The 128949-nt window shown below is 52.5% G+C and overlaps 2 protein-coding genes across 21 annotated transcripts; both read left to right on the top strand.

Annotated features, from left to right (window-relative positions):
* Nucleotides 1-6745: 6745 nt before the first annotated feature.
* Nucleotides 6746-27698, top strand: FGR (FGR proto-oncogene, Src family tyrosine kinase). Of its 7 annotated transcripts, none has more exons than XM_053575800.1 (14): nucleotides 6746-6816; nucleotides 8323-8450; nucleotides 15221-15283; nucleotides 16142-16371; nucleotides 17242-17344; nucleotides 18324-18422; nucleotides 20789-20892; nucleotides 21069-21218; nucleotides 22483-22638; nucleotides 22731-22910; nucleotides 23459-23535; nucleotides 23803-23956; nucleotides 24966-25097; nucleotides 25215-27698. In XM_053575800.1, the coding sequence occupies exons 4-14, from the start codon at nucleotides 16152-16154 to the stop codon at nucleotides 25421-25423; spliced, it is 1584 nt and encodes a 527-aa protein (XP_053431775.1). In that variant the 5' UTR covers nucleotides 6746-6816; nucleotides 8323-8450; nucleotides 15221-15283; nucleotides 16142-16151; the 3' UTR covers nucleotides 25424-27698. The 7 variants fall into 7 exon arrangements, with proteins under 7 accessions (XP_053431775.1, XP_053431773.1, XP_053431777.1 ...); XM_053575798.1 differs by having other exon boundaries at nucleotides 16139-16371; XM_053575802.1 differs by lacking the exon at nucleotides 15221-15283 and having other exon boundaries at nucleotides 16139-16371.
* Nucleotides 27699-34613: 6915 nt separating this feature from the next.
* On the top strand, nucleotides 34614-99918 carry AHDC1 (AT-hook DNA binding motif containing 1). 14 transcript variants are annotated; one of them, XM_053575890.1, is made up of 9 exons: nucleotides 34614-34652; nucleotides 34898-35031; nucleotides 35263-35360; nucleotides 77244-77415; nucleotides 77589-77804; nucleotides 82975-83086; nucleotides 83219-83256; nucleotides 83640-88559; nucleotides 99296-99918. In XM_053575890.1, exon 8 carries the CDS (start codon nucleotides 83714-83716, stop codon nucleotides 88514-88516), a length of 4803 nt encoding a protein of 1600 aa, XP_053431865.1. In that variant the 5' UTR covers nucleotides 34614-34652; nucleotides 34898-35031; nucleotides 35263-35360; nucleotides 77244-77415; nucleotides 77589-77804; nucleotides 82975-83086; nucleotides 83219-83256; nucleotides 83640-83713; the 3' UTR covers nucleotides 88517-88559; nucleotides 99296-99918. The 14 variants fall into 14 exon arrangements, with proteins under 14 accessions (XP_053431865.1, XP_053431862.1, XP_053431861.1 ...); XM_053575887.1 differs by lacking the exon at nucleotides 34614-34652 and adding an exon at nucleotides 83396-83452 and having other exon boundaries at nucleotides 34725-35031; nucleotides 35266-35360; nucleotides 99303-99918; XM_053575886.1 differs by lacking the exon at nucleotides 34614-34652 and adding an exon at nucleotides 83396-83452 and having other exon boundaries at nucleotides 34725-35031; nucleotides 77742-77804; nucleotides 99303-99918.
* Nucleotides 99919-128949: the final 29031 nt, after the last annotated feature.

The following is a 128949-nucleotide window of genomic DNA, read 5'->3' as shown; positions in this document are numbered from 1 at the left end:
TCACACCAGGGGTTAGGGCTTCAACATGTTTCACTAAGTGAAAGATTGTAAACAGCATGTTCACATGGCGTGGAAGGAGTTCCCCACAGATGCTTTGGTGTTTTCAAAGAGGCCCTATCCTTCTCAATGGGGAGATCTGGTGGACATTCCCTAACAGGGCTAGGCAGGCAGTACATGTGCTTCTTTATCTGATGACCATTAAATATATACGATTGCTCTGAAGAATTTGTCATCTTCATAGGCTTAATCAAGGTCCAATCAAAGAATCAGTGAAATATGAGCCAAATATGGCCCTTTGTCTGTTTTTGTGTAGCCTGTGATCTAACAACAGCAGAGCTCTTAGTCTGCTCCAGTTTCTTTCTTTCTCTTCTTTCCTTCCTTCCTTCCTTTCTTTTCCTCCCTCCCTAACTTTCTTTCTTTTCCTTCCTTTCTTCCTTCCTTCCTTCTTTTTTTTTGAGACAGACTTTTAGTTTGTCACCCTCAGTAGAGAGCTGTGGCATCATAGCTCACAGCAACCTCAAATTCTTGGGCTCAAACAATCTTCTTGCCTTAGCCTCCTGAGTGGCTGAGACTATAGGTGCTCATCACAACTCCCGGCTATTTTGTAGAGATGGGGTCTCACTGTTGCTCAGGCTGGTCTCGAACCCGTGAGCTCAGGCAATCTGCCCACCTCAGACTAGGATTACAGGCATAAGCCACCATGCCTGGCACTTCTTTCTTTCTTTTTTAGAGATGGGGGTCTCGCTATGTTGTCCAGGCTGGACTCAAACTCCTGCACTCAAACAGTACTCTCACTTCAGCCTTCCACATAGCTGGATCTATATGTACACACCACTGGACCGGGCTTAACAATGATTTTTATTCTTTTTTTTGAGACAGAGTCTTACTATGTTGCCCTTGGTAGAGTGCTGTATCATCACAGCTCACAGCAACCTCAAACTCTTGGGCTTTGGGCGGTGCCTGTGGCTCAAGGAGTAGGGCGCCGGTCCCATATGCCAGAGGTGGCAGGTTCAAACCTAGCCCCGGCCAAAAAAAAAAAAAACCTCTTGGGCTTAAGCAATTCTTTTGCCACAGCCTTCCAAGTAGCTGGGACTGTAGGTGCCCACCACAACACCCAGCTATTTTTTGTTATTGTTGTAGTTGTCATTTTTATTTGGCAGGCTAGGGCTGGGTTCAAATCTACCAGCCTCGGTGTATGTGGCTGGTACCCTAGCCGCTGAGCTATAGGTGCTGAGTCAGTTTTTACTCTTTTTAATGGCTCAGAAAATCAAAAGAAGAATAACATTTAATGACATATGAAAATTATGTGATGGGCGGCGCCTGTGGCTCAAAGTGGTAGGGCGCCAGTCCCATATGCCGAAGGTGGCAGGTTCAAACCCAGCCCCGGCCAAAACCCACAAAAAAAAAAAAAAAAAAAAAAAAGAAAATTATGTGAAGTCCAAATTTCAATATTCATAAATAAAGTTGTATTGGAACACAGCCATGCTCCATTTACGGATAGTGTATAGCTGCTTTTGTGTTACAATGATGGAACTTAGTTGCAATCAAGGCTGTATGGCTGGCAAAGCTAGAAACATTTACTTTAGGTCCTTACAGAAAAAGTTTGCCAACCCCTGCTCTACTCTAGACCCATCTTCCAATTATAAGAGATGTGGGGTGTAGAGAAATATGGTAAAGGACACTGTAAGAGAATCATCAGACCCATCTGTGATATGGAACATTCTACAAGAATACTGGCCTAGTCACTTTCAAAAGTTGTCATAAAAAAAAAAAAAGGGCAGGGTGACGGTGGGGGTGTGTGACTGTTTACATTATATGAGACTTCAAAGAGACATCATCACCACATGAGGTATCTAAACCTTGGTTAAATTTCTTTTGACAAAAATATTAATTCAAGGCGGCGCCTGTGGCTCAGTGGGTAGGGCGCTGGCCCCATATACTGAGGGTGGCAGGTTCAAACTTGGCCCGGCCAAACTGCAACAAAAAAATACCCGGGCGTTCTGGCAGGCGCCTGTAGTCCTAGCTACTTGGGAGGCTGAGGCAAGAGAATCGCCTAAGCCCAAGAGCTGGAAGTTGCTGTGAGCTGTGACGCCATAGCACTCTACTGAGGGCGATAACGTGAGACTCTGTCTCTAAAAAAAGTATAGGCAGTGCCTGTGGCTCAAAGGAGTAGGGCACCAGCCCCATATGCTGCAGGTGGTGGGTTCAAACCCAGCCCCGGCCAAAAAACTGCAAAAAATATATATTAGTTCATGTGTTTTTCTCTCTCTCCCTCCTCAACTTTAAGCTCCACTAAGGCAGAAGCTTTGTCATTTTTTCCTTTTTTAAAGAGACAGTTTCTTGCTCTGCCACGCAGGCTGGTGTGCAATGGTGCGATCATAGCTCGCTGCAGCCTTGAACTCCTGGCTCAAGCCTCCTGAGGGGCTGGAATTACAGGTGCAGATCACTGTGCCCTGTTTGTAGCTTTAACTTACCATAATCTAACCAGCATCTTTCAAGTGTCTGGCACCTTCCAGATGCTTAATAAGTGCTGATTGACCTCAGGAATTAGGGAATAAATTTTGCTAGGGGAAAAGGACTAATTTCCCAGAGGATTCTGAAAGACAGATAGGAGGTTATCCACAGGTGAAATCAGTGGCTCTGGTGCCAGGGGACCCCAAACAGCAGAACTCTGACCAGGGAAAATTTCAGCTCAGGAGCAAGAATAACTACAATGGTGAGAACAGACCTGCAATAGAATGGTTGGCCTCAGGAGGTGCCAGGGTGGGCAAGCAGAAGGGGTCCACGTGGACTCACCTCATGCATGGGCAGGGATGGGCCTCCCTGGTGGTCCACAACACAACAATGCCCATCTTCAAACCTTTGCCCAGGCAGCCTTCCTTCCATCTGGTAGCCTCTCTGTCCTCCTTTTGCTCAGGCCCAATCTTCTGGGAAGGTTTTTCTGCCTTCTCTAAACCTTGAACGTTTCTCTCTCTCTTTTTTTCTTTTGAGACAGAGCCTCACTATGTTGCCCACAGTAGAGTATGTTGCTCACAGCTCACAGCAACCTCAAACTCTTGGGCTTAAGCAATTCTCTTGCCTCAGTCTCCCAGGTAGCTGAAACTACAGGTGCCCACCACAATGCCTGGTTATGTTTTTGTTGCAGTTGTCGTTGTTTAGCAGGTCCGAACCCATCTGCCTCAGTGTATGTGGCCAATGCCCTTAACCACTAAACTATGAGTGCCGAGCCAACCTTGAGAATTTCTTGTCTGCACCACCAGTGGTCCTTTGGTGCCTTGCCCCTTTCTTTCTGAATAAGAAGCAGGGCCTCGGCTCAGCATCTGTGGCTCAAGTGGCTAAGGCGCCAGCCACATACACCTGAGCTGGCGGGTTCAAATCCAGCCTGGGCCCGCCAAACAACAATGACAGCTGTAACTAAATAAAATAGCCGGGCATTGTGGCAGGCACCTGTAATCCCAGCTACTTGGGAGGCGGAGGCAGGAGAATCGCTTGAGCCCAGGAGTTGGAGGTTGCTGTGAGCTATGATGCCACAGCACTCTAGACAGGTTGAGGCTCTGTCTCAAAAAAGAAAAAAGAAGCAGGGCCTCTGACAGGCTGTATGACCTTGAACAAGTGTCTGCCTGTCTCTGGGCCTCACTTTCCTGATCTGCATGAGGGTGGGGTAAAACAACATGCCCTATGAAGTCTATTTAACCTCCAGATGTCTTGCTTGGAGTTTGGTCCTCTGGTCCTCTATTTCACCAGAGATTCCTGAGGCATAGGGATAGTACTAGCTTGAGCCCCTGACAGGACCCCTGGGCTCATGACCCCACAGTGTAGCAGTGTAGGGGTGCTGAAGCGATGCTGTCCCCTCCTTCTTTGCCAAAGGCAACATAGGTCAAATTTAGGACCCACAAGTTACTACCTATCTTAGGCAAGTAACTTAACAACTCTAGGCTTTAGTTTCTACATCAATAAAACCAGAACAAAAATATCTGATTCCTAGTATGAAAAGTAAAGGAAATAGTGGCTTTGAAAAGTACCTTGTACATCTGGGAGGCCGAGGCGGGTGGATTGCCAGAGCTCACAGGTTTGAGACCAGCCTGAGCAAGAACGAGACCTCATCTCTAAAAATAGCCAGGCATCTGCTTGGCGCCTGTAGCTCAAGCGGCTAAGGCGCCAGCCATATACACTGGAGCTGGTGGGTTTGAGCCCAGCCCAGGCCTGCCAAAAAATAATGGCAGCTACAACAACAACAATAACAAAATAGCTGAGTGCTGTGGCAGGCACCTGTAGGCCTAGCTACTTGGGAGGCTGAGGCAAGAGAATCACTGGAGCCCAAGAGTTTGAGGTTGCTTGACCTGTGATGACACAGCACTCTACTCAGGGCGACAAAGTGAGAATTTGTCTCAAAAAATAATAAATAATAAATAATAAAATAAGGGCAGTGCCTGTGGCTCAGTGAATAGGGCACAGGCCCCATATATCGAGGGTGGCGGGTTCCAACCCGGCCCTGGCCAAACTGCAACAACAAAAAAATAGCCAGGCGTTGTGGTGGGCACCTGTAGTCCCAGCTACTCAGGAGGCTGAGGCAAGAGAATCACCTAAGCTCAAGAGCTGGAGGTTGCTGTGAGCTGTGACATCACAGCACTCTACCAAGGGCGACAAAGTGAGATCCTGTCTCTAAAACAAAAAATAAATTAATTAAAAAAATAAGAAAGTGCCTTGTACATATCAGGTATGCAAAAAAGCTGCCAGGATCAGGAGTTTTGGAATCTCTCCCACCACCCCAAACTCTAGTCCCGTCATCATAAGCTGATTGACATAGGAAGAAATTATAAATACCTTATGTCTATGTCTAAAGCAGGCCTGGTACATAGTGTGTGCTCAATAGATATTTGTTGAATGGAAGATTCGTTCTATAACTACTACCTTATGTAAGCCTTAAAGCAAACTGGCAAAGTGGCTGTGCCCAGCCCATTCATTCATTTTTTTTTTAATTACCTTCAATTATTTCGGTTTGAATTGGGCTTTCATTCATTTACCTGTTAATTGCTTTGTTCTTTGGTTGATTCACACATTCCTGTACCCAGAAAGCCTGCTACTCTGAGGTCAGGCCATGTTGGAGCATTAGAGGCATCTACAAGAGCCAGAACCTTGCCCTTGAAGGAAAAAAAATTGCCAACCTTCAGGAACCTGTGTAGTACACAGGGCAGAAGATGCTGAGTGCCCTGCCTGGATGAGGTGGTAATCAGGGAAAGCTTCCTGAGGAGATGCCTGTGACTCAAACCTTGAAGGATGACAGGGCAAACCTGAAAGATCTGGGGCCCCCAGGAGCAGGGACCAGTCTCTTCTCTGAGTTCTCTAAGGCTGGCACCTGAGAAGCAGTGATAAATGTTTGTTTGCTGAATGTGTGGTCCAATGGCCAGCCAGGGTGAAGCCATCCTTCCCAAGTCCCTGCACCTCCAATGGCACCCCTGTAGCTCCCCCTCCCCCCTCCTCCCATTTTTCCAAAGAGAAAAGCACTCTTACCTGCACCCCACCACTCTTTGTCACTCTATAGTCACACTGAGACACACTGAGTGAGGGCGCACCTGCCTGCACTGTATGTCCCAGTTATTGATTCCAAAGTCATTGTGTCATTGCCTACAATCTCTGTCTCTCTCACACACACTTCTGTGTTTGCACACCCTCAAACCCTCCCCATTCCAACACACCCGGATTTCACCAGATAGCTCTCCCGCTCACACCTCCTCCTCCCCAGACAGGAGGGATTTTCCCGGCTTAGGGCTGAAGAAGTAACAGTGCTGGGAGGCAGACCACTCCCTAGGTTAGGGAACTGTGATAGAAGACAGTGCTCAGTTTTTCTAAAATGGGGGTGTTGGCTTGGCGCCTGTAGCTCAGTGAGTAGGGCGCTGGCCACATCATACACTGAAGCTGGTGGGTTTGAACCTGGGCGGGGCCTGCTAAACAACAACTGCAACAACAATAACAAAAATAGCTGGGCATTGTGGTGGGCACCTGTAGTCCCAGGCTGAGGCAGAGAATCTAAGCCCAAGAGTTTGAGGTTGCTGTGAGCTGTGACACTATGGCACTCCACCCAGGGTGACATAGTGAGACTCTGTCTCAAAAAAAAAAAAAAAAAATGTGGGTGTTGGGGGAGGCTGACATACTTCCCCCAATTCAATGTGGGCTGAGGGCCATCCCTCTGAAAAGGGATTTCTCCCCACCTTCCTTCAGCCCTGTTCCTGAGGAAGGCAAGGTATGGTGACAGGCTCCATGGTGGCTCTGGTGACAACAGTCTGAGGCCAACTGGCTGTGAGAACATGGGTAAGAGCAGTCCTGCCTTTTGTTATTAAAGACCCCTCTTAACCTCCAGTTCATTGATTCTAGAAGAGCAGGTGCTTCTAGGGGGCAGGAATTTGTCTTTTTGAAGGAAACCTTTAGAAAGGCTGTGCTGGGGACTCAAGTCAGAGGGCAGGGAGAAGGTTGGGAAAGCCCCTCTCCCCCCACCACCTAGGGAAGGAGAGAAGTAGGGGTGGGCAGGTGGGGCTGAAATCTGGGGGTCCGTCCCCAAATGCTGGCAGCTGGCTTGAGGCTGGGGCGTGACTGTGAATTTTCCCCCACCGCACCCTGCTGCCTCTGCCACGCCACGCCACCTCCCCGCCACTGCTGCAATAAAAGTCAGAAGGCGGCTTCCTCCTCTCTGCCCAGCGGGGCTGGCGGCCAGCACCCGAGTTCTTCCCCCCACCCCCACCTCAACCCCACCTCGGCACTCGCAGCTGCTGGGGGCCGGCTTGCCCCAGGCGGGTCAGAAGCGGGCTCTCCGGGAGCCAGGTAGGCGAGCGCGCTAGGTGGAGCCCGGGCTGGGACCGCTATTCACGCCCAGGCTGCCCGAGGCCTTAGAGGGCTGGCGGGAAGAAAGCTTGAATTTGGGGAGAGGAAGTTTACGTTCAAAGGGACCCCTCCACCCCAAAAAGGGCCTAAGAGAGGAAAGCTGGGAACCGATAAAAGTTGGGGAGAGGGATGAAAGAATACGGGGAAAGCAGACTAACGGGACTCCCCAAAAGATCTGGTGGGAACACAGAGGAAACTTGTAAAATGAGAGAGAGAATTTGGAGACAGGGCTGAGAGTCGAGGGAGAAGGACCAAGAGGAACCCTAAAAGGATCTGGGGTAGAAAATGAGGGGACCTTGAGAACTTGGGGAGAAGCAGAGGAATCTGGGATTGGGGAACGGGGTGGGGGTACTTGGAAGGGCAGGTGAGAGAGTTTGAGGGAATGGGGTCCAGGAGAAAAATTGAGAGAGGATGAAGAAAGTGGGGGCACCGTTCTGCGGCTCCAGGAAGTTCCTCTGTCCAGAATTGGCAGAAGTCAGGGTGAAGCCTACAGCCTGCAGAGTAGGGGAAGCGGCCACGACTGCAGCGTCCAGACCTTCCCACCCCCACACTGGTGGTCAGATTTAGGTTCGGGTTCTGCACCGCGTGGGACTCCCATCTAGGAGCTAGAAGCGTGGGTCCCCACTTCCTGGGAGAGTCCCCGCCCTCAGCAGGGACGGGCCTCTGAGGGCGCCCCCTCCGGTGCGCATTGGCGGTCTGGGTCCATGCTCCCCTCAGGATCCAGGAATTGCTGGCCTCTCCGACGGAAATCCTGTCTTTGACCGCGAATGCCCACAAGGGCTGTCTCCATGGTAACGAGAGGGCGGAAAAGCGAGCGGGCACTGGGCCACTGTTGGGTTCATTGCTGGCGCAGCCCCCTCTCTGGTCACCGCCCTTGCCTCCACCCCTATTTTAAATCCTTGGTTGCGGGTGGGCTGCGGGATAGAGGAGTGAGGCGATGATGCTCACTGTTCTGGGATGTCAGGTGGGAGGTCTGCAGCTTCAGGGACTTAGTGAGACTGGGCCCTTAATTGCTTTGAAACTATAGGCAAGTTTAGGGCTTCTCAGGGCCTCGTTTTCCTCTTCTGAACTATGAGGAGAGATTATCTCTGCACTCACCCTACACCCCATGAAAATGAGGTGCAGAAAGCATCCTGAGTCTCCTTCAGCAAGCCTTTCCTTCACCTCCTCAAAAGCATGGAGGGGTACCAGGAACCCTGGGTCTCACTATTAGGGCCTCCAGGGACCTGCCTGCACACAGCTGGCATGTAATAAATAAATGTCCGTGGATCTGTCAAAGGCTCCACTAGGGAGATCAGCAGGGTTGAGATCTGTCCACACCCTCCATGGTGCCACACCGGTTGGCCACTCCTTATAAATGTAGCTTCCCAGGGATCCTTAGGGCCTTGGCATCCTCCTTTCATCTGTGATGGTGAGGGGAGACCAGACTCTGTTCCTATTTCACAGATGGGAAGATGGAGTTTGGGGAGTCAGCGACTGGCAGGGCCAGCAGTAGGGACCTGAAGTCCAGGGATCTCATCTCTAATGTAGCCACAGCTGAAGCCTGAGTCCCCACCTCCTACCTACCAAATCTGGTATGACCCTCTGGAGAGGACAATGAGGGGGAGGGGAGGAGAGCGTGGCTTCTGTTCCCTGCCAGGGTGTGAGAGTGTTTGTCTGTTCTGGGTTTTGAGTGAATGAGCATGAGCCTGTGAGCATATGCATGGGTGTTTGGGTGTGCTCTGCAGCCACCTGGGGCTCATTCAGCAGAGGAAGTGGCCAGACCTCTGTAGGCTGGGTAGGACACACACACACACTCTCTCACCCTTCCACCCCCACCCCCATCCCCAGGACTGAGGAAGGAGGAGCCAGGGACCTTCCTACACAAAGCAGACTGGGCTGGCCTAAGGTGGGACTGGGGAGGAGGCTTTTTGTCTGGCTACACTGTGGAATCTAGACCTCTGTTCCCTCAGCTCCCCCAGACTACCCACGGCTCTCATCTCCTGAAAATCCTGAGTGCCAGGCCAGGTGAGACCTAAAGACTCCTGTTTTAGAGGCTGATGTGTAGGTTTTCCACCAGCTTCAGGTGGAAAACCACTTTTACCCAGAAGAAGTGGAGAAAAATGATACCTTCAGGACCATGTGGAGGGTAAAGCTAAGCTGGCCCAGATAGGCCACCCACTGCCCCCACCTGGCCTCACCAGGGTGGTGGCAAAGTCAGACAGGGGCATGCCTTCTTAGCCCAGGGACATTCAGGAAAAGGATGATATGAGATAGAAGGAGGTTAGTGAGAGGTAAGGGCCTCAATGACAGAGCCAGGGATTCAGCCAAATGGAGGAGCTCCATGAGAGGACTGAGGGTGAGGGATGGTGTGTCAGGTCTTAGTGAGGGATGGAGTGCAGTGGGACTGCTGGTTACCTGTGGACCTTAGACTTGCTTTCTGCTCCCCTGGCTCTGGCCAGCCTGGAGCTCCGAGGAGAAGCCGGAACTCTTGCAGGATTGTGGTTTCCTGCCACTGCCAAAGTCCTGGCTCCCTTTTGGGGAAGTCCCACAGGCGGCTTGGCCAGTCAGCCCTCTCATTGCACTCTGGAAACTTCTCTTTCTTCTTAGCCCTGCCCAGCCCTGCAACACCCACCCTCTACCCCTTCTCTGTGCCCAGGGGCCTTCCTCAAGGGAAGTGAAATTTCACTGAGTACCTACTCTATGCTTGATACTTTTAGGGGCTGATGGCATTTGACACTCAGAATCAACCCTGTGAGGCAGAAATTTGTATTCTTATTATTTTTATTATTTTTTTTTTTTTCAGTTTTTTGGCACGGGCCGAGTTTGAATCTGCCACCTCCTATGGGGCCGGCACCCTACTCCTTGAGCCACAGGCGCTGCCCCTGTATTCTATATATATATATATATGTTTCTCCCAATTATAATTTATTTATTTATTTATTCATTGCAGTTTTGTTTTTTTTTTTGGCCGGAGCTGGGTTTGAGCCCACCACCTCCGGCATATGGGGCCAGCGCCCTACTCCTTTGAGCCACAGGTATCACCCCTGTATTCTTTTTTTTTTTTCTTTGAGACAGACCCTCTACCCTGGGTAGAGTGTGATGCCACAGCAACCTCCAACTCCTGGACTTAAGCGATTCTCCTGCCTCTGCCTCCCAAGTAGCTGGGACTACAGGTGCCTGCCACAACGCCCAGCTGTTTCGAATTCTTATTTTATAGGCAAAGAAAGTGCAGCTCAAAAGATGAACTCACTCACCCAATGTGTCAAGCTACTTGTCAGGCAGGGTAGAATTTGAGCCTCAATCTGTCTTTAGATCCCACAGATACTTGGGGAGTCGGAGGGATATCTTCCATCTACATCAAAGCTCTGATATGGCTCTGGGAGTGTGGACCTCAAGAAAAGATGGATAGGGTGGGTGAGAGGTAGGTTCCCTGCTGGGTGGCCTTGCTGTGATATGACAGGGTAGTGTTGGCCAGGGGCTGGGTAGGAAGAAGGACATTCACCAGTCAGGCCACATGATCACCTGCTCTGGCTTTAAAGAACACAGCACAGTATTAGGAACAAAACTCTGGAACTGAATTAATAGTCCTGGCTTTGAATCCTGTCTGGCTTGTGTGACCGCAGGCAAGTCACTCCCTCCCTAGGCACAAGAGGAGGTGGACTGATAAATGGTCTCTAGGGGCCATTCTGGCTCTGCTGCTGTGGTTCTCAGCCATGCTTGGCCACTGCACTCTGAGCAAGAGCCACACCTCATCAAGCCCTCACAATAGCTCTGCTCAGGAGATGCAGGTGCAAAAACTGAGACCCAGAGGGCTTATGTCATTCATCCAAGGTTGGAGCTACTAAAGAACAGAGTTGGGGAGGGCTACACAGGAACAGATATTGAAAGAAGGTGTGCCCTGGCTCAGGCTTGGACCTCAGCTCTGATACCCATAACCGGCTTTTGACAGTGGTGGAGGTCTGAGAGCCAACTCCTGTCAACTAGAGTCCCTGCAGTACACTGTATGCTGTGGCCACCCTTTGAACTGCTCCCTTTCTGGTGTTAGCAGGCAGCCAAGTTCAGTGCTGAGAATGGAAAGACCTGGTTTCAAATTCTGTGATTGTCTGAGAGAATTAAGTGGATATCTCTCTCTCTCACCTGTATCTGGGACTTAGAACATGAAGCACAAGGCCTGGCACACCATACGTGCTCACTAAGAGACACATTATTGATTCTACAGGACTGCAGAAAGGAACAGCGCTGGAGGTGGGCTTTGGGGCCAAATTGATTGGCACTGCATTTTAGCTTCCCTTACAGTAATCCTAGGCAACTTAATCTCTGTGCCTCAGTTTCCTCAGATGTACAATAGGGGTAGTAATAAAATCTACGCAATAGGGTTACTAAATGAGATCATGTGTGGGAATTGTTTGGCACAATGCCAGCCATTGTGTAAATGTTAAAGAAATTAGCACATTTCTACTAGTAGTCATTGCCAGCCAGATTTCTAAGAAGTCACATTACTCTGCAAACAACTGGTGCTGCCTAGGGATCCAAGCAAGGGGAGGATGAGGAGTCCTTGGGGCTATTTTGAAGAGACACCCGAGCACAGAGAAACAACTGCTCTTCTTTTATTTTCTCTTTGTCTCTTTAGTTCTCTCTCTCTCTCTCTGACTCTTTTTCATCTCTTTCTCATTTTCTGTTTCTGTCTCTCATTTGCTCTTCCTCTTCCATCCTCATTTCTGCCTCTGTCTCTCTTTGTCTCTGTTTCTTTCTGGCAGTGATGACTGGAGCCGGCTAGTTCTGGCTTAGGGAAGCCGATTCTGCGCATCTCTTCCAACCCAGCAGTCAGGAAGTCATTTTGGTAACTCTGAATCGGCCATAATGGGAGTATTTACACCATGGAAATCAGCAAATGCAACAAATCAGGGTTTTTTCCCCCCTTGGGAGTCAGTTTACTAGCACACCACACCATGGTCCTCTTCGTCTCTGCCTCTTACTTCTCTCTGGCTCTCCCCTCTTTCTCTGTGTCTCTGTATCTTTCAGCCTCTGCCTCTCTCTCTCTCTCTGCTGCTTCTTTTTCTGTCACTCCTCATCTCTTTGTTTCCTCTCACAAAACTACATAAGCATGGTTACATACATGCAGTGTGGCCTCCTCATTGCCTTGGGCCATGCAGATGCCAGACCCTGTGCCTCACATCCCCTGACCCTCAGCATATTGGTCTCCAGAGAGCCAGGCCCAGAAGGGGTTTGGTCCCCATCAAACCTGGAAGTGACAGAGTCCTAAGAGCTGCCTGTCCACCTCTGCTTGCTGACCGTACTGTCTGTCCTTCCTCGGCTCACAGAGCTTTCTGCCTCCTGAGTTCTCAGAGGCTTAGTCTCCTTTCTCCCCACACCAGGCCTGCAGAGTTCAGGGCCCCCCTTGGACTGACATAGGTCCATCGTGGCACTATACTGTATATTTGGGTATTATTGGAAATGGCAACATTGTATTGTGTGTGGACCTGGTTATGTAAGTTGGTGTTCTCCCAGAGAGCAGAGCTCTGTGTGGGTCTCTGTCTTAGGGGAGGGCTATGAATGTCCCCATGTGTTCGTATGTGCGGGTTTTCTCTATGGAGGGCTTTGCATTGTGCATACTTGCAGGAATGGCTATAAGGATCTATGTCTGTGACAGGCAACAGGGAGAGAAGTGGCTGAGAGCTGAGATTCTGGAGCCAGATGCCAGGGTATACCGTGTGTGGCATTGGACAAGTTCATTCATTCGTTCGTTCCTTCCTTCCTTCCTCCCTCCATCCCTCCCTCCTGCCCTCTCTCCTTCCCTCCTGCCCTCCCTCCTTCCCGCCCTCTCTCTCGTCTCTCTCTCTCTCTCTCTCTCTCACCTCACTCTGTCACCCTGGATAGAATGCTGTGGCATCATAGCTCACAGCAACTTCAAACTCTTGGGCTTGAGCAATCAATCCTCTTGCCTCAGCCTCCTGAGTAGCTGGACTACAGGTGCCTGCCCCCATGCCAGCTAATTTTTCTGTTTTTAGGAGAGACAGGATCTTGCTCTTGCTTAGGCTGGTCTTGAACTCCTAAGCTCAGGTGATCCACCCTCCCTGGCCTCCTAGAGTACTAGGATTACAGATGTGTAAGCCACCACACTTGGCCCCTGGACAAGTTTCTAAACCTCTCTGTGCCTCAGTTGCCTCATCCATAAGAATACTATTCAAATCATAGGGCTGTTGTGAGGATAAAATGAGGTAATATAGGTAAAGTACTTAATGTAGTGGCTGGCACATAGTAAGTGATATAAATTCCATATTTGATGTTTTTTGTTTGTTTGTTTGTTTTTTGCAATCTTTGGCAGGGGCCGGGTTTGATTCCGCCACCTCCGGTATATGGGGCTGGCACCCTACTCCTTGAACCACAGGCACTACCTATTCTTTTTTTTTTTTTTTTTTGAGCAGAATCTCACTATGTCGAGCAGAATCTCACTATGTCGCCCTCAGTAGAGTGCTGTGGCATCACAGCTCACAGCAACCTCAAACTCTTGGGCTTAAGCAATTCTCTTGCCTCAGCCTCCAAAGTAGCTGGAACTACAGGCACCCACCACAAAAACCCAGTTATTTTTTTTGTTGTTGCAATTGTCATTGTTGTTTAGCTGGCCCGGGCCGGGTTTGAACCCACCAGCCTGGGTGTCTGTGACCGGCACCCTACACACTGAGCTATGGCACTGCCCATATTTGCTATTCTTGTGGAGAGACTCTGTGTGTGTATCTTTGTGAAGATGGAGGAGGACAGGGTGTGTATATACAGGGTGTGTGTGCACTTGAAGATCTGTGGGTCCAGGAATCTGTACAGGGCAGCTTGGTGTCTCTGTATGTAGTAGCTAAGGTGACATTTGTGACTGAGAATGGGTACAAGGGGTACATGGATCTGGGTGTCAGCCCTGGGACCGTTTGAGGTGTGTGCATCTTCCTGTGAGAAGATCTTCATTCTAACCCCATAGGCTTTGTTTTCTTATAAGCCCCATCTCTCCTCTCACCAGCCCTGAAATCTCTTAGGCAGGCCCCAGCTGCCTTTCTCCCCACCACCCTACTCTCTGCCCTTCCTTAACCACTCTGCAGCATTCTGGAGCCTTTCAGACACAGTGGTTTCACCCCAGGGGAGAGGTCCTGGGGAAAAGATCTCAGCCAGGGCCTGCTGAACAGGGGCTATTTTAGGGCAGGCCTCTCACCACAGCCCGCCCCACAGTTCACCACATGGATGTCATCCCCACCCCCAACACACAGTGAAGGTTTAGCAGGGTAGGTGGGACTAGGGTGGAGGTAAGGGCACTGATGTAACGGAACCATCACATCACAGACGACTGGACTTGGTGGATCCAGGAAGGCTTCCCAGAAGAGGTGAGTGATGTTAGGTTGGAAGGGCAGGACCCTGGCAGAAGGGCAGAGGACGGGGATTTTCATAAAGGTAACTAGACTTGGGGTGGAGAGAGAGAAGTTGGGGGCCCCTATCCCTAGGGCCTTTGGATACCTTTAGGGCAAATCAGGGTTCAGTGGCTTGGTTCCACCCTGCAAGTCTCCATTCCTCTCACATCTTAAGAAACAGAACCCTGTCCCCAGTCAGTTCCTCTCTGGTGTTGCAATGATAGAGTTTCTGGCAGGGTGTGGGGGATCCTTGCTCAATGACCTGCCTGCTCTTTTGCTCAGAGGACGGAGCTGCCAGGAAAAGCTTGGCTCTTTCAAAGGACTCTGGTGGCCCCAGCTTCTGACCTGGGCCTTTTCCTGATGTGGGGATAGGAGTAGAGCTCTGGAGGTAGGTGTCCACTTTCCTCCTGCCACCAAGTGTGACCCTGAGACTAGAATTCATCCAGCCTAGGTGTGGAGCAGAGGCAGGGCTCGGGGAAGGGCTTGTGTTTAGGAGACAGTGACTGGGGCCTGTGAGTAAGCTGAGCATGCCTTGATCAAAATCCGTATGGGTCTAACATGAAAATATCTGAGTGTCCAAAGATGTTAGTCTGCTAACCAGAGACACGCATATATGTATATGTACATGTGGGTGTGCTGCTATGCTTCAGAGCTCGGGCAGATATGAGCGCCAGTATTGGTATATTGCAGTGTTGGCAAGCACAGTCATACAAATGTATGCTGTGAGTGTTGTGCGACTGTGTGCTGGTGTGTCAGGTGGATGTGAGTGTGAGAGAGCTGGTGTGGGTGGTGTGTCCTGTGTGAAGGTGGATGTGTAATGTGCCAGGAGGGGTGGGAAGGAAAATGAAGGCAGAAATCATGCAGGGGCAGAGCCCAGGCCTTCTGGCTTTCTGAAGAGGGCAGGAGCTGGGCAGCTGGCTGGCAGGAATGTTGGCAGGGCCTTTATCTTCCATGTCCTTCTGTCTCACCCTCAGGTCATTGGCCCCTCCCAAGGACCATGCCGAAACCCCACTGATCCAGGAGCAGGGGCCTGAGGGGTGAGTGGGAGGAGAGGGGACTGAGGGATTTCAGGGCTAGAAATCAGGGTGAGGGTGGCCTTACTGTGGCCCACAACTCTTCACAACCCCTCCTCCTACGAGGGCCCTGTTGCTAGGTAACAGATGGGGGAGCCAGAATGAGGCAGCTTGAGAGGCTGGAGGCTGGACCCACAACAGGAAATGGCCTTGATCCCCCTCTGCAGGGAATCTCCAGGTGCAGGCTCACAGCCTTACACTCACACAAACACAAGCAGATCCATAGACATGCGCACACACACAGAGGCAAGTACTTTGCTCCCACACAGAGTGATATACACACTCACGGACACACAAACACAAAGATAACTACTCACACAGTCCTGCATGCACTCAGACACTCACGTGTACTCACATGGTCTTACAGACGTACACACACAGACCCAAACATGCACAGAGACTTTTATACAAAGTCCTATGCACACACAGACATCCACAGAGACCTGCACACACACAGAGAAAGCAAACTCACACATATTTAGAGACACACACATACACCCACACTGAAGGAGTCACAGAAACGCAACATACCAAGGCAATAGGAAGTAAAAAATGTACAGATAAGCAGAGCAATGTCTCAGTGTAGAATGCCAGCCCCAGAGATGTTGATGGGACTTGGTGGGAAGAACACTGGGGAGGCACATACTGGGAGGCCACCACAGTGTTCAGGGCCTTAACCCCCACAGGGAGGAACCCAACCCAGGCCCGAGAGGAAAAGCCATGTGCCTGGATGAGCTTGTACATGTGTGTGCATTCTTGTGTGCATAGGGTGGTACGCCTGGTGGGGGCCCCTGAGTGAAGCATGCCTTCATTCTGTAGCAGGGAACCTGGAATGGGCTGTGTGTTCTGCAAGAAATTGGAGCCGGGGCCCAAGGAGGATGCTGGCCTGGAAGGGGACTTCAGGGGCTACGGAGCAGCAGACCACTATGGCCCCGACCCCACTCAAGCCCGGACTGTATCCTCCTTTGCACACGTCCCCAACTACACCAACTTCTCCCCTCAGCCCACCAACCCCTCCTTCCTTGATAGTGGCAACATCAGAGGCATCTCAGGTGAGTTCCATGGGCAGGAGGCAGGCACTGCCTGGACCCTGAGAGAAACTGGGGCAAGGGGAGACCTTCACTTGTCCTTCGGAGCCTCCAGTATAATGTGGGAGATACAACAACCCTACTTTCACAGTCACCCAGGCTGAGGGTGTATGGACAGCCCTACCCTCAGAAGCCTAGTCTGAGGAGGAGACACAGATCACTTCTGAGTCTGAGAGGGGCCCTTGATGACAGATGCAAGTGGTGAAGACAACACTTTTGGCCAGGCATGGTGGCTCATGCCTGTAATCCCAGCACTCTGGGAGGCTGAGGCAGATGGATGGTCTGAGCTCAGGAGTTTGACAACAGTCTGAGTAACAGCGAGACCCCATCTCTACTAAAAATAGAAAAACTAGCCAACTAGCCAGCATTGCGGCAGGCGCCTATAATCCCAGCACCTTTAGTTCCAGCTACTCCAGAGGCTGAGGCAAGAGGATCACTTGAGCCCAAGAGTTTGGGGTTGCTATGAGCTACGATGATGCCATGGCACTCTCCCCAGGGTGACAAAATGGGACTTTGTCTCAAAAAGGGAACCCACTTACCTTCTTCGGTGCCACTTCCCCTATGGGAAGTCTTCTTGGTAGGGAAGAGGAAGAGTGGACAACATGGGACTCCCCATGGTGGGAGAGAGAGGCTTAAAGGTGTGTGTCCTGAATCCCTGGGGCCAAGCTGTGGAGCTCAAATCAGAAATTCACTGAACTCCAAAGGCCTTTGGGTATGAGGGCACTGCAGCAGTGAGGAGGCACTGTGCTTGGCTGGGAAACGGGAATCTGGGGTGCAGCCCCCTTGGTGTTTCTGTCCCGTGCCCTACTCTGCTGAGTAGCCCTGACTCTGCAGGGACTGGGGTGACGCTGTTCATCGCCTTGTATGACTATGAGGCCCGGACAGAAGATGACCTCACCTTCACCAAGGGGGAGAAGTTCCATATCCTGAACAACACGTAAGTGACTAGGCTACCTAGCTCAGGGCATGGCATGTACGAGGACCCAGACAGGAGTCCTATCTATACCTGTCCTCAGAAAGCTCCAGCCTAGTTGAGGGCACTATATATGACAATAAAAACTCCAGGTGAGGCTTGGCACCTGTAGCTCAGTGAGTAGGGCACCAGCCACATATACCGAAGCTGGCGGTTTCAAGCCTGGGCTGAGCCTGCTAAAACAACAATGACAGCTGCAACCAAAAATAGCTGGGCGTTGTGGCAGGTGCCTGTAGTCCCAGCTACTGGGGAGGCTGAGACAAGAGAATCACTTGAGTCTGAGGTTGCTGTGAGCTATAATGGCATAGCACTCTATCGAGGGCGACAAAGTGAGACTCTGTCTCAAAAAAGAACAAATCAAAACCCGGGTGACTGCTACTGTACAGGGGGAACGTGAGTAACTATAGACACAAAAAGAACATCAAACGTGGTCCCTAGAGTAGTGGTGATCAGGGAAGGCTTCCTGGAGGAGGTGATTTTTAATCTGAGGCTTGAAAAATGAATAGACAGTGAAGGAGGGTAAGAAAAAAAAAAGAGAATGAGAATAAATGAGTTCTGGAAATCACCAGTTGGTTCAGTCTAGGTGGTTCATAAAGTAGGAAAGGCAGAACGAAGAGAAGAGAGGCTGGAGAGGTAGTTGGAGGGAGAGTCTGTGGGGCTTTTTAAGGAAAAAAAAGCCCAGAAGGAAATACATAGCCATTGGGGGATTTTCAGTAGGGATATAGCATAGCTATATCCCCAAAGTCCAAGCCAGCTAAGGAGTCAACAGAAGAAGCCTGGAGGCCTACATGTCCCCCAATTTATTCTTTCTGTGCAGGGAAAAACCCTCCTGGGGCAGCTTCAGTGGCTGAGGGCTGAACAGACAAAAGCCCCGGGGGCGGGGGGATGGCCAAGATGAGTCCCTGCCTGGTGCTTGCTGACCACCCCTGTTCTGTGCCTATAGTGAAGGTGATTGGTGGGAGGCTCGGTCCCTAAGCTCTGGACAAACTGGCTACATTCCCAGCAACTATGTGGCTCCTGCGGACACCATCCAGGCTGAAGAGTGAGTGGGGATGGGGCAAGGCCAGCCCTGTGGGCGGGACCCTGGAGTCCAGAGTCCAAATCTACTTCTTTGACGAGTCATTGCTCCACTCTGAGCCTATCTCCTTATCTATAATTTCATAAGTTCGTCGTGAGAAAAAGGAAGATAATAATGACAATAATAATAGTAGATCATGGTTATATGGCATGTATGTGCTCTGGGTACATGTTCTGGGTACCATTCAGAGTGCTTTCTGTGTATTAACAGAGTTAGAAACCATGATTATCCTATTTAACAAATGAAAACGGAGGCACATAGGCCAGGCATGGTGGCTCATGCGTATAATTCCTGCACTCTGGGAGCCTGAGACTGGTGAATCACCCGAGTTCACCGGGTCAAGACCAGCCTGAGCAAGAGTGAGACCCCCGTCTCTAAAAATTGCCAAGCATTGTGGCAGGCACCTGTAGTTCCAGCTATTTGGGAGGCTGAGGCAAGAGAATTGCTTGAGGCTTGGTGTCTATAGCACAGTGGTTATGGCGCCAGCAGGGTTCAAATCTGGTCTGGGTCAGCTAAACAACAATGACAACTGCAACAAAAAAGAAAAAATATCCAGCCATTGTGGCAGGTGCCTGTAGTCCCAGCTACTTGGGAGGCTGAGGCAAGAGAATTGCTTGAGCCCAGGAATTGGAGGTTGCTGTGAGCTGTAATGACAAGGCACTCTACCCAGGGCGACAGCTTGAGGCTCTGTCTCAAAAAAAAAAAAAATCCTCGTAAGGAGCTGAGTGGACGAGGGTGCTATTTGCTTGCTAAGGTGGGGAACGGGGAACACCAGAGCAGGTACAGGTACACAGGTTCTGGTGAGGACGTGTTGGATTGAGGTTCATGGAGAGTAACCTATGTGGAAGAAGCTTCCAGCAATTAAATTAGGTTGCACTTGCCCCTGAATCAGGCCAGAGAAAGGGACACCCTTTCCTAATTGGCACTAAAGACTCCTTAGTTTGTTTGTTGTAGCTTTTGCAAAGGGCACACCTGAGATGGGGAAAAATATGGGGGCTCATCAGAGTAAAGATGCTAATTAAAGCTACTAGGAGGTGAAGGAAGAGGGAAGAGAATGAAAAAAAGTTTGGCCCTAGACCCAGCTTTGGGGACAGTTACTGTAACCATTGGAGAAGTGAAGAAAACCAAGCCAGGCCAAGTCTCACAACAGCTGAGATAACAGAGAAGTTTCAGGAAACAAGTGGAAGGATGTCAGAAGCTACCACTGGATTTGGTGAGGGGCAGGGGTGTGTGACTTTGGTGAGAGATTTCTCTATGTGAACCAGAGGCCGAGGCCAGAGAGCAGAGCCTGGGAGGGAGTGGGAGGTGAGAAAGTGGAGACCCAAGTGTGAAGCACTTTTTCAAGTGAAAAGGAGGTGAGAAGATAGAGTAGAAGAATGTTGATGGCAAGGTGGAGGTTAGAGCAGTTTCTTTTGAGGAAGGAAGAGCTGTGGGCATGTTTAGAGCTTGTTGGTATAGGGAGGCTGCAGGTGGGAACTGCTCAGTGGGGTGGGGGAGAGTCTCTGAGCAGAAGGGAGTGGACAGGGTCCAGAGCTCAAGTAGGGTGAGGCCTTGAACTGGAGAGGGTGGTAGGAGGCATGAAGGAGAAGAGAGGTGATGACGCAGAAGGTAGAGTTGTTAGGGCGTCTTGCTAATGTCCACATTTTGGAGCAGTGTCATGAAGCTCCGAGACGTGCTCTGTGCAGTGTTGTAGTTAAGGGTAGTATTGCAGTTAAGAGCACAAGCCTTAGAGCCGATAGCTTGTGTTCCTGTTCTGGCAGCACTGCTTAAGAGCCATGTGGCCTTGGGCAAGTTGCTTAACCACTAGATATCCCCATTTCCTCATCTGTCTAAAGGGAGTTAATAATAGTATATAAGGCCAACCATGGTGGCTCACACCTATAATTCTAGCACTGGGGGAGGCCAAGGTGGACTGATCCCTTGAACTCAGGAGTTCAAGACAAGCCTGAGCAAGAGCAAGACTCCATCGCTAAAAATAGCCAGGCATTGTGGCAGGCGCCTGTAGTCCCAGCTACTCAGGAGGCTGAGGCAAGAGAATCACTTTAGCCCAAGAGTTTGAGGTTGCTGTGAGCTATAACGACCAAGGGCAACTCTGTCTCAAAAAAGAGAGGACTCATTGATAGGCGAGGATTGATGGAGCCTAACCTTCACTGGGCACCTACTGTGTGCATTCTACTTCTCTATAATTCTCCTGACTAGGCTGTGAAACAGGTGTATGAGAAAATTTTACATGTGAGGAAACTGAATCTTGATTTGTGAGCTGACTGTCCAGGAGGATGAGTTGGGGCTTGAACAAAGTATGCCTGATTCTCCCCTGCCCTTCCCAATAGGTGGTACTTTGGAAAGATTGGGAGGAAGGATGCAGAGAGGCAGCTGCTCTCCGCAGGCAACCTTCAGGGGTCCTTTCTCATTCGGGAGAGCGAGACCACCAAAGGTAGGGGGAGCGATGCCACCAGCCACCCTGGAGGTCCAGCAGGGCTACGGGCCGTGGGGTGCTTCTTGGTTAAGGACAAGACTGGGACCAGGTTTGAGGGGCAGAGCTAAGACTGGGACTGGGTTCTAGCGATGCGGTCTTGACTTGGGCTCTTCCAAAGTGATTCTTCCCCACAGGTGCCTACTCCCTGTCCATCCGTGATTGGGACCAGACCAGAGGTGATCATGTGAAACATTACAAGATCCGCAAGCTGGACACAGGTGGATACTACATCACCACACGGGCCCAATTCAGCTCGGTGCAGGAGTTGGTGCAGCACTACATGGGTGAGAGCAGACGCTTCAGATCCCTGAACTAACTCATTGATGTGTTGTCCAGATGGGCAGACTGCTGCCCAGAGAATGAAAGTGTCTACCAAAGTAGTAGTAGCCAGGCTAAGATTAGAACCCAAGTACTGGGGCTCCCAGACTAGGATCCTGCTCTGTGGAATTTTCAAGGACACTGCCAAGCAGCGACCCCCAGTGGAGAATTGGGCAGTTACTTGCCTCAAGTCCTCAATCTGTGGAAACTTTAGTGAGCAGGATGTGTGATCTGAATCCCCCACCAAGATACCAGAACTACTTTGTGGGCAGGCAGGGAGCCACTGTCACAGGGCCCTGAGGCGGGGGGCAAGTGAGGCTGGTCTGTACTTTGGTGAGAAACTCTGGTTGCTGTATGGAACTTGGATGCCAGGGTGCAAGGCAAAAAGAGGGGTCCATTTGGAGACAGCATCTAGGTGACAGGTGATGGCCAGCCACACTGAAGCAGTAACAGCAGAGTAAAGGAGAAACAGATGATTCTGATGCTGGCTGGGAGGCAGAACAGGCCTGACTTGATGGAGGACTAGCTATGGGGTTGAGGGGAAGGTGGGAGTCAATGCTCAAGTTTCTTTTTTTTTTTTTTTAATTGAGACAGAGTCTCACTTTGCTGCCCTCTGTAGAGTGCTTGGCATCATAGCTCACAGCAATCTCAAACTCTTGGGCCAAGCGATTCTCTTGCCTCAGCCTCCCTAGTAGCTGGGACTACAGGTGCTCACCACAACACCCAGCTATTTTCTTTTTTGTTTGTTTGTTTAGCAGGCCTGGGTCAGGTTTGAACCCACCAGCCCTGGTGCATGTGGCTGGCGTCCTAACTATGGAGCTACCGGTGCCCAGCCATGTGCTCAAGTTTCTGCCTTGATTGGTTAGGCCAAAGATAGGGTCCATGGAAGGGTGTGGGCCTCATGTCTATATCTATGCCTGGAATTCCCAAACCTATTTCTACCTGCCAGAATCCCACCTGATCCTTCAAGGCACAGCCAGAGGCTACCTCCTAGTGCTTACAGGATGGTCCCCAGTGCTGGCAGAAATCATCTCTCCCTCTAGTTGCCGCTCCCTTCCCAGGGTACCTACACGTTCACCTACTCAGGGGGCCAGCTTGCTTTCCTTCCTGGCCTGTAATCTCACCTGGGATCTAGTTCTTTAAAACTGATCTTGGGGTCTGGTGCTGGCTGAGTGGAATGAGGAGTATGGGGGGGACATCCTGCCTGTGACCTCCATTTCCTCACCCCAGAAATGAATGATGGGCTGTGCTACCTGCTCACGGCGCCCTGCACCACCATGAAGCCACAGACTTTGGGCCTGGCCAAGGACGCCTGGGAAATCAGCCGCACCTCCATTGCGCTCGAGCGCCGGCTGGGCACCGGCTGCTTCGGGGATGTATGGCTGGGTACGGAGGTCTCGGGGACCCGGGGCCAGGGGCTGAGGCGAGGGTCTAGGCTGGCGGGAAGCAGTTCCTGACCAGACGCGGCTTCTGGGCAGGCACGTGGAACGGCTGCACAAAGGTGGCGGTCAAGACGCTGAAGGAGGGCACCATGTCCCCGAAGGCCTTCCTAGAGGAGGCGCAGGTCATGAAGCTGCTGCGGCACGACAAGCTGGTGCAGCTGTACGCCGTGGTGTCCGAGGAGCCCATCTACATCGTGACTGAGTTCATGTGCCACGGTGAGGGGCGGAGTCTGGGCGGGCGGAATTCGGGGGGAAGTTGTGGGTTTCTCTGGGTACCTGGGCGGCGATCCGTAGGAGGGATGGGAAACAATGGGCAGAGTTCCAGTGAGCGGCCGGCACGTGGGACGCTACAGGTGTGCCGCGCTGGGGGCGGGGCCAAGGTAGACCGGGCGGGGTCGGGGGCTGAGTCTCTGACGTCAGGGTGAGGGGGCGGAGGTGGGGCTTGGGCAAACGAACACAGAATCTGTGATGAAGGAGGGTCTGCGAGGAGTCTGAGTTGGTTGTGCTCAGGGGGACCAAGGAAGAGAAGAAACGAGATGTGCAGAATAGGTGTCTGGCAGCACAGCCTGGGCGAGATCAACGACGGTTAGAGGTGTTCCCGCAGGATCCCGAGTGGGGGCGGATCTAGGAGAGGCGGGGTGGGGGGTTAGGGGCGACGCCAAGCTAGGACTGCGAGTTCGGGGATAGGGGCGGGGCCGAGAGAGAGTGGGCGGGCCTGAAGCTGGGAGGATCTTGCGGTTGATATTACGGATTCCTCTCGCCAGGTAGCTTGCTGGAGTTTCTCAAGGGCCGGGAAGGCCAGGATTTGAGGCTGCCCCAGTTGGTGGACATGGCAGCCCAGGTAAACTGGAACAGCACCCTTTAACTCCCAGACCTACCTTCTAATAACCTTTCACAAATCCCTGTACCTTGGAACACCTCTAGCGTAGCCCTGGGAGTGCGGCCCCGCCCACTGTATCGGTTGTGCAAACAGAGGCAGGGCACTACTTCTCTGAGCCTCAGTCTCCTCATCTGGAAAGTGGGTTTTTTCAAATGGCCCCTTGAGCCTCACGGAGGACCTGGTGCTGTGATTCCCCACGAGCTCCCATCTCTGCACACCTTCACCCAGGTGGCAGAGGGCATGGCCTACATGGAACGCATGAACTACATCCACCGTGACCTGAGGGCAGCAAACATCCTGGTGGGGGAGCGACTGGTGTGCAAGATCGCTGACTTCGGCCTGGCTCGCCTCATCAAGGATGATGAGTACAACCCCCAACAAGGTGCCCCACCTCACCCCCCAAAAGCTCCCAATGCATCAAGGAGCTGCCACAGGGCCCCACATACTCAGAAACCCTTCCTCATCTCAGATCATCTGGGGCATCCCAATCCTAACGCCGTGTGAGAGGCAATTCTGGGTTCAAATCCTAGGTCAGCCACTTACTAGCCATGTGGACTTGGGCAAGTCACCTAACTACTGTGAGCTGCCTTTCTCTTTTGTAAAATGAAAATATTCAGGCAAGAGTAAAACAGGTGTTTACTAAGCACCTGCTAAGACACTGCTATAATTCTTAAATGAGATACAACGGAGTGTAACCGTGTGAACTCTGTAGCTGGAATGCCAGCCACTCATTAACTGTGTGATCTGGGCAAGTCACTGAACTACTCAGCGCCTCCTTTTCCTCATCTGTCAAAGAAGTGTAATAATAGCGTCTGCCTCACAGGGTTTCTGTGAGGGTTAAATGAGTTAATACATGTATATCACTTAACACACTGCCTGGCCATTGTGAGAGCTACACAAGCATTAGCTGTTATTATTATGGGAACTATTACAATGGTTTGGAAAATACCCATCACTGTATGAAACACACAGTAGGTGCTGACTAGCTACCTACTATGTAGGTAGTAGGTCTGAGAGTCCTTTCTGCTATACCCAGAGACCTCCGTGCTCAGGGTCCCCAAGATCCCCATTTTTTTTTTTTTTTGAGATAGAGCCTCAAGCTGTTGCCTTGGGTAGAGTGCTGTGGCATCATAGCTCACAGCAACCTCCAACTCTTGGGCTCAAGAGATCCTCTTGCCTCAGTTTTTCTATTTTTAGTAAAGATGGGGGTCTTGCTTTTGCTCAGGCTGGTCTCGAACTTGTGAGCTCAAGCAATCCACCTGCCTCAGCCTCCCAGAGTGCTAGGATTATAAGCGTGACCTACTTCTTCCACACAAGATCCCCATTCTTAAAGTCCCAGTTGTTCCCAGAGACCTCCGCACTAATTTTCCCTTCTCCCCAAACTTTTCCAGGAGCCAAGTTCCCCATCAAGTGGACAGCCCCAGAGGCTGCTCTCTTTGGCAGATTCACCATCAAGTCAGATGTGTGGTCTTTTGGGATCTTGCTTACTGAACTCATCACCAAGGGCCGAGTCCCCTACCCAGGTTTGCTGGGAATGGGAGTGGGGGGATGCCTGGGGAAGTGGTCAAGGGGGAAACTTCCTCCTGGCTGCCCCTTTGGGAGGGGCCAGGCCTTCTGACTGAGGGAGCCTCACCTTTCAGGCATGAATAACCGGGAAGTGCTGGAAAAGGTGGAACATGGCTATCACATGCCATGCCCCCCAGGCTGCCCAGCGTCCCTGTATGAGGCCACGGAACAGACCTGGCGTCTGGACCCAGAAGAGAGGCCTACATTCGAGTACCTGCAGTCCTTCCTGGAGGACTACTTCACCTCCTCAGAACCACAGTACCAGCCCGGGGACCATACATAGCCTGCTCAGACATCAACCACCTCTCTGGTGGTGCCTACCAGCCCTTGCCAATCCCCAGGGTTCTTGTCCCGAAGAGCCCAGGCTTAGAACCCTATAGAGTCTTAGTGTGTCACAGGAGGTGGCGTGCTTTGACACCATCTAGAGCAGCCCACTCATTTTATAGGTGGGACAAATGGAGGCTCAGAGCTCATACCTCACCCACTCTGGCCACAAGAACAAGCACAAGCTCTCTCTTCCCACTTGGGCCCCTACATGCCTTGAGTCTCTCTCTCTCCTCACCCCCCTCCAATGCTCAGTTCTTGTCTAGTTATTTATAAAACCATATGTCCCTCCCCTCAGCCCCTCACTTATCTCCTTACCCTCCTGTCATCCCACTCTGGTCCAGGTGCCAAGAATTTACCTCTTACTCTCAATCTTTTGTGTTTGTAAGTTACAAAGACAGAATGTCTTTTGGGAGCCCTTTCCTGCTGAGTGGATGCTGTGGCCCAGGGCTGGGGCCCAGGCACAGGTTTGAGGGTTGCTGAGGGCTCACCACCCCTCTGAATAGCGTGTGTGTGTTTATTGGTTTTGTAAATAAGGAAAATGAAAATATGATTTCTTGAGCCATTAACTTCCCCTGAACCTTCCTTTTGGTGGTCAATGGGAGGTGGAGGGGACAGGTGTGACTATTAAGAGCAGCAGGGGAAGGTAAGAGAGTGCCCTGGTATCTACCAAGCAGCCGGTATTCAAGGTGTGGAGTTTTAAGTCACCCAGAAGTCTCACTGCTCATCTCCATGTGAATTTAGGATGAAGTGAAAGGAAGCTAGAGAAGACAAGCAGTTAGAGATAGATCAAAATGTCCCTCCATTACCTACATAGCCTTCAATCTGTGCATAATGGTTTTGCTAATTCTTTACCTGATTTCAGCCTGATTTACCATTCATTGCAGACAATAGAACAACCTTAGGTCCCCATTCCACAGGGGCAGACATGAAGGCCACAGTGAATCCTCTGCAGCTGTCAGATTCCCCAAAAATGTACAGAGGGAAGGGAGGAGAAAGGAGAGGTCTGAAGGTTAGTTCAGCCCCTTGGATCTTACTAGGGGAGCTCTGCCCCCAAGGGAGCTTTTGAAGAGGTTTGGAGGCAGTTTTGTTTGTCACAATGACTGGGGGCTCCTAGTAGCATTTAGTGGGAAAAGATCAGTGATGCTAAACAGGCTTCACTGCTGTGCAATGACAAATTGTCCTGCATCCACTCCCCCTTTGAAAAACTCTGGCAGCTGACATGCCTCCGTGTAGAAGCAAGGGAAGCAGGGAATCAGGATTCCTACCTCTCCCACCAGGAACTGTTGACCCTCTGATTTAGTAAGGGAATGGACAGGGAGTGTAGCTGGGGATCATTATTGCAAGTAGCCAACAATTACTAAGTATTGACTCCGTGAGGCATTGACCCTTTGTTAAGCAGGACCCTGGAGACACAAACACAAATAAAACCTGTCCGTGCCCTGGAGGAACAGGGAAGAAAAATAGTAATAATAATAACTTATTTGTTAAGTGTCTGCTGAATGTTGGATGTGTTCACATCCATCTTTTCTTTTAATCCGATCCTGAGCCTGGTTCTATAATTAGGCCTATCTGTAGATGAGAAAACCGAGGCTCAAGGGTTACATGATGTACCAAGCTCATAGCTGTATATGACAGCTGGGATTTGAACCTAGGTCTCACACTGAGGCTCTTGGTCTTTCTTGGACTTCATTGCCTCCAGGCTTTGGGAGGAGAGTATATCGTGTGTGTGTGTGTGTGTGTGTGTGTGTGTGTGTGTGTGTGTAAAAGGGAGAGACATCTTCCCTCTTCTAGTTATTAGTAGAAAAATTCCCTGAGGGACCCCTCGCCCCCTATATTGAGTGGCCTGAAGGAAAGGGGGATAAGGCAGCCAATGCAGATTGAGAGTTCCCTGCACCTAACCCTGTACTGGGGGGTGATAAATGCGAGAAATAATATGGAAAGAGACCAAGTGGCTGCTTAGAAAGGTTGTCATAGGTGTAGGAGCCTTAGCTGTGCACACTCTCAGGGACTAAATCTTCCTGAGGGCCAGAATTTCTGACAGACAAGACTCACAAGAGTCTGATGTGTAAGGCAGAAGACAGCATTTCTACCTACCATGAAGTAAGCAGATAAGAGCACAGCTCTGGAGCTGTCCTGCCTGGTGTGAATCTGTGTGATGTTGTGCAAGTTATTAATCTTTCCAAGCCTCAATGAACTCATCTGTGAAATAGCAATAAAATGCTCAATACCCATTAGCTCTCTTTGTCTCTACCATGTACAAATTGTTTATTCTGTGCCAGGCATCCTGCTAAGTGCATGCTGTCATTTAATCCTCACAGAACTCTATGCTGAGAAGCCTGTCACACCTTCATTTTGCTGATAATGAAGCTAAGGCACAGTGAAATAAATTGGTGTTTTCAAGGTTTGCAGAACAGAAGTTGCAAAGCAGGGGCTTACACCAAGTCTTCTGACTCCAAAATCAGTGCTGTTAGCTCTGTAGTCTTCCTGGGACCAGAATATTCTTGTCTGTTGGATAGGGCTCTTCCTGGTGCCTGGACACTCATTTGGTTTCAATATGATCCAGTGGGGCAGTGAACCATCTGGAGGTCATAGGCCCCTCACAATTCTTCAGGCCAGAGCCTCCTGAGCCTGGAATCCCTGTGCCTACTGGTTCCTGGTCTCTCTCTCTGCAGCAGCTAAATGAATTTTCCCTTGCACCCTCTTTTCTGTGAAACCTTCTGTTTCCTTCAGATAGAGCACAATGCAATTGATTAGGCTTCTGCTTTCTCAATTTCAATCACATCCTCGCCCTGCCTCCCTGAGATTACAGGCGGCAGGCGGGTCACCTTGATTGCGGGTTTGCACCGTTCACAAAACTCTTCAGTCGTTTACAAAACCATCTCTCGCCTCATTCACTCCCCCACCTGGCTCTTCTCTGTGATGCGTGGATTTTACTGGCTTAAGACTCAGAGGGCAATTTTATTTCCAAGTTCGAGGTGGGGGAGGAGGACTCCTAATTGACTAATGCTGGGTGTTTCACACGCATGGTCTAATTTGATTCTCACCACAAGGCAGGACAGAAGTGTGATTATCCCCATTTTACAAAAGAGGAAACAAAGACTCTGAGAGGCTACAACATGTGCCCAAGGTCATATACCAGATGGTAGACCCAGGACTTGAACTTGAAGTCTCATACATTCCACTGTGTCACATTTCTTTATTTGATAGAACAGTATGCAAAAATATTACATTGGCCCAGAGTCAGGCACGGGGAGGGCATGGTGCACACAGGGGTCTGGAGTAGCCCCACACATGCTGAGGGTTGTACACACAAGAGAACTAAGTCATTCATTAATTTTGCACACATCTACTGGTGTCTCCTCCAGGCTGGTCCTGTCCAGGAGGCAGAACAGTGAACAATCACAACACTTAGGGGCAAGGTCAGTCTGGGAGTCAAGCCTTGGGTATTTCTTGAAGTATGGGAAAGAAAAGTCTGCCTGATGAAGCAGCCAGAGGCTGAGGTCATCTGTAGCTGGGAAAACCGCAAGCACAAAGGCCCAGAGGTATGGTACAGCAAGGCCCATTCAGGCAAGTGCAAATAATTATGCATGGGAAGGTTGAGGAAGCAGATGAGGCGTGGAAGAAGAAGGTTAGAGGGAGGTTAGAGGCAAGCAGTAGGAGAAGAAAAAACAAGGGGTGGGCCTTCAGTTTTAGGGAAAAATTGGGAGCTTAGGACCCATCAGTGGAGTCTGTCCTGGAACCCACTGCTCTAGGACTGAACTGGGTGGATCCTCTCTTCACTCCAGTAGTTAATTGTCTCTCAGGTGCAGTATAGAAGCCTCCTCTTACCCTTCATCTGTGACTTACACATACACACACACACACAAACACACACATACACTCATCCATACCCCCTTGGATTGTTCTGTAGTGATGTCCAGGCTCTCTCTAGTGGCCATCCTCAGAAGTACACCTGAAACTGAAGGAAACTTTCCCTAAGGAGGGGAGAACCAGGCCCCTTCAGAAATTTCCAGATACAGCACTGCCTCTGCTCTCAAAGAGCTCATTATTTATTTATTTATTTATTTATTTATTTATTTATTTATTTATTTATTTATTTATTGAGACAGTCTTACTTTTGTCATCCTTGGTAGAGTGCTATGGTGTCACAGCTCACAGCAACCTTAAACTCTTGGGCTTAAGCAATTCTCTTGCCTCAGCCTCTCCAAGTAGCTAGGATTACAGGTGCCCTCTACAATGCCCAGCTATTTTAGAAATGAGGTCTCCCTCTGGCTCAGGCTGGTCTCGAACTTGTGAGTTTAGGTGATCCACCCACCTCGTCCTTCCAGAGTGCTAGGATTACATGTGTGAGCCACTGAGCCTGACCTCAGAGCTCACAGTTTATTTATTTATTTTTCTTTTTTTTTTAGAGACAGAGTCTCACTTTGTCACCCTCCGTAGAGAGCTGTGGCATCACAGCTCACAGCAACCTCCAGCTCCTGGGTTTAGGCTACTCAGCCTCCCGAGTAGCTGGGACTACAGGTGCCTGCCACAACACCTGGCTTTTTTTTTTTTTTTTTAATTGCAGTTTGGCCAGGGCCAGGTTCAAACCCATCACCCTTGGTATGTGGGGCTGGCGCCCTACTCACTGAGGCGTCACCCAGAGCTCACAGTTTAAATGGCAATAAAAGGTATGTTGGATGTAAGCATTTCACATTGTATATCAAAGGCATCAATGTACAAAGTTATGATTTAATTAAAAAAAAAAGAAAAAAGGTATGTTGGAGAACAGGGGAGGGGTCTAACTGAACTGGACAGGGGCAAGTCTGGAAGGCTTCTCAGAAGAGGTGTTGCTTCACTAGAGACAAAAAAGACTAAGAGTTTGCTTGGTAACAAGAAAAAAATATTCCAGACTGGACAGAATTAAGTGAACTCAGAGGCAGGAAATGGGAGAGAGTTACAAGTAGGTAGGTGTCACCTGAGTGACTAAAGATGTGCTGTGCATTCTAAGCTTTGGGAAAGGGGAGGCTACTGAAGGGTTTTGAGCAGGGGAGTAACAAGCTCAGATTCACTTCTCTGAAGAACCCCTCTGGTGACCAGTGTGGAAGAAGGATGGGAGAGGAAGAGTCAGGAGAGGAAATCTCTCTTGGACACAAAGAACTACACTAGCTGACACTCACAGGACACATAGCTTTGACCAGGCCTGTTAACCAGATTTATCAATACAAGTGATGACATCTACAGACAGATATGTCAGTGGGACCCCAGGCTGAGTGCTCACAGAAAAACATGTACATACACACTCAGACACATAAATCAGGTCCCCTAGTAGAAACTAAACTGAGGACTCATATTTACCCTGAGACACAGGTGGACAGGGAGAACCACACTACCCTGATGAACATAGGAATTCACACACATGCAGAGTGGCTGTCAAGGACCCTACATTGCCCCCCTCTGTCTTCCCAGGTCCCTCACCACCTCTGGCAGGAACAAAGCTAACCTTTGCCCTCTGGCCCCTGGCCTCTCCTCCCACACCCCCTGCCCCAGAGGGAGGAGATGTTTGAAGTCTGGGCTGCAGCTGGGGTTTCCTGTTGCCTGGAGGAATGTGGGAAGACTTGTACTGAGAGGGGAGTGGGGCCAGCCCAGGAGGAGGGCTAATGGGGGTTTGAGGGCCTTAGTCCTCACTGTACTATAAGGAGGGGGCTTCCTGCTTCCAAGGTTTCTTGAGCCTCAGCTCTAAGTTGTTCTCATCCCAGAGAAGGGGAAAACCAGGCCCATAATGGCTCCATTTCAATGGGCCTCTTGTTCCTAGCTCTGCAGTTCAGTGGCTTGGGATAGGCCTGCAATGTTTCTATAGCCCTCAGTCTCCCCTTCCATGGACTGGGCTAAACCATCTACACCTCCTAGAGGCAGCCCCAAGAGTGAGGCCCTAGAACTTTGGCATTCAGGGAGGGTGGCCTGTCCCTACCCCAAACTTACTTTATTTGTGGACCCCAGGTGCCTCTCTGTTATTTTTTTTTTTTTTGCAGGGAAGACAGTTTCATTATGTCACCCTCGGTAGAGTGCTTTGGTGTCACAGCTCACAGCAACCTCAACCTCTTGGGCTTAAGCGATTCTCTTGCCTCAGCCTCCCGAGTAGCTGGACTATAGGCGCCCACCACAACGCCCAGTTATTTTTTGGTTGCAGTTGTCATTGTTGTTTAGCAGGCCTGGGCCAGACTCGAACCCTCCAGCTTAGATGTGTGTGGCTGGCACCCTACTCACTGAGCCAGGGGTGCCCAGCCACCTCTCTGTTATTGTCATTGTTATGATGCTTCATGATCCCTTGCCCCTGGCGGGTTTTAAAGTGCATTCCCATTCATGTGCTCAGTTAGGCTTCTCAGAAGCTCTGCCTCTGTTTTACACATACAGAAACTGAAATTCAGACAGGTTAAGGGCACACATTAAGTAAACACCAGATCAGGACTTGGTCTGTCTGGTATATATTCCATGTGGCCTCTACAACCTTAGCTCGCCACAACTTCATCTCTAAACACTCACCTATATTTTCCTATGGTCTAGCTATACTACCTTCTGCTTATACTAAAACAAAAGTGGTTGGAGTGATGCAGGCTCTTACAAAACTTGTGTCTTCTCCCTCAAGTCTCCTTCCTCCCAGAGCTCACAACAGCCCTCTAGTTTACAGCTGCAGAAGTGGAATACAGATTAGACACTAGGTGGCAGCAACAGTCCATGGGAAGACTCAGCTTGAGTTTGGGGAGACCCCTACTCAACAGAATTGGAAGAGGTTCCCTGAAAAAGACCGGACCCCAAATAACAGGGTGACTCTGCAATGCTTGGTTTCCAGAAATGATCAACACCTTGAGGGCTAATAGCATCTGCTCTCTCAGGGCAGGGTGCAGCTGAAGCAGCCCCAGGTGGGAGGAACATCCTTGAGAAACCCCCACCTCACTCTTCTAGTCCCCTCTCACTCACAGAGCTTGCTAACCCTTGTCCTTTGCATCTGATAACTTAACTCCTCCCTCCCATACCTTTTGAAAACTCTCTATCCCAACCTACCTGGGGCTCCCCACCTCTCAGAAACCATCTGTATTACCCTACCCAACTCCCTCCCCAAATTTGATTCAGATGATTGGGGTCCTACTGACCTGGGGCAGAGCCTAATGGGTAAAGTAGGGTATATGGAAAGGGGGGGACCTGGGCCTCTCCCACCCTCCCCAATGCCAAAATCTGTCTAGTGGGAGGCCAGCTAGGGCAAGATGCCAATGCTTCATCTATTTGTGACAACTTCAGATTCAGGCTTTGGAGCTGCAAAGGGTCTCCTAACAACTTTAACCACTACTTTTATTAACATCTGACCTTATAATACTTCCCATTCAATGAATAAATCTTTAAATCCAAGGCCCATCTGGTCTGTAAGAAACTGCTCCAAGATGAGGGACTCTCCAGTTAGTCTTGCCAGCCCCATAATGCTAAATCAATAGGTGAATCCTTAGAGCCCCAATCTCACCTATTACTGCTGTGACTCCCTCCCCCATCAGGGCCAATAGAGAGTACCCACCTCTACCCTCCTTTGTCCTCTAGGGGTTCCAGACTGTCCTAGAGGAGAGATTTGGAAGGGGTAGAGATATGGAGAAGATAGTGACAGGGAGCTGCAGTTGGCCAAATGTCATCACCTGCCTTTGTCACATGCTGGCCATCACCCCGCAGGGCCAAAGGAAGAGTTAGAAACTGCTGGGCCAAGGACAAGGGCACTGCTGGAGGAACTTCAGACTTGGAGCAAGATGGACAAAGCCAGCAGACATGGAGCAAAGGAATGTCAGAAAAACAGATGAGGGGGACCAAAGCAGGACAAGTCAGGGCTGGTGTTGGTGGACACACAGAGAACGGGACAGACACTACACATTTTTTATCTGTTGCCCCTTGCAAGCCCTGCATACCTCAGTTAACATTTGTTGAATTCAAGTGCCAAAAGAGGACAAACATGCAGAGGAAGAGAAGGTCAGTCACGGATGGGTGAGTTGGGGGTGTTGGGTGATGTCTTAACTCTGCCATAGCCCAAGGTTTAAACAAGTGTGCTTTGACCCTGGTTCAAATCCAGCTGGGGTCAGGCACTTGCCAAATGAGAAACATGAGCCTTAGCGCCCTCCTCTCTAAAATGGAAGTAACAGGACGATTTTACCGGGTTCTTGGAGGACTCAAGGGCCCTGCGATGCTCAGTAAATGGCAGCCTCAGCAGTTCTTCCTGGGCTGTCCAGCCACCTTCCCGCTATAAGGAGGCCCGCAGCAAGCCAAGCATACATTCCCATCAGTGAGATCGTCCAGGCAGGAGGCCCGGAGCCGGGGGCTGGAGAACAGATGTGACCTGAAGAGGAGATAGGTGAAAGTGCTAAGCCCAGCCCACGGCCGCGGCAGGAGCTCAGAGCTGTTGAATCTGAATCCCTCCGGCTTCCCCTTTCCCACACAACGCAAACGTTCTTTAGGCTTCGGGAATGGGGGCGTGTGTTCGATCCACGGACTAATCGGGACTTTTGAGCCCTTGTTGGCCTTGGAAATGTAAGAAAACTAGGAGTTGGAGGGGCTAAACCCAGGCCTCGGGTGTTTGAGAGGAGGGGTCACTGAGAAGGCACTGGCTGCAACTTTTGAGGTTTCCTTGGAGCAGCCCTCCCAACATAAATTCTTGAGGAGCTTTATTCAATATAAAACCTTTCCAGAAAAGGAGAACGTCCTCAAATTGAGAGAGCAGGTCCGCTCCTCTTTCTTCTTCCCCTTTCATTTAATTGGGACGCCCCAGAAAGTCGCAGCCCTTCTGGCTAATCCCTGATTCCCTATTCCACTCCCATTCCATTCTCAGACCCCGCCCCTTCGCTCCCACCCGCAACCTCCACTCGATCCAGAGACCCCCGCTGGGGACACGTAACAAGGGTAATATCCTTAATCTGGGGGAGGTCTGCGCCCCTTGCTAAATGAGGGTGCGCCCTCGTCTGAGGGGCTCCGGGCACAGCGTCCCAGCCGGGTCCGGTCCGCGCCGTCGGAGCAAACGGCGCCACCCCGCTCGCCCCGCGCGCGGAGCGGTCGGGGCGGGGACTACAAGTCCCGGCGTGCCGCGCGTGCGCTCCCCCCGGGGTTCCGGATGGTGAGCGGCGAAGGTAAGGCGAGCTCGCAGAGGCAGCGGCGGCGGCGGCGGAGACGGAGAGAGGCAGGCAGGCAGGGCGAGGGCGAGAGACGGAGGGAGGGAGCTAGCGAGGCAGACCAGACAGACAGACAGGCAGGCGGGCGGGCAGGCAAAGCGAGCCACCCGCCAGGCTGCGCTCAGCCCGGCTCGCAGCGGAGAGAGCAGAAGGCAGGAGGAGGGAGGGGAGGAGGGGAGGGAGGGAGAGAGGGAATCCAGCTACCACCACCCAAAGCCAGCGTCTGCTTTCTGTCCTCATTTCCTTTTCCCACCCAGCTTGGAGAGCAGAGAAAGGCAGCGAGAGCGAGAAATAGAGACAGTCTGAGACAGACAGACAGCCAGAGAGAGCGGGAGGGAGGAGGGCGGAGGAGGAGGAGCAGGAGGACTACGCGGGGCGCGTTCCCTCCCAGGTTTGCAATGGGGGGGTGGGGGCGGGGGTGCCTAGCGCTGTGAGAGTGTGTGCGCGGCGGGAGGAGTGCGGGGGGCGCAGAGGGAGCGAAGGAGTGATCGAGGTGGGGGGCGCTGCGAGAGCTGGGGGCCGTGTCCAGCGGAGTTAGCGGCTGAGAATGTGAGCCGAGGCGCGAGCCATGCTGTCAGCGACGGCGGGCAGCTCAGGGTTCCTCCACGACTCCTCTCCACAGCAGCCGAGCGCTCGCGTCGCTGCCGCCGCCGGAAGACAGACGCCCCCCGAAGCCCCTAGTCTGGCTCGGACCCACGGAGCCGGCAGCCCAGCACTCCGGTGAGTGGCGCCGCCTCCCTAGCCCTAGACCCCCGCTGGGGACCGGCCGGTCGGGCTGTTTTGTGCAGCGCACCACGGGGGGGCCCCGTGCCCCCCGGTCCGGTCCGCTGGACCCTGTGGTTGCGGTGCCCGCGGTGCGATCGGTCTTTGTTTCCACCGGAGCCCGCGGCTCGGCTGGGCTCGGCTCGAAGCCTGGCAGGCAGCGCCGGGAAGGGGGAGGGGGAGGTGGACGGGGAGGGGGGGCGGGGAGGGGGGGTTCTCGGGTTTCCTGGCCGCCCCGCGGCTCCCCCGGCTCGGGGGCGAGGTGCGCGCCCGGCGCTGCCGCGCGCCCCCTCCTCCTTCCCCCTCCCTCCATCTTTGGATTTAAAACTGCAATTTGCTTTCCAGCTTGCTGAGAATGTGGGGGGGGGGTATGAAGGGGGCACCGTGGGAGCGGAGAACAAGGCTGGATTTTAAGATCGGTACTGGGAAAGGGGGAGACTGCGGAGGGAGGAGCCCCTCCTCTCCTACCCCCAAATCCCAAGGTTCCGCTGGCTCTCTGGGAGTTGAGGGGCGGGGACCTAATGACCCGGAGGGGGTGTGAGGCAGAGGAGGGATTTGGGGGCGGCTAGGGCCGGAGGGGTTGGGCGCTTGCCCGGTTACCTGGCGAACAAAGTCGGCTCACTTTTGCATAAATAAATAAATAATCTCCTATCAATGCGTTTCCTCTGGGGCTCTGATTGAATCGGCCCCCTCTTCCCCAGGGGGTGGGGTGCTGAATGACAGCTGTCAGCCCCCTAGGCAGGGAGCTGGGGGTGAATCGCTGAATCTGTGTTTGCTGCCTTGAGGGCGCCTTCCCCTGCTGGGTCTGGGTCCCCGGGCAAAGCCAGAGGGGCAAGGGGCTGGCTCTGAGTCTAGGAAATAACCTTGTTTCCTGTTCTACAGGAAAAGAGACAGTAACCCAGAGTTTGGGGGCTGGGGATGAGGACTGATGGGAGCTGGGGGGGTTCCCCAACAGCCTGACCCCCCAGCCTCCTGCCAGGCAAAGGGGCCAGCTGAGGGAGGAAGGATGTGGGCCTTGCTGGCCGGAGGCGGGAGCTGGGGCTGTCCCTGAGGCGGGCAGCGGGCACAGAGCAGGAGGAGGGAGAGAGAGAAGCGGGGGCGGGAATTCTCTACCGCAGACCCTAGGGGCCAGGGCCAGATGTGGAGGGGTGGGGAGTCGCCCCTCCCTCCCGGCTTGGGGGCCCTGAGGCTGGGCTGGGAGGGGCTGAGCCTAGTGCCCTCAGTTCTGCACCAGTGCCTGACTGGCAGGGCCAGCTGAATTTGGGTCCAGGCGTCACCCTGGGAGGCAGGGCTGGGTTGCACCAGCTTGGTCCCTGAACACAAGGAGGGACCCTTGGGGGGGCCTGTGCCTGTCTGGCTGGGCAGGCGTTTCCCACCGGACCAGTTGGTGTCAGGTGGGACTTGGCCCCAGCTCTCTGGGCAGAGCTCAGGGTGTGAGGACAAGCTTTGCCTCCGGGTCAGGGTGGCCACATTTTGTCCGCTGCTGCTGCTGTCGTCGCCACTGGCAGGGCGGGGGCATGTGCCCAGGCCTAGACAGAGTCCTGCCAGGGGCATTTGGGGTGTTTCTATTGTTGGCTTGTTCCTGTTCGGTGTGGCCGTGTGAGCTGGGGCTGTAAGTGAAAGATTACCAGTCTATCTATCCCTCCCCCTCCACCTTGGGGAGGCAGGCAGGCTGGGTTGTGGTGGTAAGCTGTGGGGGGACCCCCCAGGTGGCATGTGCATGCTGCTTGCCATCTCCTTCCTTTGAGCAGATGTATATTTATTTTTATAGTAATGGAAAATCAAACTGGATAGTAAGTTGAATTCATTTTTTCTCCTGCTGTGTCAATAGTTGGAGTAACCCCAAGAGACTGGTGAACTTCTGGCCCCAGAGCTCCCACTTTTCAGAGGTTGCAAGACCAGTGAGGGCATGAGCTTTGGGGAACCATTGGGCATCAGTCCAAACCAGTGTCTTGTCTTTCTTCATCTTGCATTGAGGCAGGGACCCAGTGGGCAAGAATTGCCCCCTCCCCAGGGATCCCCCCACGCCCCAGGGTGTAGTCTGCCTTTTCTAGTCTGGTCAGTGCCTAAACTGTTGCCTAACCCTTCAGGGACATTCCCCTGGTGGGCTCTCTTCCCCGCCTGGGCTCCTGGCCCACGTGCCGATATTTATTTTCTGTAGTAAAATCCATTTTTAATGCCGTTACTTTTGAAATAATATAGAGAGAAACAAATGTGATGTGTTTAAGTTGCCCTCTGTGAGTTTTTAATGTGATCTATGGCTGAGGTAGTGATGGAAGGAGCTGTTGGGCTTGGAGAAATTTGGTGTCATAAAGAAAAAGAGCTTGCTGTTTATTATGGTTGCTGGACTGGGGGGTCTAGAGCAGGGTCGTGGGGGCAGGGCACCCCTAACACCCCCAGGCGCTGTGAGTAGACTGCATGGCTTTTCAGTTTTAGTTTGTGAGGGTTCCAGGATTATTTTGCATTGCTCCCCAGCCCTTGATGAAGGCTTTGGGGAAGGGGCTTGGAGGCTGGGGGGCTTTGTCCTCCCCCACACACCCATGCTTAGATCTTAACCAGGAGCTTCCGGAACCCCCTGCTGAGTGTACTGTGAGGAGGTTGGACTTGGATTCTGAAGGAGATTAAGAGATGGGGTCTCAAGCCACCTGATTGCTTGTGGCTGTGCTGGAGGCTGGAGGGGCAGACTGTCCCTGGCAGAAGATGTTTGGGTAGGGGGAGCTGTTCTCAACTGGCAGAACCCCAGAGGGACATTGCTTGTTCTTGAATCAGCCTAGAGTGCTGACTTATAACCTCTCTCTCTCTCTCTCTCTCCTCTATACCTCTGTTCCCCATTGGATAAGGATTTCCTCTCAGCAAAGCTGACCTCCCTCACTTCCCTCTTCCTCCTTTGGTCCCCACCTCCAGGTCAGCTGCATCTTGGATTTTTTTGTTTGTTTCATTTTGGTTTTTTGGGAAGGTTGTAGAATATAGAGCTCTGTGTCTCGTGCCAGCCACCCAAGACCAGGTGGTACCATGCCTGCGTACCAGATGCCCAGGCCCTTCTGGTCTGGCTGGATGAGGTCAAGCAGATGCACTATAATGGGACAGAGCCCAGCTCTGTCTCTGGGTCCCCATGATCTCTTGGGACTGAGCAGGGAGGAGGTAGCTAGGAAGGGGTGGAGCTGGGGGGTGGGGGGTGGCAAGAGCAACATTGTTGCTAATGCCGGCAGATGGGAGGTAGGGGAGAATGGGGGCATGGGAAGAGAGAGACCCAGACAGTCACATGCAGGTGTGGAGAGGGAAAGATGGGGACTAAAGCAAGTGATGAGGAAAAGAGAAAGAAAACAGGTATGAGCCAGGATTATAGCCCCTGGAGGTGCAGGCCTAGGGACCAAGAAGGCCTGAGAACATATCACTTCCCACCTTGTGGCCAGAAATGAGGCAGTACTGAGGTCCTCTCACCCAAGATGAAATGCTGGGATTGTTTTTGAAGGAGAGACTAGCAGATGTCTGGGAAGAAGGAGGAAGACAAGTTGGGGAGAGAGAGGGAGAATCCCACAGGAGGAGGGAGACTGAGGATCTGGGATTCCAGAGGTCTTGACTAATGCTCCTGGCCCTAAGGCAGCATCACCCCTCTGCCTTCCCCAAATGTCTAGGAACAGAGCTGAGCTCTTCTTGGGACCTAGGGGCGGGGCCTGAGGCAGGTGAAGCACCCCACAGGTAGTTGGGTGCTCTGTGCCAAGAGGCACCCAGGTTATAAAAGCAGGAAACATTAGTGTCCTAGAGACAGCAGGGGCATCATCCAGTTGGATCTCCCCCTCCTTGTTTGACAAGTTGAAACCAAGTCTAGAGAGGGGACCCACTTGCCCTGGGTCACAGATACCCTTGGCAAGGCCAGGCTGGAACCTAGGCTCTTTGCAGTCCACTTCACTGTAGTTAGAGAATTGGAACAGCTGCAGGGGGCCTCCTGGGTGCAGAGAGGGGGGCCAGAGCCTGGGGAGAGGAGCAGGCAGGCACCCATGTGGCCAGAGTCCCCCCAGGGGAGGGAGAGGCGCCACTGCTGGGAGAGAGGGAGGGAGAGGAGAGAGGAGGGGAAACAGTGAGTCAGGCTTCCAAGAGCTGAGGATGAGAGAGCCAGAGCTGAGAGGGAGAGGGCAGGGAGGGCTGTTCAGAGGGAGGAGAGAGAGGGGGCCCAGCCAGGGGCAAGGAGAGCTGAGAGGGAGGAAGTCAGCCCCTGGCCCTGGCCCTGGCCCTGGCCCAGCCATAGATAGGTAGGGCTGTGCAGAGGGTGCAGCCCAGGTGGACTTTGCCCATGGCAGGTTAGGAAGGAGCCAGATTCTGCCCCTACAGCATCCCTTTCTTTCCTCATTCCCTCATTCCTCATTTATGACACCTACTCCAGGGTCTCAGGAACGATGTCCGTGTCCTCCCATCTCCTCTTCTTGGGCCTCAGTTTCCCCATGCATTCCAGTATTTGGACTGTAAGCTATTGGGGAAGGGATTGGGAGGACTCCTGAGATAGTGTTGAGGGATGCTAGCTTTGCGTTGGGGCTACTGTCAGAGCCTGCCACCAGTGCAAGGTAGGGTACAGATCTCTGGAGTAGGGCCCCCTGTTGAGCCCTCAGGGTTGATATTGCAACCATAGCTGATGGATGTGGGGGGCGGTGGGCAGGCAGTGAGCCCTGTGTATGTGGGAGGTGTGGTCTGGTAGTGGTAGGTGGGCTCTGTGGGGCTTCTCAGGATGGTCAGCACCTAGACAGGACCAGGGTCTCCACCTACCTAGAACCACTCTCCACTGTTCATCATCCCCTGTGTTCCTGTGGCTGGGAGGTAGGAAGGTCCCAGTGGAGCTGACAAGAACTGCCTGGATAGCCCTTCATGCCTGGAACTGGGACCAGAGCAGAAGGGGTCCCCAAGGGACTGCCTGGAAAGGAAGAGGGAAGGAGCCCCTCAGCAACCCAGCTGACAGGAAGCCTAGCTGGGGCTCCCAGCCCCTCCTTCCCTCAAGGCCTGACCTCTCCTGCCCCTCCCTCCTGGATCCTCATATCTCTTACATAGGCTAAGGATGGGGAAGGTGGATCTGAGGATCATCTCCTACAGGGCCAGGCTTTGGGGGAAAAAGTGAAGTAAGACCCCTGTACCCCATCCCATGTACAAACTCAGCTATAATGAGGCCCTGTTTTCTTTCCTCTTTCTGCTTTGGGGTCCTTGGCCTGGGAGCCCAGGGGAGGGGCTGCGTCTGCAGCTGGCTGGCCCGAACTCCCAGTTCAGCCCAGCTGCTACTGAAGCTTCCAGAAGCTGTAGCTCTACACCCTCTCCCCACCCTCTGAGCCAGGAGAGGCCTTGCTGACCTGGAGGAGGGTGCCTTGGGGAACGAGTGGGCACCCTTGGAAGGACTAACACAGACAGCCAGACAGATGGGTGGTAGAACAGATGGACAGAGACACCCACACACAGACAGACGGAGAGAGACGGACAGATGGACCGGGACAGGGAGAGACAGACAGACAGAGGTGCTGGCAGAGAGAGGGGGAGTCAAAAATGGAAGAGCTGAGGAGAGAGAGACAGAGACTTAGAGACAAGAAAAGAGTCTGAGACGGGAGAAGGAGAGAGATGGGGAGAGACTGAGACACAGGAAGAGATAAAGAAAGGGGGAAACCCAGACAGACAGACAGACAGAGGGAGGGAGGAGAAAGGAGAGACTTGGGGCTACAAACCACAAACAGGGATTTGATGAGAATCTGGAAGGTGTTTTCTCCCTCTTCCCTCCCCAAACCCCCAGGCCAGCCAAGTCTCCATTCCTTCCACCCCCAGCTCAGTTTCCAGCTGCTAAAGAGGTCAGGAAAGAGAGAGAGAGAAGCCTTCTAGAGCCCCTTGCTCCCTGCTCTTCTTTTTGGGGGGGGAGGTGTTTGCTGACCCCTGCAAGCACAGGTCTCTCTTGTCTCTCAGAAAACATCCCCTGACACTCTCCCCCCACCAGAGGGATGTCTCCTTGTATGAATGCACCCTCTATACTCACACCTATCTACATAAGCCCTGCCTCACACACGCATATGCGCACACATACAATTTTGTGACGTGTACATCTCCACCCTCGTGCTTGTTCTGCATCTTGCAAATATAACTGGTGGACACATACCTGTTCTTCCTTCTCCAAACAGGCTCTGACCCACAAGCTCAGTCAGGTCTCAGGACATCTTGTCACACATACAGAGAGTCCCATCTTCACACATACAGGGGCAGGCACACCAGAGTGGAGAGGGCTCCTTCTCTCCAACCCAGCTGGCAGGATGGGGGAGCAAAGGACCCCCTCAGTCAGCAGGAGCCTATCTAGGAAGGGGCAGGGTCTGGCCTGGACACAGAAATGGCCTGGCGGGTTGGGTAGCGGGAAAGATGGAAGGCGTGAGGTGAATGTGTGTGTATATATACAAACATGTGCTCACGTGTGGGATTAAGGGATGGCCAGTGTCTCATGGGATGTGAGAGAGAGACTGAGCACATGTGAGATGGGGTATGGGTGTGACAGGGAGCTCCAAGGTATAGAGCTGTGGGTGTGTGTGTGAGAGCTACTTGTCAGGTGTGTGTGTGTATGCATGTTTCTGTGATGGGTGTGTGACTGTACAGGGTTTTGCAGAACCGGGGGTGTGATGGGGCATACATAGATGAAGGTCTGGGCATAGGAGGGACTGCCTGCTTATAGGAGGGTGAGTGGGTGTTTGTGCATGAAGGTGGGGAATGTGCATATATGAGGGCGTAGCAGCAGGTGTGAGGCTGTGAGCCTGTTACCTGGGTCACAGCAGTGTTTTCCCAGGCCTGGGTGCTACCTCAACAGGGACACAAGAACACATGGGACAGGCCCCAGGGCTCACAGTAGGGCACTGACCCACACCATCACACAAGGACAGACATAGCCGCCCCTGTCCTCCCTCTGGTGTCAGTGGTTTTCTGAGGGCCTCCATGAGGACTGTTTGCTGTGCAGTTCCCCCAGCCCCAGCCTGTGCCTCTTCAAACACAGCGATGCCCTCCAGGCAGCTTTGGGGAGGCTCCTGCCTCAACCATCTGAAGGCAGATGGGCGGGCTGGGATCCACAAGGCCCCCCAGGGAGTGAGGAGGCGGCTCTGCTCCTTGGGCTTGGGCACAGGCTGAGACAGATGGACTGCCTGTCTCGACACCTCTGTGCAGGCACCCCATAGCATGGGGGTTCTAGTGGGCAGCAAAGGCAGCACTCTGCCCTTCATCTCCCCAGAGGGGCACCCACTCTTCCCCTCTAGCCGCATCACCCCTCTGGGCATGGGGACCCAACTACAGCTCCCCACACCTCCTAAATATACAACTGCCCCATATACACACTCACAGTTCCAGCACCTCCAAACACAACTGCTCCACCTACAAACACCCAGCCCACACACTTCCACAAACACACAACCATTCTACATACAAACACCTCCCTAGCATCCAACTGCCTCACATACACACATAGCCCCAACACACCCCCAAACACACAACCACCACATGCCTACTCCCATAGCTGCAACACCTCCCCAAACACCAAGATCCCAGTTATGGCCGTGATCCCTTCCCACACACAGGCTGCAGCCTCCAGCACAGCTGACATCAGGGACCCATTCTCCCCTTCCCAGATGCAGAGGAGCTGCAGAACTCTGACACCTCCCTGAACCCTTGCACAGAACCAGTTAGAGTCCCAATAATCTTTCCAGACACACTGCCCCAACTCCTCCCCAAAACCACAGTGCATTCCCTCAACAACATAGCACCTTCCAAAGACATTTACAGACCTAGTATGTAACCAGAACCCAGATTTTTATGACCCCCAATACAGCCTTAAACACCCCAACACAAACACACACGCATAGCTTCTACCTCACCCTCAGCATATCAACGCCTTCTCCAACCCCAACACCTAACCAGATACACCCAGAAACCAGCTACAGCCTCATCCCTTCCATCAGACTCATCCACTCAGAGCCCTGACATCTTCCCAGACACACAAACTCTGCCTGCAGTCCCAACATTTCCCAGCTGCAGCCCAGGACTCCCCAAATACACCCATACCACCCCCTACACCCTTCCAAACACACAGCTTCCCCCAGCAACACACACACACTGCTTCAACACCCACTCAAACAAGAACACCCACTGTAGCCACAACATGTACCGCAGACACATAGACTTAGCTTCAGTTCTAGCATGAACAGATCACAGCCCCGCAGCTCCTTCCTAATACCTCCTCAAGCTTGTCAATGCCACATGCACACTCCCCCTGGATCCCAACAGGCCTCCCCCTCAACAGGCAACCCCCAGATAATGTCCCAACAGCTCCCCAGCAGAGTCCCAGCTCCTATTTCCATCAACTGTCTAACGGCCCAGGGGTGCTCCACACCTCTTCAAACCCTGATGCCACGCTTATACATAAGCATGTACAGCCTCCACTGATCACAACCCTGCACCCATTCACTCCTTAGAGCCCTGCTCTGCCAATACCCCAGCACACCTTGTCACATACCCCACCTCAATTCTTCTGCAGCCCTCATTCCCACCATTCACACATTCCAGCACACCCTCCCCCACCCCAACTTGTTCCCCCAGTCTCAGCCTTTCACACACATTGCTCACTTTTGTATGCGTGTGTGCTTGTTCTCTCTCTCTGCTGCCCAGACCTCCCCCACTTCCCAGAGCCTTCTCTGCCTGGGGAGGCATCTCCACTCCCTCACTGCCCCAGGCCTTTCATTCCTGGACAGTGAGGCTGGACATCTGGTTCAAAGCTGCCACACCCAGGACCCTGTGCTTTGGGCACCCTGGCCTGGGCTTAGGGGTTTGGATCCCTTATGGGGATAGGGTAGAGCCCGCTGGCACCTGGTCACCCTGGTTTCTCAACCAGGAACCCTTGAGTACCCAGCCCTGCCCTGGCTCTGGCACGTATGTGGAGGGGTGGTGGTGGCAGGAGGAGTTAGTAACTCCTAGCCTGTACTTTTTCAAGTGCTTGCCACATCATTCCCCCCGCCCCTTAGCTCACCTGTGAGGGATGTGGGGCCCCAGGCTTCAGGGAAAGAGATGAGGAAGGTGCTGGGTTGACACACTACCCCCACCCCCCCAATCCAGGCTGCGGGCTTGGTCTCCCTGGGAGTCAGTTCCGACAGTGAAGGTTACTTTACTAGATGCATGATTTTAAACGGAATCTCCACCATCTGTTCCACCCCCTAATTACAGATGCACAGAATCCGCCTCAGAGGGCAGCATGAGGGGAGTGATTTAGAGGCTGAGCTGCTTCTGCCTGCATTAGGGATGGGGAGATAGAGGGTGGGCTCTGGGTATTGCTCACAGCCCCCCAATCCCATCTCTTTCCTAGAGGTCTCTCATGCCTCTTCTTTTACTGGGGGAAGGCGCATAAGAAGGGCTGTCTGGACCCCCAAGACCTGAAAGAGGACACAACTGCAGTGCTGTGGGGAGAGTCCCCAAGACATCGCCTGTGCCCCAGTCCAGCAAGTCCTGGGAGTCAGGCTCCATTAGGGCCTTAAAAAATTCAGTGGATCGATCTCCTGCCTGCCTGTTGTGCCCTGGGGAACCACAGATGATGGTTTGGCCCAGCTGTCTGCCCACCCTGGGAGTAGCAGGGATTGGTGAGCAAGAGAAAGGGTTAGAGCAGAGTGGGGCAGCTAGGGTCTGGCAACAGAGGACATGGGTGGGCATGCCAAGACCCACTAGGGTGTTTGCGCATATGTGCCCATCCACCTTGGCACAGCTGCATGCCTGCCCCAGCAGGAGCCAGAACTGTGGACTGGGTCAGTACCAATGCCCCGAGGGTTCTGAGGGACACAGGGCTACACCATGAGGGTAGGTCCATCTATGCCCATGGGACCTGAGCTTCAGCCTGCTGTGTGGTACCGGGGGCAGCAGTAGGCATACTGTGGTAGACTCTGGAGCATTCCCTTCTGGGAGAGAGGAAGAGAGGTTGGGCTGGAGGAATTTTAAAGATTGCTGCAGGCAGGAGGGTCTCTGGAACCCTGTGGAGCGGGCAGTCATGCAGAAGTAATCCTATCGCTGCTTGCCTGGGCGAGGGGGAGGGGAAGGATGGAGCAACTGCCCCTTTCCCACCTCAGCCTCTGCCCCAGCCGGCCCTGGAGGGAGTCAGGGACCCCAGGGGCCTTCCCTGAGGAGGCACGGTGTCTTCTCCATCCCGGGGCATGTGCCCCCTGGAGAGGCATCACCTCAGCTGTTGCTCAGCTGGGAGCTCTGGATTTTATAAATAATGCAGTGCAGAGGTCGGGCCAAATCTGCCCCTGGTTACCTTGGGTCACCCAGTGTGGTGCCTTCAGCTGGCAATCCTTTGGCAGAGCCCCTCTCCCTTGCAGCCGCCTTCTCTTCTTCTGTGTGAGCTTGGGCCAGAGGCCCAGCTTCTCTGGGCTGGGCCTGGGGCAAAGAAGTGTGGAAGAACTCAGAAACCCCCATCCTTTTGTCCTACCTACCCTCCAGCCCTCACAAGTTAACCAGCGCCCAGCTTAGCCAGTTCAGGCTGGAGAGAGACGCCTGTCTTGTTCTGGTCCCTCCATTTTGCAGATGGAGTAACCAAGTCCAGAGTGCGGAAGGATGACCAAGGCCAGCCAGCTGAGGAGCCCCCTCCTTCCTGCCCCTTTCTGCTGTCACTCAGGCTCTTCTCAGCCTCAGCTCAGCTAAGAGCAGGGCCTGGGGGGGGAGGGCGGGGGATGTTTGGGAAAGTGGTTGCGGCTGAGAGGTTGCCATGGCGATGCTGCAGGATGCCGAGCTGAAGTGGGGGTCCCACAGGGTCTCTGGGGCCCCCAGCTCCACACCCCTGTGGTCTTCTCCACCCCATCTCCTGTCCCCCACCCAGATGCCTGTCAGGAGGCTCCAGTGACAGGCTGGGTGGGTGACAGGTGGTGCAGGTGATCTGCTGGGTGGGTGACGGAGCTGGGTGGGTGACAGGTGGTGCGGGTGCGAGGCGGGCAGGTGACAAGCTGGGTGGTGATGGGCTCTGGGGATGACAGGCAGGGGGTGTGGTTGGCGAGGATGCCGTCTCCTGGCTGGTGGCCTGTTGCAGCCCTTACCTCACTCGTATGCACACACATAGACTCTGGACTCAGAGCTTGGGGCTAAGATACTAATGAGGCTTATTAGGCGTGGAGGGGCAGGTGCCCAGGCGCACTAATGAGAGGCCTTTAACGAATAGTGTAGACAGCTGGGGGGCTTCGAGGAATTTGGCTGGCCCTCCTTGGCTGAGACCCTGGGGGTCCTGACCCAGCTCAAGGATGAAGCTGGCCTCATCCTCTAGCCACATTGGGGACCCCCTCCTCCTCGCCCCCTACCACTGGATTTATGTTAATACTAACCACAATTATGATAGCTACCATTGTTCAAATGCCTATTATGTGTCAGGCTCTGTGCCAAGCCCTTTGCATGTATTTTCTCATTTCAGTTCAACAGTCCTAGGAGGGAGGCACTATTACCCCATTTTACAGATGAGAAATCTGAGCTTGAACAAAAGCACAGGAGGGATGTCACATAACAAGTTATTGGTGCAACTAGAATTTTAATCCATGTCTTTCTGTCCCCAGAGCTTGTGCTCTTAATCACTCTACCAGTAAAACGCAGGTCTCGGTGCAGACCCAGACCCTGTCTTAGGACCTCAGTTTCACTCTTCTGGAAGGTGGGTGTGTGGTGGAGGGATAATAAGCTCTTCAACTCTGATTTGGGTGGCTTCAGGAACTCACCCCATCTAGCACAGATTCTAAGTGGCATCCTTGCACTGGAGAGAGAGCAAGCCTTAGTGCTAAGGAGGGGGATACCTGGGATATCTGAGCCCCTTCTGCATTGAGCAGTAGAGAGGCTGAGGCTTGGAGAGGTGCAGCAACCACCCAAGGTCACATACCCTGTGTGTATAGCGCCCCTTGGGATCCCAGGTCTCCTAGCCTGTTGGAAGGGTGGGGCTGGGTGTGGTACCAAGGCTGGGAGGCCACCTCCTCTGGGGCCCCACCCACCAGCCTAGTTTCTTCCCTGGAGGTTGTATGCCCCAGCTCCTGGGAGGCTGCAGGGGTCTGTCAGCTGACTCCTGAGGGCCGTGCCCCCTCCCTATCCATCTGGGCCCCTAATGTCAGTTGAGCCCCTCCCTTTGGAACCCGCTGGGGTGGAAACTCCCTGGCAATGGCTGATGGATGGGTTAGGGCCTTGACATTGGCCTGGGGCCACAGCATGGCCCTGGAGGAACCAGACTGAGGCTGGGGGTTCTTGGAGGGGAATTTAAGGGAAAAGAATTAGGCTCATAAATCTTAGAGCAATTCTCCTCCTTACCCTTAATCTCTCACCAAACCTGCTCTCCAACTGTTCATCCAAGGTGCTGGGGTTTGAGGGAGCCCCTCAGCCCATTCCCCACACCCTCCAGCTGATGCCCACCCCCTCCTGAAATTGCACCCTCCCATGGGAAAGGAAGAGTCACAACCAGTGTGTTGGGCAGGATTAGGACAGTAGAGTATTCCAGACTACTGGATTTGCTTCTTGAATTCATTGTGGTAGGTAGGGCAGGGGGCTTTGCTGCCTCTGTTTCCCCAACTTTGGCTTTGCAATCCTGGTGCCTCTCACTCAGGAAGGAAAGCTAAGACTGAGAGATTTGACAGATGCAGAACACATAGCCTTGACTTCAGAAGCCCCCAGTCTGAGAGGAAATGCACAGCCCTGACCTTGCAAGCCCTCAGACCCAGATGTGAGGTCTAGAACCCAGGTTGGGTGTGTGCTGAGGTTTGGGCAGGGGGCTGAGGAGATGATTACTTAGAGACCCAGGGAAGGCCTCTAAGGGCCCGTGGCTGGCCTGGGAAGTCTTTCTCAAACAAAGGTTGGGGCTTGGAGAAGGCTAGAGGAAGGGTAGTGGTTTGCCTGTGGGGCCAGGGAGCCATGTTTCGTTGGAAGGTAGGGGCCTGGAAGGGTCTGGCTTTCCCACAGGTCCAAGCAACAGTAAGCCAAAGTTCTGGGGCCCTCCAGGCTCCCCAGGGAACCCATTGCTGCCTGGCCCCAGGGACCCAGGCATCCTGGTGGGTGAGGGCGGGTCTCCAGCAGGCGCCCTGCCAAACCCCATAGCCTGCTCACCAGGAATCTTGTTGCTGAGAGATGGAAAATCCCGGCTGGGCCTGCAGCTCATCCCTCCCCTCCGGGAGGAGGAGGGGCCCAAAGAGTCCTTCCTGCACCCCCCTCATCTGGGGCAGGGCCCTCTTCAGCAGTGAGGGGGGACTGGGGGGGGCCAGGACAGGCCTCTAAGGCCCGGTCACATGTCCTGGAGCCCTGCCCAGCCCACAGTGGGCACTGGGGCACTCTGGAAGCAGAATGAGCCTAGTGCAACAGAGAAGGGATGGGGGTGGGGTGCTGAGGCCAGAAAGGGGCCTGGGTGGGTGCCGGTGCCTGGCCCTGGCCCTGGCCCCACTGGCTCCCCCAGGGCGGAGGGTGAAGAGTTGGTTCTCTCCTTGGACAGGAAGACGAATGATCCCATTATGGGAGCGTGATTTTATTCCACGTGTCACAGAGTCTGAGATTAACTTGCTCACCAGTCTGTGACAAACCTCTCACACCCAACACACATGCACGCGAACAGGCACAGAGACACACACATATCCTTGGTCTCACACGCACATCACACAGATAAGCATTTCCATACTACAGTACGTGGCATATTCCCGCACACATAGACACAAGCACACACTCAGATATACTGAAGTCTAAATCCACAGCCTCAAAAGCACAATGTGTCCATGCTCACATTGAGACCTCATAGACTCACAGAGGCAGGCAAGTGTTCTGGGGGCAGAGGGTACAGGTAACCCCTACTTAGACATGTGCAGAGTCAGAGACACACAGCACCCCAAACACACTTAGATACTCACAAAACCAGACACAGTCATGCAGACCGGCGTAGATCAACACACACACCCCACACTGAGACAAAGGCCCAGATACATAAGGGACAAAGACAGGCACAGACACACAGCTGGCGGTGCTCACACAAGCACAGGCGTGCACACCCAGACACAGATAAAGACAAATAAATGCCCAGAGGTTTTGCTGTGGACAGATATAGAGGCACATGCACATCTGGGCCTCCTCCTCAACCTCCCTGCCTAGGGTCATGATAATCTGGTGCCTGTGGCTTCAGGCAGGCCTCTGAGGAATCTTCTGTCAGAGCCCCCACCCTGGGCCCAGGGCCAGCTTCCCACCTCTGGCACTGGGCCTGTGGCTGAGGCCACAGCAGCCACACCCTCAGCACAGCCCTGACACCTCTTACCTACCTTCCCCATTGGTAACACCATCTCCTCCTGCACATGCTCACAACGGCCCCCCACACACTCTTACCCCTCCCTCACGTGACCCCATCTTTCTCAGCCACTCCCACCCAGCAGACTAGTACAACCTCTGTCACATTTATGTCATCTTGCATGCACGCACATACACAGCCTTCCTCACTTACTTAAACGTACCCACAGCCTTCATGGCATGCGTGCACGGACACACACACACACACACACACTTGTGTGTTTGCATACTTCCTTGCCTTCTCACACAGGCTACTTCCCAAATGCAGCACACAGCACACACATACATTCCCTTATGTGGGTCCTCACCTTCACACACACACACACACACACACACGTGCATGCACACACATTCAGAGCTTCCCTCACACCATCATTTTCCTTCCTCTGTCTCTCACAAACACTCCCTCTGCCAAGAGTGTGGCTCTGCTACAGATTAGCCTTGATGGTATTTGTCACTGCTCTTTACCGTGTCCTTGGCCTTTCTGGCCTCAGTCTTTCCCCCTCTGTCTACCTGTGGCCTTGTATTCTTTTGTCATTTCCGTTTAGTCAACAAGTATATATGGAGCATTCATTCATTCAACAAATATTGATTGAGCATTGATTATGAGTTAAGCCCTGGGGATACTGTGGTGACCAAGATAGACATAGGCCCTTCCCTCACAGAGCTCTCAATTTTGAGACCAGCCTATTTGTGTTTGTTTGTCACCTGTCTCTTCCAACTAAATTTAAGGTAAACCTTTGATCTTGGATGTTGAGGATTGTGTAGAAATTCATAAGAGGAAGAATGTGGGAAGGGTGTTCCAAGTAGAAGGAATAGCATATGCAGAGCCTGGCAGTGAATTGAGTATGATATGCTGGGAAGATGAATGACATTGATAGACCAGGGGAGATGCTGCGAAGAGGGCAAAAAGCAGATATCACAGTCATTAGATGCCATGCTCAGGGCTTGAGTTTTGTCCAGTGGGCCACAAGGAGTCGTAGGAAATTAGTAGTGACAGGCAAGTGCAGGGAAAAACCAGAGGCAGCGGGGCAAGTGGAAATGCTTGAGTAGTACTGGTAGGATGGTAGTTTAACCTTGAAGAGGTTGAATGGGATGGAGCGGCAATTCATTTAGGGGCAAGGATCAGTGGGGTTCTACTTCAGAGCTGTGTGGCCTCAGGAAAATCACACAGCCTCTGTGAATGAGGCCTGTCTTGTGACAGTGGGACAGTGCAGGTGCTGGGCTTGTTGTCAGTTCGCAGTTGGAAGTGGGGGTCTCAGGTGAGGATATGCAGTGAGCCCCAACTGAAGGCTAGGTGCTGCGCCAGGTGCTGGGGCCCAGAGGCAGGTAATCTGCAGCTTCGCCTTGCTCACCTGATAGACACATCCCACAGACAGCAGAGAGGACCAGGGTGAGGGTGGAGGTAAAGCACCTGGGAGCTTAAAGGAGGGTGAGGCAGCACTTTTCAGCCCTGGGTGGCTCACGGAGAAGCTAGTATTGAGCCAGCTGGGAGAATTCGGCAGGCAGAGGATGGCGAAGGAGCTTCAGGTAGAACAAACTATGTGAACAGCAGCCCAAGGGCAGGAAGTGAGAGTTTGGGTGAAGAGTCTCTGGGGAGACTTGTGGGATGGGAATGTGAAGGCAAGGCCCTGGTTGCTGGCTGCAGGAGATCAGTATGGGGTTGAGCTGCCTTTTGAAACTCCAGCGTTGTAGTGGAGACGTGGAACGTGCCCATTAGTATCAGCTTCAGATTCTGATATTAAGTCATTGTGTGACCACAAATGCCTTGCCTTCTCCTTGGCCTCAGTTTCCCCATTTGTGCAATAAGCTGATTAGTCTTATAAGAGGGAGTTCTGGCATCATGTCCTAGGGGTTGGTCAAGCCACCTTGGTTGGGAGTCTTCTGGCTTGGGATTCTGGGCCTTAACACTTGGTTTTCTTACAGAAAATGCTAAGCTAAAGAAAGGGGCAAAGTGAAGGGTCCCCAGAGATGGATTTTGAGCACCCAGAATAAGGGGCCAGGAGTTCACCACAGAAGAGAAGGGTCTTGTCAGGATCTGACTCACAGTCCCAGAGGGGACCCAGAAAAGAGCCCAAGATCCCTTTTCCCTCCTCCCCTGCCCTGTGTGACAATAGATGTGGGCCATATGCTCAGAAGGGCACAGTGCCCCATCGCTGGCCTAGAGAGTGTCAGGACCCTTCTTGCCCACTGACTACATAGCAAGGCTTGGAGTCCCCTAGGGGTAAGGAGTCAAGAGGCCAATTTTGAGGGGCAGTGTCCATGGGCAGCTGGGTTCTGCCATTGATACCTGGGGTTGCTGGGAGTTGTGGTACATATAAGGCAGCTTCTGGTGACACCCCTCAGCTGCCCTGGATCCTGGCTGCAAGGGGCCCTTTAAGCATCTCACCTGTGAGAGGTGGGGCTGGTAGAGAATTAATTTCCTGAGCTATTTTAATTTTGCTGTATTTAATTTGCTGTTTATTTTAATTAATTAACGATGGGTAATCACCTACTGTAACTTGCTGCCGCTGGCACCTCTTCCTTTTCAGAAGAGTAGAAGGCCAGACCAAGTGATTGCTAGGTTTGCCCTGGGGGAGAGAGAGAACCTCGGGGGGCCTTTTCCCCTCCTCTTCCCAACCTTCCCCCTTTCCTCTCACCTGAGGTTCTTTCTGTCCCTCCCTCTCCCCCACCAAGTCTACTTCAAGGCCTCAGATAAAGTAACTGTGGCATGAGGGGCCTGGTCTGCAGCCTTGCCTATCCTCCAATAAATGGTATTTTAGTGTCATAGGGCAGAGGTTGAAGGGACAGGGAACTTGCCCTAGGTAGGGCTTGTGAACTGTTGGGGGAAATTTTGAAGTTGTGGGGGGTCAATTTTTAAGAGCAGCCCCCCATCCTCATCCATGTGGTCAGGCCTGTGGGACACTAGCATGTCCAAGTACCTGTGGACACACACATGGGCATGATTTTAGTTATTAGTTAATCCGTAGAACTCCAAGGGGGTTTAGATTATCACACTGGCTAGATGAGGAAGCTGAGTCTCAGAGAGGCTAAGTGATTTATGCAAGTTCACACAGCAACCAAAAGTATCAGGGCCTGAATTCTGGCCATACTCTGTCTAGCTGCGTGGAAAGAGTTAACAGTTGGAGGGAGAGGAGGGGAAGTGCTTGGGGATTAGGGTGGGGGGATTAGGTCAGAAGACTGATTAGGCCAGGAAATGGGGTCCTCTGGCTCTGGAGGATGTGGGGAGAGAAGGAGCAGGTCCCTGCCACAAGGGGCTTCCTGAAGGTGTGAGGTCTCTGTCACTTCTTTCCATTTCCTTGTGTCTTGGAATTGAGATTTGCTTTGTCACTGACACTGTACCCTACCATGGGGACCCTGCCATGGCTAAGTGGAGCCCTACTTTCATTTGTTTAATGAACTTTTACTTATTTACCATGTCTCAGACATTCTTCCAAGTTTATAAATCGATACTCAATCATCCTTGCAGCCTTATTAATATTGTCCTTATTTTACACGTGAGAAAACTGAGGCTTAGAAAGGTTAACTGACTTGCTCAAGGTCACACAGCCAGTTCCTAATGGAGCCAGCCTTTAAACTTGGTAGACTGGGATCCAGAGTTCTTGTTCTGAACCATCATGCTATCCTGCTTGGTTTATGCCCTAGGTGGGAGATAGGAGCCCTGAATTCCCAGGAGATAAGGCATCTTTGGGGATCCTCTAGGAGAGATCCTAGGGGAGACCTAGGCCTGCCTTTGCCAACCCTAAGTCTGGTAGGGCAGGAAAGCCCATAAATCAAGACCTGTTACTGGGGTAAACAGGCAGAGTGTCAGGTGTGCCTGGCTAGGAGGGTGCAGATCAGTGGTTAGGAAGCCTCTGTGGGACATGGCACCAGTGGGGGACATGGGAGGGGTTGGCCCCAGAGAGCTTGTTGTCTTAACTAACTGGAAAAACAAGGCAGATGTGTGTGAACAGCTCTCAACAGTTGTATAAGACAATGGGAGAAAAACATCACAAAAACGTGATGTAATTCAAAGAATTTGGGCTTTGAATCCTGTGCGTCCTTAGTTACTTAAACTCCTCTCTGAGCCTCAGTTTCCTCACCTGTCAAGGGAAAATATTAATGGCATGGATGCTACCAGATTTGGTGAGGCTCAAATGAGATAAAACATGAAGGGTTTGAGCCCTGGAGCAGGGGCTCAGTGGGGATCCATTCTGTCCAGATGCTAAGACCTAACCCCTGGAGAGAGAAAGAGTCCCGACAACCCTGGGGTTGGTGTCAGAGCAGATTAGAATGGGATAGTGAGGATGGAAAGGGCAACAAGAGGCTCATCACTGGAGTTAGACCACTGGGGTTCAAATCCCAGCCAGCCACAGCGAGTTTTTTTCTCTCGCTGGACCTTGATTTCCTTGTCTGTAAAATGAGTCTAATAGTAGTTCTCCTCCCCCTTCATGGGGTGTTATGAGGATTAAATTAGCTAATTAACTTATTCAGCAATGAATATCAAGTACCTGCTGAGTGTCAGACATGTTTCCAGTCACTGCAGATAATAAAGGGTCAATATATGTTAGCAGTCTTATAATCATCATAATCTAGAAAGAGGGGGAACTGATCAGGAAGGAGGAATAGAGGAGGCTGAAGCTTTTAGGATGGAGAATAGCAACATGATGAAATGCTATAGGAATAATAGTGGGCTGATACTGAGTGTTTACTATGTGCCAGGCACATTCACTCATGAGGCAGTGCTCACATTATCTCCATTTCAAAGTTAGGAAACAGGTTCAGAGAGGTATGGTGACATGCCCAAAGAAACAGCTAGTAGAGGATGGAGCTGCAGTTTGAGAGACTTAGAGCCATGCTTTTAATCACAAAGCTTTAAACTTGATTAAGGGTGGCACCTGTGGCTCGGTGAGTAGGGCACCGGCCCCATATACCGAGGGTGATGGGTTCAAACCCAGCCCCGGCCAAACTGCAACAACAACAACAAAAATAGTCAGGCGTTGTGGCAAGCGCCTGTAGTCCCAGCTACTCGGGAGGCTGAGGCAAGAGAGTCACCTAAACCCAGGAGTTGGAGGTTGCTGTGAGCTGTGATACCATGGCACTCTACTGAGGGTGATTAAAGGAGATTCTGTCTCTAAAAAAATAATAATATAGCCGGGCGTTGTGGCGCACGCCTGTAGTCCCAGCTGCTTGGGAGGCTGAGGCAAGAGAATCGCGTAAGCCCAAGAGTTAGAGGTTGCTGTGAGCCGTGTGACGCCACGGCACTCTACCCGAGGGCGGTACAGTGAGACTCTGTCTCTACAAAAAAAAGAAAATAATAATAATAATAAAATAAACTTGATTAAGAGATGGGGTGAGGGTGAGGGTGTTGATCCAGCAGAGGAATAAGGAGACCTGGCCAGGAGAGGGGCAGAGGGAGTAGAAAGGAAGGGACCAAGGTAGACAAGGCCTTCAAATTCAGAAAACAATTAGAGAATGGACTAAGTCAGCGTATGCTCCCTAAGTGGGTTTTTCTAGCAATAAACAAGGCCTGAGCTCAGGGAAGGGAGCAAGTAAAGTCTGGAGGGAGACCCAGAAGAGGTGGGTCTTGAGAAATGGGTGAATTGAAATAGATGGAGAGCCAGAACATTCCAGGCAAGGCATAGGACTATCAGTAAAGGGCCCTGAGGTAAGAATGAACATTCAGGCTTGGGGCTGAGAAGTGGGAGGAAATGGCTGAGTGAGGTGGAATGAGGGTTGGAATGGCTGGTGGCCTCAGGGGCACAGGGAGGGAGAAAGATTGGAGGCTTAGCTAATGTAGAAATAGAAACAACCCCCCATCTGGACAGGAAATAGAGCATAGTGATCAGGAGGGCAAGCTCAGGAGCCAACCTTAGCCGGGCCACTTCCCTCTGTGTGATCAAGACAAGTCACTTAACATCTCATTTTAAAATGAGGGTCATCAAAGTACCCCTCTCCTCAGTTGAGGTGCTCTGTGAACACGGATTAACATTCAGGCACTTTTCTAGGACACACTGCAGTGAACAAAATAGACAAAAATCTTCCCTCAAGGAGCTTACATCTAGAGGGTAGCACAGACAACACAAAAACAAGTAAAATACATGGTTTGTTAGACAACGATAAGTGCCAGGGAGGAAAAATGAATTAAGGAAGAGGCATATGGAGTGCCCAAATTATTGCAATTTTAAATAAACTTACAAATGGAGGCTATCATTAGTATAATTTGTACGGCAGGTTTTAGTAGAAAAAGCACTTTACAGTTTATAAGGCAATTTATCCCTCATGAGAATTATGTGACATATAGGCATTACTGTCCCCATTTTATAGATGAGGACATTGCTGCTCAAAAAGGACAATCTGAGTGACCCAGGAGTCATGACTTTGAGGACAGTGCTAAACCGGCTGGCTCCTGATGATTCCTTATGATAGGGGGAGGGAGCGGAGTGCTGTTCTTCAAAGTCTAGAGGGCAGGAGAGAGAGGTGAACTGGAGAGGATATGGCAAGTGCTGAGGTCAGTCAGTGTCCACAGGTTGGAGTTGTGGCAGAGCCTATTTCCTGGAGCCAGAGCTATGGTCAGCATACCCTGGCCTGGCCAGATCAGGATGAGTTCAGAGGGTGGCAGGACCCAGGGGCCAGCCTGAGGGCAGAGCAGGGGCAGCAGGCAAGGCCTGAGACACTGTGTGATTAAGCAAAGGGGCAGAATGTGTCCAGAACTGAGTGTGTGGGTGGTGTTGAGACTAAGGGGAGGAAAGAGAGGACAGGAAGAAGTCAGCCCCACTGACCAGATGAGAGGGAACAGAGAGGAGGTTGGCGTGGCCAGAGCTGGCTGTGAAAGCCCTTGAATGTCAGGCTAAAGACCTCAGCCTTGATGTTGTCATCAGCAGTAGGGAGCTATTAAAGGTTTCAGGGCAGAGACGCAGTGTCACAAGAATGGGATTTGAGGAAGATGTAGCTGGCACTAGGTGGCGGAGATTCAGTGGAGGCAACTGGAGGTGTGGGCAATCTGCTGGGAGGCTGTCACAGCTGAGCGGGTGAGAAGTGATGAGGTCAGATCAGAGAGACAGCTAGGACTAGTGGAAGGAGAAGGCTTGGGAGAGGATATTGGGTTCTAGCCTTGAGTCTGAGGGACCTGGGCTAATCCCTTGTCCTCTATGTGCCTCTGTTTTCCCATTTGGATTGAACTAAAAGGCATCCCTCCTTTTTTATCATTTGGGTTAAGGAGCCATTTTGAGAAGATGTTGAGGATTAGGGGCTTTCCAGAAAAACAAAAAAGGTTTTGGTGAAAATGAATGAGGTTTACAAGCCCATCCATGGAACCAAGCTAGATGATCAATAATAATAAAACAGCAAGTAGCACTATATGCTTTTTATGGGCCCAATGCTGGGCAAAGTGATTGGCCTCATGATCTTGTTAGGGTCATACAACAACCTACAAAATAAATACCATTTTCATTTTCTGTTTTACAGATGAGGAAACTGAGGAGGCCTAGAGCAGTGAAGTGACTTGCCCAGAGTCAGAACTTAAATTTAAGCCTAGGCTTATCAGCTCTAAAGCTTGAGGTCTTAAGCATAAAGGTTAGCCTGGGATTCTAGGATTGAGAAAGAGAAGTGCCAAAGGAGAGGACAGGTGTGAGAGGGTTTTCAAAGAAAGCCATGGACATGGCAGAGCTGGAGGGAATGGGTGGGGAAGTAGTGGTGCTAGCTCAGCCCTGAAGTGAGGCACATGAGGTGGCTGGAGATAAAGATTTCCCCTAAAGTCCCCTGGGCTGGCTTCTGTCTGCCCCATGACCCTCAACTCTAGAACCTGCTGGGAAGGCATAGAGCGTGGGGCTATTCCACCTTTTTTTCTTTTCTGTTGCTCATTGGAAGAATAAGAGTTGTCTTGGGCATCACATACACTAACACTAATGAAAGTTGATGCGTAAAAGAAAAGGTCCACGCATACTTTTTGTAATATCCAACACCACAGCTAAGCAAAACAGGCCTCAAATAATCCGTGTTGCACACCCCTACTACTGTTACCATCTTGGCCTGATTTTGTTCTACCCCCTGTTGTGTAAAGCCTTTCCCCCGACTCTTTGACTCAGCTTCCAGTGCTTTCTGGAACTACCCTCCTCTCCCATCACAAGGCCATTGAGAAGGACCCATGGGCCTTGCTCTCTCTAGGGCAGTTCTGAGGGGGAGACACCCTTTCCATCCCAGAGTGGAGTACTTTGGGGCCCATCTGCTGAGAACTGAGTAGAATGTGGAAACTAAATACCAGAGGACTCATGTTAGGCCCCCGTTTAGATCCTCATCAGTAGCACCATCAAGAACTACAGTAGGAGGTGATCTAGATTAGAATAAGCCATGAGCTTTGGCTAGAATCTAAATTTATGGTGTGTTGAACTTCTGGTCATCTAGAACAGGGTATTTCTGTAAATAGCTAGATAGTAAAAATTTTAGACTTTGTAGTCCATTCACTGTCTGTCATGATTACTCAACTTTGCCATTGTACCTTGAAAGCAGTCATAGACAAGGCATAAACGAATGAGCTGGCAGTCTTCCACTAAAACTTGAATTATAAAAACAGAAAACAATCCAGATTTGGCCACAAGCTGTAGTTTGCCATCCCCTGATCTAGAAGCCTACTCCCCCTGAGGGGTATGTATAGATTTTAAATCTCATTAGACAATGATCTATGCCAACAAGATTGGTATGTCAAGTGGAACTAAATCTATGGCAGGTTCACGTGGAAAATGTTCTGGAGCCACACTCTTACTGGGATCTAGATATTGGTAATTGGTGAGCAAGAAATGTACTAGATAGTACTTTAAAAGCAGCCTAAACCATAATCTCTGGCTGTGTCTACATTCACAGAAAGCTGGGGTCGGGTATTATGAGGTGGTGAGATTTAGACCCACACATAAGGCTGTGGTCTAGATATGGGGAAGTGGGTGAGCTAAAGCCTCAGAGATATTGATCTAGAGTAGGCAAAGCCTTGGTCCTAAGCCAGAGCACCATACTATCCAGAATAGCACTATCCAATAGAAATATAATGGAAGCCACATAGGTAATTTTAAATTTTCTAGTAGCCACATTAAACAAAGTAAAAAGATATAAGTGAAATTAATTTTAATAATGCATCTTATCTAACTTAATAGATCCAAAATATTATTTCAACATTTAATCATTATAAAATTACTAAGAAGATATTTTACATTTTGTCAATTCTGGGACTTTAGAATCTGGTATATATTTTATACTCACAGCACATCCCACTGTGGACTAGGCACATTCCCAGTGTGTGGTAACCACACATGGCTAGTGGCTACCCTATTGGACAGCACAGATTTAGAAGCAGGCATTTCTTTGGGACCAGAGTCCAGAGGAGTCATGAGCCAGAACGATCTGGAGTAAATAGGGTTGGACTTGCCAGAGGTTACACCCTTAGCAGCCTGGGTGTAGAATGACTCTGCCCAGGAGAACATCTGGGCTGTAGGTTGGGGAATAGGGGGTTGCTTCTCCTGGAGTCCTAATTGGCTGGCCTCAGGTGGAATCTCTGTTGGGACTCTTGGCCTCTCAGGGTATTTGGTGTCACCCCTGAGCACTGGCCCCCAGCTTCTCTCTCCCTCATTGCAATGTCACCCCTGACTCTAGTCTGGTTTGGCCTGGCAGGTGTGTTGGGGGGGTGGGGAGCAGGGTGGCAGCTGGACCCTTGAGGGAATAGGAGCTCCACCCCTCCAAGTCAGCTGCTGCAGGCCTTCCTGGACTGACTCTGTGGAAACAAGGGGCCCAGAGACAGAAATAAACTGCCAGGTTTCCGGGGCAGAGTGGGGGGCCTGGCAGCTTCCTTGCTTGGGGGGTGGTGGGGGAGCAGGAAGCAGTTCTAGGCTCTGTCCCAGGCTGTTCTTCCTATCTCCCCTCAACCCCAATACTCCTACCGCCATGGCTCTGAGGCTGGGCTGAGTCTAGAATTTGATTGACTTATCTAGGATTAGTAGACTAGGACTGACACTTGGGAGCAAAGTGTTGTTATCCCTAGGGTCCTGGACCCAGCTTGGTGTGGATTTCTGGAACCATGTCCTGGGTTCCAGCTGCACCATGACAGGAACTGAACAGATTCAGAGGGCTGCAGTGGGGCTTTAGACTAGAAGAAGTTGGAAAATTTTGTTGGACACCACCTCTGCCACTAACTGGCCAAAGGCAACTTTGGGTAAATCACACTTTGAGCCTCATTTTCCTCCTCTGTAAATAAGGTGTAGTGCTTGTTCTGCTTGTTTCAGGATGAACACTGTGTGTCCAGTGGTTTACTCAGACTCTGGAGCCAGAGGTTCAGACTTTAGGCTCTACCATCGTGTGACCTTTGGCGGGTCACTAACTAACCTTCCTGAACTTCAGTTTCCTCATCAGCAAAAAAAAAAAAAAAGGATAATACTACCTTTTTATGGGGATCTTATAATCTAATGAGATAATGCATGTTAATAATGTAGGGCAAGTGCTCAGTGTGGCAGTGACCATTGAGTAGTCACTGGGCACAAATGGGCTATCAGTCAAAATGCTTTGTTCAAATATAAAGGACTCTTTCCCCGGAAAGGGCCTTCTCAGACCCCCTCACTTTATAAATGGGAAAACTGAGACCCCCAAACGTGTAGACATTTTTCCCAAGGAGAAGGACGCAGGAAGCAAATCCTTTACATGGTGCCCATGGTATAAAGCCAGGTAGCTCAACCCCAATGTACAGGTAAGGAAATCGAGGCTGGTGATTGGCCACTGGTGCACGGTGGCGCTATCCAGTGAGGCCTGAGTCCGCCGCTGGGGAGGGAGTGCCCTGGCCGCCTGCGTTCACCGGAGGAGGGGCGTACAGGTAGCGGGCGCCCTGGAGCCACCGCCGGAGCCCGAGCCGGGCGCGCTATTAATAATTCCGTGGCTCAGCCCGGCGGATGGCGAGCGCAGGTCCGGCCCGCAGCCGGGCGCCTCCCGGGCCCGGGCCGGATCGCGGCGGCCCTCCCCTTCCTCCGCCACGTGACACCCCTCCACTCCGTGGGCAGCCGAGGCCCAGGCTGGCGGGCCGGGGGCCAGGAAAAAGCCGAAAACACCGAGCTTGGGCTGCTCCCCGCACGCTTAAAATAGGCCCCGGCCGGGGCTGCCACGCATTCCGCCCGGCCCGGGGCGCGGGAAGGGGCGGCCCGATCGGCCCCCGCCCGGCCCGACGTGGCTACGCGGCCGGTTTGGACCCGGGAGGCGGGGGGGGCGAGGGCGGGCCGCACGGCCGGCCGGCATGTGGCTCTCCTTCGGGGAGCCTTGGCAGCTCGGGCTGCGCGCTGCGCTGGGATGATGGAGAGCTTCTGGAATTTCCTGCGGCCGGCCGGGGGAGAGGGCTAAGCGCGCGGCTGGGGAAGGGGCGCCTAGCTGCCCGACCCTAGGGGGCGCCTTCGCGGCGAGGGTCAAGGGGAGTGCGCGGCCGCAGACTGCGGGAAAGGACGGGGACAGCCTCGTCCCCGGCCGCGCTTTTCGGGTCTGGCGGGGGTCCAGTCGCGTCCCTCCGGGCTTGGGCGGCGGAGAGGGGCCAGGTGCAGGCAATGCCCCTCCCCCAGCCGCCTGGTTTCCCTCTAGGGCAGTCACCTCATCCAGGAGTCAGAAACTTCGTGGCCTCATCTGGGGGAGGGGTGGGGGTGGCAGGGATGGGGGTAGCTTAGCTTGCCAGGTAGCCCTAGAGGCAGCGGCGGGAAAACTCAGAGGCAGCCTGAAAACGGCCGGGCCTGCGACCTCGAGCCTCCTGCTTGAACAAGAAGCAGAGTTAAAAAGGGCTTCTAGGAGAGAGGCAAGGCAGTCTTTTCTCAATACCTCTCCCATCCTCAACTGCCGTGTCTTTGAGTGTGTGGGGGGCGTACAGGGAAAAATCCTGGACACTTTCTCCGACGGCAACAGCGGGGCAGCGTTCTTTGGGGGGTGGCTCTGCACTTTGCAGGTCCTAGAGTTCAGTAATGAGCTCTTGGACGGGAGGGGCTTCTCTTTTACAGGAACCCTAAGATCCAGGGGAGTAGGTAAGTGAACTCTCAGGGCTCATTCTTGGCACCTGTGGGTTGGGGGAGGGTAATAGGGCTACACTGCCCTTTGTGGAAGAAGGGAGGATATGCTTTCCCACAACTTTTTAACTGCTAGCACCATTTGGTGCTCTGCAAACTGATGAACCTTTTGGCAACTCAGCAGGCATTTCCCCTGCCCAAAGTGGACCCCTTCTCCCCCTGCCACTGGCCCCTGTTCAATTCCATTTCCTGCCTCACTATGTTAACAAAAGCTGTGGGGATAGGCACAGTTGGAATGCCTTCTCTGTCACTCACTGCCTATGTGACCTTGAATAAGTCCCTTCCCTCCTGAGTTTCCCTTTCCTCATTTGAAGAACTAGATAATAGTAGATATGCCATGGCCTCATGGTGGAGCTTAAAGTTGCACAATATTTAAAGCAATTGGCATAGTGTCTGCACATAGTTAAGTAAGGGTGGGAAATAAAGGGCACCTGTGAAACATCCAGTCCCATCCAGGGATCAGAATCAGTCCTCAAGAGTATTTGAATCCCTTGCTCCTTGAACAACCCTGTGAGAATTTGCTTCCTAAGGTCTCTGTCCCACTAGTCTCCTCACAATGCTCCTTCTGCTGTTCCATTGGGGGTGGGGGAGGAGAGAGGGGGCTGGCAGAGAGCTCTGGGCTGGCTCCCCAGGGTACAGCCCAGGCAGGCTGTGAAACTGGTGGAATTCTGCTTTTTTCTCCCTCCCATCTCCTTGCTGACCTTTTGCTCCACCACTGCCAGATACCAGATTCAACTTAAGATGCCTCTGGGCTCCCCTCAGCCCAGGATGTCGCCTGGGCCTGTGTCAACTCCCAACCTCCCCCAACTCCAGTTCTTGTTTCCTGTTTGACTGGCCTGCCTTGTCCACTGGGAAAGACCCTGGTGTACTGGAAGGAGCTCAAGGCTCTATTTGTTCTCTGTGTGAGCTTGAACAAATTACCCTACTTCTGTGAGCCTCAGTTTGTGCTTCTGCAAAATGGAATTGAAATAAAAACTACCTGGCAGAACACCTTTTTACTCATTCATCTTCTTGGCAGAGGTCTGTTTAAATAAAAGGCAGCTGATGCCCTTGAACTTGCATTCAAGGCCAGGTATAGGGAATAGGGCAAACTTCCCTTTGGTTTGGGGAGACAGGTCTGTGGGGTCTTGGGATAGGAATTGGGGCAGGGATAAGTGTCCACCAGATCCTTTTGGCAAAATCTGGGTTTGACCAAATTTATGTGGCCGAGGTTCCAGGGCTGCCAGGTGTTTGTGTCTCTGAATGCACCTGGCGGTTCTCATAAACCACCTCTCTGGGACAGTAGACCAGTTCCACCTCCCTCTGCCTCAGGAAAGCCCGCTATGGCTGACTTGTACCTCACTCCTCCAGTTTCTCTCCAACTCTTCGAGGGCTCCCAGTGAGGGACTGTAAAAGAGAAAGGGGCTGAAGCCAGCAGTTGGGCTGTGTGACTTTAGGTAGGCTGCTTCCCCTCTCTGGGCCTTGTTTTCCTTCTGCATAGCAGAAGAAGAAGTTGGATTACTAACTCCCTAAGGCACCTTCTAGCTATGACAGGCTCTGAGCCTGTGTTGACTGATATGTATCCTAGGAGATAGGAGCACACAGAACTAAGTCAGCTAGGAGATTCCTGTCAAGGTATCCCCTTCCTCCAGAAGGCTAGAGTGCCTCCCTTCCCAAGACACACCCTTTGGGGATCCTGGTGGAGATTGTGGCGGGTGGAGGGAGCCTGTCTCCTAAGTGAGTGGCACTCCTGATTCCCAGGGTCCCTGTTGTCTGCAGAGAGGCCTGTGCATAAGAATAAGAGCTTGTGTCAGGAGGTGCTGTGGAACCACATGCTTCTAGGGGAAGGGAATGTGTGTGTCAGTGACCAGTCAACCTCCAGGGAACCCGGCTAAGGTGCACAAGGCAGCTAGCTTGTGGGATGACGTTTTCAGAAAAGCAACCACAGGAGGAGCAGTGTATTGGGGTGTGTGCAAGATGAGGAGGCTGGTGGGGGTGGGGGGGGGTCAAAACACATGAACCACAGAGCCAGGCTTTGGGTCAAGGCAGGCTTCTAGGGAAGTAATAAAAGAGTCAGCACAGTCTGATACAGCACAGTTTTGCACATGCCTAGTTTTGTCAGCTTGTTTATGGGTGTCGCGCTGAAAGGCACTGTTCTGAATTGCAGTTGTCATGTTCTATTGTGGGGGTATCTGTGTAGGGGTGTTGTCAAGGTTTTCTGAACAGAAGGTGTCTGGCTGTCTGAGGTGTGTGTAGCTGTACGGGATGGTGTTGTAAGGCAATAGACAGCCCATGGCCACTTGGGCTGCTGTTGGATTGTACTGGAACCATCAACTGGTGTTTTCTGGCTGAGTTGATCCTGGCCATGTTTTGGGTACCTCTTCCTCCTCCATCTTTTATACAGAGGGAGGCCCCAGGACACTGGAAGTGAAGTCTCCTGTCCTAATCAGTCCCTCCTCAGGTAGGCAGGTAGGCAGGTAGGCATGCAGCCAACCAACCAGCCAGCCACAAGCCTGCTCACTCTTGAAGTAATTTTAACACGGTGCCTAAGTCAGGAACAGGCGTGAATTGACCTTTTAACCCCTTCCCCACCACGGGATTAGACTCTGTTTCCTGTTCAATCTCCTTCAGAACCAGTTCCATCCTGCCCACCCACCCCCCCATAGACAAGCAACCCCCTCATCTCTTTTTCTCCCTCCACCTCTGTTGGGCCCTAGGGGGGGCCTGAGGGCCAGGCTGGTGCAGGGTCTGGCAGGAGCTGAGGGCCCAGGCGAGAGTGATAAATATTGAAGAGGAGGGATTTCGGTGTGGGCTGGAGCAGCTGCAGTGGTTCGAGTGTCACACTATCTCTCCCCAGGTTTACTGACCCATTTCCATTCACGCGGCTGCCGGTTTCCTAGCAACAGCAACAGTCCCCCCAGAACAGGCGGAGTGTGTGTCTGCCATTAGCGACTGCCGCAACTGTGTCAAGGTTACCCCGCTCCCTGCAAACCCACCCCGGCGGGTTTGTTTTCTGCCAGCGCCTGGCACACACCGTGCCAGCCAGGGAGGGGGAGGGAAAGGGGCTGGGGGCCAGCCCCCAGGCTGGTGTGGGGGTGGGGGGCCGAAGAAGAGCTGTAGTTCCCGGTCCAGTGGGAGCCAACTTGGACTGAGGCCGAAGCAGCCATTCCCCCCCTTGGCTGGTGGAATTCCTGAGCCTGAGGGGAGCAGGGGGTGGGGCTGTCCCTCAGCCCTGACCCCCGAGATTCCAGAGCCTGGGGGGAGGGGTGTGGGCTGAGGGGCCTCCGGGAAGCCTGCCCGGTCTGACCCCACCTGGCTTGTTCTGCTGCCCTGGCTTCCTCCTTACTTCTATTGCAGCTCCATGTTCCTCTCTGCACCCAGCTCTTTGTCCTAGCCTCTGTGCCTGGTCTTCCCCCATCAGACTCCCCAGGGCAAGGTTGTGTTTCTCCCATCAGACTAGGGGCTCCTGAGGTTAGGGTTCATGATGCCTCTTTTCTTTCTCTGCCCTCAATGCCAACTCATGACTGATTTCCGAGATGTCATGGGAGATGAGATTAAACATATGAGGTGGTAAAGAATAGTTTTTCTTAATGGGGACTGGCTGGGCAGATAACCCCATTAAGTATCCTTCCTTGTTGAAGTAGATTCTGTTTGAACTCCCCCCCCCCCACCTGGCAGCTGTCCTATGGAATTGGCCATAAGAAGTAGAACACCCCTCCTTTTCTCCCTGAAAGCCAGGCTTCAAAGGGTTAAAGCAGCTCCCCACCCCTTGCCTTGGTATGTGAGCTCCCCCAGGCTGGGGGGATGGGAAGATGGGGGTCTGTCACCTTGTGGCCACTCATGTGGTCAGCTTAGACCTGACCAGTCACATTCCTGCCCAGGAGGGCTGGGGCTTGAGGCAGAGGGGCAGGGGCAGTGGCCTGAAGGGGGCTGGGTTTGTAGGAATGGAAGTGGGTGGGGGGGTTGATCAAGTAGCTGGAGGAAGGGGCTGCTGGGAATATGGAAGTATTAAGCTACATATATCCTGAATCTACCTCCCATTCCCCTGGGCCTCAACTTCCCCATCTTCCCAGTTTGGCAATGTTTACCCCCTAAAACATTCCAGTGGTCTGTGACACAGGTACAATCCTGGTCCCAATACAAAACAAAGAGAAGAGTGTGGCAAAGGTGGTTCCTTACATGCAGGGCAGCATAGGGACTTGTGGGTAGCCTCTGGTGTGACTTTCTGGTGCTTGGGGGAGGTTGGCTGGGTTTCTGGCTGGGTCAGAGGCTTTGAGATCTAGGGTACAGAGCAGGCTGTGCTAGACAGTAGAAAGAGACCTGGGCGGGGACTCAGGAAACCTGGTTCTCTGCCCAGCCCTGTGTATCGTTCCTCATGGTCTGTCTCCCCATTTGAGGGGCTTAGGCCAGTGGTCTCTAAAAGCCCTCCTGTACTGTTAATGACCCTGGTTGAGGGATGAAGTGTGGGGGGCAATAGTCTGGAGGGGTGTAGGAAGCTGGCTGCTCAAGGGGGAGTTTGCAATGTGATCCCAGAGCGAAAATAGCCCAGGTCATTTTCAGCTGCTTGGGCGGAGGTATCTGATCCCAGCAGGGCAGCTTGGGCAGGGGGCAGGGAGGAGCATAAAAAGCTCCCTGGGAAATCAGACCCCAGGATGGGAGGGTAGGGAAAGGTTGGCATCCCAGCTGGACTTCCTGAGACCCTGGGGGGCGGGGGGGGCCGGGAATGGAAAGAGGAGGAATGCAGAGGGTTAACAGGAGGTGAGGGCTGGACTCTGGCCCCCTTTGGGTCCTGGCCTGGATGAGGTGAAAGGTCAGTCCCAAGGAGTCCAGGCACAGCTGGGGAAAGAGTAACCCGATCCTTCTCCCTAACCAGGCTCAGGGGATCACAGTGCCGCCTCCCCCCAGGAAAGGTGCTTTGACATCCCCAGGAAGGAGTTTGTTTCAACTTGTTCTCAGTAGGGGTTGGGAGCTAGGGGAGAGTCCAGACCTATGGGGTCAGGGAGAGCTGCAGGCCAGGTGCCCCAACCAGTATGGCAGTGCTTTGTCATCCTGGGGTCAGGAGAGGTGGAGGTGAGCCTGCTGGAAAGGTTAGAGGTAGTCTGTTCTGGCCCTGCTCTCACTCTGTGCCCCATTTATAAAGACTGACGGCCAGCATCAGCGACAGGAAGCTTAGAGGTAGGAGATGCTCCCTCCCCCCCACACATACACACATACTGAGTAGTGAGAGAAACTGCCTGGTACTAGACATTGAGATGTGTTTGGGGTGGAGAATTACACTTCAACTGTGAGGTGGCTTTGCTGTCTGTGGTGGAGTGCTAGGGTGTAAGGTGTAATGGGAGGCTGAGATGACATTGGAGAACATAGGAGTTCAGATCCTTGCCTCTGTCTTAGGCAAACTATTTACTCTTAAGTCTCAGTTTCCCCATCTACAAAAATAGGACCAATAGTAGTAACCATGTAGGGTAATTTGAGGATTGACAGAGTAAGTGCTCAGTAAAAGTAATCTTTTTTTTTTCCTTTTTTCTCTGCCCCCTTATTGGAGTGTCTAAGGAAAAAAGTAATCTTAATAAGCCTTATTGGATGTCAAGGTCACACAGTGTGGAGCCTGGATTGCAGCTGGCAGTTTGACTCCAGAGCAGGAGTTTGTGAGCTATAGACTGTATGAGGGAGGAGGTAGTTTTAAAAATGTGACTGCGTCAGTGTCCCCAGGACTTTGCATAAAGCTCTGAGGGTATCCAGGTTATTTGGGGTGGGATGAGGTGAGGTGAATGGTGTTGAGTATGTGCCTCGGAGCAGGACTCTTCTTACAGTCCCCTCCTCCATCTTCCCACCCTGGCAGGCTTTGTGGGACTGTGGGTGTAGCTGTCCCTGGAGTGTGGCTGTAGGTACGTTTGAGAAGGCGCAGGCATCCCGAGAAAGAACAAGTCTCCTTTTGTACACGTCCAGCCTGGGGCTGGGCTGGGCCCTCTCTCTGGGGGATCCCCTATTTCCGCGCCCAGCTCCCCGCCCACGGACAGCGCCCCGGCCCCCACCTGAGAGGCGCGGCGAAGCCGGCTGAGCGCCCCCTCCCGGAAACTCGAGCTGAGGGTTGGGCTAAGGGTCTGGGGCGGGGGGCGTGCCCGAAGCCCTGACCCCGCCCCCGCGACATCACTCCAGGTGCTACCAATCTCCGGGAGCCCTGCCTGCGGGCGGCCCGCCCCCTTGCGAGCGCGGCTCCGGTGATCTGGACGCGGCGTGGGTGGAGTCGGCGGGAGGTGTAAGGGGAGGCAGGGCTGGCCCATGGGGCGGGGAGACCGTTGAAGGCCTCGCCCTTCCTGCTCTGGGAGAGGCAGAACACGCGACCCTGAAACCATGCAGCTCAGCTCCCCTTGAAGCGCCTCACCGGACCTTCTCTACCTGGAGTGCACAGCCTTTGTGCTCACCTGTCCAAATCTTGCCAAGTGCCACTTGCTGCAGGAAGATTTCCCAGAACGGACCCCCACCCCCAACTTTTTTCCTGACTACCTACATCCTTTTAGTGGCCCTCTGTGATAATGGTACTACCAGTTAACACCACTGCCGTCCTCTAAACAGCTTACTGAGCACCAGGCACTGCTCTATTTTTCCTGGAACATCTCACCTGGTGTTATTTCTGCTGGCATTCTACCTTGTATTATTGAGCCCTTCTCACCCACTGCATTGTGGGTTACAGACACACCTGGCTCAGAATAGGGAACCACTAAATGTTTAGGATGGATGTCAGATGAAGAGTCAGGACTGTGGAGGGAAATCACCTTGTCTAAAGTCACACAAGTATGAAAAATCAAAATCAAAAGCCAGAAACCACGTTTCCAGCTCCCTTCAGGCGTTTGGATCTGTGTGTGACTGAGAGCAAGAGCTTTGCACAGAGGGTTGCTTTAGACCTTCCCTTTCCCCATAGGAGAAGAACTCCAAGCCTATCTTGCTCTGCAGTCTGTACATATACACCGGGACCCTGACTTATGGGAAGAGGGGGAGAGGATGTTGGGGGAGCCAGGAGGGCTTTTGTAGGCCAAAGGGGCAGTTCTGAGCTACCAGGAGTATTGTGAGCCCATTGATCTGGGGCTTACTGGTGCTGAGGATGTCCATAAGGATTACAGGTGAGAGGCTTCAAGTTGGGCAAAGAGGAGTATTGGGAACCAAAGTATGTGGGGTTCAGCACAAGGGAGGCAGGGATTGTGCTGGGCCAGCACTCCCCCTACCAATAAGCTGGCCCAGTGGAATGCTGAAAGGCCCCAGGGACAGGGACAGGCAGCCAAGGTGTCTCCGGTGGCACAGAAGCAGTTAAGAGCTGCCTCAGCCTGTTCCTTCAGACAATTAGTGACATCTCGCTTGACAACACCACACTGAGCTGATGCAGACCTCAGCCCCCCTCACAGCCCCCCCACAGCCCCTTCAGCTGTTTATTCTTGGGCTTTAACAATTGGGATTCTGACTTGGAGAAGCAGGCGCCCTGCACTGCCCTCTGACCTGCCGTCGCCTTGGCAACTGGAGCCCTGTAGGCCTGGGCTCTGCGTTAGGATTACAGATCCTGAATTCACAATCTTGCTGCTCCCCTGCAAGCAGCAGCAGTGGCAACATGCAGGATCTTCAGTTGGACTGAAGGGGACAGAGAAGAAAGGTCCCCAGGGGCCAGCCTGAGATATGGTGAGAACCTGGGATGCACACAGGTGACCTGGAGAGTGGTGCCCCCTTGGCAGCCTCCAGAGGGTTTAGCAGGGTCCAGAGCCCTGTTCCACTCACAAGGTCTCTTATCTACTCCCTGGAAACTTTCTGGTGGAGCCCAGAGAGCAGAGGCGAGGCTTCTTCATTTACCTCCCCCACTTTTTCCCCCTCAGTCAGCCCCCTACCATGCCCAGAGCTCCAAGTGCCAGCAGACTGTGCCCCTGCCGTGCCCGCCGCCATGGCAACAGGCCCCCTCCCTCACCAGCTCTGCTCCTTCCTCCCCCCACACTAGCAGCCAACTGCCCCAGCTGAAACCGGAGCCGATGCATCTGTGAGCCTCATGCCCAGACCCACATTCCATTTCTGTCCTCTGTCCCCCCCAGTTCTGGCGACGACATCTCCTGTCCTCCTCCTCCTCCTCCTCCCTCAACGCCCCCTCCTTCCTCTCCTCTGCCTACTCCTGCTGTTTCCCCCTACACTCTATCACTCAGTGTCTTTCCCGTCTTCCCGCCCCATCCCAGTGTGTCTCACCCTCAGACTGTCTCTGTTGGTCTCTGGGTGTGTCAATCCCTCTATCTCCAGCTCCTGGGGTTGCTGGTTCTCTGCCTCAGCCTGTCTGTGGCAGGCTTCTCAGGCTCCTTATCCATCTCTTCCCCTCTGTGTGTGTGTGTGTGTGTGTGTGTGTGTGTGTGTCTTTGTCTCTGCATCATCCTGCTTCTCTCTCTCTTTGTCTTTTTCTTTCTCCTTCTCTATCTCTCTCTTCCTGAGTCTCTTTCTTACTATTTTCTTTCTGCTGGCATGCTGGTCCTTTCTCCCTCTGTCTGTCTCTCACCTTTTCCCTCCCTATCTCTTTCTCCTTAAGCCTCACTCTGCTCTGTTTCTCTTGCCCCCATGTTCGTTCTCTCTCTCTTTTCCTGGGTCTGATTCTCCCCCTTGCTCTCTTCTCCTTGATGCTCTCTCCTAAATACATAGATTTCTTTCAGGGCTGGGCCTTTCAGTTCTCCTTCCTCTATTTCCTATGTGATCTTTTTTTTTTCACAGCCCCTGGTTTAGGAGCTGGGGGGTGGGCCTCCAGAGTTAGTCCCCCTTCTAGTAGGAGCCAAATGTCCTGGAAGCCCCATTGGGCATATGTAGTGGAACTGAAATTAGGCAGGAGTCTAAGGTTAAAGAGTCTGCAGAGAGTGGGACACCAAGAAATGAGTGCTAGGCTTCCCATTGCAGGGATGCGCTCCATTCATCTAGTCTACCTTCCATTAGCCTACTGGGGGCAGAGGGTAGTCCTAGGGGCTAAGCTTGCCCAAGAAGCTCCCTAACTATAAGGATTCAGAGGAGGGCTTATATAGGCCTCGCTGGTAACTGAGATTTGTCCCCTCTCTTGCCGTAACGGTGGTTGTCTCAGACTATGCCTCAGTTTCCCCCAGTGATACAGGGGTATTACCCTTGCTCTGTATCTGACTTCTTGAAAGTACTTTGAGTTCCTGGAGCAAAGTCAAAGTTATGAGGAACAAGGAAAGGCTAGAGTGACTCCAGCCCCTTGCTTACCAGCACCAGGGGACTCCACACAGAAGAATTTGTCTCAGGGCATGGATAGAATCAGGGTCCTGTCTCCTTAAGTGTTGGGTGGAGGACAGTGCCCCGCCTCCCCTCTAGACTGGCGGCCCTGCTGTCGGGCCCTTCCTCCCAATCTGGGCAGTGGCCTCTGTCCTTCCTTGTCCCTCTTCAAGGCATGAGCTTGGAGTCATAGGCAAACAGGCCCTGGGGTGGAAGAGCCAAGCCTCCAGAGCCCAGGCCTTGCCTCTGGGTGTGGTGAGGTCTGGTCAGACAGACAGTTCTAGGACCCTGGGGTCTAGGCACTACTTACCAAGGGACCAGGCGGGGGAGTAGGGGTGCCTGGGGGAGGCGGGTTGCACGCAAGGCATGCTGGGCCCCCTCGGCGGGTGGGTGGGGGGAACAAAGCTGGCATCGAGGCCTCAGCTAAAATTAGCCGCTTCCCTGCGCGGGAGCGAGCATGCCTGCCAGCCGCCCAGATCGCCGCTGCCTCGGCAGGCCATCTGTCACCACGTTTTGCTCAGTCCCCCAGGGCCCCCCAGCTCTAGCCACCCCCAGGGGCTAGAGGGACTGTGCTCTGAGGCTGTCCCTGACCAGGGCTCTGGGCTCTGCTGCTGTCATGCTGTGTGACCTCAGGCTAGGCCTGTCCCTCTCTGGGCTCCTACATGACGAGGGGACCCTGAACACTAACATTCTAGAATCCCTACTCCTTCCAAGTACTAGGTGCTGGAAGTGGTGAGGGCTGCCTTCCTCCCTTAGAGCTGCTCCTCTTGTCCATGATTTGAAGGTGGGGCAAGTGGAGTTTAGGGTAAAGGCAGGGGCGTGTATGAAACTCTTGTCGGATTCCTCAGTCTTTGCTGAGTGGTAGGGCAGCACTGTATCCAACAACACCCCAACTTCCCTCCTCTGTCACCCCTGCACACATGAACATGCACACACAATCTCTCAGTCTTAAGGAAATAGTTCCAGGTGAAAAGTCAGGTGGTGGCAGCTGAGTTAAGTTGATACTTGCTCTGTAGCTTGGGCGAGTAGTCTCTAGCCTTCTCTTTTCCTGTTTCTCCCCCTTTAAGAAGCTTCCCATTTATGCAACACTTGCCCACTTTGTGCCACATTGTCTTGTGAGGCTGGCGCTATTGTCCCTATTGTACCGATGAGGAGACTGAGGTGTGCAAAAATGAGGATCCTTGTGAGGGAGCAGTGGAGCCAGGGTTGAACTACTTTGTCCTTCGCATGGCCCTGCAGCACACTGCTTGCTGTCCTCCAGCTTCAGCTTCTTTCTGACCCTGGCACTTGTCTGCTGCCATCCCTTCCTCCTTCCCTCTCCCCAAAGCCAAAGAGGCTGAGCTGCTGCTCCAAGGTCACTCAGCTTGGCCCCTGAGGAGTGTAGACTTGAACCCGGGCCTCTTGGCTCTGGGCCTCCCTCACCACTATGGCCAGCAGGCTGGGCCTGTTCCCTGGGTGAGTCATGCCCCTGGACTTTGGCCTCCTTGTCCCCAGCTCTGTGGCCTGAAGTTTGGAGAGGACAGCCTTTGTAAGGAAGAGGGGCTTCCCGGGCAGTGGGGGTCTCAAACTATTGTCCTATCTCAGTACATGGTGACAGCAGCCCCTAGCCCCCACCCCCAATACCTCTCTAAGCAGTCTCATAGAAACAGCTCCTCAGACCTCAGGACGGCCCTCCCTCCACCACTCATTCTGCCCCCTCCCTTGATACACAGACACTAAATTAGAAGTGGGGTAGGGTAGGGGATGGGGGAGGTGGCATTTCCAGGTAATCTGTGTATCCAGGCAGCTTCCTCCCCAGCACTGCTCTCTTCCAGCACCACTGGGTTGCCCAAGCTGAAAGCCACAGCACCTCCCCTTCTGGTGTCCAGGGACCAAGGTCACACCCAGAGCCTGTGTGCCTCCAACCTCCTCTTGGGGCCGGTGGTGTTTGTCACTGGGGCAACATGTGGCTGTGCCCAGCTCTGGCAGTGCTGGGGTGACATTCATGCCCTGTGAGCTGTGACGCCTCTGCAGACAGAGGACAGCAGCACCCAGGCTGGCGACAGTGATGGGAGGGGTGAGGTGGGCTATCTCCTGTCCAAAGCAGTCAGGGAGGTGACACGTCATGTACCCGTCATCTCGCAGTCTGGAGGGAGGATTCATGGGGAAGAGGTGAGGTTGTGTCCTTGCCTCATACTGTATGGTAGGTGAAGGGGTCTCTGCCTTCCTCCTACCTCACACACCTTACGTGTGTATGACAAGTTCTCCATGCATCCTACATCCTGTCTGTGGGTGTAGGGTTCCTGGTTGTGTGTTAGCTATACTATTGTAAGATGCAACAGCCTGTGTACCTGTACCATACTATCTGGAAGTGTCAGATGTGCCCAGCTCGTGTTTTGGGGGGAAGCGACAGGTTATGTGCTTAGCTCATCCTGTTAGGAAGGGTTGTCGCCAACTCATAGGCCTGTCTCTGTGGCTGTTGTGTGTGAGAGGTGTCACCATGTGCCTGTCTCATGCTGTTGTGGGGAGTGACATGTGTGATTATCTCATGCTGTTGGGAAGTTGTCAGTAACTTGGGAGCTTGTCTCTCACCCTAAAGAGACAACATGTTGCCCAGTGATATGGGGCTGGCAGTTGGCAGGGCCTTCCCTTGCAGACCACAGAGTATAAGAGGGCTAGCCAGAGGAAACGATGAAACCCTGGCCATGCGGATAAGTGTGGGCTGGGGAGTCTCAGTCCCTCATGACCTACCTTCTGACCCGGGTACCTCGCCTTGGGACCATTCAGTTCCCCAGGAGAAGGACCCTATTTTTACAGATGAGCGGGAAAGAGCCTCTGGGGCTGAGGCAGGTGTGTGACTACAGAAGTGTCACACCAGGTGGGGTTTGTAGAGGGGCTTTGTCCCCAAGAATCTGGGGACCCTATTCCGTGCCTCTTCTGCCCCTGAAACTGTTAAACTAATTAAGGCTTTGGAGCCGCAGGATTAATCGGGGCAGCTCAGCGCGGGCCGGGAGCTCAGGTAGTCGATTAGTGCGCCGAGGAGGATATTGGATTTCTGAACCGCAAGTCAGCACTATTCGGGCCTGTTATCTCTCTGAGGCTCGAGGGTCAGGAGGCGGGAGACTGGGCGCCTGGCCACCCCCGCCCAGCCATGCCGGGCGTCATTCCCCCTGCCCACTCGCACCAGCTCCAGCCTGTCTGCTGCCCACACGGGCCTCACCCCAGCCTGCTCCCTGGCCCACCCTATCTCTGCCTCCCCATCTCTTTCTCAGGCTCCTGGGGAAACATCCAGCCCCTGGTCCTCCCTTTTTCTGCATCTCTGTTGGGCTCTCCTCGGGAGCCTCCCCTCTGGCTCACTCTGGGCCCGCCTCAGACACCCTCTCCTCAGCTTCTGACCGGCTCTCAGCCCCTCCCTATCTTCCTCTCCTCCTCCTCCGTCAGCCCCTGCATCCTAGTCTCCATGTTTGTGTTTCTGTCTCAGTTGGGGTTCGTCTGTGTCTGTCTCTCAAGTCTCTCTGTCTCTGTTTCTCTTCCTTGGTGTGTCTGTGTCTCCCTGTGTATCTTTCTCCCTCTTCTGTCTTTTCCTCTCTCATTCTGGTGAGCTCTCTCTCTCTCTGTCTTTTCCTCTCTCTCTCTCTTGTGTGGTCTCGGCTGGTGTCTGCAACCAGAACAAATCTCCCCCAGCCAACACCCCCTGAACAAGGAGGCCAGAGCAGCTAATGGGAAACATGTGATTCTGCCTTGTGCCTGGAGCACCGTGAAGGGAGTCTTGGTCCCAGCCCAGCCTCTGCTCCCCCCTTGCCACATTCCCCCCACCACACTGTCCTCTGCCTCCCAGTGTCCCCCCCAGCCTGTGTAGGCAGAATTGTAAGGTTCTCAGTCACTTAAATTTGGGGGGACTGGTATTTATCGGCTAGGAAGTATCAGGTTGTGGAGGGGCTGGGGGCAGCTTTGTTCCTTAGGTCTCCCCCAGGGCCAGGCAGACCCCATGGAGACTCCCCCCACACATACCCCACATCACCACCACCATATGTAGGAGAACAGGGCCAAGATGAGCTGAGCTGTGGGGGCCTAGATGGGGGGCAGCCAGTCCACCCCCATTGGAGGGCTCTGGGGCCACCCAGAATTCCATCTTTTCCTTCTTCCTGAGCCTCTGGGGAGCTACAGAGGTGGGGGCTCCCCGAGGGTTTGGGAGCTGCTGGGCTGTGTTTCTGTGCCCACCCAACCACAGGGAAAGGGGGGACGGATCAGAGGAGGGAGGCTCTGGCAGGTTGGAATTCTCCTTCTCTGCCTGTGGATAAATTGTCCCTAATCCAGGCTTGGGGAGTTGTCTGGCTCCTACAGAGAAAGAGAGAGAGGGAGGGTGAGCGAAGGAAGGAGGGAGGAGGGAAGCAGGCACATACAAACACAGTGACACAGACATACACACTGTCTCACAAAAGGTCTCTCACATGCAGACACACACATTCACACATGCTGCTGAGTTACACAAAGGTACCACGCAAACACTGAGGCACATAGACCTACTCACACATGTTGACACCGACACATGACACATAGCTTTACTGGCACAGACATACAATGACCTAGCACAAGGACCCACTGACATGCACAGAGACACAGTGATGTACAGACACACTATGACAAGGTCATATAAATCCACACATGCCCAGTCACATGCACAAGCACAGACTGGCCCCTGGTGAAAGGGACCCACAGGGACACTGTGACCAGTCACGCTGCCACACCATGACCCTGAAAACCCAGAGAAAGACAGAGGTAGGAGGGAGGCAACACTGATCCACATTGACACCAGTGCCCGCAGTCACAGGCCTCGAGATTGGAAACCTGCAGGGACCGCAGAGGATCCACTGCACACCCCCATGCCCTGCCAAACACACATCCAGAGAGCTCTGAGACAGGCAGGAGCCGGCTTGGCTCCTGACACAGAGGATGCAGAGAGCCAGGCGGAGTGTGCGCAATCCCAGGCACTCTCACACTGAGGACAGCTGGGCCCACCTTGTCACAGACTGGCTCAGCTAGACACACACACACACACACAAAGCTGGATAGAAAGAAAGTGAATAGTGCACATACCCACATACAAACAACTGAAGACACTGACACCAGCGCACAGTCAGTCTGGCCTCATACATGTACACACACTGCTGACCACTCCAACCTCGACAGAACAAACACACAATCCCACGTGTGTATGCTCTTAAGTATGTATGTACCCACACATACAAGAAATGCACACAGAGACATACAAATAGGCTGTATCCAGAAACCAACATACAGGTGTGTTTACCCAGGCAGTTGAACATTCAAACATGCATTTATGTGGCAGAATCTCTATCACACATATGCAAATTCCCAGGCAACCAGAACCTCTGAGCATGGCATGAGGCCTGGTTCCTGGACTCCCTCTGGGCTCTAGTACAGACATTAGGGAGGCATACACAAGAGCAGGAAGCAGGGAGGTGTTGAGAAAGGCCATGGGTTGGGTCTTAAAAGAAATAGACATAATCTGTATCGGCACCTATAGCACAGTGGTTATAGCGCCAGCCACATACACCAAGGGTGGTGGGTTCGAATCCGGCCTGAGCCAGCTGAACAACTGCAACAAAAAAATAGCTGGGCATCGTGGCAGGCGCCTATAGCCCCAGCTACTTGGAGGCTAAGGCAAGAGAATCACTTAAGCCTAAGAGCTTGAAGTTGCTGTGATGAGATGGCACTCTACTAAGGGCAACATAGTGAGACTATGTCTCAAAGAAAAAAAAAAAAATAGACATAACCAGTACTGATGGAGATGGGTAAACACCAGCTGCATACACACCCTGGTGGAAATCTGCATCCACCATCACTCCTAACAGCAACTCTCACACCTGCATTTTAAATAAGCTTTTAGTGATGATATCTTCCCCAAAGCACTTCTCCCATTCATGAGATCTTAATTCTTCCCATTTTATAGATGAGAAAACTAAGAACCAGATCGGTAAACTGACTTTCCCAAGGTCACACAGTGAGCTTTAAGTCTTGACTCACAAAGGCCGGAGTCCTTCCACTATAGTGTGTGTGCCTGTATATGCATTTGTGTACCTGGAGGAACAAAAACATTGCTTCCCAGTAGAGCCTCAAGAGGCAGGCTCACAATTCCTCAATGGGATGAGATTGGCGCTCGACTGGGACCCCATCTAGGACAGCCTCCTGACTCAGTGTCCCTCTGTACCTTGCCCTCTGGCTGGCTCACCCTATATTCATGCTTATGCCTGGGGTACTGTGTTTGCTTCTACAGATGGGAGCTTGCCTGATTGTCTATCCATTGGCCTGGACACCAGAGCCCACCCAGCTGAGCAGAGGGCCCCAGGTGTGGGGCATTGCTTGGGCTGCTGCAGAGACCACCCTGGAGACACTGGTGAAGACAGGCCTTTCCTGCTGAGCCGGGCCTGACTGCACAGCCTGCTCAGGTAACAGTGTGCAGGGCAGCCAGCCTGGGCCTAGGCCACCTCCAGGAAGTGGGGATCAGGGGAACTTGCCTCCCAGACCCCAGCAGCAATTCCCTCCCAGCTTAGGCCAAAAAGAGGTCCTTTGTAGAATGAGAAGATATTAACCCAGCTTACTCAAACTCCCCATTATCCAGAAAGGGGAACTGAGGCTCATGGATATACAGTGAGTCCTACTTCCTAGCCTGAGGACTCTTCCCTGCACCTTGATGACCTGGGAGGAGAAAGGGGTTGTGACAGTGACCAAGACTCAGGGCAAAGGTGGAAACCAGAGTGCCTGATGTGTGCAGCTGCTGATTCCCCAGGACACCTCTCTACTGGAATCTGATGAAGCAGAGAGCTGGGAGGCCAAGGTGAGGTACTGGAAGGGCCTGGGTAGGCCAACTATGTGTGCTAGGGTGCCCTCATAGGACAGGAAGGGGAGGAAAGACAGTGGCAGTAGCAGTACCTGCCTCTCATCTCCTCATTCAGATTAGCCCACCCAAGCTCAGGAGCCACAAAGCCAGGTGAGGCTGCCCTGTCCTGCAGAGGCAACTCCCTGAACTGACACATGAAGCCTCGGGCTCCAGGAAGCTCCCTAGAGCCTGGCCTGCTTGGGGACCCCACCCAGCTTCCAAAGGAGCATTCCTGGGGCCTGAGGTCTGGGGGTGGGGCCTCCTGGGATTGTAAGGGTGGGGAGGTACAGCTGTGGGAGGATGCAAGACTGTGTGTACCCTTCTGTGAATGTACAGGGCACTCAGGCTCATGTGCAAGCAGGTGTGTATGTAGGGTTCTGTCCTAGGTGCACAGGGTCTTGTATACAACAGTTACATAAGTGGGCCGAGGGATGTTCAAGGGCCGTGTATGTGGTACATTGGAGTGGTGAATGTGCAAGATTCCCGGTGTGTATTAGGCAAGTGTGGGAATACCAGGGTGTTGTGTGTGCCACACTGGATGGTGTTTGTGTGGGGTGCCAGTATACACTGGAGAGACATGTATGGATCAGATCTGAATACACTGGGGAGGTGTGGCATGTGCACAGGGGTCTATGTGCACATGAGGAGTGTGTGTTCAGGGCATTGGGTGCACAGTGGGGGTGGTGTGTGCACACGGCTCGGTTTGTGCTTTGGAGGTGGGCTGGGCGAGCCTGGAGCTGAGCTGGGCTCAGCAGTGCCCAGCCTTGTGGCCAAATAGCTGAAGTCACTTCCTTTCCAGCAGCAACTTTCCAGGAGGAGGAGTTCTTCAGACCTGGGCGGGGAGGGGGGGGCGGAACGAGGATCTCTCAGGGGAAGGAGGTAGGCGGGGGTGTGAGGCTGTGGGGAGGGCCTGGTGGGGCTGGAGGAAGGGAGTCCTCCAGAGACAGAAGGAAAGACAAGGACAGGAGTCTGGAAGGGCCAAGGGCAGGAGGGGATGGGGGTGGAGCAGGGCGGGAAGCACAGTCCCTGGGTGACCTCAGAGGGAGGAAGGGAGGGCCGCCAGCAGGGTGACCCTCATGTCCAGCCAGAGCTGGCCGTGGCGCCCGCACACCTGGCACCCAGGGCAGGGGGCTGGCAGGGGGCGGTTCTGGGGCAGACCTGCTTGCCAGGTGCCCTGCTTCTGGCAGGAAGGGGGTGGGCGAGGGCTGCACAAAGGAGCTCTGTGTGGCTGGGGGTAGGATGGGGTGGGTGGGGTGTGCTGTGCTGTGGGGGAGCTCCCGGTTACCCTGGGGAGGGGGCAGGGCAGAACCAGCTCCCCTTGGGGGCATCAGTGGCTCCAAGGGGACACCTAGTGGCAAGGGAAAGTAGTGCATCTGGATGGCCAGTGGGAGGTGGTGACTAGAAACTGAGAGGATAGATTAGAAGTCAAAAATTAGAACTGATGGTTGGGACTAAGGCAGTTGGAGGAGGCTGCATGGGAGGGCACCAAACTTTTGGTGCCCTCAGCAATGCATTTTGGTTTAAAGGAGCCCAACAAAACTAAATTGAGACCAGCTGAAGTGAGTGATATGGCTGTTTGTCCATAAGGACATAACTTAACCTCTCTGTGCCTCCATTTAAATACCAAATGAGTGACAGCTGCCATTATTATTTCCATCGTCATTTTTGTTGTGATTTGAAGCTGGAATCAGGTTGGAAGAAGATCTGCAGGTACATCTGATGGGCAGGTAGGGGCCTGAAGGGAAGGAGAGTGAAAGGAGCAATGACTAGCTCCTGAGGGAGCAGATCCTAAGAGATAAAGCCCCAGGAGGAGATGGGAGGTGATGGGGACAGTCTCAGAGTACTAGTAACAGCTCCTTTGGTGCAGTGTTTTCCATTTGAGGACATCCCTGGGCCTTCAAACTAACCTAGGAGGGAAATGGAGAGGGGGGAGGAGTATGCAGGCTAGGAGAGAGGGTCATGGGGCCGGAAGTGAGAGCTGGGGCTGGCAGCCCAGCTCCCCTGGGGAGATTGCGGGTGGGGGAGGGGGAGTGCTGGGGAAGGGGTGGGGTGGTCACAGCCACAGCCGGGGAGGGTGGGGCTGGGGACTCAAGGATGTGGGCTGGCGCTTCCCGGCACTGTGCACAGCAGGTTGGGGCCCCCAGCCCCCTTCCAACCAGCTGGTGTCCCCATGGGTGCACTCAGACACACTGACCCAGAAGTAGACAGACAGACAGAAGGACCCTTTTAACTTTGTTTGCAGACCAGGGATAGGTGGTACCCTTGGGAAGGGTCCAACAGAATGGCTGGTGGGGTGTGGTGAGGAGGGGAGCCAGCTGCTTCCTTCAGATCCTGGAGGCTGCAGAGAGAGCAGTGGATAGAGTCAGGAGGCCTGGCAGGAGGACATGCCCAAAGGTCTTCACGGGTGGGTGGAAAAGAAGCCACCACTGGAGAGGAGGCTTTTCTCTTATGCCAAGATCACACCCTCAGGCCCCAAGTGGGAGGTCTCCAGAGCAAGGAAGTCTTGGCAAGCCTGGTCCTCAGGGAGGGAGGGATGGTGGCTTCTGGTAAGCATCTCAGAGAGGGCATCAGGAACCATGATTAGCCATACTGTGGGGAATGAGACTTGGAGAGTCCAGAGTCTGCTCCTCTTGCCTTCCCACAAGAGCAGCAGTGCTCCGAGTTAAAGTAGAGACCTGACTTAGGAGGTCCACAGCCCAGCATGGGAGAGCACAGGGCCCTGAGTGAACTCATAGGTGGGACAAAGAGAAGCAGCTGAGACCTGGGACCTGCAGAGAGGGAAGGGGCAGAGGACAGAGAGATGTTCCACCTGGACAAGCAAAAATAAGGCCCTTCTCATGCCATTTTATGGCCTTGGACAAAGTCTCTTTCCCTCTTCAGGTCTCAGTTTCCTCATCTCTAAAATGGGAAGGACATAAGATGGCACTAGAACGTGTACCCACTGGGGTAGTTGATTAAAAATACAGATTCCCAGATGCCTCTCCAGATCTATGAGTCAGAATCCCCTGGATTAGGGCCTGGGTATCTGGAATGTTACATGGCTCCCCCAGGCCCAGGGTTTGGAAGCCAATGGGTTAGATAATTTTAAGATTCCTCCCAGCCTTAAATTAGACCACAGCTCTAGAAGGAGCATTTTCAGAAGGAGAGTTACAAGAGCTGGGAGTGGAACGAGGCTTTGGACTTAGGGCAGAATTAGGAATCCTACCATTTAGCAGCTATGTGACTTCAAGCAAGTTACACAACCACTCTGAGCCTGTTTGCTCTGTAACAGGAACATGATAAACCATGCCTCCCAGGGGGCTGCAGTGAAGATTCAGTGGGTCACGTATATGGAAGTGCTTTGTAGACTGCAAAACACTGCCCACCAAAGGGAAGCAGGGGAGTGTTCCTTTCTGCTCTATTCTGTCCCCAAGTCAGCTCTGTAGTCTTCCTGTGAGGTGACAGCACTAGTTGGTATGGCAGCCAGTGAAAAGTCTACATATGTCCATGGGGGGTGGGCCCTGGAGATGGAATGCCAGGTCAGGCCAAACACAAGAAAATGACTAGGGTCAATCTTTAAGACCCTGGCAGTGGTTGAAGCCCATGCAACTCCCTGTTCCCCAAGATCCCATCTTCTGGGGATTAGCCATGGCCCTGAGTCCCCAGGCTCCCAAGGGAGTCAGACACGCCTAGATCTAAATCCCAGCTCTACCCTCCTGCTCAGGGAGATAGTTGGTAAATATTTTCATAGCATCTAGCATAGCCCAGGCCCTGGGTCAGAAGATACAGCCGTAAACAAGACAGACATGATCCCTGCCCCTAAAGAGCCTGCACTCTTAGGGGAAACACACTAAATAGCCAGTCACACAAGTAATTGATTACACTTGTGATAAATAGTATGAAGGTGAAATAGATAGGGCTCTGAGAGTATGAAGTTTGAACGCATTAGTATGACCATAACTCACTGCAGTGTCAACCTCCAGGCCCACGTGATCCTCCTGTCTCAGCCTCCCAAGTAGCTAGGGCTACAGGCACACATCACCACAGCTGGCTGATTTTTTTTTTTTTAAGCCTGTGTTGTCCAGGCTGATCTTGAACTCCTGGCTTCAAGCAGTCTTCTCACCTTGGCCTCCCAAAGTGCTAGGATTATAGGTATGAGCTACTGCACCTAGCCAAGGTCTTTTTTTTGGAGACAGAGTTTCCACATTCTTTTTTTTGGAGACAGAGTTTCAAGCTGTCACCCTGGGTAGAGTGCCGTGGCGTCACAGCTCACAGTAACCTCAAACTCTTGGGCTTAAGTGATTCTCTTACCTCAGCCTCCCAAGTAGCTGGGAATATAGGCACCCACCACAACACCTGGCTATAGTTTGGTTATAGTGTATGTGGCTGGAGCCCTAGCTGTTTGAGCCCAGGAGTTGGAGGTTGCTGTGAGCTGTGATGCCATGGCACTTTACCCAGGGCGACAGCTTGAGGCTCTGTCTCAAAAAAAAAAAAGAAAGAAAGAAAAAGACCATCCTGAGCAAGAGTGAGACCCTGTCTCTACTAAAAATAGAAAAATTAGCTGGCCATTGTGGCAGGTGCCTATAGTCCCAGCTACTCAGGAGGCTGAGGCAGGAGGATCACTTGAACCCAGGAGTTTGAGGTTGCTGTGAACACGGTACTCTAGCCTGGGCAACAGAGTGAGACTCTGTCTCCAAAAATATATATATATTATTGATCTCAAGTTTGTATGGAGGAATAGGTAAGAAAATCTGTATGAAGTGCTTGGCCCAATTTTTGGCAATAGAGAACATATCCCAAAAGTATAGACTTTTATTGTTGTTGACGCCCTGGTGTGATTACTAAACCACTGACCTTAGGCACTCTTACTTTTTCTTTGCAGCTCTTATCCTGCTAATTTATCTGACCAATGTCTGTCTACCTAGTCCTTACTCAGAGTAGGCACTCCATAAATAATGAGTATATGAATGAATGATGTTACTTTATCTCTGAGCTTCCGTTTCTTCATCTGCAAAATGGGGTTATTAATAGCCCCTACCTCACAGGATTGGTATGAAGAATTAAATGAAACGATGCCTGGACAACTTCCAGCCCAGTGCCTGGCGCGCAGTAGGTGCTCACTAAACCGAGCTGCGATGGTCCTTTCCAGGCGCTGTCCACGCCCCGAGGCCTGGGCCCAGGCTGAAGTTGCTACACAGCACCCCCAGCTGACAGCCAGCACCTGGCAGAGCCCCCAGGCACGGGGGCCCTCTCTGTCCCAGGTCAGCAGGGTATGCGCATTGGAGGGAGCTGGGGGCGGTATCTGGAAGAGCTGGGCTGGTGAACAGGGGTTAAGCTGTAGCCACCAGACCATTTGGGGAATTCAGATCTATTGCCTGTCTTGTTGCCCACAGAGATCTCCAGTGTGACAGCCCAGGCGGCAGAGCCGAGGGTGAGTGGCTGGGGTTCTGCTGGAGCCCTGGGGATGGGCAAGAAGGAGGGAGGTCATACCCTTGATAGGACTTCTAGCCTGCTCCTTAAGTTTGATCTGGAGTGGCCACCTTGCCTGAAATTGGATTTCCCTCTCAAAGGCAGGATCCCATGCTTCCTGAGCACATAGCCAGGTTCTAGAAAGGGATGAGCTATCAGTAAGTGAAAAATGGGCTTGTAAGAGGGTTGTTGTGCACATGATTTGGGAAAGACTGGAAGTCAGCAAGGGGATTGGGCTTGGAAGGGGCTGGAGCTTGGTAGGTGGGATGGGATCCCTTGGGAGTGTGGAAGCTGGTGAGGATTTGGGCATTCAGTGAGGAACCTCTTGCCTGTCCTGTCCACCAGGTCCTGGTCCCGGCTTCTCGTACCCTCATGTCAGCCCCGGCCCCGCCCGGCGGCCCGTGGAGGACAAGGTCAGGATGCGTGTGAAGCCCCAGGGCCTGGTGGTGACTTCCAGTGCCGTGTGCAGCTCTCCTGACTACCTCCGGGAGCCCAAGTACTACCCCGGCGGCCCCCCCACCCCCCGGCCCTTGCTTCCTACCCGGCCCCCCGCCAGCCCACCTGACAAGGCCTTTTCTACCCACACCTTCTCTGAGAACCCACGTCCACCCCCACGCCGGGACCCCAGCACCCGGCGCCTACCAGTTCTTGCCAAGGGGGACGACCCACTGCCCCCACGGGCAGCCCATCCTGTCTCACAGGCCCGCTGCCCCACATCGGCCGGAGACGGCAGCAGCTCCCGACGCCGCTGGGACAACGGGCGGGTGAACCTGCGTCCAGTGGTGCAGCTAATTGACATCATGAAGGACCTGACACGGCTCTCCCAGGACCTGCAGCACAGTGGTGTGCACCTGGACTGCGGTGGGCTGCGGCTTAGCCGCCCACCTGCTCCGCCACCTGGCGACCTACAGTACAGCTTCTTCTCTTCACCCAGCCTAGCCAATAGCATCCGCAGCCCTGAGGAGCGGGCTACCCCCCATGCCAAGTCAGAGAGACCCAGCCACCCCCTCTATGAGCCTGACCCTGAGCCTAGGGACAGTCCCCAGCCTGGCCAAGGCCATAGTCCTGGAGCTACGGCTGCGGCCACCGGCCTGCCTCCAGAACCTGAGCCAGATGGCCCTGATTACTCAGAACTTGCTGATGCTGACATCCTCAGCGAGCTGGCCTCTCTTACTTGCCCTGAGGCCCAGCTGCTAGAGGCCCCTGCCCTCGAGCCACCATCACCTGAGCCGGAGCCTCAGCTTCTGGACCCTCAGCCCCGCTTCCTGGACCCACAGGCCCTAGAGCCACTCGGGGAAGCTTTGGAGCTGCCACCCCTGCAGCCTCTTGCTGACCCTCTAGGGCTGCCTAGCCTGGCCCTTCAGGCCCTGGATTCCCTGCCTGACTCCCTAGAGTCACAGCTGCTTGATCCCCAGGCACTTGACCCTCTACCCAAGTTGCTTGATGTCCCGGGTCGCCGTCTAGAACCCCAACAGCCCCTGGGGCACTGCCCACTGGCTGAGCCCTTACGCCTGGACTTGTGCTCACCCCATGGTCCTCCTGGGCCTGATGGTCACCCCAAGTACGCCTTGCGGCGCACTGATAGACCAAAGATCCTCTGTCGCCGGCGGAAAGCGGGACGAGGGCGCAAGGCAGACGCCGGACCTGAAGGCCGCCTGCTGCCCCTGCCTATGCCCACAGGGCTGGTGGCTGCCCTGGCTGAGCCCCCACCACCACCGCCTCCACCACCTCCTGCCCTGCCAGGCCCAGGCCCAGTCCCAGAACTGGAGCCAGAATCTTCCCAGACCCCAGTGGTCCCTCTCCGCAAAGGCAAGTGTCGGGGTGTACGGCGCATGGTGGTGAAGATGGCAAAGATTCCTGTATCCCTGGGCCGGCGGAACAAGACCACCTACAAAGTGTCATCCTTGAGCAGCAGCCTGAGTGTGGAGGGCAAGGAACTGGGCCTGCGTGTATCAGCTGAGCCCACCCCGTTGCTGAAGATGAAGAACAATGGGCGGAATGTGGTGGTGGTCTTCCCACCTGGTGAGATGCCCATTATTCTCAAGCGTAAGCGCGGCCGCCCTCCTAAGAACCTGCTCCTGGGTCCTGGCAAGCCCAAGGAGCCAGCTGTGGTGGCAGCTGAGGTAGCCACTGTGGCAGCAGCTACTATGGCCATGCCAGAGGTAAAGAAACGACGGCGGCGGAAGCAGAAGCTGGCATCTCCCCAGCCCTCCTACGCTGCCGATGCCAATGACAGCAAGGCCGAGTACTCAGATGTGCTCGCAAAACTGGCCTTCCTGAACCGCCAGAGCCAATGCGCTGGACGGTGCTCACCACCCCGCTGCTGGACACCCAGTGAGCCCGAGTCAGTGCACCAGGCCCCTGACACCCAGAGCATCTCCCACTTCCTGCACCGTGTGCAGGGCTTCCGGCGGCGTGGAGGCAAAGCAGGCGGTTTTGGTGGCCGGGGTGGAGGCCACGCAGCCAAGGCAGCTCGATGCTCCTTCAGTGACTTCTTTGAGGGCATCGGGAAGAAAAAGAAGGTGGTAGCAGTGGCAGCTGCTGGGGTTGGTGGTCCTGGCCTCACTGAATTGGGGCATCCACGCAAACGGGGCCGGGGGGAGGTGGACGCTGTGACTGGGAAGCCCAAGCGCAAGAGGCGGTCCCGGAAGAATGGGACTCTCTTCCCAGAACAGATGCCCAGTGGCCCAGGCTTTGGGGAGGCAGGCGCCGAGTGGGCCGGGGACAAGGGTGGCGGCTGGGCCCCTCACCATGGACACCCAGGTGGGCAAGCTGGCCGAAACTGTGGGTTCCAGGGGACTGAGGCCCGGGCCTTTGCCTCCACTGGACTGGAGAGTGGAGCTTCAGGCCGTGGCAGCTACTATAGCACGGGCACACCTTCGAGCCAGACCGAGCTTAGCCAGGAGCGCCAAAACCTCTTCACCGGCTATTTTCGCTCGCTGCTTGATTCAGATGACTCCTCTGACCTCTTGGACTTTGCCCTCTCAGCCTCTCGCCCAGAGTCCCGGAAGGCATCAGGCACCTATGGGGGGCCTCCCACCAGTGCCCTGTCTGCCCAGCGGGGCCTGGCCACCTTTCCCAGCCGAGGAGCCAAGGCCAGCCCTGTGGCAGTGGGTAGCAGTGGGGCTGGGGCGGACCCCTCCTTCCAGCCTGTCCTGCCTACTCGCCAGTCCTTCCCACCAGGACGGGCAGCAAGTTATGGGATAACTCCAGCCACTTCAGACTGCCGAGCAGCAGAGACCTTCCCAAAGCTGGCTCCCCCACCTTCTGCTGTGGCCCGCTCACCTACAACCCACCCACCTGCAAACACCTACTCCCAGTATGGAGGCTTTGGGGCTGGACAAAGTGTATTTGCCCCGGCTAAGCCCTTTACGGGTCAGGACTGTGCTAACAGCAAGGACTGCAGCTTTGCCTACGGCAGTGGCAACAGCCTCCCTGCCTCACCCAGCAGCGCCCACAGTGCTGGCTATGCCCCACCACCTACTGGGGCTCCCTGCCTGCCACCAAGCAAGGCCTCCTTCTTCAACAATTCTGAGGGGGCCCCCTTCTCTGGTTCAGTCCCTACTCCCCTGCGCTGTGACAGCCGGGCCAGCACTGTCTCACCCGGTGGCTACATGGTGCCCAAGGGCACCACAGCCTCTGCCACCTCCGCAGCCTCTGCCGCCTCCTCCTCCTCCTCCTCCTTCCAGCCCTCACCTGAGAACTGTCGGCAGTTTTCGGGGGCTTCTCAGTGGCCTTTCCGGCAGGGCTATGGAGGCCTGGACTGGGCCTCAGAGGCCTTTAGTCAGCTCTACAATCCCAATTTCGACTGCCACGTTAGTGAGCCCAATGTGATCCTGGACATCTCCAACTACACGCCACAGAAGGTGAAGCAGCAAACGGCTGTATCTGAGACCTTCTCTGAGTCATCCTCTGACAGTACCCAGTTTAATCAGCCAGTCGGTGGTGGCGGGTTTCGGCGTGCCAACAGTGAGGCCTCAAGCAGTGAGGGCCAATCTAGCCTGTCCAGCCTGGAGAAACTGATGATGGACTGGAACGAGGCATCATCTGCCCCCGGCTACAACTGGAACCAGAGTGTTCTCTTCCAGAGCAGCTCCAAGCCAGGCCGTGGACGAAGGAAGAAGGTAGACCTGTTTGAGGCCTCACATCTGGGCTTCCCCACGTCTGCCTCAGCTGCTGCCTCAGGCTACCCTTCCAAACGGAGCACTGGGCCCCGGCAGCCACGGGGTGGACGGGGTGGTGGGGCCTGCTCAGCCAAGAAGGAGCGGGGTGGTGCAGCAGCCAAAGCCAAGTTCATCCCCAAGCCACAGCCAGTCAACCCGCTGTTCCAGGACAGTCCAGACCTTGGCCTGGACTACTACAGCGGGGATAGTAGCATGTCACCACTCCCCTCACAGTCAAGGGCCTTTGGCGTGGGAGAGCGAGACCCCTGTGACTTCATGGGACCCTACTCCATGAACCCGTCCACGCCTTCTGATGGCACCTTTGGCCAAGGCTTCCACTGCGACTCGCCCAGCCTGGGTGCTCCTGAGCTTGACAGCAAGCATTTCCCACCACTGGCCCACCCGCCCACGGTGTTTGATGCTGGCCTGCAGAAGGCATACTCACCCACCTGCTCGCCCACACTGGGCTTCAAGGAAGAGCTGCGGCCGCCACCCACAAAGCTAGCTGCCTGTGAGCCCCTTAAGCATGGGCTCCAGGGAGCCAGCCTGGGCCACGCAGCTGCAGCCCAGGCCCACCTGAGCTGCCGGGACCTGCCTCTGGGCCAACCCCACTATGACTCCCCCAGCTGCAAGGGCACAGCTTATTGGTACCCACCAGGCTCAGCTGCCCGCAGCCCGCCCTATGAAGGCAAGGTGGGTGCAGGGCTGCTGGCTGACTTCCTGGGCAGGACGGAGGCTGCATGCCTCAGTGCCCCCCACCTGGCTAGCCCACCAGCCACGCCTAAGGCCGACAAGGAGCCACTGGAGATGGCCCGGCCACCTGGCCCACCCCGTGGCCCTGCTGCAGCCGCTGCTGGCTATGGCTGCCCACTCCTTAGTGACTTGACCCTGTCCCCCGTGCCGAGGGACTCGCTGCTGCCCCTGCAGGACACCGCCTACAGGTATCCAGGCTTTATGCCACAGGCCCATCCCGGCCTGGGTGGGGGCCCCAAGAGCAGCTTCCTGGGGCCTATGGCGGAACCTCACCCTGAGGACACATTCACCGTCACCTCCCTGTAGTGCCAACTGAAGTGCCGACTGGACTGCGAGGTTTTATTCCTGGGTGAGTCTGGGGATATGGGTGCAAGGAACAGACGGCTGGGATGGGCGGTGAGGACATTAGAGCCTAGGCAAAGGAAGAAGTACAGAGAGTAGCAGGAGTCATGTGCAGGGTTTAAGGACAAGGTAGGAGACAAGGGGCAGGGATTTAGGATCTGGTGTTGTAGATAGTCCTGGGGGTGGTGGGAGATGGCTACTTGGACATTCATGGGATCCTGTTAATTGAAGTGGATAGAGGACTGAGGACTGGATGGACCCACCTAATTTGGTTCATCAATCATTTCCCTTGTTTGCGCTAGGTCATGGGCAGTGAGCGAATTTCCCAAGAAGGGTAGGTATTTGTATCACCCTATGTGAGACAGGTGAGGGGGAAGCAGGGTAGACAGTCATCCACCCAAGTCTGTCCTCAGAACTAGCCATCCACACTAGCACCCCGGGAGCCTCATTGATTCCAAGATGCCGCCTGGCGAGGGCCAGGCCAAGACTATATCCAGTATGGCTTGGTTACATGCTCTGCAAGGACCTTACAGAATGGCCCAAAGTGTTCTCTTTTGCCCTCCCTGGGTTCCCCAAAGACCATTGTTCAATATCTTTGGCTTGGGGTGAGGTTCAATGTGGTGAGGAGCATGTGGGATTGGGATCCCATTGTCCCTGTGAATTGCAGCCAGCGAGTCTCTCCCCAGGCAGGATGTTTTGACCCTAGAAGAGCCAGTCCCTTTCTTTTCTGATGCCAGATGCTTTTCCCAGAGTTTAGTTAAATATGGTTATTTAGATTCTGTTTTTGTCAGAAATTGTGCCCTCATTTGTTAGAGTTAGTTTTCATATTCTCAAGATTTAATGTTTTTTAAAAAGGACAATAAAAGAAAATACCTCCAAAGTGTTAAAAGGGAACAGGATTAAAGGAATCATCTTGAAGAACAATCTGCTCCAGAAATACAATCACAACTGGCCCCACTTTTCTTTTCTTTCTTTCTTTTTTTTTTGAGACAGAGTCTCACTTTGTCACCCTTGGTAGAGTGTCCATGGCATCACAGCTCACAGCAACCTCAAACTCTTGGGCTCAAGCAATTCTCTTGCCTCAGCCTCCCAAGTATCTGGGACTACAGGCAACTGCCACAATGAATGCCCGGTTGTTTTTAGAGATGAGGTCTCACTCTGGCTCAGTCTGGTCTCAAACCCGTGAGCTCAGGCATTCCACCTGCCTCAGCCTCCCAGAGTGCTAGGATTACAGGTATGAGCCACAGCTGGCCTACAACTGGCTCCACTTTTGGACAACATATCTGTCATAAAATTGGCCTACACACAGTAGTTGGTGGTAGGGTGGGCTGGAGGCATGTCCAAGCCCCTCACCCTTCACCTCTGCTGCCAAAGCCTCCTGGGAGTTTTTCTTCCTGGAGAAGGACCAGTAGGGGCTCCTGGAAAGTCCCAGTGCTGCTCTGTGGAGGCCACTCAAGGCCAGGGTGACTCAGGGTGTTGAAGTCACATCAGTGGAAACTTATGACCCCCTCTTCAGACCTCTGGTGCCCGAGGGTGGTAAAGGACAGCAGGTGGGAATTAGGAGGACTGGGGGAGGACCAGTCCCTGATTGACCACCAACTTGCTACATGCCCTTGACTAAGCTTTTGCCCTTCCCTGGGCCTCTGTTTCCCCATCTGTTCAAGGAAATTGACTTTGATAATCCCCTAGGCTCTTGCAACCCTGCATGGCATAGACAATGGACCAAACTTTTTTTTTTTTCCCCCAGCATATTTTCCTTCCTAATGAAGCCAGGCCAAGATTAAAATGGCCCTCCATTCCCCATGCGTCTTACTGCAACCAGAACCACAGCTCTGAAACAGGCCAGGGAGAAGCTGCTTAGGGTTTAAAATGTCAAACTCTTGATCCTTCTCAGTGGAGGGGAGATGCCTCCTGGATAATCCAGAAATGTGAAATAATCCAAAAAACCATTCCTCCCAGGCTCTGGGAGGGAAAATGGATGGGTGTGGGGGCTGGGTGTTTGGGCAGGTCACAGCTCAGTGAAATACATAATGGAACCACCCAGTGAGGCCTGAACACAGGAAGAACTGGGATGCCATCCAGCCCCACATTCTGGCCCTACTCCCCACTCAGGGCTGGGAGTTAACAGCACTGCCCTCAAACCAATGCATTCAGTTGTTGGAGCGACATCTGTCCACCACCCTCCTGTAGGCCAGGCATTGGTGGCACCATAGTGAACACCATAGCTGAGGTGCTGGTCCTCAGGGGGCTTCCAGTTTCAAGGCAAAGACAGTAAACAGAATGACAAAGCATTTGATAATTACAACAATGAGAAAAAAAGCAGGAGCCAGTAAGAGCCAAGGCTGACCAAACCCTAAAGCTGATGCCTGAGGGATGAGGGGGTTAGAGCACCAGGTAGGCAGTGGGAAGAGCATCCTGGGCCGAGGGAACAGCCGTGTGTAAAGCTGTGAGCCAGACAGGGGCTGAGCTTTGAGGAACGGAAGAGAGGGCAGTACAGCCAAGTGAGGGGCAAGGCAGGCTGGGTCAGGTCATGTAGGCATTGGAAGGAGTTTGAACTTTATTCCCAGACAAACAGCGAGCCACTGAAGGATTCTCAGCTGGGATGCCTTGGGTCACTGTGTAGCAGGGCAAGCACTGAAGTGGGGAGACTAGCTGCAGTCATCCAGACAAGCAATGATGGCGGCCTAGACCACCTCATGTCTCTAAGATGTCACATAGACTCCCTCATCTAAGGCAACCATCCAGTGCCAGGGAATGATCGGAATCATCCTGGGGGTAAGAATGAGTTGGGGATATAAGGAAGAAGCGTTAATAGAGGTAGTCACATTGTCAACAGAGGGCTTGAGCAGGGAGGACAATGACACACTAGTTCACCAACAGGCAGTGAGCAGATTTGATGCTGGGCTGGGCACTGGAGAAGTGGTAATTCAGCTCAGCCTCCCATGCCCATCTAATACCAGGCAGTTTGAGGCCATGGCTCATATCCTCAAAGTCAGCATTTACCCCAGGAAGCTAATACAAGTAAACAAAGAACCTGAAAACACTTAGTATAAAGTGGCAAGTGCCCAGAGGCTGTGAGAAACAAAGATTGTGCACCAGGCAGCTAGGTGTTGTGGTCAGAAGCCATCCTTCTGCCCTCTTGGTGAGAAAAGGGACACATATCTATCCCTGAGCCCTTTGTGTGACACTGCCTCACTGACACTTCAGAGCAGCCTGTGAGGTGGACATGTCTCCCCACCTCCATCAGAGAGTTGGGGAAGTGGGTGCAGCTATGAACCTTACCCAGGTCATCTATAGTTAGTAAGTAGGGGGGCCAGAATTGGACCTGAGTGCTCTACCAGATGCCTGCCTCTCTCCTCTCCATGCTCCTGAATGCCCATCTGCAAAATGATGGGTTGTATTGAACAATCCCTACAACTCTATCTGGGTCTGACATTTTAAATGGATTTTGAGGTCCTGAGGAAGAAGCTACACTTAAGCTCAACCTTGAAGAATAGGCAAGATTTGGACACAGAGCCTGGGGGGTGGGCATTCCAGGCACAGGGAGCTGTGGGCAAAGGCAGGTCACATCCCCATGTGAATTAAAAGATGAAAGCTCAGAGGAGGCAGTGAGAAGTGTGGGAACGACTTCTGAAAAGAGGCGAACTCATCAAGAAAGGGGAGGTTGGGCTCTGTACCCATAGCTGAGTGGTTAGGGAGCTGACCACATACACTGGGGCTGGTCGGTTCAAACCCAACCCAGGCCTGCTAAACAACAATGACAACTACAACAAAAAGAAATAGCCAAGTGTTCTGGTGGGCGCTTTTAGTCCTAGCTACTTGGGAGGCTGAGGCAAGAGAATCACTTAAGCCCAAGAGTTTGAGGTTGCTGTGAGCTGTGATGCCACAGCACTCTACTGAGGGCAACGTAGTGAGACTCTGTTTCAAAAAAAAAGAAAAGAAAAGGGAGGTTAGCTGGGCGCCATGGCTCTTGCCTGTAGTCTAGCACTCTGGGAGTCTTGAGGCAGGTGGATTGCTTGAGCTCAGGAGTTCAAGAACAGCCTGAGCAAGAGTAAGACCCCATCTCTACTAAACAATAGAAAAATTAGCTGGGCGTTGGGCAGGTGGCTGTAGTCCAGCTACTTGGGAGGCTGAGACAGGAGGATTGCTTGAGCCCCAGAGTTTGAGGTTGCTGTGAGCTATGATGACGCCATGGCACTTTACCCAGGGTGACAGAGTAAGACTCTGTCTCCAAAAAAGGGGAGGAGTAGGCCTTACACCCAGGCAGACACCTTCTCTGGTCTTCTAGGTGGAAAGTTAAGCTGGACAGACTGGCTCCACATTGGGCCCCATGGGCTAAAGATCAGCCCTACCAGATCCTTGGAGAAGGGGGCGTCCTCCAAGGTGTTCAGGAATCTTAAGTCCCTGTCCCCTCCTTAATCCTTTTAGGCCTGACCTGAGGCCAAGAGAAATGTCACAGTTCCTCTAAGGTTACACCAGTTGGGGCCTGACCAGAGCAGGAAGCAATTTCCAAGGCCACCATCCAGCCAGGGTCAGCAGGCATGCCCGGGGCCTGGGCCAGCTCCCAGCTGCTCTGGGCTTTGTCTCTTCAAGTCTCAAAACCTCAAGAGGTCACTTGATATTGCCTTCGGCTCTGAGCAAGAGGCTTCACATTAAGGCTCAGCCGGTCCTTCCCTGCCTCTTCTGGGTGCACATTCTTCCCTACTCTCTGAGGCCATCTTCCCTCCAGACCTATCTCTTGCCTCTTGTGCAGCCATGTTCAGGCCAGGCCTTCTTGTTCTAGCCCTCGTTTTCTATAAATCTCTCCATGAACGTGCCCTCCCTCTCTTCCTCTCCCATCTCTCCACATCCCAGAGCAGGACCCTGGACCTGGCTAGCAGCCTGCCTGTGGATGCTCATAGGCCCACAACCTGCTTCCGTCTCTAACCAACCAGGTGACCTGTGAATCATGTCACCTGATGAGTCAGTTACATCACCTCTCTGCATTAAATGAGCTTATGCATGAAGCCCTTAGTCCAGTCCCTAACACACAGTAAGCACGTAATCAGTGGCTGGTGATGGGTGGATAAATACCTCCCCACAGACTGAACTCTAGGGCCTCTGACCCAATCTCTGTGTCACATACCTCTGACCTTTGCCTCACGTACCTTCACTCAGGACCATGTAGCCAGCCTTCCCTCACCTGCTTCGCTCCTAGGAAGGACCATGTATTCTATTGTGAGTTCGGGCCTTGGAAGGCGGCTTTATAATTCCACCTAGTTCTTTGCCAGAGACAGGAGAAGTCATATGCCCCATCCCAAGGGACCAGAAGCCATGTGGACAACCAGACCAAGACTCAAAAATGACCTGGGTCAGCTAGGACCTCTGTCCACACAGTTATCCATATCAATCCTCTTCCCACATTGCAAATAATCTGAAAAATATTTTCTCGGGACCAATATGTTGTGATTTTTCTCCTGGTGTATTTGCTATCTTTGTCAACATAACCTTTGCTGCCATAGTGCCCTGTGTTTGTTTCACAGAAAGCAAGCTAATTCTGTGTTCAACACACTTGAACTAGGGATCTGCTCAGGCCAGGCATTACATCCAGTACTGAGGGTAGCCCTGACTAGGGCAGGCAGTGCCCTGCACTCCTGGGGCTTATTGCCTGTACACAGGTGTTGGTTAGAAACCTCCAGGTGGGCATCATTCTCCAGAGGAGGGCCAGGAACACTCTCATAAGAATGATCGGGAACCACTCTCTTGAACTATGTGAGCAAGACAGGCAAGCAGGACCTTCCTGGAGGTGGAAATGGATCTTGACAAATTTGAGACTTCAGGAGCTATAGCCCTAGCCCAACCACCTGGGTCATCCAAGTCCCTTCTCTCAAGATGGCTGCCAGAGTGCTTGCTTTTCAGCATTTTTAGATGCATGGTGTCTAAAGCCCCTAAAATATTTATTGGAGGAATTGATTAAAACACACAAGGCTCTTGCTTAAAGCCTTTTGATTGCATCCCTCCCCTCTCCAGCCTCCTTGCCTACAAAATAAAGGCCCACCTTCCATGGCGTCTGAAGCTGCTGTCCTGGTACCCTGCCTCTTTTTCAGCCCAAACCACTCTTACCAATCCTGAGAAGGGGTGGAATCAGGAGGGAGCTTTCAAAGAGGCTCTTTCCTAAATGAGCCGTGTGCTTTCGCTGTTCCCTGGATGGCCCTTTCCCACCCACCATCCTCTCCTACCTGTCAGTTCTTGTCTTTCACTCAGACATCACCTCCCCCAAGAATCATTCCAGGATTCTTCCCAGGCCCAGTTAATATTAGCCCTGCATGCGTCCATGACAGTCCTTCCTGGGAATGTCCTTGTCACCATGCCATCAAATCCTTTAGGCCAGTTATTCATCTCTTCTCACCACCCTCCCCTCCCCCACCCCAGTGTCTTATCCTGCCATAGACAGTTTAGGAAAAGCTTGTAGAATAGGGAGACTTAAGAGGAAAAGTTAAGCACTGGGGGTGGGTATGGGACACTTTCACCCCTGTCATTGGGAAGTGCTCCTATAAGTGGGGCAGGAATGGGGTATTTATATAAGCCAGTTCAGACTCTCAGGGCTAACTGGGCTTTTGGAGTTCTCCAAGGACAGCCCCTCCCAGTTTACAGAGAGGGAAAGGGACTCGCCTGAAGACTGAGCCGCCCAGACGCTGACGCAAGAAAGGTAGAGCCAAGAAGGGCCCTTGGGAATCGCCTACTCTAGCTCCATGGTTCTTGTTCTTTGCTCAGCATGGCATCTCCAGCCCAAGGGTGGAGACAGTGGAGACTGTGTGTCTGCATGTGTGTGTGTGTGAGAGAGACGGAGGGTGGGTCTAGCCTTCGCCCCAGACAGGCAAGTAATGTGAGGCTCCAAAGCTGGTGGGTAACCGTGGGTATGAACCCCCTCAGTCCCAGCAGTGAGGGGACAGAGGAAGTGCCCTGAGGAAGGAGTACCTGACAGGGCTAGAGTTAAGGAACACCTCTGGTCAGTAGTGAACCCAGATTTTGAAAAACTTCTCTGGAATAGGGGGAGAGCTATACATATCAATACCCCCACAATCACCACCTGGGAGCCTCACTGATATTTCAGTAAATTCCGGGTCCACCCTATCTGATGATATTTCTGCACGTCCAGTGTGGTGTGAGTGTCCAGGAAGCAGGATCCTCTCCTCATCCAGTGGCTCATGGCCAGACTGCTTAAAAATGTTGGGAGGGTGGCTTGGTGCCCGTAGCTCAGTGATTAGGGCACTGGCCACATACGTTGGGGCTGGCGGGTTCGAACCTGGCCTGGGCTTGCTAAACAACAGTGACAACTACAACAACAACAACAACAAATAACCAGGTGTTGTGGTGGGTACCTATAGTCCTAGCTACCTGGGAGGCTGAGGCAAGAAAACGGCTTATGCCCAAGAGTCTGAGGTTGCTGTGAGCTCTGATGGTGACACAGAGCTCTGAGGGTGACACAGTGAGACTCTGTCTCAAAAAAAAAAAAAAAAGTTGGGAGGGTGGATCAGCCTTTGGGCAGCTGTGATTTGCCTCTGACCCCTTGTCTTTCGGGCACCATCTCACTGCCTGACAATCTCTCCCAGCACCTATTCAACCCCTTTATTTTTCAGAATAGAAACTGAAGCCCAGAGAAGGTTCTTGCTTTAGGTTCACACACAGCCAATCAGTCTCTCAAATTCTTATATACTCCCTTTACCTTCTGCTCTACTGCCTCGTCTGACATTGAGACTCCTCTGGAGGGCAGAGAATGGAGAGTGGAGGTTAGACCTTAACACATACCTCGATGCTTAGTGGGTATGAATACACGTTTGCTGATTGCTTAAATAGAGGCACAAATGTGTGCTCCTTTTCTGGGGAGAGCAGCTCTCTGGACAACCTGATTTATATATGACCTGCAGCACTTTGAATCTCTGCTTGGCTGTCCCTTGGTGCTGCCAGCGCCAGCCCCCACTGACAGGCAGAGACCACTTAATGCCCTGGCACCTCAGATGGTAAAACTGCTGGAGCGTGAGGACTGCAGTGTGGCTGTGTAGTTTTTGTCACCGAGGCACTAAAAGGTGAAGTCTTATCAACAGTGGTGGGTGTTCTGGGGGCCAGGCACATGCTGGTACTGGAGGAGCAGAGGTGCCACATCTGGGTTTCTGCCCCAGAGGACTAGACTAAGGAATGGCCAGGGCACCCAAGCTGTGGTAGTAGAGTATCTAAGGAGGTGTCCTGGAGGTGTGCAAGACCTGAGCTGGACCTTGACATGCTGACTGGACTTAGATCAGTCATCACTCTGTCATTCAGTCTGCACATGTTCTTGACCCCTGCATGTGCCTGATGCTGCTCAGCAGTGAGCTGAAGAGCCCTAGTCCCTCCTCCAAGTCCAGGTTAGGTGCCCCCCAGGACTTCCCTTGGCACAGCCCCCATCCCCTTGCATGGTAATTAATTGCCTGCTTTGGGGTCTGCTTTGCTTCCCCCTCTGCTCTGTGAACCTCTTAAGGGCAGGGACCAGATCTGTCTTGGTGTCTGCTTTGTCCCCAGTGCCCCACACCAGGCCACCTGGCGTATTAATGTTTGGTTCTGTTTTGTGGAGAGTTGAACCTAGCGAGGTCACAATTTTACACAGCCACAATGGTTCTCCCATCTCACCCCCTCCAGTCTCCCTTTTCCCTTTTCACCCCTTCTGCAAGAACCCCTGGGCTTTGATGTGTCCCCCTTCCCCACTCCCTCCCATCCCCCAGATTCTGCCAAAGAAAGTCTCTGGCTGGCCTACTCCTGAGCGCTGGGGAGGGCGGTGGGAGGAGGAAGGTGAGAGGCAATGGGCGGCTTAGCAGAGGGTGAGAAAGCCTCCTGCTGCCTGGCCGCAGGCACCGGGGATGGTTCTGGCAGGAGTAGCCTGCTGGGCTGAGATCACCATGGAGACCTGGCTTGGAGAGGGTCACTGGCAGTGGCTAAGGGCTGCGGGTGGGGGTGCGGGCAGTGGCAGCAGGGATTTGTGCAGAGACTCCCAGCCTGCCCTGAGCCCTCAGAGAGACAGGGAAGGCTGGGGTTCAGCACCATCAGCTTGCCAAGTGGTTTGGAGCAGACCATCTCAATCCTCCCCCCCGTGTCACCCCAGCAGAGGTTCTTTAGTTTGGCAACTGTTCTTCCACCACAGTAAAAGCTGTCCTCTGCTTCAAAGCCCCTAACCCTCTGAGTCAGCCAGTCACCCCAGATACCACAGTCCTGCTTCCAATGGATACCCCTCTTTCTGCACCTGAACCCTGCCACCAAAGCTGCTTTCTCCCTATCACCCTCATTGCTGTCGCCCTCCCAGGTATACTGCTTACCCCTACGGCTAATGTTCCCTCCTTTCCGCAACTGCAGGAGACCTGACAGCTTAACAAAGGTGCAGCTCTTACCCTCCCTCTCATGCCTCTGCTTGCCACCTGGTCTGATAAACCCCGATGGGGGGCTGCCCCTGCCTCTGCAGGAGCCCACCTGGTTCCTCTGGCCCTTAGAGGACTCCTGGCAAGTCCAACCTCAGGACAAAAGTCATCCCCGGGGCTGACTGCCCAGCAGACAGCAGCCAAGGCTGAGCAGAATTTAAATGTGGTCCTGTTGGAAAGGGAAGCCAAGAAAGTACAAGAGAGGAGAGGTTTTCTGTCACCGCCTGGTTCATGTCGGAGTGGGGGAGGCTGGATGGGCTTGTTGAAGAGTCTTAGGCAGTTTTAGCACACCCAACCCTAATCACACACAGTGTGGGGGATGTGTATCTCTGGGCTCTGAGAGGAAGACAGAACTCCAAAAGGACAATGGCTGGAGGTCTTGGAAGTGATCAAGCCCAGCCCTGTCGTGTGGGCACCTTCTTGTTCACCCCAGCAGAGCTGGGAAGCCAGGTGGTCTAGCCAAGCTGGGGGCCTGGATATGGAAGTCAGGTACTACACAAACACAATTGAGGCTGTCTAGGAAAAGGAGGTAAGAGTCTGGCAATTATAGGGACTGGGAACTTGGGAGTCTGAGCTTCAGGAAGGCAGAGTTCGGCCAAACATAGATGGCGTGTCCAGCAGTTTTTCTAGTTCTTCATCTGTTCTGAAGAACAGAATGGCATTGTTAGGGACTGGGAAGAGGGCTGGACTTAGAAGAAATGAAAGTAGTAGTTCACACCTGTGAGTGCCCTGTCTTCCTCATTATATCATCCCTCAGAACAGCCTAAGTTAGAGGAATTACTAAACTCATTATACACGAGGAACCAGGTTTGGAGAGCTCAACTGGCCCCAGGAAATTAATAACAAACTATAATTAGTATCATTTATTATGCACTTATGTATCAGGCTTCATCTGCCTTAAACTGCTGAATTCTTCTAGCAAACCTGTAGGGTAGTACTGTTATTCCCTTTGTACAGATGAGTAGACTGAGGCTCACAGTAGTTCAACAACTTGTCCAAGGTCATAGAGCTAGTAAGTGGTGGGGCTGTTATTTGAACTCAGCTGCATCTGACTCCAGAGCCCAAGCTCTTAAATCCCACTGCCTGGAACCCTGACTCCTCACCCAGCGCCTCCTCCACCTCTTGGTGTCGGGCTTGGACGTGCCTGTTTTACAGATGGGGAAACTGAGCCTAAGAGAGGGGCAGAAGCAGTTCCACAGTCCAAGTTTTCTGGAAGAAGGAATAATGCAGTGGGGATCTTCCTCCTGACCCCCTGATCTCAGAGCTCTCAGAGTTGGTTCATGGTGCTAAATTCTGCCTCTTTTCTTATGTTTCTTTGCAGCTTTCAGAAAACCAACGCCAAGACCCTACCCCGCGTCCACATCGTCCTCTGGCAGGAGCGCCTGCCCCTCTGCCTCCGCCCCTGCCCCACCTGCACCCCCCACAGCCCTATTTCCCCCCACCCCTCCCTGCCCATCTCCTCCACGCAGAAGCCGAAGGTGAGCCCTTTCTGCACAAAACCAGCAATTGTAAATACTTTTTAAAAATGTACAAAACTTAAAAACAAAACACAGTTTTAGAAAAAGACAAAAAAAAAAAAGAGAGAGAGCGAGAGAGCGAACGTGTGCAAGAGGTTGCGAGCGGGGGCCTCAAGGTGTCCAGAGCCCCTGCAAGTATGCACTGAGAAATTTATCTACAGGTCGTTTGACAAAAATGAACAATATCCTATTTATTGTATATACTGTTTTATTATAAATCGTGGATTGTATATTGCATTCTGTAAACCTGCTGTGGTCCCGTGGTGTGCAAATTCGCATGGTGGGGGGGAGGGAGAAGAACCTCTTGCGGGAGCTTTTTTTTTTCTTTCTTTCTTATTTTTCACTCTTTTGGGTTTTCTCTTCTGTTGTTGTTGTTGTTGTTTTCTGTTGGCAGGACACACCCAAAGATCCAAGTTTGTATTAAAAAGAAATGAAAAAAAGCAAAAAAAAAAAAAAAAAAAAACCTTGTGTCTTGTGAAAGGGGATGAATGAGGAGGGTGGATGGAATGGGAAAGACATGGCTGGGTTTTGACACCAGCCACTGGTTCCTCAAAGGAGTTGAAATACATACATACATTCCCTACCAGCGAGTTCTCCCCTCTACCTGAGATCTGGACACACACCCCCATTCTCTCCCAGGCCGTGGGCCTCCCCTGCCTCTGCTGAGCTCCCCACTCTGCTCCTGAGGATTCTGTGGTCCCTAGTCCATGCATTCTGTCCCAGATCCAGGGATTCTGCCTCTTGGACCTTCACTTTGCCCTAGATCTGGGTATCCCTGACTCTGAGACCCCCATATTTTATCCCAAGTCTAGGTTCTCCCTCTGTCTAGACCCTTTTTTATGTCCCCAAATCCTGAGGAACTTCCATTGTATCCCAGGTCTTGGGTCTCCCTGTTTCTAGACTCCCTCATTCCATCCCAGGTCCCAGTTCTTTGCCTCTAATCCCTTTTTGTCCTATGTCTCCCTAGCCTTTGGGCCCCACAGTGAGTTAGAGACATCTCTTTGCAACACTCATTCCAGAACTCTTTTTTTTTTTTTTTTTTTTTTTTAGAGACAGAGTCTCACTGTACCGCCCTTGGTAGAGTGCCGTGGCGTCACACGGCTCACAGCAACCTCTAACTCTCGGGCTTACGCGATTCTCTTGCCTCAGCCTCCCGAGTAGCTGGGACTACAGGCGCCCGCCACAACGCCCAGCTATTTTTTTTTTTTTTTTTTGGTTGTTGTTGCAGTTTGGCCGGGGCCAGGTTTGAACCCGCTACCCTCGGCATATGGGGCTGGCGCCCTACACACTGAGCCACAGGCGCCGCCCCCAGAACTCTTTTAAGACCTTTTTCCACTAGGATGGGGGTGTCCCTTGTTTGTATGTCTCCTCTTTGCCCTGGGTTCTGGGTCTCCTCTGCTGCTAGGCCCCCCCCATTTTACCCCCAGCACACTCATGTCTGCTTATACAGAACCCACAATATGACCAGGGCAGTCACCCCAATGTTTCTCTCTGTTGCCCCAAGGTAGAATGCTTTAACACCAGCCTAGCTTACAGCAACCTCAAACTCCTGGATTCAAGTGATTCTCTTGCCTCAGCCTCCTGAGTAGCCAGACTACAGGTGCCTATCACAATGTCAGGCTAATTTTTTATTTTTTTTTAAGTACAGATGAGGATCTCTCTCCTGCTGAGGCTGTTCTTGAACTCCTGAGCTCAAGCAGTCCTCTCACCTTGGCCTCCCAGAATGCTAGGGTTACAGGTGTGAACCACCACTCCTGGCCAACCCCATTGTTTCTTTGCCCTTCTTTTTCTTTCTACCTTGAACTCTAAAGTGCTGGGTCTATATCCTCCCAGCTTTGGCAAGTTTTGAAAGGAAAACTCCTAACCCTCTGTCCATTTCTGTGCACCTAGAAGAAAAGAGCTATTTCTGACTTTGGGGAGCTCTTGGCTGCCCTCAGCCAAATAATGCCCACTCTGGCCTCCCTGGTCTTTAGGAAGCAGTTGTTGCCATAGACCCATCTTACAGTAAAGCTCTGCTTAGCAAGCTTCTCCACGTCCATCCTCAGCGAAGCTTTGGGAGACACCAAAACATGGCTCTACATGGCCTGCCCTCCGTGACCTACCCTCCATGACCGAACCAGCAAAACCAGGACTTAGAGAGTCAGAGGAACCCTTTGTCTGAGGGGGAAACACACTCCTACCTTCTGGACACCCCTGTCTGGAAGAAGAGATAGCAGGACTCAGGTTATAATGTCCTAAAACTGCACCCTCTGTGCTGAAGGCTCATCCACCGATCAAGTCCCCTCCTTGTGTCCCTATTACTGAGATGAGGACATCATCCTCCCCTTCCTGTCTGCCGAGGAGGAAGACATCAACATAGTCAAGCCAACAGTCCAGTGTGGAGCTCCAAATGGGGACAGGAAGCATTAGGACCCCCCGAGGGCCAGGGAGGGGGTTTTCCTAGAGGAGAAACCTTTGAAAGAGCCATGGCTAGAGGGCTGGGCAGAAAAGTGACGGAGTTAGTTCTTGGAGGAGGAACAAGCATGTGCAACGGCCCAGAGGAGTGAGAGAATGGCAGATGGTAGAAACCACACACAGTTGGGTCTATTTGGAACAGACTCGTATGTGTTTAGGGATGGGAGAGGGCTTTGGCGTGGTCACTCTGGGGCAGGGTGGAGGCTGGTTGGAGGGGTGGGTGGCATCGGAGAAACCAGTGGGTGAGGCTGGGTTAGGCCAACCCAAGAGAAGCCAGCTTTCAACCCTAAGAATGGCCTGTGGGGAGAAAATGAGTGTGTTCAGCTGCTGCTGAGGAAGCAGAAGAGACGTGGGGAGGCTGTCCAGGTGGGGCGGGCTGGGTGGCGTGCTTGCTGCAGGGAATCAGGGTGGGGCCTGAGAAGTTGGGCCCATGGCCCAGAGGAGGCTTCAGTGAGGGGAGGGGAGAGTAGAGCTCAACATGGGATGGTCCTAAGAGGAGGAAGGGCAGTGGGGCCCTGGACTCAGGGCGTGGGGTAGGAAAGGGAGTTTATGGAGGCTGCTTAACATGAAGGAAGGACGGGGATTCACTGCAAAGAGAACATGGAGGGAGATGGGAATCCAGAGAATGTATGGGAGTCTTGATGAGAATAGGAGCTCCATGAGAGGTGCAGGGAGCGACAGGAAAGGGCTCAAGGAGGGGAGGGGACTCACCTGGGGTCTGCTGCTTAGTAAGGGCTGAGGAAGGCTGAGGTATATTTTGGAGAACAGACTCAAGAGATCTGCCAGGGCCTTTGAGATGGAAGGTTCTATGCCCTGGACCTCTGAAGAAAGGGTGGCAGAGACCCTGCCCAGGTGCATAGGGCCAGGTAGTGGGCCACCCTGTTTGGATCTGTTCTTTTCAGAGTTTGGAGCCCTACCACAGCCATGGTGGCACACCGATCCCAGAACATAGAGGCAAACTAGATACTTAGTTTGTGCCACCATTTATTAAACACTTCCCTGAGGTGTTTATTCTTCAAAACAATCCTTGAGGTAGACAAAGATACTCATTTCATTTATAGATGAGAATACGGGTTTATAGACATGGAGTGAGTGACTTGTCTAAGATTACACGGGCAGTAGCAGAAGTAGGTGGCCCAGGCGCCAAGCACTTGTTTTTTCATAACAGTTTTTGTTGGGTTTTTGTTTTGTTTTGTTTTGTTTTTGAGACAAGATCTTGCTCTGTTGCCCAGGCTAGAGTGCAATGGCATCATCGTAGCTCACTGCAGCCTCAAACTCTTGGGTTCAAGTGTTCTTCCTGTCTGAGCCTCCCAAGTAGCTGGGACCATACCAGCTAATTTTTTTTTTTTTTTGTAGCAATGGGGTTTTGCTATTGCTCTGGTCCAGCTCAAATGTTCCTCCCACCTCAGCCCCCAAAGTGCTAGAATTACAGGTGTGAGCTACTATTCTTGGCCTCATAACAGGTTTTTGTTTATTTGGGGGGTTTTTTTGAGACAGAGTTTCACTTACTCTATTGTCCAGGCTAGAGTATCACGGGGTCTCACAGCAACCTCAAACTTCTGGGTTCAAGCGATCCTCCTGTCTCAGCCTCCCAAGTAGCTGGGACTACGGGTGCCCGCCACAACACCTGGCTAATTTTTTTCTATTTTTAGTAAAGACAGAGTCTCACTCTTGCTCAGGCTGGTCTCAAACTGCTGAGCTCAAGGGATCCTCCCATCTCAGCCTCCCAGAATGTTAGGATTACGGGCGTGAGCCACTGCACTGCAGTTTTTATTTTTTATTTTTTTGAGACAGAGTCTTGTTATGTCGCCCTCGGTAGAGTGCTGTAGCGTCATAGCTCACAGCAACCTCAAACTCTTGGGCTTAAGTGATTCTCTTGCCTCAGCCTCCCAAGTAGCTGGGACTACAGGCGCCTGCCACAATGCCCAGCTATTTTTTGTTGCAGTTGTCATTGTTTAGCTGGCCCAGGCTGGGTTAAAAACCCACCAGTCTGGTTGTATGTGGCCATCGCCCTACCCACTGAGCTATCGGCACCGCCCCCCCATAACAGTTTTAAGGGGGGGAAATCTGCTTATAAAACAAAAAAATTAATCCATCCAATTAAAAAAATTACAAATGATAGAAATAATAGCGAAACATTATAGCACTTAACTATATACCAGCTGTTCTAAACACTGCATATATATTAACTCAATGAGTCTCAACAACCATCCTATGAGGTTTCATCGTAATGATTATATCCCCATTTTACAGACAGGAAACTCAAGTGCAGAGAGGTAATTTACAAAGACTGCTCAATAGTGAGTAAGTGATACCAGAGCCCAACCAAGCACTCTTGGTTCAGGAATCCCTGGTAATAACCCCCATGTCAACGTTTTCTTTTCTTTTCTTCTTTTTTTTTTTTTTTTGAAACAGAGTCTCACTATGTCACCCTCAGTAGAGTGCCGTAGCATTACAGCTCACAGCAACCTCAAACTCCTGGGCTTAAGCGATTCTCTTGCCTCAGCCTCCCAAGTAGCTGGGACTACAGGCGCCCACCACAAGACCCAGCTACATGTCAACATTTTCAAGTCTACTCTGGGAGGCTGAGGCAGGTGGACCCAACCTGAGCTCAGGCATTCAAGACCAGCCTGGGCAAGAGCAAGACTCTTGTCTTTACTAACAATAGAAAAACTGGGCATTGTGGTGAGCGCCTGTAGTCCCAGCTACTCAGGAGACTGAGGCAAGAGGATCTCTTAAGCCCAAGAGTTTGAGGTTGCTGTGAGATATGATGTCACAGCACTCTACCCAGGATGACAGCTTGAGAATCTGTCTCAATAAAAAAAAAAAAAAAGTGGGGTGGCGCCTGTGGCTCAGTGAGTAGGGCGCCGGCCCCATATGCCGAGGGTGGCGTTTCAAACCCAGCCCCAGCCAAACTGCAACAAAAAAATAGCCGGGCGTTGTGGCAGGCGCCTGTAGTCCCAGCTGCTCGGGAGGCTGAGGCAGGAGAATCGTGTAAGCCCAAGAGTTAGAGGTTGCTGTGAGCCGTGTGACGCCACGGCACTCTACCTGAGGGCGGTACAGTGAGACTCTGTCTCTACAAAGAAAAAAAAAAAAGTGGCTGGGCACATTGGCTCACACCTGTAATCCTAGCACTCTGGGAGGCTGAGGCAGGTGGATTGCTTGAGCTCAGAAGTTCAGTTCGAGACCAGCTTGAGCAAGATTGAGACTCTGTCTCTACTAAAAATAGAAAAACTGAGGCAGGAAGATCACTTGAGCCCAGGAGTTTAAGGTTACTGTGAGCTATGACAATGTCATGGCACTTTACTCAGGGTGACAGAGTGAGACTCCATCTCTAAAAAATAAAAAATGTCTAGTCTATTCATCTAGACCAGGGATTCTAGACCCTGGAAAGCAATTGCCTAAAGAGCTTCAAAATCCTGCCCCAAGAGATTCTGATTTTATTGGCCTAGGGTGGGGCCGGGGATTGGGAATTTTAATATTTTTTTTTTTTTTTTTTTTTTTTTTTTTTTTTTTATTTTTGGCCGGGGCTGGGCTTGAACCCGCCACCTCCGGCATATGGGACCGGCGCCCTACCCGTTGAGCCACAGGCGCCGCCCGGGATTGGGAATTTTAAAAGCTCCTCAGGTGGTTCTAATGTGTAGCCAAAGTATAGAACCTCTAATTTAGCGATTGTACTATTTGCATACCTATATTTAATGTGCTGTCCTAGGTGTGCATATGATCCCTTCTTGTGCATGTATACTGTGGTATTCATTAGTGTTTTTCACTCTGAGTGGCTGTAAATTACTATGGCTTCTTTGAGAGACTCAGTGGACACATTCATTCAAATATTTCTTAGGCACCTGCAAGTTTCCACTGTCCTAGGCACTTGGGGATATAACAGTGAGCAAGACAGAGCCCTGCCTTTGAGTGTATAGTCTGATGCAATTGATGGATTTGGTCATGCGTCTTCCTTCCCTTGTGCGTGGCAGGGGCCTGGAATCCCTTGAGGGTTGCTTAGGAGGGAATGAAGGGTGACTGGCAGAGCTTAGGACAGTGAGAGATTTGCTGGCATGGCTATACCTACTGGGTCTTTTGGCCCTGTGAGCAGATGTGATTGAGAGAGAGAGGCCCAGGGCATGTCTCTGGATTTGAAAGAGTGTGGTTGATGTGTGGCATGTGTGTAAAGGTGTACATGATCCAGGCCTGCAGAATGTGAACAACAGTGGGAGGAAGGGATGTTGTGATGGGGGAGGGCTGTGTGCAAGGTAGGCACCAGCCCAAAACATCACACAGAGGTGGCACATACACTCACACACATACACACAGGGCCAGCTGTGAGGAGGCTGGGTTCCAGTCTCTGGGCCAGGAGAACTGTGCTTTGGGGAGGAGGAGGAGGCACAGCTGGGGCTGGAAACTCTACAGTGGGAGGGAGGGAGGGAGGAAGGGAGGCTGGGAGCCACATCCTTGATCTCTGTTCTGTTTCAGCAGTTCCGGGCTTGGTGCTCTGGGTCTTGGTGTGACTGAGTCTCCCTCTCTCTAATGTCCGGATCTTGGCATCTCTGTTTCTCTCTTCTGGGTCTCAGGCTTTGAGGCTGATCACGTGTCTCTGGAATAGCCACCTCTCCAGCCTACTTGGCTCTGTATCTCCCTCCATGTCTCTGTCTCTTCCTCTATGTCTGCCTCTGTCTTGGTGTCCTTCTCTGTCCTTGCCAAGTTGGGGGAGGGGGCCCAGTGTCAGGGAGCAGGTGTCGGCTCACTCAGGCAGCAGGGAGTGAAGCCGAGGAGGGCAAAGAGCCAGCAGCCCCTGGACACACAGCTACACTCTAGGAGACACAGGACGCTCACAGGAACTCACAATGACATACATGGAGGGATGTATTCCTGAGGACATTCGCAGAAACCTATACACAGGTACAAAATTCAACACCCAGCCACACCCAGAAACACACAATGATGCCAGACACAGAAGGGTCACATGCAGATAGATATCAACAGATCACACACACAGACACACACACAAATACTCACCCAGGCACACATGGATACAGTCACAGGCACATCCAGGGCATCCCTCCAGAGGAAAACCCAGAGCCACCAACACCAACACGCACACTGATGCAAACATACACACTTTCAGGCACACACAGACACAATCACACACTGGAACACAGGTACACTTATTTAAACCCTGGCAATCACACTCAGAGCCATATACATGCATTCAGGGATAAGGAAGCAACTGAGCAGACAGGCACATACCCTCCAGGACAATGAGAGACAGACATGGAGGCCCAATAGGCATACTGAAGGACCCACTGAGGGACACGCCCTGGCACTGGCAGAAGAATATTCTCAGGTACACACCCCTCCCTCGGGACTCACTCTGGAGCACATGTGGACCCGCCCATAGGTGGCTGGATGGGGGCAGGGCGGCCCAGCGCACCTGGCGCCCCCGGCGCTCCCCTAGGCGACCCGGGCCCAGCGTGCGTGCCGGTGCGCGCCACCACCTGTGGGAGGAGAGGTGCGCGATGCGCCCGGGGCTGCCGGGTTGGCGCGGCGCTGGGGGAGCTGTTGCCATGGCGCGCAGAGCACAGCCGCATACTAATGGGGTGGCCACGGGCACTGCCCCCACGCTGCCTGTCGGCCGGGCTCCCTCCTTCAACTCCTTCCTCCAGCTCTGGCGGTCACCCCGGCCCGTGACCTCGGTCCACGCACTTCACACAGAGGGCCCGAGCCCCTCGCCTGAGGCCTGGGGCCCTGCCTCCTCTCGACCCCAGAGAAGGCCCAGGCGGGGGTGGGGGGGCACAGGAGAAGGCCAGGGCGAGGGCCCGGGGCGCTGCGGGGGCTGCCTGGCATGGGCTCAGGCACCAAGCGGGCACCGCAGCTGGGAGCGCAGGTGGTGCCTTGGAAATAGGGTGGCCATCCTGGAGGGGGCGGGACAGGGGAAAGTAAGGGGGGAATTTAACCCTTCGCTGCCACAGCGCCCGCCAGGCTGCTTTTCCTCATGCTTGGCTGGCGAGGGGAGACTTGACCGATCCTTTCTCCATCTGCTTCCAGCATCTCTCTAGTCCTGGTTTGACCTCCGAGGGCGGAGAGAGTTGCTGCCACAGCTCCCTGGTCCCGGGTCTCTCAGGACCTGCTCTTCATCACTCCAGTTTGGCCCTAATCTGAGTGGTGGAGGGAGAGGTGTAAGAAGCTGAGGGCTGGCGGCACATGAAGAGTTAACACCTCCTAGTACCTGATTCCAGTCCCAGAGCTGCCCTGACCCCTACCCCCTCGCCCCCGCTGCGCTAATTGGCGTGGAGGGTGAGGCCCATCCTGGGGTGGGGGGAGCCAGCAGAGGACTTGCAGGTAGAGGCAGTGGGAGGGGGCCTACTGGGGGGAGCCAGGCGGTTGCCTAGCAACCCCACAGCTGTCTGTTGACCTAGAAGAAGCTGCGCAGTCTTGACACAGCTGGTGTTTACATGTAACCGAGGCTCTGGCTTAGCGCTTGCTTGGAGGAAAGCTGAGGCAGGGCCCTCGTGGCAGCCTGGCCCCGGCCCCCGGCTGTCGTGGGCTCTGTGCCTGCCTGCCCTCTTTGCTTCAGCTCCCACCTCCAGTCCAACAGAGGAAGAGTGGGAGAGAGAGCAGATCTCAGGGCTGGAGGCTTTGGGGCCGGGGAAAATTGGTGCACACACACACACACACACACACAGTGCCTGAGGCCTTCAACACAGAAATGGTGGGAGACTAAGAAAAGGGCGGGTGCAGATTACAACCCACACAGAGAACACAAGCAGACACAGGGATACAGGGACACACACAGACCTACAAAATCAAACTGACATAGACACATAACACAGGGACATAGATGCCCATAGACATAATGACATCCAGGCAAACAGACAACACACAGAAACACAGTAATCACAGGGGCTGAAACACCATCACACAGATACACCTACAGACATCTTGATACAGAGGAGAAACAGGTACTGACCATCTCACAGAAACACACACTCTAGCACACACAGAAACCTCATTTGTTAACACTAGTAACTCCCACATCACCATAGTTCATACCTGCCAGTGTTTGCAGGCCTGCATAAACGAAAACAGAAACTCGCAGTCACCCACATGCACATATAAGAACACAGAAACACACAATGCAGCAATTTTTTTTTTTTGAGACAGAGTCTCACTTTATTGCCCTCGGTAGAGTGCCATACCGTCACAGCTCACAGCAACCTCCAGCTCTTGGGCTTAGGTGATTTTCTTGCCTCAGCCTCCCGAGTACCTGGGACTACAGGCGCCTGCCACAATGCCCGGCTGTTTTTGTTGCCGATGCCATTGCTGTGTTAGCTGGCTGGGGCCCGGTTCGAACCCATCACCCTCGGTTATGGGGCCAGCGCCCTACCCACTGAGCCACAGATGCCACCCAGTATTTTTTTTTTTTTGAGACAGAGCCTCAAGCTGTTGCCCTGGGTAGAGTGCTGTGGCATCATAGCTCACAGCAACCTCAAACTCCTGGGCTCAAGCGAGTCTCCTGTCTCCGCCTCCCAAGTAGCTGGGACTACAGGCGCCCGCCACAACGCCCAGCTATTTTTTGGTTGCAACTGTCATTGTTGTTTGGCAGGCCCAGGCTGGATTTGAACCCACCAGCTCAGGTGTATGTGGCTGGCGCCTTAGCCCCTTGAGCCACAGGCGCCAAGCCAGTAATTTTTTTTTTTAATTGAGACAGAGTCTCACTTTGTTGCCCTCAGTAGAGTGCTGTGGCATCACAGCTCATGCTACCTCAAACTCTTGGGCTTAAGGGATTCTCTTGCCTCAGTCTCCCAAGTAGCTGGGACTACAGCACCCTCCACAATGCCCAACTATTTTTGCTTTCAGCAGGCCAGGGCTGGCTTTGAACCCACCAGCCCTGGTGTATATGGCTGGCACCCTCCCCTATGGACGCTGCCAGCAATTTTTTTGAGACGAAGTCTCGCTATGTTGTCCAGGCTTGACTTGAATTCCTGGATTCAAGGAGCCTACAACTCCCACCTCAGCCTATAAAACTTGTATTGATTGACCACAGTACCCAAGACAAGCATTTGCTGACACCATTGACACAGGCAGAAACACACCCAGAAGCCCAACATGTGAAAAGGCACAGGTCCCCAAAGGACCACGGGCCCTGACATGTCCCACCTGCACCCACACAAGTACCTATAACACAAACCTGTGCCAGCCTAGGGTGTGGTATAAGCAAAGCTTAGACTCTTCCCTGCCCACAAGCTCTGAGTAACAGGAGATCTGCCCTCAGGTCAAAGGGCCTAAAGGCCCCAGGACCAGGGCCAGATGAACCCATGTATAGTCTGGACTACACCCCTAATCCTTAGCCTTAGGGAAGAGACAGCACCAGCTCTTTCCTTGAGAGCCCTCCCCCTCCCCCACTAAAGGATGAGACCCACCACTGTCCTCTGGAGGCCCTGGACTGGCAGAAGAGGCACAGTTCTGCCCCAAGGAGCCCCAGTCTGATGGAGGCCATATCTCCCGCCCGGGCAGCTCTGGATACCACAGATAGACACAGGCACACGTGATACAGCCACTAGCATGTGGCAGCTGATAGGGGATTCTTTTTTTTTTTTTGAGACAGAGTCTCAAGCTGTCACCCTGGGTAGAGTGCTGTGGCATCACAGCTCACAGCAACCTCAAACTCTTGGGCTTAAGCCATTCTCTAGCCTCAGCCTCCCAAATAGCTGGGACTACAGGTGCCCACCACAATGCCCTGCTATTTTTTTGTTGCAGTTGTCATTGTTGTTTTAGCTGGCCGAGGCCAGGTTCAAACCCGCCAGCCTCAGTGTATTGTGGCTGGCTTCCTACCAACTGAGCTATGGGCGAAGCCTCGTAGGGGATTCCTGAGGGCTTCCTGAAAGAGGTGAGCCTGGAGCCTTGCTTTGGAGCCAAAGAGGAAAGAGCGGAGGGTGTGTGCTAAGGAGGCCTCCCTTCCTCCCCCTGCCCCCTCATCCAGCAGTTCCTCCTCCCTCCAGGGCCCAAGGGGCCTGCTGGGGCCCCACAGTCCCATAAGCCCAAGCAGTGAGCAGAAGGAGGAGAGCAGATATTTTTAGCTTCTCTGCCACTGACATTTCGCAGCAGGCGACCTGGGGTGAAGCTGAGTGAGTGCTGAAGGCTGGGAGAAGCCGACAGCGCCTTCCCGCCCCCATGCACATGCACACACAACTGTGCATGCACACAACCATGTCCTCCAACACTTGCAATGTTCACAAACGTGGCACAGCTTCACATGCAGGCACACACACAGTCACACATCTAGGCACACATGCACCTGTGCACACACTTGGTTCACAGGTCACTTGTGTCAGAAACCTCACACCCCTGAACACACAAAAAATATATCCATTCACATGCCCAGGCACTTCCCCATTCATATCTGTAACATACTTGTTCACTATTCATTCAAGAAATATGTATGCAGTGCCTACCATGTGTTGGGCACTATTCTAGACAGTGGGGATACTGTGAACAAAATAGATAAAAATTTCAGCCTCCTAGTTTACATTCTGATGGGGGAAGTTTGAAAAGGTGCAAAAAATAAACGATTGCTTCAAAAACCACATATACTATATAAACTAATCCTCCAAAATATACAACCCTGGGAGGCCAAGGCCAGTGGATTGCTTGAGCTCAGTAGTTCAAGATCAGCCTGAGCAAGAGCAAGACCCCCATCTCTAAAAAAATAGCCAGGTGTTGTGGCGGGTGCTGGTAGATCCAGCTCTAGGGAAGCTGAGGCAAGGGGATCACTTGAGCCCAGAGGTTTGAGGTTGCTGTGAGTTATGACACCACGGCACTCTACCAAGGGTGACCAAGTAAGACTCTGTTTCAAAAACAAAACAAAACAAAATATACAACCACATATATGAACAAATTCCTACCATTCATTGCTCCACAAATACACACGTCTGCACCCACAACCCACAGTCAAGATTCATGCAGGAAAATCCATACATGTACCTCAAAACAATCATAGACGTATGTGCACACAGCTACACACATATGCAGTTACACACTTCACATGTAAATACTCATGCAATACAGACGCATGATACATGTAAGGCCAGACCCCACCCATACACACATGTGCTTGTACATAGCTATACAATTTACCTACCTTTACAGGATACATCCTCCACAAGAGCATGGAAGTGCAAGTTCACACGACTCCCACACACACACAACCATTCCTTGCCTATCACAGACACACGCCTGCCGTCCTCCTTCCTTCCCCCACTGAAGTCCCTTTGCTCTCCCCTCATCTTTTCTCTCCTCTAGAATTCCTTTCTTTCTGTTTCTCTATCACCCCATCCTTCCAGTAGCTCTTGGTCAAAAATTAAGCTCGCTTCTCTTCCCAGGTTCTGCTAGAGGGTATTGAAACCCTGTGACAAACAGATGGACTAATGAGTAAACAGACATATCACTTGGGACAAAAAAGAGGTCATTGTCATATCCTGAAGACCTGAGAGGGAGAAAGCTAAATGGGCCAAGGGAAAGATAGGACTAAATGGCCCATGGGCCAACTTGCAAGCAGACACAGCTAAGAGAATCCCTGGGTTCTAGTCCTGGTTTTGCTGTGTGACCTTGGGTCAACTGCTGCCCCTCTCTGGGCCTCTTCTACCTCTGCACAAACAGGGAGTTGCAGTAGGTGATTTCTGAGGCAATGGGACTGCAGCAGTTGAATAAATAGGGAGAGGAGCTGAGCGCCTTGGGAGCCTGGTTAGAGCCATAAAAGCCCCTTCCCCAGAGGCTCTCCCAGCAGCCTCCTCCCCTCCCAGGCCTGGGCTCTGGTCTGAGTTGAAGCACCAGAGGCCAACAGCACCCCCTGCCCCCAATACATATAAACACATGTGCTTTTCTAAGACTCAGCCACTTCCTTTGCCTTTCTGAACCTCAGTGTCCAGGCTTGTGTATTTAGGGGCTCAGGTTTTAGCCCTGTGCTGTGAACCCGTCTATGTGTGCACTGTCTGTCTGTCTGTCTGCCTGCCAGCAGTCCTCAGGCGCCAGGAGGGGAGGCAGCAGTGGGAAGGTGGGGGCAGGGAAGGAGGTAGCATTGACAAGTTCCAATGTCTGGCTTTCCCTCCTGGAAACCCCAAGCTAGGGCTGCCCCCCCTTCCCTTCCTGTCTCTCTCGCTCAAGCACGTCCCTTCTAAGAGCCCCTCTCTGCAGACACCCCCAGTGGAACCAAGCCCAGATTTGCTGCCAAGAAGGCCGACATTTCTTAGACTTGCCACGTTAAAGGGGCCTGCACAGGCACGCACTCAAATCCCCCCTCCGCGTCCTCCGCCTGTGCACATTCAGGCGACCCGAAACACACAAAGACACGGTTGGACACAGCGGCCACCTGTGCACACAGGAGGTAGCACATGGAGCGCATCTGACCCCGGACTCACAGATAAGTACAAACACAGCCATGTCCTCCCTCCCCCTCCTACACTCAGCTCACCACAGACTCGGAAGCATGCACAGCTTCCAGCACACAGAGCTCACAGACACGCACAAACACAGTCACACGCAGGGCCTTGCCACATAGAAAAACAAGCGCAAACCTGTAGCACAGCGTCTCCCTGCACTGCACCATTACCATCCCCACCACCGCCACCCTGCATCAGTGCGGCCACAGGAGCACAATGCCTGTGCTGCCCGTTCCCTTGTCCACACAACCACACCTATACAGTCACTCACAGTGTTCCTTGACCCCTATCGATAATCACACATACAGAGGGCGGCGCCTGTGGCTCAGTCGGTAAGGCGCCAGCCCCATATACCAAGGGTGGTGGGTTCAAACCCGGCCCCGGCTGAACTGAAACCAAAAAATAGCTGGGCATTGTGGCGGGTGCCTGTAGTCCCAGCTACTCGGGAGGCTGAGGCAAGAGAATCGCTTAAGCCCAGGAGTTGGAGGTTGCTGTGAGCTGTGTGATGCCATGGCACTCTACTGAGGGCCATAAAGTGAGACTCTGTCTCTACAAAAAAAAAAAAAAATCACACATACAAAGTCCCTTGGGCACACAGACACCCCATGCCCACACATTATAGGGTAACTTCTTGGGCAGGGAGACATGCACACAGTCACAATGGCACACAGTTTTCTCTTACACACTCACAATCACAGTCCCTCGTGCACCTACAAACAAGCTCAAACCCAGGTATGTCATTAAGCTCTTGTACACTATAACAAATCCGCAATATCTCCAAACACGGCCAGCAGACGTGACATATATAAACTCAGGCCCACATCCTGACCCTTTTGTGTATACATGGATTTCTTGTCACTGACATGGTGCATAGCAGCTAGACCCAGCATTCCTTTGTACCTAGGTCGTGTTCAAACTTGGGACACACACAACTTACACAAACACATGGGGCTCCTGTGTCAGCACACTCATACACCTAGTCTCACCTGGGCACATCGAGGCAAACACGGACTCACAAATCGCCCCAACATGCTCTTTCAAGCACACACATATGTATGCACACTCCATGAACAGACCCAGCCATCTGAACCTCTCTCTCAGACACTCCAGCTCTCTGGCCCCCAACCCAGCTGCCTATCTCCCTCCCTTGCTTGGCTTGTGAGGATAGGAAAGAGCTGGGAAGGCTGGGGGCTGGCTCAGCCCTGGTTCCCTCTCTGGCTCACTCCCTCCCGTCTGGCGGAGTCAGCCAGCCCGGCCCAGCCCCAGCTCCGGCAGCCCTGGCTGCTCTGGGCAATCTCTCCGTGAGTTGGTCTCGGCTGATGCCGCATCAGCAGCAGCAGCAGCAGCAGGGGCGAGAAGGCTGCAGGCGGCTGCCAACGTGGCAGACGGCGGGCAGAGAGGCAGGAAGGAAGCTGGGCCCGTTCTGCGCCCACTCACTGGGGGAGACAAAACCAAGGGGGCTGGATGAACAAGAGAGGCAGCTGGGCAGGGGGACCTTATGCACAGTCTGGGCTCTGGGCCCACACTGGCCCCAGACACACTGGGTGACCTTGGACAATTTGTTCCCCTCTGTGGTCCTGTTTCCTCCTTCAGGAAGTGAACGGTATGGACTGAACACTTCTTCCAGGTCCAAATCTTGTATCTAATTCAGTGCAGAGAACTCACAAGAGGGAGATGTAGGCTCAGTCTGTGGCCTTGGGCTAGTCACTTCCCCTTTGAGTCCTTGCTTTTCAGCCCAACAATAAAAATACCTCACCTCTGTGCACCTAACCATTGACAAAATGGTTTCATTCCAAGAAGGTAGCACCATTGTACAGATAAGAAAACTAAGGTTCAGAGAAGTCAAATGATGCACCCAAGTTTACTCAGTGAGTGGCAGAGTGGAGGATAGGAGCTCAGGGCTTCTGACTTAGTCTCTGAAACAATGCTGCCTCCCTTACCTTCCAGGCATCCCATGCCCTGACTGCCCCCTCACAGTTGCCCCTCACCCCACCTCCGAGCACTGGGCCTCACCAGAGCCACCTGGTTCTGCCCTGGGGAGTCAGGGTACAAAGGCCAGACAGGCCTCCCACCAGCATTCCAGCTGCCACTGGGAACACAGCTGTCAGCAGGGCTGAGAGAGCCAAAAGCCACCTCCCAAACAGGCTCATATAATTGGTACATTGTCAGCTCAAAAGTGGAGCTGCTGTGGGCTCTGGGGCTGCTCTGGGCCTCAGTTTCTTCATCTGGTTGGCTTTTGGGGATTGGACAAAATGATTTCCACAGTGCTCCCCAGGGAATGACCAAGGAAAAAACATGGTGGGGGAGGCAGCTGTGTGCCAAGGTTCCCTGCCAGCCAGGAGTGTACCAAAGGTATCTGGACCCCAGAAATCTAGTCCCTGTCTCACCCGTTGTCTGGAGTGGTATCTGTATCCTCTGTGAGGCCCCACATAAGGGTTGGGGGGTGGGGAGAATTTGCAATATGGATAGTTGGACAGATAGATGGACCAACAAAGGTATGAAGGAGAAGAGAGAAGAGATGCCTCAACCAGTGCTCCAGGGGCTCCGTGTCCCCTGGTGGAGGATACTAAAGAGGACAAAGGAAGATAAAAGGCACAGGGCAGCCTGCCACCCACCTCCTTCGACCCTCTCCTGATGCTTACTCTGCCCAGCTCCACAAGGCTATCTGTGGGAAGGACAAAGGTGGGACAGACCATTGTCAGAGGGTGGAGTACACTGTGGGATTCATCCCTGGGACTGTGGAGGAGGCATGCACCTGGTCTGTGGGGGTGAAGGAAGGCCTCCAGAGAAGGCGCCACAGGTATTGAGATCAGGTTTCTGGGAAAAGTCAGTAAGCCCATATGTGCAATTATGATCCCCATTTACAGATGGGGAAGACAGCCCTCAAAGGTAGAGACAGAGCCAGACCTTATACCCAGGCCTGTGCGACTGCAAAGCCAGTGTTTTTTTGTGCTATGCCACGCTGCCTCCCAAAGGAGTGAATTGCTAATGGTGGCATTTCAGATGTAGTGACAGTGCACTAGGAAGAGGTTCTGGACAGATGGTTCCCAATCGGGCCCCTGCCTCAGGCTAGCAGAGCAGAGGGTTGTCAGGGCAGGCAGAGCTCACCCCCATCCTTTCTGCTAGTGTGTGGGATGCGGGCAGGTCTCCTCTGGACTCTCTACCATCCCCCTCCAGCCCTTTGGCCTTGCCTGGGTGACCTGCATGAGCTCAGCTTCCCAGCAGCCCTGCGGAGGAGTCAGCCCAGGCAGAGGCTGCCTCTGCCCTCTCACTGCTTGGCAGTGCCAGAGGAGGCGGGGCCCCGGAGGGGTGGGGTAAACCTCCCAGCCACCAGACGGCCAGGCCTGTCCCCGACTCAGGCACCCTTGGGGTTTGCTGCAAAGGTCCAGGCTGAGACGGGTGGTGCAGAGCTGGGCATGCTGGTCAGGCCCATCCCTGTTGCCGCAGCCTTGTTGAGCTGCCATTAACAAGTGGCCGGAGGTTGCCGTGTCTCCATGGAGACCAGACAGTCAGTGCGGCTCCGGGGTGAGGGCCGTGATTAGTGAGTGTCAGCTTTGCCAGCCCTGCTCTTCCCACCGCCCTGCCACTGGGCTAAGAAACAACAGGCCTGGCAGGGGGCTGGGGAAGGACTAGGAGGGGCTCAGGGCCCTCACAGGCAAAGGGGCTCCCAGGACCAGCCCCAGGTGCTGTGTCTTTGTCTCCCCCAGTGGCTCCTCAATTTCCCCTCCTCTAGATGTCTGCCTTCCCTCCGCAATCCTTCCACTCAGCCACCAGGACAAGCTTTCTAAAACACAAGCTGAATCCTAACACTGACTTCCTTAAGAACTTTCCATGGTTTCCCATCCCCTGGAGGCTAAAAGTCAAATTCCTTACCATGGCATTCAAGAGATTCATGTGTTCACTCAACATATCTTTCGTGAGCACCTACTCCTACTATGTGCCAGTGAGCCTGCCAGGTGTACATGGTCAATAAAAAAAGCAAAATCCCTGCCTTCATAGAACTTCCAACCTAGCAAGGAAGACACATTATAAACAAAGTACAAATCAAGAGCTACACAAACGTTTACACCTGTAATCCTAGCACTCTGGGAGGTTGAGGCAGGTGGATTGCCTGAGCTCAGGAGTTTGAGACCAGCCTGAGCCAGAGTGAGACCCTGTCTCTACTAAAAATAGACAGATTTTGTTGTGGGCACCTATAGTCCCAGCTACTTGGGAGGCTGAGGCTAGAGAATCGCTTAAGCCCAAGAATTTGAGGTTGCTGTGAGCTATGACACCAAGAGCAATCTACTGAGAAAGACGAAGTAAGACTCTGTCTCAAAAAAAAAAGAAAAAGAAAGAAAAAAAAGACCTACACAGAGGGTGGCGCCTGTGGCTCAAAGGAGTAAGGCACCGGCCCCATATGCCAGAGGTGAAGGGTTCAAACCCAGCCCCGGCCAAAAACTGCAAAAAAAAAAAAGATCTACACAGAGACAATCGGGAGGGTTGGGAGGAAATGGAGAGGGTGTGTTGGTAGAAAATGATTTGTAGGTGGTTCAAACTGAAATATTTAGAGGGATCAAGGTGGCTTCTCTGAGGAGGCAACATTTTAGCAGGCAAGGACATGGATGAGGATCCACCAGTGGCAGACAAAAGGGAAGAGCATTGCAGGAAGGGAAGACTTTGCCCTGGGTCTGCTGGGTGCCCCGGCATAGTTCCAGGGGTATGCCATAGTGCATGTGGATATAGCAGTGAGCAGTGCCACACAGACCCTGCCCTCTGCCAGAATCCAGTCAGTAAGGCAGGCGGTCTGCAAGTACAGGGAGGTGTGGGAGGACCTAATGGAGATGCGGGGGTGGGGAGGGTCTAGGAGAGCTTCTGGGAGAAAGTCCTAGAGGAGGAGAAGGAATTAGTTAGCCAGACAAAGGGAGAGGGAAGGTGTTCCAAGCAGAGGAAAGAGCATGTGGGAAGGCAGGAAGTCAGAGTGGCCAGAGCCTGAACTGGAGGCCAATGGGGTGGGGCGCACGGGGCAGGGGCTGGGGGTGGGTGGGTTGGGGGGATATTTTTTTTTTTTGAGACAGGGTCTCACTTTGTCACCTCAGTAGAGTATAGTGGTGTCATAGCTCACAACAACCTCAAACTCGGGCTCAAGTGGTTCTCTTGCATAGCTGGGACTACAGGTAACTGCCACAATACTCGGCTATTTTTAGAGTTGTGGGTCTCACTCTGGCTCAGGCTGGTCTCGAACCTGTGAGCTCAGGCAATCCACCCTCCTCAGCCTCCCAGAGTGCTAGGATTACAGGCGTGAGCCACCTCATCCACCCTTCACAGGAAGTGGGGAGACTTTAACCCATGGGGGAGCATGCTCAGTTCTGCTCCCTGACATCCGGTCTCCTTCCTTCCAGTCCACACTGCAGTTAGACTCATCTTTCTAAAAGGACAAGCCAGGCTCAGCACCCATAGCTCAGTGGGTAGGGCACCGGCCACATACAGCGGGGCTGGAGGGTTCAAACTCAGCCTGCGCCTGCTAAACAACAATGACGACTACAAGAACAACAAAAAAATAGCCAGGCATTGTGGCAGGTGCCTATAGTCCCAGCTACATGGGAGACTGAGGGAAGAGAATTGCTTAAGCCTTGGGGTGGCGCCTGTGGCTCAAAGGAGTAGGGTGCTAACCCCATATACCGGAGGTGGTGGGTTCAAACCCAGCCCTGGCCAAAAACTGCAAAAAAAAAAAAAAAAAAAAAAAAAGGAGAATTGCTTAAGTCCAAGAGTTTGAGGTTGCTGTGAGTTGTAATTCTACGGCACTCTACTGAGGGCAACATAGTGAGACTCTGACTATAAATAAATAAATAAGCCTGTCCCTTCCTAGCTCTTAAAATCCTGCTCTGTCTCCCTAGCCCTTTAAAGTCCAAACTCAGTAGTCAGGAACTTGAGGCCCTCAAAACCACCTTTCCAGCCTCACTTCCTACCACTCATCCCAGCTGACACAGTGCTCAGCACACCCAAAAGGGCATATCCTGCCATGTCTCTGGGCCTCTGTCCACATAATACATCCCTCCTGAAATGCCTTCCCCATATTTTCCAGGTGAATTCTTCACCCTTAAGGGCCCAACACAGATGTCCCCTCCACCAAGAAGCCTCTCCGGAGCCTTCTTCCCCTCTAAAAACAAGTTTCACCGCTGTGCCCCCATTACATGTAATTATAGGTAGCTAACATTCATTGAATGTTTCTTTCTTTTTTTTTTTTGTAGAGATAGAGTCTCACTTTGTCGCCCTTGGTAGAGTGCCATGGTGTCACACTGCTCACAGCAACCTCCAACTCCTGGGCTTAGGTGATTCTCTTACCTCAGCCTCCTGAGTAGCTGGGACTATGAGCGCCTGCCACAACGCCCGGCTATTTTTTGTTGCAGTTCAGCCAGGGCCGGGTTTGAACCTGCCACTGTCGGTATATGGGGCCAGCGCCCTACCCACTGAGCCACAGGTGCCATCCTGAATGTTTCTTTCTATGTGCTAAACTTTATATAAGCATTTCATGTTCATGATCTTACTCCTGATGAGTACCTTCTTTTTTCTTTTTTCTTTTTTTTTGTTTTTTTTGCAGTTTTTGGCCAGGGCTGGGTTTGAACCTGCCACATCCGGCATATGGGGCCGGCGCCCTACTCCTTTGAGCCACAGGAGCCGCTCCAAGTACCTTCTTTTTTCTTTCTTCTTTTTTTTTTTTTTTTTTTCAGTTTTTGGCCGGGGCAGGGTTTGAACCCACCACCTCCGGCATATGAGTCCAGCACCCTACTCCTTGAGCCACAGGCACCGCCTTTTTTTTTTTTTTTTTTGAAACAGTGTCACTCCATTGCCCTGGGGTAGAGTGCCATGGCATCATCATTCTTTTTGTTTTTTTTTTTTGCAGTTTTCACTGGGGCCGGGCTTGAACCGGGGTGGTGTATGGGGTGGTATGGGGTGGTGCCCTACTCCTTGAGCCACAGGCACTGCCCATCATGGCATCATCATAGCAACCTCAAACTCCTGGGCTGAAGAGATCCTCTTGCCTCAGCCTCCCAAGTAGCTGGGACTACAAGCCCTCACCATGACACTCAGCTAGTTTTTCTATTTTTAGTAGAGACAGGTCTGACTTTGCTTAGGCTGGTCCGAAACTCCTGAGCTCAAGCAATCCACCACCTTGGCTTCCCAGAGTACCAGAGTGCCAGGAGTACCGGCTATGAGTACATTTTTTCCCCTCCACTATAGGATCTCATTATGGTATCTAGCCTAGTCTTGGTCTCCTGGCATCAAGCATTCCTCCCACCTCAGCCTCCCAAAGTGCTGGAATTATAGGCATGAACCACCACTCTCCACTCCTTATGACTATCGTATAATAAAGTATAATATTCATATCTTATCATCATCCCCATTTTACTTATGTGAAATTGAGGCTCAGAATGCTTAAAGTGACTGGCCAAAGGTAAGTCCCAAAGGTGGGACTTGGGAGACAGTTGGGAATTTGCTGCCACAGCTCATATGCATAATCCCTACTCCACATTTCCTACAGTAAGGTTTGCTAGCTCTGTATCTGCCTCCCCTACCAGACTAGCAGCACTTGGAGGGCAAAGTCCAAGGTTGATTCATCCAGGGCCCAGGGCCTAGCACATGGCTTCACACCCAAATGTATATAGAATGAATAACTTTAACTAGAATGTTACTAGAGGGTTGTGAGATGGGCTTACAGACAAGTTACTAAGTAACGTGACCCTCTTCTAAGTGGGTTTGGTCATCATCCTGAGACAGACACCATGCCTAGTCCAGCGTCTAGTTCCTGGTCCAGATCCAAAAAGGGTCTGCTAATAACATTGAGATTTCCATCCCTTGGCAGCCCCTTTAGAATCAGAGTCAGCTTTGAATCTCAGTTCTACCCTTAGATATAGCAAGTGATTTCACCTTTCTGAGTCTCAGTTCTTCATCTTCAAAATGAGCTCAAAGGTGCCTGCCTTTCAGGGTTATTGTGAAGATAATGAATGGCAGCCATTTTGACTATTTCCCAAGTATCAGCTATGTACTGTGCCAGGCTTTGTCATCGATTCTCAATTAGTACAGCCTTAGGCCCAGGCAACCAGGGAGGCGGGAGCCCCAGTGTTTCAGAGGGCCACTAGAACCCGCTCCATGGAGTGTGATGCCAGAAGGGTCAAGAAGACATACCCACCCAGAGCCTCCATTAACCACTTCTAGACCACTTCTGGGTACCCATAGTCCTAGAATACACTGACCTGGCTTCCAGGGCCTGGGAGGGCCTTTCCCAAACCACATTGTCAGGCAGATTCCTAGGTCTGAGGGGTGGGCAAGAATAGAGGTGAATAAAGTGTGACATGCCAGCAATGGGGTAAGGAGGAAATGTGGGAAGAAAAGGCCTTTGGTATACTCTTATTAGAGACCAGCTTGCCTATACTCATCTTCACAAATGAAAGGCAGGAATTATTAGCCTCATTTTAGAAATAAAGAATCTCAGGCTCAGCCAGAGGAGTGATTCTAAAGCCTATTCATTTCACTGCCTCTGAGATGGCAGTGCTTTATATCTAAATGTTTTACTTTTTTTTTAGAGACAGAGTCTCACTTTATCACTCTCGGTAGAGTGCTGTGGCATCACAGATCACAGCAACCTCAAACTCCTGGGCTTAGGTGATTCTCTTGCCTCAGCCTCCTGAGTAGTTGGGACTATAGGCGCCTGCCACAACGCCCGGCTTTTTTTTTTTTTTTTTTGCAGTTTGGCCTGGGCCGGGTTCGAACCCGCCACCCTTGGTATATGGGGCCGGCACCCTACCCACTGAGCCACAGGTGCCACCCATGTTTTACGTCTTTTATCTCATTTAATCCTCACAATGACCCTGTGTTATACATAATACCATCATCCCACTTTTCAGTTGACAAAATGGAGGCACAGAAAGGTTAAGAGATTTGCCTAAGGCCACACAGCTCATGAATGGTGGAACTGAGAGTTGAGCCCTAGCAATTATGCTCTTTTTTTTTTGAGTCTCATTATGTTGCCTTCAGTAGAGTGCTCTAGCATCATAGCTCACAGCAACCTCAAACTTTTAGGCTCAAGCTATTCTTTTTTTTTTTTTTTTGGAAATTCTTTTATTTTTGGGGGGGGGGTTTGGCCGGGGCTAAATATGCCTGCCACCTCTGGCATATGGGGCTGGCACCCTACTCCTTGAGCCACAGGTGCCACCCAGGCTCAAGCTATTCCTTTGTCTCAGCCTCCCAAGTTGCTGGGACTACAGGTGCCTGCCACTACGCCTAGCTATTTTTATTTTATTTATTTATTTATTTTTGTAGAGACAGAGTTTCACTTTATGGCCCTTGGTAGAGTGCCGTGGCATCACACAGCTCACAGCAACCTCCAACTCCTGGGCTCAAGCGATTCTCTTGCCTCAGCCTCCCAAGTAGCTGGGATTACAGGCGCCTGCCACAACACCCGGCTATTTTTTGGTTGCAGTTCGGCCGGGGCCAGGTTTGAACCCGCCACCCTCGGTATATGGGGCCGGCGCCTTACCGACTGAGCCACAGGCGCCACCCGCCTAGCTATTTTTTTTTTTTTTTTTGTAGAGACAGAGTCTCACTGTACCGCCCTCGGGTAGAGTGCCGTGGCGTCACACAGCTCACAGCAACCTCTAACTCTTGGGCTCACGCGATTCTGTTGCCTCAGCCTCCCAAGCAGCTGGGACTACAGGCGCCCGCCACAACGCCCGGCTATTTTTTTGTTGCAGTTTGGCCGGGGCTGGGTTTGAACCTGCCACCCTCAGCATATGGGGCCGGCACCCTACTCACTGAGCCACAGGCGCCGCCCCCGCCTAGCTATTTTTAGAGAGAGGGGTCTTCCTCCTGCTCAGGCTGGTCTTGAACTCCTGAGCTCAAGCAATCCTTCTGCCTCAGCCTCCTGGAGTGCTAGGATTATAGACATGAGCCACCGTGTACCTGGCCCTTTTTTTTCTTTTTTTTCAATTAAGCTCTTAATGCTGAGCTCTGCTGCCTAGTGCCATTATCATAGTTATAACTCGGTTCCTTAACTTGGCTAACAACGACCCACCTCAGCCATCTGCCTGATGAATAGAATACAGTGAAGGTGCTCTGGGTGTCCCCTGGTTAAAAATCCAGAAAGTAGGGCGGCGCCTCTGGCTCAGTGAGTAGGGCACCAGCCCCGTATACCGAGGGTGGTAGGTTCAAACCCGACCCTGGCCAAACTCCAACAAAAACAACAACAACAACAAAAAATAGCCAGGAGTTGTGGCGGGTGCCTGTAGTCCCAGCTACTCGGGAGGCTGAGGCAAGAGATTCACTTAAGCCCAAGAGTTTGAGGTTGTTGTGAGTTGTAATACCACGGCACTCTACTGAGGGTGACAAAGTGAGACTCTGTCTCTAAAAAAAAAAAAAAAAAAATCCAGAAAGTAGTAGAAATGGGATCCAGCCTGAAGGCATTAGGCAGACCATGTGGAAGAAGCAGGAGGACTGGGGCTTGACCCTGCTCCCACCCTATTCTGCAAGTCCCAGGATAGCTAGGCAGGGCCCTGGGGCTGTTCAGAGTGAAGCACCTCTGGCCTGAGCGCCAAACTATGCCCTCCTTCCCAGCCTGTGGCCTAAGAAAATGGTGCTTTCCCAGGGCCCAGGCAGAGGCTTCCCCCCTTTCCCCCCAAGACCCAGCTGCAGGGCGGCTGCCCAAGCTCCTACCAGCCCCGCCTCTCCCACTCCCTGGCCAAGCTGCTGCTCTATGGTCACCTGGACTCAATTTCCTTCTTCCTGCCTCCTCTCCTCTCTGGGAAGCACCCTCGTCTGCCCTGCCAATTTCTAAAGCCTTCTCCCCCAGGAAGCCATCTCTGTCTTCTCCCTATCTCCACCCCAGATCTCCTACCCCCACTTGGAACACTCAGGCCCCTCTCCTTTCACCCCACATGTAGAGAACCACTTGGACCATCAGCCTACTCTCTATTTGGTTCCTGGCTGAACATTGGGTCTCCCTGGCCAGTCCGTGAGTTTCTTTCCCCAGGGCAGCATCACTTCCTGTGTTCACCTGTCCCCCCCCACCCTCCTGACAGACGGTGCCTGGCAGGGGGGAATCCAGAACCAGAGAGTTGCCCATGCACCAGGAATTGAAGCTTAGCACTGAGAGGCATGGACTCAGCATGACTGCTCTTTAAGTTTTTCAGGTCAACCTACCTCTCTCTTGCTAGATGACGAATCCCAAGAGACCCAAGGAAGGAAAGGGATTTGTCCAGGGTCACCTAGAGGCCAGGCTAGGACTCCAACTCAGGCCCAAGCTGCCGAGATTATACGTGGACCAAATTTCCAGTTTCTAAGTTTCCAGTTCTCCTAGGCTTTCATTTTCAGGCTGCCCCAAATGCCAGTACCTGGACCTCCTCACCTCTTCTTCTCTGTCTTCCTCCCTTCTAGGGCTCAAGAATCCTCCAGGAAAGAAAAAGTTCAGAGGTCAGGAGCTTCCACCACATACCCCTACTCCCACGCACATCCAATACACCCCACCCCAAAATAATTTCTGACAATGTAGTGTTGGAACCCCATGAATTAATTCTGCCCCAAATGCCATACTTAGAAAAGTCCCAAATAAATTATTAGTACAATCTCCCTCCATCTACTTCTACCTCATAGACAAGCAAACTTAGAGCTGGAAGGGACCTCCTGAAGGTCACACAGAGCTCGGGCTAGAGCTGAGATAGGATTCTGTGTAGAGTTCTTTGAAGAAGAAGAATTAAGCATAGCCAACCAATTCATTCATTCAACAAAGATTTGAGAGCCTCCTAATCCCAGGCTCTATGCTAGGTGCCAACAATGTAAGAAGAAAGAAAGACAATTATAGCTGGAAGGGACAGGAGGGGGTTATGAGGACAGGAAATGTTCTGTGTCTTGATCTGGGTACCAGTTACAGGAGTGTATTAAGTTGGTGAAAATTCGTATCAAAGTGTACATTTTCCAGCTTGAGCAAAAGCGAGACCCTGTCTCTACTAAAAATAGAAAAATTAGCTGGGCATTCTGGTGGGAGCTGGTAGTTTGGGAGGCTGAGGCTAGAGGATCACAAGAGCCCAAAAGTTTGAGGTTTCAAAAAGCTATGATGATGTCACCCACTTTACCCAAGGTGACAGAGTAAGACTCTGTCTCTACCCAGGCTTTGCGGTAGCCTCCTGTAATCCCAGCTACTCAGGAGGCTGAGACCAGAGGATTGCTTGAGCCCAGGAGTTTGAGGTTGCTGTGAGCTATGACACCATGGCACTCACTCGAGGGTGACTGAATGAGACTGTGTCTGTAAAAAAAAAAAAAAAGACTGCCTCAAAAAAAAGTCAGAGTGTACATTTTGATATGTACACTTTTCTCCATGCATAGTTCAATAGAAAGATTATTTTATTTTATTTTTTGGCAGTTTTGGCCAGGGCTGGGTTTGAACCTGCCACTTCCGGCATATGGGGCCAGCACCCTACTCCTTCGAGCCACAGGTGCTGCCCCTGAAAGACTTTTATTCTATTTTATTATTATTATTATTTTTTTGAGACAGAGCATCAAGCTTTCCCCCTGGGTAGAGTGCTGTGGCATCACAGCTCATAGCAACCTCCAACTCCCGGGCTCAAGCGATTCTCCTGCCTCTGCCTCCCAAATAGCTGGGACTACAGGCGCCCACCACGATGCCTGGCTATTTTTTGGTTGTAGCCATCATTGTTGTTTGATGGGCCCAGGCTGGATTCGAACCCACCAGCTCAGGTGTATGTGGCTAGCACCTTAGCCGCTTGAGCCACAGGCACCGAGCCGAGATTTTTTTTTAAAAGACAGTTGCAAGCACTGAGCTCACAGAACCACAATTTAGTAGGGGAGATAAGACATTATGCAACTACTTATAAAAATAATTATTTAATTATAATTGTGACAAATGTAATAATAAAGTGGGGGAGGGGTACTACGAGCTATGGTGTGGGAGGCCCTGATCTGCTTTGGGAGTAGTCAAGGAAGACTTCTGTGAGAAGGTTAAGTATAAACTGAACTATAAAGAATGAGTGAGAATGATTCTCAGCCCTACCTCACACTACACAAAAATGAATTCAAGATCAATCATGAACCTAAATGCCAACGCAAACATTTCAATGCTTCTAGAAGAAAACATGGGAATAGCTTCATGACCTTGGGAGAAACAAAGATTTTTTTAGGCATCCAAAGTACTAACCACAAGATAAAATTTTGGGGGGTAGGGAAAAACATTCAAGGCAGAGCAAACAGTATGTGTGAAGGCCCAGAGGAGAGAAGGGGCAAGGTGTGTTAGAAGAACTGAGAAAAGGCCAGAGGAGTGAAGGAGGGGGGAAGGTAGCAAAGTGAAAGAAAGTCCAAGAGGTTTGAAACAAAGGTTAGGGATAATGTGACTTTAACCAGGGTCTATAAAACCTAGTGTTACCTTCTTTGATGTGCTCAGGGCTGCAAGGTATTGCCTACACAAAAAGAAGAATAAAAGAATACACACCCCCTTCTCCCTGCTCAGCAGCAAGACAAGGCCAGGCTTGGATTCTGCTTCTTTGCAATCAAGATGTGGCTTTACAACTTGAAAAGTCACTTAATCCAGGTGCCAGGATGAGGTGGGGCATTGCAGGTGGGGACTCGGGCTGTGAGGCTCTGTCCTGCCAGGCCCAGCCCTGGTCTTAGAGTGGCTGGAGTCTGCCAGCTCCCACCCACACCCCAGCTCCTGCTGTAGCCCCACCCCACCCCTGCTCAGCACCTGGACCTCCTCACCTCCCTCCTCATCCCTGTCTTCCTCCCTTCTAAGGTTCAAGAATCCTGCAGAAAAGAAAGAGCTCAGAGGTCCGGAGCTTCCGCCACATACCCCTACTCCCTCACACATCCAATACACCCCACCCCAAAGCTGAGGTGGGTCTCAGTAACAAGTTCTGGCTGAATTCAGCTCTCATCAACTAGGCATCTTTCCTGCAAAGTGCTTGGGAAAGACACTGACTGTATTCAATTCAGCCAACATTTATTGAGTGCCTCTTGCATGCCAGGCACTGTGCTACAATCAAGAAGGGTGTTGTTAGGCTGAGTGCAGTGGCTCACACCTGTAATTCTAGCACTCTAGGAGGCTGAGGTGGGTGGATCGCCTGAACTCAAGAGTTTGAGACCAGCCTGAGCAAGAGCAAAACCCTGCCTCTAAAAATAGCCAGGCATTGTGGCAGGCACCTGTAGTCCCAGCTACTTGGGAGGCTGCGACAAGAAAATTGCTTGAGCCCAAGAGTCTGATGTTGCAATGAGATATGATACCACAGCACTCTACCCAGGATAACAGACTGATTTCACTTGGGGAAGGGTATATGGATGTCAAGGAGAATTTTCTCTAAAAGGTGACATTTGAGTATTTGAGTTCAGCCATAAAGAATAGGTAAGATTGGGCCTGTAGTCCCAGCTACTCAGGAGGCTGAGGCAAGAGAATCACTTAAGCCCAGGAGTTGGAGGTTGCTGTGAGCTGTGTGATGCCATGGCACTCTACTGAGGGCCATAAAGTGAGACTCTGTCTCTACAAAAAAAAATAAAGATTGGGCGGTGCCTGTGGCTCAAAGGAGTAGGGCACCGGTCCCATATGCCAGAGATGGCAGGTTCAAACCCAGCCCTGGCCAAAAACTGCAAAAAAAAAAAAAAGAATAGGTAAGATTGGCTCGGCACCTATGGCCCAAGCGGCTAAGGCGCCAGCCACATACACCTGAGCTTGTGGGTTCAAATCCAGCCCAGGCCCGCCAAAACAACAATGACGGCTGCAACCAAAAAATAACCGGGCATTGTGTCGGGCGCCTGTAGTCCCAGCTACTTGGGAGGCAGAGGCGGAGGCAGGAGAATCACATGAGCCCAGGAGTTGGAGGTTGCTGTGAGCTGTAATGCCAAGGCTCTACTCAGGGCAACAGCTTGAGGCTCTGTCTCAAAAAAAAAAAAGGAATAGGTAAGATTGGTGGTGCCTGTGGCTCAAAGTGGTAGGGCGCCAGCCCCATATGCCAGAAGTGGTGTGTTCAAACCCAGCCCTGGCCAAAAACTGCAAAAAAAAAAAAGAATAGGTAAGATTGCTAGTAAGAAATGCTTTTTGTGGGTGGTGCCTATGGCTCAGTTGGTAAGGCACCGGCCCCATATACCGAGGGTGGTGGATTCAAACCCGGCCCCAGCTGAACTGCAACCAAAAAATAGCTGGGCGTTGTGGCGGGCGCCTATAGTCCCAGCTACTTGGGAGGCTGAGGCAAGAGAATCGCTTCGGCCCAGGAGTTGGAGGTTGCTGTGAGCTGTGTGATGCCATGGCACTCTACTGAGGGCCATAAAGTGAGACTCTTTCCCCCCCGCCCAAAGAAAAAAAAAAAAAGAAATGCTTTTTGTGGCAGAGGAAAGTGTAAGAGTTATAGTGACTACCGGGAGTGTCAGCTGCTGTGCTCAGCACCTTAAATATTCATTTAATCCTCACGATGACTCTATGAAATGGTATAATGATGCCCATTTTCCAAATGTGGTAACTGAGGCTTAGGGAAGGGAATTGATTGGTTTTCAAGCTCCCATAGCCAGTAAGTGGCAGGCAGAACTGAGATTTGAATTCAGGT

The sequence above is a fragment of the Nycticebus coucang genome, chromosome 22 (genome assembly GCF_027406575.1).
Source record: "Nycticebus coucang isolate mNycCou1 chromosome 22, mNycCou1.pri, whole genome shotgun sequence".
In the NCBI taxonomy this organism is placed as follows: Eukaryota; Metazoa; Chordata; class Mammalia; order Primates; family Lorisidae; genus Nycticebus; species Nycticebus coucang.
This window is presented reverse-complemented; position numbering and strand designations above follow the sequence as displayed.

Excerpts from the sequence above, each read along its gene's own strand:
- FGR (XM_053575802.1), top strand. The coding sequence starts at position 16,152 with ATGGGCTGTGTGTTCTGCAAGAAATTGGAGCCGGGGCCCAAGGAGGAT. Across the intron at positions 18,423-20,788 it reads GACACCATCCAGGCTGAAGA|GTGGTACTTTGGAAAGATTG; the intron begins GTGAGTGGGGAT and ends CCTTCCCAATAG. Across the intron at positions 25,098-25,214 it reads GGGCCGAGTCCCCTACCCAG|GCATGAATAACCGGGAAGTG; the intron begins GTTTGCTGGGAA and ends CTCACCTTTCAG.
- AHDC1 (XM_053575890.1), top strand. The coding sequence starts at position 83,714 with ATGCGTGTGAAGCCCCAGGGCCTGGTGGTGACTTCCAGTGCCGTGTGC.